General features: G+C 35.2%; 12 protein-coding genes, 1 long non-coding RNA gene and 1 pseudogene across 17 annotated transcripts in view; 5 read left to right on the forward strand and 9 right to left on the reverse strand.

Moving 5' to 3' along the window:
* Window positions 1–1,660: 1,660 nt before the first annotated feature.
* Window positions 1,661–2,744, reverse strand: LOC133858912 (uncharacterized). Its single transcript, XM_062294361.1, has 4 exons — window positions 2,587–2,744; window positions 2,383–2,477; window positions 2,057–2,282; window positions 1,661–1,871 (listed from the first exon to the last, which is right to left on the reverse strand). The coding sequence occupies exons 1-4, from the start codon at window positions 2,663–2,665 to the stop codon at window positions 1,756–1,758; spliced, it is 516 nt and encodes a 171-aa protein (XP_062150345.1). The 5' UTR covers window positions 2,666–2,744; the 3' UTR covers window positions 1,661–1,755.
* Window positions 2,745–7,229: 4,485 nt separating this feature from the next.
* Window positions 7,230–11,143, reverse strand: LOC133881202 (putative pentatricopeptide repeat-containing protein At3g16890, mitochondrial). Its single transcript, XM_062320146.1, has 4 exons — window positions 8,921–11,143; window positions 7,981–8,098; window positions 7,813–7,887; window positions 7,230–7,722 (listed from the first exon to the last, which is right to left on the reverse strand). Exon 1 carries the CDS (start codon window positions 11,093–11,095, stop codon window positions 9,032–9,034), a length of 2,064 nt encoding a protein of 687 aa, XP_062176130.1. The 5' UTR covers window positions 11,096–11,143; the 3' UTR covers window positions 7,230–7,722; window positions 7,813–7,887; window positions 7,981–8,098; window positions 8,921–9,031.
* Window positions 11,144–13,210: 2,067 nt separating this feature from the next.
* Window positions 13,211–17,150, reverse strand: LOC133858913 (uncharacterized). Its single transcript, XM_062294362.1, has 7 exons — window positions 16,996–17,150; window positions 16,691–16,755; window positions 14,233–14,295; window positions 14,096–14,143; window positions 13,890–13,952; window positions 13,502–13,564; window positions 13,211–13,361 (listed from the first exon to the last, which is right to left on the reverse strand). Exons 2-7 carry the CDS (start codon window positions 16,742–16,744, stop codon window positions 13,353–13,355), a joined length of 300 nt encoding a protein of 99 aa, XP_062150346.1. The 5' UTR covers window positions 16,745–16,755; window positions 16,996–17,150; the 3' UTR covers window positions 13,211–13,352.
* Window positions 17,151–20,538: 3,388 nt separating this feature from the next.
* On the reverse strand, window positions 20,539–27,896 carry LOC133881209 (beta-D-xylosidase 1-like). The gene is made up of 6 exons (XM_062320151.1): window positions 27,436–27,896; window positions 24,630–24,911; window positions 23,537–23,706; window positions 23,262–23,359; window positions 21,654–22,418; window positions 20,539–21,574 (listed from the first exon to the last, which is right to left on the reverse strand). Exons 1-6 carry the CDS (start codon window positions 27,838–27,840, stop codon window positions 20,976–20,978), a joined length of 2,319 nt encoding a protein of 772 aa, XP_062176135.1. The 5' UTR covers window positions 27,841–27,896; the 3' UTR covers window positions 20,539–20,975.
* Window positions 27,897–34,172: 6,276 nt separating this feature from the next.
* Window positions 34,173–41,814, reverse strand: LOC133881215 (acetate--CoA ligase CCL3). Its single transcript, XM_062320155.1, has 3 exons — window positions 41,390–41,814; window positions 35,460–36,047; window positions 34,173–35,306 (listed from the first exon to the last, which is right to left on the reverse strand). Exons 1-3 carry the CDS (start codon window positions 41,606–41,608, stop codon window positions 34,413–34,415), a joined length of 1,701 nt encoding a protein of 566 aa, XP_062176139.1. The 5' UTR covers window positions 41,609–41,814; the 3' UTR covers window positions 34,173–34,412.
* A 7,091-nt stretch (window positions 41,815–48,905) lies between these two features.
* On the reverse strand, window positions 48,906–50,958 carry LOC133881221 (chitinase-like protein 2). Its single transcript, XM_062320161.1, has 3 exons — window positions 50,426–50,958; window positions 50,089–50,248; window positions 48,906–49,668 (listed from the first exon to the last, which is right to left on the reverse strand). Exons 1-3 carry the CDS (start codon window positions 50,799–50,801, stop codon window positions 49,257–49,259), a joined length of 948 nt encoding a protein of 315 aa, XP_062176145.1. The 5' UTR covers window positions 50,802–50,958; the 3' UTR covers window positions 48,906–49,256.
* Window positions 50,959–53,989: 3,031 nt separating this feature from the next.
* On the forward strand, window positions 53,990–61,639 carry LOC133881224 (protein SAR DEFICIENT 1-like). The gene is made up of 10 exons (XM_062320164.1): window positions 53,990–54,535; window positions 55,347–55,487; window positions 55,947–56,062; window positions 56,521–56,609; window positions 56,906–56,967; window positions 57,276–57,456; window positions 58,290–58,368; window positions 59,390–59,460; window positions 59,550–60,028; window positions 60,514–61,639. Exons 1-10 carry the CDS (start codon window positions 54,481–54,483, stop codon window positions 61,038–61,040), a joined length of 1,800 nt encoding a protein of 599 aa, XP_062176148.1. The 5' UTR covers window positions 53,990–54,480; the 3' UTR covers window positions 61,041–61,639.
* A 10,926-nt stretch (window positions 61,640–72,565) lies between these two features.
* On the reverse strand, window positions 72,566–75,502 carry LOC133881234 (uncharacterized; annotated as a pseudogene).
* A 2,735-nt stretch (window positions 75,503–78,237) lies between these two features.
* Window positions 78,238–81,628, reverse strand: LOC133881242 (uncharacterized). 2 transcript variants are annotated; one of them, XM_062320180.1, is made up of 9 exons: window positions 81,374–81,628; window positions 81,045–81,151; window positions 80,638–80,810; window positions 80,244–80,337; window positions 79,743–79,854; window positions 79,555–79,643; window positions 79,105–79,190; window positions 78,819–78,883; window positions 78,238–78,688 (listed from the first exon to the last, which is right to left on the reverse strand). In XM_062320180.1, exons 1-9 carry the CDS (start codon window positions 81,582–81,584, stop codon window positions 78,579–78,581), a joined length of 1,047 nt encoding a protein of 348 aa, XP_062176164.1. In that variant the 5' UTR covers window positions 81,585–81,628; the 3' UTR covers window positions 78,238–78,578. The 2 variants fall into 2 exon arrangements, with proteins under 2 accessions (XP_062176164.1, XP_062176160.1); XM_062320176.1 differs by having other exon boundaries at window positions 81,045–81,157.
* Window positions 81,629–88,528: 6,900 nt separating this feature from the next.
* LOC133873033 (uncharacterized) lies at window positions 88,529–89,210 on the forward strand. 2 transcript variants are annotated; one of them, XR_009901103.1, is made up of 3 exons: window positions 88,529–88,643; window positions 88,739–88,773; window positions 88,917–89,210. It is a non-coding gene; the product is annotated as an uncharacterized LOC133873033 (long non-coding RNA). The 2 variants fall into 2 exon arrangements; XR_009901104.1 differs by having other exon boundaries at window positions 88,993–89,210.
* Window positions 89,211–102,900: 13,690 nt separating this feature from the next.
* On the forward strand, window positions 102,901–109,828 carry LOC133881256 (probable serine/threonine-protein kinase At1g54610). The gene is made up of 7 exons (XM_062320185.1): window positions 102,901–103,736; window positions 104,132–104,416; window positions 104,554–104,871; window positions 105,011–105,238; window positions 106,771–106,871; window positions 107,441–107,558; window positions 109,273–109,828. Exons 1-7 carry the CDS (start codon window positions 103,395–103,397, stop codon window positions 109,567–109,569), a joined length of 1,689 nt encoding a protein of 562 aa, XP_062176169.1. The 5' UTR covers window positions 102,901–103,394; the 3' UTR covers window positions 109,570–109,828.
* An 879-nt stretch (window positions 109,829–110,707) lies between these two features.
* On the forward strand, window positions 110,708–114,117 carry LOC133881264 (uncharacterized). The gene is made up of 2 exons (XM_062320196.1): window positions 110,708–111,318; window positions 112,923–114,117. Exons 1-2 carry the CDS (start codon window positions 111,176–111,178, stop codon window positions 113,218–113,220), a joined length of 441 nt encoding a protein of 146 aa, XP_062176180.1. The 5' UTR covers window positions 110,708–111,175; the 3' UTR covers window positions 113,221–114,117.
* Window positions 114,118–133,893: 19,776 nt separating this feature from the next.
* Window positions 133,894–136,900, forward strand: LOC133881275 (inactive beta-amylase 9). The gene is made up of 3 exons (XM_062320207.1): window positions 133,894–134,315; window positions 135,089–135,571; window positions 135,663–136,900. Exons 1-3 carry the CDS (start codon window positions 134,076–134,078, stop codon window positions 136,548–136,550), a joined length of 1,611 nt encoding a protein of 536 aa, XP_062176191.1. The 5' UTR covers window positions 133,894–134,075; the 3' UTR covers window positions 136,551–136,900.
* A 4,821-nt stretch (window positions 136,901–141,721) lies between these two features.
* Window positions 141,722–143,538, reverse strand: part of LOC133881283 (tubby-like F-box protein 3) — a 3,778-nt gene continuing 1,961 nt past the window's right edge. Inside the window, exons 4-6 of one of the 3 annotated variants that reach the window (XM_062320218.1) lie at window positions 143,391–143,538; window positions 142,742–143,229; window positions 141,722–142,038 (exon numbers count right to left, since the gene is read on the reverse strand). The exon at window positions 143,391–143,538 is cut by the window's right edge and continues 32 nt beyond it. In XM_062320218.1, coding sequence (XP_062176202.1) covers window positions 142,755–143,229; window positions 143,391–143,538 — 623 coding nt within the window. In that variant the 3' untranslated portion in view covers window positions 141,722–142,038; window positions 142,742–142,754. Of the gene's footprint in view, window positions 142,039–142,741; window positions 143,233–143,390 lie in introns of all 3 variants that reach the window. The other 2 variants (XM_062320213.1, XM_062320226.1) reach the window with 2 other exon arrangements.

Genomic DNA, 143,538 nt, shown 5'->3' on the forward strand with positions numbered 1-143,538 from the left:
TGGAGAGACAATTGTGCGTGCTTAACTTAGTGATTTTATTTGTCTGTTGTTGAATATATCATATAATAAAATAGTATAAGTACTTATTCCGAAGCAAATAAGTGTCTAATAATTAACACATTTAAATTATATATATATATATGTCAGGAAAAGATTAAGGAGCTGATGGCCGATGACACTGCAGAAGCTAACCCTGTATCTCTGCAAGATTCAATACTATGGGCCGAAGATGATACTCTTGCAAGGGCAATGAGGAGAGCAGAATACTCGGGGCTTGTTCGTGGAATGAGGGTTGGCCCACTACCAGTTAAACTCACTTCTCGATCATCTGCGTCACGCTTGACTCAAGAAGCTGCATTCAATACTCAAATGAATGAAATGATGAAAAAATGGGAGGAAGAGAAGAGAAAATCAGATGAGCGATAGGAAGAGAGGAGAAGAACGGAGGAAGAGAGGAGAAGAACGGAGGAAGAGAGGAGAAGAACTAATGAAATAATTGCAACACAGGATCAAATGATAGAGAAGATGCAAAAGATGATCGAAGATTTTGCTAGGGCCAATGCATCACTTGTAGCCAACGCTTCGACTACACTCGACACTGCGTCACCTAACTTCATAAGGGTGAGATCCTCAGTAGCAGTCAACCAGGTTAGCTCCAAACATGATTAACTAATTAACAAAGGGTTATTTTTTGAGTCCATAAAGTTGAAAATGAAACGTGTATCGTTACTATATATATATACACGACGTGCTCTTGACGTTTGAGGATGATGATACGCATAAGGAACTATCGTGAAAAAGACATCTTGAGTTGTTATGAATGTAAATGGAGTATTGAATTTTGTAAATGATGTAGGTAACTTATGTGTTATCGGTTGGACTTGATCGGTTTGTGATTGTAGGTAACTTATGTATTATGTTTTGAAATTACTTCGAACATTTTAGAGGTTGAATTATATATGTTTGGAGTTGAGTGATATTATTTATGTTGATACGTCGTTATATTTGTTATTGTTTTTTTTTAATGGCTTGGTGTGTACATTAAGGCATAGTGATGGTTTGTGTATGGAGTTTGGGTTATGAGTGTATGTGAACGTTTGTGAGTTCATATATGTGAACAATATTCTTGATATCAGGTATTAAAAAAATATATATATATATTTTTTATTTTGAGCCATTTTAAACATTATCTCCAACTATGTTGGAGTTGTTTTGCCTTAAAATGACTCCAACCAGTTTGAGCCGTTCTAACCAAAATGACTCCAATCGGTTTGAGCCGTTTTAACTAAAACGACTCCAAAACAGCTCAAACCGATTGGAGCCGTTTTTAATCCAAAGCGGCTCAAACTGGTTGGCGCCGTTTTCATTAAAGTGGCTCTAATTAGAGCCGTTTTAAGTAAAAACGGCTCAAACCGTTTTGAGCCCTTTTTATGCCTTAAAACAGCTCAAAACACTTTCTTTCTTTTTTTTTTTTTTTTGTAGTGATTAAAGAACTTCTAAGACGACCCTCTTGCTCAAAAGAAGATATAACTTGTTCATTTTCCACAATAATTTATAGTTTGGTCACCTTTTACATAATGCTAGCAAACTTGTGCGCATTCCATCACCTAGCTATTTGATCGTTTATCCATAAGCAATCCACAAAGCAAGAGCAAGAAACTGGTCATATCTATAACGTTATTCATATAATTAGTATACATATAAGAGCGATAAACATAGCCCATATATGGGAAGTGATTCATATTATTACACATATTACGGCAGTAAACCATGCCCCATAATCATCAATCCAAACCCAAAGAGAATCTGATTTACGGCCTTGTATGCATTGCTTGCTTCAGTTTTCATGTGCTCAGTTACATCAAAGTTACCTGCAACAATGCACCTCAGATTACCATATTCCGTTTAACTACGGAAATGTTGTTTTTTGGAAAGTTTTTTTTACTTTTTAACAGAACACTCAAAATTACTTTCATTTTTATGTCAATGTCAAAAGACATTTTCAACCAAAAAGTAAAATGCACCCCCTAAAAGGTTTTATCAAAGGAATCTGTACCTCTTTCCTGGCCATGGCCACATGCTGCAGTAATTGTATCTCTAACATCCTGTATTGTAGCCTTGTTATAGAACAAGAAGTTTTCGAAGATGTTGTCAATGCAGCTTAGCACAAGGTTTGTCTCAGTTAGGCATGGCCCGTTGCAGTATTCATCAGTACTTTGAGGAGGGACGTCGAGTTTTCCTCCAGCAGACAATCTATAGGATTCTTCACAGCTACTGTAAATCTGAGGTTTTTGTCGAAATGGAATCAAACAAAAACATTACCAAAGTAACAGGTGAGAAGTTTTAGTATGAGTGGGTGTCACAGGACAGAGTATTGCTTACATATTTATTATTGAAACAAAGCAATGCTTTGGCAGTAATTTCAGCCGGATCATATTCTACACCGCCAGTTTGAGGCACTTGCTCATCTGCCCTCCCTGTCAAGGATTGGTGCAAAAGCTCAATACTCTGAAAATGAAAATCACACACACACACACACACATATATATATATAGTGGAAGAAATTTGTGTTTCTTTGTTGCATACCTAAGTTGCCATAAAGAACAGAAAAACAGCTAAGAGCTACTGCCAAAACCCAGAATCTTATGGTCAGTAAGATGGCCATGACAGAAGCTTGTACGCAATCTGAAATTTTGGAGGAAAGGATGCTTTGGAGCGACCTATATATATACCAATGGATGGTTAATTAGTTGCTAACATACCGTTCCTTTTCTAGAATGACCCACCTAACATATATATAATATATACAAATGTTGTGCATCAGTTTGACAAACAACGCACTTTGAACATGTGACAGGAACACCCAGAGTATTGCTAGATATACATATTCACCTTTCTAGAAAAGGAGACCCTTTTTGATAGAACCAAGTAAAGGCAATTGTAATCAAGGGAAGGAGGGTTTGGTGAATTATATTGGAAAAGAATATATACACATGGTGTTTGGTATCCATGTTAGAGTAAGATTGGGAGTAATAGAGACGACTAAGTGGGAGAGTGCAGTTGGAATGCAAGTCACCAACTATTACTAGCCAAGAACTTTTTCTTCATCTGCTAAAATCAAACCTAGAAAGTACTCCCGTTTCATGCCTTTCACTACAAGTTAAGGCAACGTACGTTCCACATATAGTGAGAAATTAATTATTTGTTTGCGAATTGGCTTAATTAAGAAATTAATCCCATGCACAGCGCTGGCACAGAAGCATTGACGTCGATCGGTCTCATCACGTGAAAAGAAGTCGTAACAAAAAGTATTACGTCGGTATCATGAGTCCATGACGCCCACCAATCCTTGAAAAGGGGATTATGCACAAAAATGAGAAATCATTCAAACAGATTAAATTTTCTGCTTGTACGGACATGATGTCTCTAGCTCGCTCGCTACCAAAATCATGTCCATTAATTTCGACCGTTTTTGTATATAGTAACAATAATCACTAATCAGAAGTGTTAAATGACTGGTACATATATATATATATAGTGCCATCCAAAAGGTAATCTCCTGGCCCGACTATTTCTTCCACTGATCTAAATTCCAATGTTACCAGACCTAGAAAGCAGTTCCCAAATTGTTTGAGCCATCACCAAAGCAGCCAGATTTAAGCTGCACATGCAAGAGAAACAAGAGACTTCATACATTGCTCGGGATGATTTATTTTTTTCAATGCGGGAAAACTTCACTTATAATCTATGATATTTCATTACTTTTGCAATTAAGTATTCAACTCAAATTTTAGAAAGTGTTAATTTAGAACATCCATATTTTTTTTTTTTTTTGTTTTTTTTTTGTTTTTTTGTTTTTTTTTTTTCAATTTCAACCATCTGTTATAATTTTTTGAAAATTCTATCAAAATTTTTAAAATACTCGTGTTTTTTTTTTTTAAAAAAAAGAAATTCAAATATTCAAGCATTGATATTTTTACAAATTCCGTTAAATTCTGACCAACACTTAAAAAAGAAGAATTTTTTTAAAAAAATTTGACAGGATTTAATAAAAAATTTTAACAAATGATTGAAATTAAAAATAAAAAATAAAATAAAAATAAAAGATAAATATTCTATATTGACACATTTTAAAATTTAAATACTTAATTGAAAATTGAAAAGATCATGAAACATAAGTGAGAAGTTTTTCCATTCGATGCTAAACGGAATTTCAAGAGACTTCGTAGAAGTGGATTGCTACCCAAATATAACTCACATGATCACCAATTCCAAGAAATCTTCATAACAAACACATACAGGTCACCATGCCACACGTATTCCCTACGTTTTCCCATATATAATATATTTGTCCAAAAAAAAAAAAAAGGAACAACCATATTGAGTCCCATTGGTTGGGTTGCCAATGGATGCACATTCCCTATGGTTTCCCCCTTTACATTTGGCACAAATTTGCAGGAGTAGCACACCCAAATGTTCGACAAAATTTGTAACTCAACGTTATTTGTAACATCAAAAGATAATGTCATTTGTTTTGCAATAACATTAATTTGATGTAATAATCACTAGGTTAGAAAGGGGAAACAAACCTCCAAGTATCACTTGCAATTGCTTCTGGAGGTAGCATAATCTACAATGATACCACAAAGAAATCATGTCGGCCAAGTATAAATACAAAATAAAAAAAAAGGAAACCGGTGGAAACATAACAAATATGTTAATCTACATGCAGTAATTCAGGAAGTAATTAAGCATTTAATAGATATTTGTCATTACCTCTAACAATTTCATGTTAATGAATAGTTGTATTAGCTTATACATCAGAATACACATATATACATCACTCTGATGATTTTTACTTCAAACATCACTCTGATGATTTTTGTCGATTTTGATTCTAAACGGAATTACAAAATCCAAGCCATTCTTTTAGGCGGTGGGTAGCGGTGGGTAGCCGTTAAAAAAATAAAATAAACCCGGTGGGTAGCCGTAAACCAAAAATAAATAAATAAATAAATTCATAAATCAGCAATCCAAGAGAAGGCGATGGGAGTAGATGGTTATAAAAATGGAATCCCAAATACTCAGATCATTCATTATCTTTTTTGCAGTAAAGGCAACGGCGGCTCCGCGTCTGATCATTGTACGTGAGGTTTGGCAAGACAACCTCGAATAGGAATTCTCTAAAATCGCACGAGCTCTCCTCCATCATCATTTCATCGCCTTGGACACTGAGTTTCCTGGCCATGTCTTCCCTGCTACTTGCTGCAACCACACTCAACTGTCTCCCGCTGAGAACTACATGTCCATGAAGTGCAATGTCTATGCTACTAAGATCATTCAACTAGGTCTCGCTTTGTGCGATGCCAACGTGAATTCTTGCTATGTCTGGTAGTTCAATTGCAAAGACTTCAATAAGGAGACTGATCTTTACAATTTGGACTCTATTGCGTTACTGGAACACCAGGGTATCGACTTCCAAAAGAACCGAAAAAGGGGTATAGATTTTGTGGACTTTGCGAGGCTAATCGTAAAGTCAGGTTTGTTGAGTAATTCCAAGATCACTTAGGTAACTTTCCACAGTGCTTATGACTTTGGTTACTTGATCAAAAACTTGATTGGGAGAGAACTTCCATTGGATCTGATGGAGTTTACGGGTCTAGTGATACACTTCTTTTGGTACAAGGTATTGGATATAAAAAACATGATCAGACTGTGTGATGGACTCTATGGAGGGTTGGAGAGGGTAGCCAAGGTTCTAAGGGTGGATCGTGTGGCCAGGTCAAGTCACCAGGTTGGTTCTGACAGTTTGCTGACGTTCATACCATAATGAAACTCAAAGATGTTCATTTCTTTGGAAAATTTGTAATCGACTTTCAGTTGGTTCTTTATGGCTTGGAAGTTGACGCTGTGCGCTTGACTGCACCAAAGTTGCCAAAGATAATTTACATATCGCAACTTGGAAATTGTTGTCTAAGCGGCTTCAAGGGATGTTTGTTAAACACTTCTCAAGGCATTCCTTAAAAACTAAAAAGAAACTAAATTAAACTAAACTATTTTTTTTAAAAAAAAAAAAAAAAAAAAAGAAGAAGAAAAATGAATAAATGCAAAATCAATCCATGTAGTTTGCCTGAATTACAAATCGATTACCACGAAATAAAAAATAATTCAAGGTTTTCAAAGTAGGCAAAAAATAACAATTTAGTCATTGTAATCAAATTCCGTCAAAATACTTGACGAATTCTGTTAATGTCGTCGTTAATACTATTAACGTTGACACTAGAAGTGAAAACCTAGTTACAGTTACTAAGTATTGGCTAAAACCGGTAACTGTAACCGGGGTAGCCAGTTGGCTAAAATCGCCAACCGGCTCTGGTAACCGGTTATTTAATAACTGTCGGCTACTGGCTGGTACCCAGTTATCTAGACTGGTAACCAAAATTTTACAAAAAAAAAATGGGTCTTTTAGGCCTAATTTGGGTATCGGGCCTAGTTTTTGGGCTTAATTTAGACTTTTTTAGCCATTTAAAAAAAATATTTCAATCTTTTTTGGCCCAATATGTTGGCCTAAATTGGAATGGAAGTAAAGTGTAAGACTCTAAATTTTGTTTTTTTAATTTTATATATATATACCCGATTACCGGTTATAAACGATTTCAATATTTTCTAAAACCAGTAACCGCTCCAGTAGGGCCGGTTACCGGTTATTTCCAACCAGATACCAAACTGGTTGGCTAGTTACCGATTACTGACCACCTTTACACTCCTAGTTAATACAAATAAAATGATGACATGTGTCACTCTTATTAAAAATAATTAATTAATTAATTTTTTTTTTCTTTTTTTAAAATTTTAATTTCTTTAAGTTTTTAATTTTATATTAATCACTTTTTTAAAATTTCTTCCTTTTTTTTTTAAAAAAAAAAAAAAATAGTTTTTTAGTTAAAATTTTATTTTAATTTTTAAGAGAATAAGGGTATTATAGGAATATTTCGACAAAAGTGGCCTTTTTGGCATACTTCGATAGTTTGATAAGTCACATTAGTGCACTTAAAAATTGAAGAGGTTATTCTAAAATCGACTGTTAGTTCATGGAGCTTTTTTATATTTTTTTTTCCAAGAATAAAGAAGAAGAAGAAAAAGACAAGCAGTTACTAATATTTAGAAAGAGAAAAACTCATATATATATATATATATATATATACACACACACAAAAGAGAAAATAATATTGGAAATAGAATTAAATTAAATTAAGGGTAAGAGCACATGTGCAGAATATAAGATTTGGACTTTAACATCATTGACTGAAGATATATGACAAAAATGAAACTCCCTACAACTCCATACAAGATACAAAGAACATTCTGACAAAACAACATTGTGACTGAGACACCATGTTGAAGAAATAAAGAAAGAAACTGAAGAAAGCTTCCAAAGCACTAGAAGAGTAGCACTCCAATTATCAGTTACCAATTTCACATACTATCAGAGGAGCAGCCGTTTGATGTATACCCGCTTAATATCAACAATCGAGTAAGAATTTTTATTGACAGCAGGCACACTCCAAAGAAGATGTCTCCAAACCAAATGAAGCAGATTCTGGACCATTAAGTCGAGACAATCTAGCTCCAGGATGGGCATTGTTCAGTTAATCCACCGGACGATGGAACTTGGAATTCTGGCTTCAATGATTCAAGCTCATCTAGTACCAGTAACAATCTCTGGAATGCAAACATGAAAACGGCATGAAGACATGCCACCATATATTCCACATGTAACGAAAAGTAAAAAGATAGAATAGTATGCCTCACTATCTTATATCTTGTTCTCTCTTTCAGATGCAGAACTGATAATCTCTATGAAATGGTATAGTATCAGACACCAAACTGCAAAGAATGAAAAATACGCTTATGCATTCAAATATGACAATATCATTTTCAGCAACAAGGGAAATGACTGCACCAATTTTCTTTCCTTACCTCGATTATCTTAGAAGTATGATCTACAAATCTACAACATTATTCTCCTCCAATGACACCAGACCTAGAAAGCAGTTCCCAAATTGTTTCAGCCATCACCAAAGCAGCCAGATTTAAGCTGCACAAGAGAAACATGAGACTTACTTCATACATTACTCAGATAATTTTTATCGATTTTGATGCTAAACGGAATTACAGAATCAATATAGAATTGGATTGCTACCCAAATATAATTCACATCCCCCAATTCCAAGAAATCTTGATAACAAAAACAGGTCACCAAGCCACATACAGCCATTGATACCATATAAGTTATATAACTCCAACCCATATTGCACTGTGACAATATTAAATGCCAACATCTTATGTGCTTTCAATTGATTAAAACACAGATTTTGAACAAAGAAGACAGTGTCAGGATAATCTAAAAGATAGCTTCTACACCTATTTTAGCACCAGGGTATCCAACTACTATTTGTTCATTGAGCTAATGTTGATTTATGAATGACAGATCTCTTCACACCACTCTCTCTCTCTCTCTCTTTTTTAATAGGTTGAACACCTTACTAATGTTGATTCGTGAATAACAGATAAAATACGTATGCCTAACTGATTCACCATCCCTCCCACCTTACCTTCAGAAAGATAAGAAGCATCACCTACATTTATTTATTTTTTAAAAAAAATAAAAAATCGAAACATGACATCACAATATTCATTTTAAAGTAAACAATCATTAAAAAAAGAAAAATAAAAATAAAGAATAACCCAATAGAAGGGAATGCCTGAACAGTGTAACTTAAAGTTCAGATAAATGTAAAGCTTAATATATTTATAAAAAATTGCTTAAAGACATCATTTCAACAGCTCAACATGCATATCCTACCAGGGACCAGTGCAACTTGTCTAATAGAAATTAAATATAGAAGATTAGACGAACCGTAATAGCCCAGTCCTACAAGTTGGGATTGGATTTCAAAGAAATTCCTTTCTCACTACATATCTTTACCAAATTCCGAGCCTCTTCAAAGTGGGCCAGCAGAACCAGAGCTTACAAAATTAAATTACATGTATAAGAATCAGGAACACAACCATTTGCTTCCATGGAATGAAACATCTCTTTAGCTTCAAGTAATCTCCCGCATTTGCACAATGCCTTGATCAAAGCACTGTATGTACAATTGTCAGGATTCAAACCTAGTCTCGTCATGGAAGCAAAAAGGTTCTCAGCTTTCTCAACCTCATTCAGCTTGCAAGAACTTTGAATAAGAGCATTGAACGAGAAGGTATCTGGTCTTATTCCGTTGGCTTGCATATTTCTTAAAAGTTTCATTGATCTAGAAACATCGCCAGTGACACACAAAGAGCGGATCAAAATATTGTATGTGACTGCATTTGGAGGGATACCCCACTCAACCATTTCGGCGAAACAATCAAAAGCATCAACAACTTTGTGTACTCGACAAAGGCCATCTATTATTGAACTAAATGTGAAGAGATCAGGCTTAAAACCATGTTCTAAAAGCATCACCAACAGTTCTCGCGCCTTACCTACCTCTCTCTCCTTGCAATACCCACTAATAAGGGTATTGTAAGTTACAAGGGTTGGAGCAATTCCTCTATGCTGCATGTCTTTGAAAGTCTCAGATGCCCTGTCCATCTTATTGGCTTTACAGAAGCAATCAATTACCATGTTATAAGAAAAGACATTGGACACAAGTCCATCCTTGACCATTTGATCCAAAAAACGATTCCCATCCTCACTTCTTCCCACCTTGTATGTAGATTCAATTATGGCAAGATAAGTACTAAACCCTGGCTTCACGCCTCGGTCTATAAAACTTCTAAATACCTCACACGTCTCATTCAAATCTAATCCCTTTATCAGACAAGCCATCGTGATATTAAACATTGAACTGTCAGGCAAATAACCTTTTGCTCCACAATCTTTTAAAAACCTGGCAGCCTCTCTCGCCATAGAGTTATTCGAGAGACAATACAGTATAGTATTATAAGCTAATTTACACAAGGCAGGCTTTCTCTCCACAAATCTTGATAATAACTGAAAAGCCTTATTAGGGGCTACACAACGAAACACCCCGTGAACCAATGACCTAATAGTAGCTTCACTTGGACTCACATTCCTCTCCATCATCGTCTCTAAAAGCCCGAAGGCTTCATCAACCCTTTTGGCATTACAAAATCCATCAATCAATATTGTATACGTGAACACATTCGGTGAATACCCCAAGACCTCCATCTGTTTGACCAAACGAAGTGCCTCATCCACCACACCAATCTTGCAAACTCCATGAATTAGGATATTATATGTGAACCTATCAGGATTGCAATTATCAGCCGTCATCTGTTGGAACTTCAGATACGCCAAGTCAAGCGAATTGGCTTTCACCAATGCATCTATCACCGCATTATACAACCTTGTGGTTGGACTAAGACCCAAAAATGAAATTTGGCCAAAAACTTCAGCACAATATTTTGCCAACCCCAATCTTCCCCAACTACCAATCAATACACAAAGCAGGTCTTCTGTTATACAACAACCAGAAGTTCTAATGTCCTGAAGCAATTCAACAGACAGAACAACCGGACCTTTCCGGTAAAGGGTGTTAGCTAAGACACCTCGAACCGATTGATTCTTTGCGAATAACGGGTCGATATTCGACACCCAGATATAAAACTTCAAAGCGTGTAACGGGTTTTCTTGATTTTGCAAGACACTCACTACAGACTGAGGATTCAAAATTATCCTCCTCGCCTTGACCTCGTGGCTTAGCAGTAAAAACCAGTCCTTTCTCGATAAAGACTGAGAAACGTATTGGTGATCAATCTTTTTAGCACTCAATGTGCGTTTATCAACTGGAATGGGAGACTTCGAAATGTAAACCGACTTGGGATTCCTCAACTGAGAGTTTAGTGGAGAACGGTTACCTCTTGAAAGAGCTCCAAAGTTGTTTGAACGTGCTTGATTAGTGACTTTCTTAGATTTGGCCTTTGATGGGGTGTCCCTCTGAAGTTTCTTCTTATTGCAAGCTTCTTCAGGTAGCTTCCTGATTGCAGGTGAAGCCCTGGAAGTTAAGGAAGATAGCCCCCTCATGTCCCTCGCCAAACCAGCGACCAAATGCAGGCCACTTTGCTTGTTTAGTAAAACTCGGACCGGCCATATGTCACTGAACCGGTTCGGAAGTTTTTTTCCCCCGATCTATAATGAACGGAGAAATGTTTTTAGAGTAATAATACACCCTCTCACTTTTCTTTAATTATTTTCACACTTCTATAGGTGTTTTTTTTTTTTTTTTTAAATTGAGTAATATTAAGGACAATTTTTTTTTTTTAAAGTTAATCTAACTTTTAAAATTATGACTAAATTTATTTCAAATCTATTAATAATTTTAAGAGCTATATTAATTTGAAAAGATAAAAAAATAATTCTTAATATTTAAATAAATTTTTATTGAATTTTGATCTAATAGTAATTTTAATAACTATTTTAAAAAGTGTGAAAATTGGTATAGAAAAGTGAGAGTATTATTACTCATGTTTTTTAATGGTTTCATTTTATTTAAATAGAAAATAGTTTCTAAAACTGCAATTTTAGTGAGTTAAAAAAAAAAAAAAAAAATTTCTGCATTATTTATTTATTATTATTTTTTTTTTAAAAAAAAAAAAAAAAAAAAAAAAAAAAAAAAAAAAAACTAATATACAAAACACTTTCTCAAACGAGTCAAACAAACAAACTTGTTGGCGCAGGCCCTTTCGGAGAACAGTTTGAAAGAAGTCCTTTGTGATGGTGGTCTTCCAAGCCCATATCTTGGCTGGCCCTTAGTCATGAGGCTGTGGAAAAGCAGAATGGGTTTTTAATCTTTAAGCCCATTTAGAATTAGGATCTTGGGCCAGAAGCGACTGAGGCCTGAGGGTGTTACTAGGGATGACTATTAGTCGGGTCAGTCCAACCCATCCGAGCTCGATAAGGGTACTGAAGCCCCACTTCCACTTATAACCAATCAAAAAGACGAGGGGATGTTTGGTTGGGTCTACGATATTTTTGTTTTGTTTTGTATTCTTTTCAATTTTTTGTCAAAATTTTGAATACTGAAAAAGGAAAAGAATAGAAATTATGTTTGGGAAGATGAATTGAATTGAATGTATATATTTAATATAAATATATTTTTAAAAAAGGAAAAAAAAAAATCTGGGATTTTTATTTTTTTGAGATTTTTATTTTTTTGGGGGGTGGTTCGAAAAAGAAAATCTAGAATATATATATATATTAATTGAGTTTGGTTGAAAAGAAATTTGAGAAGGAGCCAAACATGATTTCTCAAAAAAAAAAAAAAATAGTTGAGTTGGGAACAGTTCCCAAACATCCCCACTAACGATGCTTTTGTCTTTTTATCTACTAGGGATGAGATTGTGGAAAATATGGGGTTTTCATGACCAAATTAGAGGGGACTTTTTATGTGGCTGTTTAACAGTACGTTACGTTTAGGGGGAAACATGGAGACTAGTCTCAAATTGGGGGAGATTTCTTGTCCTACTGCACTTAATAATGTACTGTGTTACATTTTGGGTTTCAACATGTTTGTAGCATGAATAAGTGTTGCGAATTTGGGTTATTTTTGAGTCTTTAGAAGGATGAAGATAAGGTGACGTGACACCCAACTTCTTATTATGTGTTTATTGACGTCTATCTTTTCCTTTTTCAGGTCATGTGTCATTTTCCTTATCTTTTTATGGCCCATGTTATGGATTAAGTTGGAATAAATGGACAAAATTCTGTCAAGGGTTTCGTGACCTAAGCCTATACCCTTTTAGGGTGAATTTTTTTTTTATTTTTCACGTATCCTTACGATATGAAGCAGTTTAAATTCGATAACGACTATCTATAAATCGAATCTTTTACTTCAACAGAGAGTTGCCACGTGCGTGGGCACCCCATTTATTATTAGAGATTAATAAAAAATACTAATTAATTTATTATTGCGTGAAATGTTGACGTATCAATTTTTTGTTGAAGGGTGTAAAAACTAAGTTTGTATTCTGTTCTTATTGAATTTAAACTCATACATGAACAAATGTTTATGAGCCACACATTTTTTGTGTTTTTTAGGTGCATAAATAAATAAAGATTGTTTATAAAAAGAAAATTATAAAGAGTATAATTATATAAAGTGATCGAGGACAAAGCATATAATATTATAATTATTGAAAATTTACCACAGAATGAAAACCTTTTTATTAGAAGCTAACAAACATATAAAGCGTTCAGCCCAATGCAACAATTGTATGCCATTTATGACAAATAAGATTTTTTCAACTACATAGCACACAACTTCTTCAAGCCCTCAACACTTCTACTCTCCCTGCGACATCCACAATCATATAGAACAAAACTGTTAATATAATGGCTTTATTATTATTATTATTATTATTATTATTATGGAGATGAGCAAGAGAATGAAATAAAACATTTCTCATAAAAATATTGCCTTTGAAAACTCACCGCGCCATCCCGACCAGATGTGCAGGCAGGTCTCCTTGGGGGCAGTTGTTGGTGCGGTGTTCTCTACAGATTTTGCGATCATTTTTTACACCATTAATAATCTCAGAAAATACTTATACGGCATGTTTGGGTAACACTTGTTTTTTTTTTTTTTTTAATATTTCATTATTTTTCAAAAATATATATGTTTGTGTTATTTTTTTAAATTCAAATTCTATTCAAATTTTATCCAATTTTATCTTAGGTTTTAAAACCATCTAAACATAATTTCAAAAAATAAATTTCTTTGATATTCGCAATTTTGAGTACAATAAAAATAGTATAATATAATACGAAAAAATGGCACCCCAAACAAGGCATATAATTTCAAGATATTCATAAATAATACCTGTAGTTTTGGTTGCAAGGTCTCTACTGCCGCTGTTGATTTTTGATTTACTCCAGCACCTTGCTGTACGTACAACATATAATAATATACGTATATGTATATAAGAAAATCAAGCAAATATTAACTGAGATGATCAAATGCTTGCCGTCGTTAAACAATAACAAATTTAATTAACTGAGATAAAATAAAAATAAAAAATAAAATACCTTGCATAATGCCCAGTCCGCTGAATCAAAGAATGCACGTTCATGATCCTACAACCATACATACAAGAAAAAAAAATGGTAATTTTAGAACATTTCGAAAGAATTATAATGGGTGTTTGGGAGTAGTGTTAATTTACGTTTGAAATCAATGGCTTTTTCTTTGGCACCAGTCCACCGTACTTCTTCCCTGTGGATGTTGCCTGTGATGATAATACACCCCAAATTAAAGATGAGTTCCATGACTAGAAGGCATTTAGACAGATTTTGGTTAGCTTAACCATTATTAATAATACTTATTTATTGGCTTTTAATGGTTTATTATGGTCATGTAAGCAAACGTATTAAAAAGAAGAATAATGTGGAATTAATTAAAAGCAGCCCCCCACCGGTCATGTTTAAATATTGAACGAGAAAAGTAGAGAGAGATGGGAGGAAATAAATCCTCAGTACTATATTTTTTTCGTCCGAATTAATTGGGCGGATTTAACGAGAAGTGGAAAGAAATATTAATTCATGTACAACAATTTCAAGCATATTAATTGTACAATTTATTTGTAAATTAAATTCCAAATTAAATGGAGTCTACTTTTCTCTACACTTGTTTCATTTCCTTAATTATATTTAGAAATTTCGTACAAATTATTTTTCAAGAAATATCATACAAATTAATTTCAAATTATGGTATGTTTCTAGTATGCGAAAAACGCATATTTTTTAATTGCATTTGTTTTTTTTTATCACATACTTATTTAATAATTTAGAAGACACGTATCGCTTCTCAAAATCGATTCATATGAATTCCGTCCAAATTAACAAGTTAAAAAGAAATTTATGCCCATTATTATAAAATTAAACACTCCTTTGTATACCCTAAACGTTAAGCACGTGGAGTAAAAACAAGGTATGCCAATTAACGTTGAATTCTTCCACTTATTGCATTACATACGAAGGCTGACTTGACTAGCTTTTGGAAAATTAAACCTAACCTAGAATTCCAAGATAGGTGGGAATTAACCCGGACGGAACTACAATTTTAGGTGTGGAATTTTAATGAGAGGAGAAGTAAGACAAAATTGGGAAACACGTTGAGGAGCGTAGTTCCGCCCCGGGTATTAACTACCCAAAAATTGTTTACTAAATATCCTACTGGATTAATGTGACAATATTCTTCCGTCAGTCAATTTTATTTATTTGTAAACAAAAAAAATGATACAAGGATTGATAAACACTGTTAAATTAATCCAACAAAATAAGACTAGAATGATATTGACTATATATTTTGATTGAAAGAGTCGGCTAAAATGTGAGAATTCTTCATTTCCAAGAAATGAAAAGAATTTGGTCATTAATTCAAATATTCACACCAATTTGGTAAAACTCATTAAGTCCTACTTTTGAAGAGGATAATCCCTTAAAAGTCAAGCTAATGAAAAGGCAGCAAGAATTTGGTAAGGGATCGATGAGGATGATCCAATTCAAATTTGGTAAAACTTAATTCCTACTTTTGAAGAATTCAAAATGCAGCAACAAGTTTGGCAATTAGGGCAAACTTTTTGAATTACATAAATATTTTTCATATTTCTCTTAAACTAATCACGTACGAGTAAAGGTTGGGTTAGGTTCTTTTAATACATGCCATCTGCCTTCCAAAAGAAAGTCCACGTGAATAATTTGACAGCCTAACAACCAGTTACTGGTCTATGCGCATTCTGCCGACAAATCAAAGAGAATATCCATGTAAACACACCTCGTATATAACCAAAAAATGTGTATTGTGTCGTGTCCTATTACTAACCGCTAGATCTGGGACCCATCTCAAATTCCATGCCAAAGTGGCCGTAGGATTTTTCCATCCCTATGGATAGTGGATACCATAAAAGTATCTAGCACGGATTCATGCGCCCCTCCTTTTAGACCAATTCCAACAAAATATCATCCATGTTTCGGGCCCATAAAATTAATAGGGCCGGTAATTTTTAACCTAATAGGAATTTAATATGAAATTAATAGATAAGACTTATATAGACAATCATTTACTAAATCCGCAAATTTAAATTGAATTTCAATATGAAATTAACATGTTAGAATTGAGTAGTCTTACCCATTTAATTAAACTAATCAAATTAAAAAAAAAAAAAATACGTAGTGCACGAACACGGATACAAATGGCCACCGTGATAATTAACATCATAAACAAATTATGTTATCACGGTAACCTAATAAAAGTAATTAACTCAGAATCTGACACCAAAAGGAAGTCTGCAATCAATTTTAAAAGCTATAATCATATGGGTAAATTGTATGGGGGTGGACCGTACACGTGCATTTAGACCATTTAGTTATGAATCATGGCGGCCGGTTAGATGTGTGTCATCAAGTAGAAGCCACCCCCGAATTAAAGGTTGAGATTGATGGGTGGGGTTTGGGCCACAGTACGTACGTTGCTGAACACAACGAAATTGAATGGTTTCGACGCACTGTGGATCGTTCCCTCGCCTTTGTTCATATGTATTCCAATTATTTGCATTAACGATGACATCTAATACTAATCTCTACGAGAAGAAATTAAGATGATCAAGAGCTAGCTTAACGTACCTCTTGGTTTTGGGAAGCGAAATAGTCTCCATTCCCGGTGTTGCAATCCGCCATCTCAGCTCCTCCTGTGAAAACAACTCACAGGCATTATACGGGGAAAGAAATGGAAGATTCTACCAGTAAAATGCAATTATAAGAAGACCTTAAGATGTGGTATTTCAAAAGAGGAGAGAAAACGCGCTGACTGTAAATGGGTAGGAGGGTTACCTTTGGCCGGCCTGTTAATTATAAGGCCGGCCAGTCAGAGCCATATAGACAGAAAGTAAGCAAGAGAGAAAAAAAGATGGAGAGGATCTTTACATTACCTTGCAGAAGGAGAAAAGAAGGAGATGCAAGAGGAAGAGCTAGAGAGACAAAAGTGCGAACAAAAAAAGAAGAAGAAAGAGCCAATGAAAAGAGAGAGAGATGAAAGAACGGGTAAGGTAAGAATATATGTATGTATAGAAGATTAGATATGTGATGTGGGAGGCTAAGATACAAATATATTATATATATATATAATATATATTTATATATGGAGAGGGAGAGAGAGAGAGAGAGAGAGAGAGAGTAATTAAATTTGGAAATAAAATCTATCTATTTCATTCATGATGAATGAAAGTTTGAAATTTAATTTATTCAAAAAAAATTTAAAAATAAAAATAAAAAATAAAAAAAATTGGGGGTGGGTGAGACTTGAGAGGGAGGTTTAGAGGGGGTGGCCGACTACTTATGGGGTAGGAGACTAAAAATTATAACCCAACAAACAAAGATTGGAAAATATAAAATAAATTAAATAATTAAGGTTTATGGTTTTGTCATTTATGCCCATTAGGATATCACCATGCATGCCATCAGTTGGTCATCTAAAGCCCAGACCGTACATTCGGTCACGCGCCAAGCACCCTCTGGCGCCGACACCTCTCACCCGCATATTCATTATTCCCCCTCTGATCTGCAAGCAGGTGGGCTTAAATTAATTTTTTTTTTAAAGTGTGCTTTTTTAATGAATTTTAATTTTATGGATAATTAGTATTATGACGTGAAATAGTGTGATATTCTTGGATTTAGGATCACTTTGAGAGGGTTATAGATTTTTTAATTATATAGGAAACGTCTCGGCTGATTTTGGAGGTAATTTTTTAATCATTACTCAAAAGTCAAAAGTCAGCTAATAATACAAATCACTTCACAGAATTTCTTCAAAATTTGAAACACTTTTTAGTTTATCAAATGAAATGTAATAAGCGGTCTTGTTTTCGAAAAATTGCTTGTAGACTTGTTATAAGGTCTATAGTCCTACGGCAAAAGGAGACTTTTAGTAGAAAGACTGTTTAATGCAGAATAAGAGATGTATTATATCATTGGGATTTAAGTAATTTTTTGAAACAAGTCATTTAATCTTATAACTGAAAAGAAGAGTACGGATGATCCAAAAAATCAGGATCTAAGACAACTAATTCCTTAAGAACAATATCGAAAATACTACGAAGAATGTCTTCTAACCAAATTAAATCAATGACATTGGTGACTGCATCCCTTGCAAGAGTGTGAGCCGTTGTGTTTGCTATCCTCCGTACATGGACAATAGAAGATGATCTAAAAGTGCCCAGCTCTTGTTGAATTCCTTCAATGAAGTGGCCCGAACTATGCATAGGAAAAGTATGCAAATTGACTTCTTTAACAATCTGTAACGCATCACCTTCTAAGATAATAATAATTAAAAAAAAAAAAAACCCATCTCTTTGCTGAAAATAAGTGCATGGAAAGCTGCAATTGCCTCCGCCCCTTTTGGATCCACCACTAACTATTGAAAAAAACTACAGGCTCCCAGAAAAAAGCCATAGCAGGACTTTAGTAATTTAGTAGTTCTATTTCATCAATTATCTTGTATTCATATATTTTATTTAATCTCTAATTCTAGCATGTATCCAACGAGGAAGTTCATTAATAAGAATATATGAGAAAATTATTATTATTAAGTTCTTGTAATTATCTTGGAATGCGTCAAGGTTTTTTTGAACTACCTTAAATTTATCTGTTACATGCTTGAAAAATTAAGCTCATAATATGATTCATTTTGTTATTGAATTTTTTAATAAATTATCACTTATCTCAAAACTTCTAATCTATATGAGAACGGATGCCTATTGTTCAACACAGTTGGTGGCAAAAAGTGGGGTTTAGAGAAATTAAAATATATATTTTTGCACCAATTTCATAATATATATATATAAGGAGGGGGGAGCACATTTTGAAAGAAACGGTGACCAGAAAAATTATTAAATTTATTGCTATATATGTTGCCTAACTATCTAGCCTAAGATATTTATCATTTTAATGCCATTAACCCTCTAGAGAAATATATATTTATTGTTGATCATTAAGTCAAAAACCCTTAAAACCACAAGCATTTTGAACTTGTCGTAAATCATGACGTTTCTAAACCCTCGTCGCCGTATATGGTCAACGACACCTAACAAACCCAATGTCTTCAGTTGTTAGCTACTTCCCTGAATTCCGAATATTAAATCATAATAATAGTTTCATGAGTTGTTTCTCCATATGCTGAGTCAAAACCCTATCTAGATTAAATAAAAGTCAAACTAGCTCTTTGTTCTTAAACAAAAAAAAGAGCTAATTAAGTGATTGGAGAGTGAGACAAGAGTTTTTTTTTTTTTTAATAGGTAATTGAACTTAAAAGAACTACAAATTAAAGCCAAAGCTAAGCTTTAGGCTTAAAGAAAAGAAACTTACAACAAATTAGGGCTGGACAACTCAATAATAAACACTAAAGAAAACAATTACGCGGAGACAATGCATCAAATGAATGGCGCATGCCTATTGATTATTGGCACGGATGCGAAGAACTCATATCACCAATAAAAGTGGTTAAAGATGTGTACAAACTAGATGAACCAAACACCTATTTAGTAACAATTACAAGGGATACTGAAAAGATACATAAAACAAAAAACCTAAAAATAAACATAAGCAAAACAAAATTAAGGAACAACATATGGGTTGCTGGTGGGGCGACGATCGCTTGCCAGCGTGTGAAGACCACGCCCCAGCGATGGTTGCCAGAGTCACCACGAGAGTCCAATGGCAGCTGTGGAAAGTGGAGAAAGCCGTCACGCACAGCGTCATGTGGTCCACGTGTCAGCGCGTGTGGGACACGCACCCGCGAGTAATATCTACTTGCAGGCGTGTGTGAGACACGCTCCGGCGCGTGGTGGCTGGATGGGGAAGCGGCTGGTAGCAAAGCAGAGCAAAGGAAGCCCAGATCACTGTGGAGTGGGGCGTGTGGTGGCTGTGAAGCTTCATGAAGTTGACATATCTGATTTTGAAAAAAAAAAAATCAAATTTAAAAACTTTAAGAAGGGGACGAATCTAAGGCTGAGGGCGGCATCTGGAGGCTGCAATCAGACCATCCGCGGTGGAGGAGAAGCCAGAGAAAATGTTGAACCAAGATAAATCACCAGGGATGATAGATAGGACCTCCGAGGAGGCTAGTTGAGCCTCAGAAGATGCGAGAAAGGGAGGGAGAAGGAGGAGGAACTACCTTCTCCTCAGCAACCAAGGGTAACAGAGGAGGTGTCTTCAGAGGAGAAAGAACATAGCGTTTTGAAGTAGAGCCTTAAAAAGAGTTTTTTCCAATTTTGATCCGGATAAAAGAGAGAATAGGAGAACAATTGGAATACTTCCAAACATAAAGTAGAAAGCGGCCAACTTAACTAAACAATGTACTCTAAAATTTGCAGTATTAAGAGATTTTCAAAGCCTTCCCACTCTCATAAGAAAACAGATGAAAATGAATGTTAGAAAAATTCCAATATGTAAGAGAATATCCTTCAATAATAAGAAAATTGCACCCACGAGAAGCCAACACTGCATTGAGTGAAAGAAGATCTTAAATACAATTTATAGTTCTGAATTTCGAATACTTTAAATTTATATACATGATCCCAACAGTTGGATTCTTGAAGTCCATAGATTTCAAATATTCTATGTATTCCAAAGCTTTTGAGAAGAAATCCAAATTAAGATTGCCAAACGCAACCTTTGGCTATTTATTGAACAAGACTTTTTTTTCAATCATTTATATATATGTCTACGCAAATGGAAACGGACTGAGGACTAACTTTTATTTTACAATTAGAAAACCGAAAAATTCCAAATCCGACTTTGTTCTTTCTTCTTCTGTTATTATCTTACAATTATGTCCACTTTTGGACGTTTTGGGATTTTCTGTTCTTAGAAGTTTTATCGGAAAAAGTGTTCTGGACAAGAAATCGAATGATTGTTAAGTTTTGATCTCTTCTAGATTTGTTTGGATTGAAATGGAATGCTGGATATCTCCTATTTGAAGTTTATGTTCACCCGTTGGAATTCTTCGAATTCCAAATTCGTCGACGACGCTGAGGTGCCTGCACACATGAATGCCGATCTCGACACGTTGCTCAGACCCAGCTGCTAAATGAAGTTTCTTAAAGTCTACTAATTGCTTGATCGTGGAGGACTTCCGGGACGACTTCCCGGACGGCGGCGTTGAGAATACAAGAAGCGTGTGAGCCCCATCCACAGTTCCCGTATTTTTCACATCAACGTGAAGAGCTAGTGATTGTGTTCCGCAGTTAGTGTACCTGGCTAGCACATCCGTCGAGTTTGTCAAGCCACGGAGGCTTGTGACGAGTAATGAAACCTCTTTCAAACCTTGGGCTAATTTGTGGGAGAATTTTGTGTAGCTCAGCCCGTGACCAAAAGGGAACACTACAGGGCCCTTGTAGAACCGGTATGTTCGACCAGGGTAGCCTCCTGATGGGTTTGCCCGCATGCCCATGTTTGTCATCGGCACCTTCGCTAGGTACTCCTGCGGGTACCATGTCATAGGCAGTTTTCCTCCTAGTCAATACAACAAACACAACGAGAGCGTTAGCCATTTTGTCAATTAAGCCTAATTTAGTGCAGTAGTATAGGTTACCTGGATTGGTTGTACCAAACAAAACATCGGCAATGGCAGCTCCGCCAGCCTGACCAGGATAGCCAGCCCAGAGTATGGCACTGATGCGCGGATCATTCTTAGCGAAAGACACGTCAACAGGCCCGCCGCTCATCAGCACCAACACCGTAGGGCCTTTTGAGGCCTTCGCCACCCTTGAAACAAGCTCTTGTTGGTGTCCTGGTAAGAGTAGCCCTACCCTGTCTCTGGATTCTGCCTCAATGGATTGGTCAAGTCCCATTACCAAAATAGTAGCATCAGCTTGCCGGGCTGCAGCCTCCGCGGCTCCAAAATTCCGGTTGTCATTGCAGGCAACGCCGGAGCACCCATCTTGGCGAATGATCCTAGCATATCTCCCTATGCCTTGTAGCGGGGTTGTGTAACCACATGGAACACCAGCATAATTTCCTATCATCGTATCGGTGACAGCAGAATTGGGCCCAATGACGGCTACAGTCCGGTGACGCCTGGTGGAAAGCGGCAACGACGACCCTTGATTTTTAAGCAGAACGATACCCTGTCGGGCGGCCTCAAGGGCTAGCTCTTGGTGGGCTGGGGTGCACACGTCCCCTCGGCCGAGGTCACCAAATGGGTGAGCTGATGGCTCGCCGTCAAACATTCCGAGCCTCATCTGGACCGTAATTGTGTTTGCTAAGGCATTGTTAACGTCAACCTCACTCAGCAGGCCTTTCGTCACTGCCTGCTCTGTGTGCACTGCCAAGAAAGGCCCACAGTCCAAATCCAAGCCTGCAACATTACACGCAGCCGTTTTAACACCCAATTATCGATAATGCGTAAGTTAAGCCCGGATTAGAGCATATCAAGCAATGTTAGGCATTTTAGCTAACAAAGAAGCATTATTTTCTATTTTACTTACTTTTTTTTTTTTTTAATTCAAATTCTAATAGATTTTATATTCCATTCTATATTTTATGTTATTTTTCTTTATCTTTTTTTTTTTTTTATGGTTTTCTTAAACCACCAACAGAAAAGAGAGAGAAATGACTATAACAAAAAAGAGAGAAAAGAGAGATAAATGATTAAAAAAAAAGAATACGTAAGCTATAGTGCTGGCTTCAAAGGAGCTAATATAAAAAGCAAAGATAAATATGTGTTTTAGATAAAAAGAGGACAAACTATTGGAAGTAATTTTTGTCTCATATTAGTTAAATATACACACTATAAAGGTTTTAGAGCATGGAGGTGCTCTTAGAGTTAGTTCTTCTAAATCTTTGAAAATAACTTTTTGAGTACTTAATTAGATCTTTTATAATAAATTATTTAATAAAGAATGGGTGGGATCGGTGCAATGCAGTTGCTCATTGCATGTGCAATTGACATATTCTTGAGATAAGGTACTCAGACCCTATTATGTTCAAGCGGGTGTCTGGACAGCTCAGCCAACCACTTGCTTGAGCTGTCTAAGCATCTGCCGAGCAGGTGAAGCTCGAGTATCCTTTAGGTGAGGCTATCCATTGTACAGGATTTAGAAGAAAATCAAAAATGATTTTAAGAATTTTACCCTAAACTTTTCAAAATAATTTAGATGATCTCCATGAGTTAAGTTCATGGTTTCTTTTTATCACTGACCTGCTTTGATTGTTTCTGCAGCAGCTTCTTCTGGCGAGGCCGTGTAATGTTGGTTGCTATATAGAACTTCTACAGAATCACAGTCCGAGACAATATAGCTGTTTGGGCCCATATATAAAAAGAAAAAAAAAAAAAAAAAAAGTTGGTTATCAGTTAATGATTCCAAAAATCAGGAGCCATCCATCCATGTAATGAACCCACAAATTGAGATAATCAAAATCAACGAGGGTAATATCCACTGTAATGGCCCCCTACATGAAGCTGGTAGGACTCACCCATTTAGGCCCCATTTTCCACGGACTGTTTTCTTAAGGAGATCAGAATCAGCACAAGTGGGCTTTCCATTGACCTGATTGTATGAGCACATTACACTGGCAACTTTCCCTTCTACCACACAGGCCCTGAATGGCACATCATAAGTGTCCTTCAAGTCCTGCTTGCTCACCTACACAAAACAAAATAAGCTTTTATATATTAACTAAATAATTCAAACAATTCTATTACAACAAATTCCTTCTATTTACTTTATTAATTTCATATATGTCCTTCAAATACATGTGAATCACATACTTTAAAGATAAAAGTCAGTTTAATATAATTTCCTTCAACTTAATTAGAAAAAAAAAAAAAAAAAAAAAAAAAAAAAACTTTTTCCATTCTATTAAGGCTAATTCCAATTAGAATCAATCAAGCATAAAATAAACTTATTTCAAAAGAATAATTCGATTAGAATCAATCACACATAAAATAAACTTATTTTAAAAGAATAATTCCAATTAGAACCATAAGTCAAAATATACTAATTTCAAAGGCTACTATGCATTTAATTTATCCTTATCAGGTAGCCCTAATTATTTATAATTAGACGTGATGCCACTTTTTCACTAAAGAAAACGACTTCCTCTTTTAGGTCCACAGCTTATTATAATTGGATGGTCCTAGTTTTTTTTTTTTTTTTTTTTTTTTATTTATTTATTATTATTATTAATTTCCACTTGACAATTAATCTATGGTTTGAATTCTATATGTTCCGTGCAAGCAAATGCATGCATATATAATTAAAGTCATTTCAATTACTTACAGAGTAATTAATGGAGGCGCCTAATTTAGCTTATATTTCTTCTCTAGCTCTCACTAAATTAAAGTAATTTTATAGCAACATAAGTTACCAAAAGAGAGCATGACATTGTTGACAACGTGCTACCACATCATAATGTTTATATTAGCATGAATAACATGATTAGTCTTGTAACTCTTATAATTTTTTAATATGTGTTAACAAGGTGTTGTAAAAAAATCATAGAGTACTAGTTATAGATATTATTTTCACGATTGAGGGTTAAGAGATAGAGCTTGAAAATTGGTTACCTTGGCATTGAAATGGAACCGGTCGACCCCATTCCAATTATCAAGATCGTAGGCTGTGTAATGTTTGCAACATGCAGCAACCTTAAGCCGATTTCCATTTGCATTACCTTGGAGTCCGCTAACATATCTAGCAGCATATTTTCCAGCTAAAACTGGGTCTTCACCAGGAGTCTCTTGCCCCCTTCCCCATCGAGGGTCTCGGAATATGTTCACGTTTGGGCTCCAATATGTCAAACCAGCTATTCCTGCATTGTACATTGCTCTTGCTTCATCTGACACCACCTGCACGCTAACTATTTTGAGTTCGTCTGGCAAATCTTTTTGATGATATTTTCACTTTTTGGTTGTAATGTGATATAAATGTGAAAATAATTTTGAGTATTTTTTTTGTTAATATATTTTAAAAAAAAAAAAAGAAAAAAAGCAAAAAATTACTCTAAAAAAATGTAACCAAATTATTGTGCTGTACAATTGAGCTTTTAGGATGAGCTCCTAGCATAGTCGAGTCTATAGCTAGCGAGCTAGCTAGGATGCCATCACTCTCAATAATTCTTACAACTTTTTTTTTTTTTTATTTTTTTTATTTTTTATATAAGTATAATTCTTACAACTTCAATTCCCAATAAACGACCACTATTAAATTTCTTTATTTCCCATATTGACTTGTTAGACCCTGCTAGTCGCATATATAGAATCAATAATTCTTTATGGGGATCGACATAAAAAAAATTAAATAATAATAATAATAATAATAATGATAATGATAATGATAATGATAATGATAATGATAATGATAATGGAGCTTTTTACCATAATGGATGAGAAACTAATACTACATATATATAAAACTTTAGGATGAACTGCCGCCCACCAAATGCAAAAGGGTGGAAACATTGAATTTGGCATGAAACCGTTTCACCCCAAAGAGATTCCATGCAACTTCAACGTTTTTTTAATAAATCTTTTGACCCTTTTATTTCTTTTTTCACACATGCGCCCGCATATATATATATATATATATATATATATATATATATATATATATATATATCACATAAAATTAAGATTCATTAATTAATATCAACTTCGTGAAGTGGTGAAAAATTGTATAAAAAAGTGGCAATAAATTATTATTCGTTAGTTTATTATTCTCATTACTATTTTCAATTATTAATTATCGCCTTGATGGTTGGATTTGTATGAGTAAAGACAAACTGGCCGGATATAAATAAAACTAATTGAAGATTGATTTAAGGTTTAATTTTAAACTTAAATTCAGATTAGAAAAAATGAATCATGAGTTTTTATCGTCTGTCAAAAAATGGAATCAATTTTAATTTGTTGTTTTGCCACAAACGTACGTCCCCGGCCATATAGTATATATATATATATATATATATATATATATATATATATATATAGTTGCAGTACTACTTTTTGAATATTGATAATTAATTGATATTTGATACCCATTCATCCCTGAGCTCCACTTGGCAGCTGGGACCCATAACTTTCCCTAAACTTGTTTATACACGACACAATCTCTGCTGATCGAAATCATTTTCAGTCCCACCCTGATATCGATCGATCGCTTAATTTCTAAGCTAATTAATTTCTATATACCTACTGATGGGTGAACTTGACTCATTCATCTCCACAATTCTTTTCAGCAATTTCATTCATAAATTATTGTCGTTTATTGATTAGATACCTTTTTTTTTTTTTAAAAAAAAAAAAAAGTATAATTAAAACTACAATCAACTTTCTATCCCATAGAAAAAAAAAGAAAAAGAATAAAAATCATTTTGAGTTTAATTAAAATACCTCTCAATATATATGATATAATTAAGAAATTAAGGATTAAATTCTTGACTTGACTAATTACTATAAATAATAGTATATGATGATTATAAAGTTAGAGTAGACATGCATGCATTCGAAAAGCAACAACATACATGCAACTGCCATTACATTAAACAGTGTTCATATATATATATATATATATAATAATGACATCAAAGACTTAGCATGAAAAACAACAACATGCAACGACAATTGCATGAACATGACCCGTGACCGTGTTGTACGTTGAATTTGTTGTTAATTAATGGCAAAATGGATCATTAGGAAATTTCAGATCAAATCATGATAACGTTGTTGAAGCCAGAGACGTACACTGTACAATTGCCATGTTTTTTAGGACAAAAAACCAAGCAGGTTTCGTTCAAATCCCTTTTTACATGCTTCTCTTTATTTTTTCAGACGTAGACATGCAAATATTGCATGTACTTTTTCATGGGCGGAGCCGGCTTTTAGGCTTTGGGGTCAAATTAAAAAAAAAATAATTTAGAAGGGTCAAAACTACAAATTTTTTAAAGAATAGGAATAAAAATTATATTTTTTCTTTTTTCTTTTTTAGATTTTTTTTTTTTTTTTTGGGGGGAGCCCTTTGGCTTGGGCCCCCCAAGCCATAGTGTGGCTCCGCCCCTGTCCTTTTCTCATTTATTATTTCAAGAAAGAAAAATATATTAATCTTTGGGACTCACTATATATATATATATATATATATATATATATAACTGCAGGGATTACAGTATTTGTGACCAGTAACAATAACCTGTCCCTAACAGTCTGAAGAAGTGCCCTTTTCACGGGTCCAACTAACCCAATCTAGAATTAAGATTACTTTTTGTGGTCCTTCGCCAAAATAGAGTTTTTTTTTTTTTTTTCAAAAAAAATAAAAAAATGAAAATCAATGGAGAGTAAACTAATAATATATAAACATGGAAAAAGGAAAAGTCCTTACCCGTCCGATCTCCTCCCAAAGAGACTCGTTGAAGGAAGCAGCGGTGGTGATGACTTGGGGAAAGCTAGTGGCACCAGGGAAGGAAGCACCGAATTTAACCCCGGGGCCAACATTGGAGACCCCGTGAAGTGCCTCAGACCACCACTCGTAGCCCTGAATGCCGAGCCTAGGCACAGCAGCGGCATTGTTCACCAGCAGCCTAATCTTCTCCTGCAATGTCAGCCGTCCGATCAAGTCACTGACTCTCACATGTATAGGCACCGACGTCGCACAAAACTTCAGGCTCCTCGTCAGCCCGCTCTTAGGGTCGCATGCGAATGGCGAGTGAGCCTCAACCACACAAAATGAAACACATAAAAGGGTGACGACGAGAGAAAGAAAGTTCAGCTTCTCTCCGTAACCCATTATTTGATATATGGGAATAGAGAGGGTGCTTGGTTTGGGATTTTGGGCAAGCTGTTATAGGTGTATATATATAGAGGAAGCTAGCAATCCATCGATCATTGATTGGGGTTCCACGTCGATATATCATATATGGATGGATGAGTTATGAGTGACTCAGTGAGTGAGTATAACACGCTTGCTTGCTAGACAGTAAACAAATAAATTACCCATAACGCAATGGCGAAAGTAAGAAAAAGCTGGGATTAATTAGCCATAAAGTTCACGGACGAGGGAATCTCTTTCTCGCATGTAAAGAACATGGTCGATCCTCAATTATCACGTTAGACGCACTAAATACATATTCATGAAAAGCTAGCTAGCTCTCCTTTCTTTAATTTCTTTTTTTTCTTTTTTTCTTTTTATAAAAAAAAAAAAAACAATATAATATAATTAATACTAGATATCTAGAATCAAAATATCTTAGTGATATTAAAGGTTAAATTAGCTTAATATAGCAGCGGGGTGGTTAAGGAAAAAGATAAGAAAAACGAGAAATGTTAGCTGGTCTCTCGGGTTGAGATGGACGGACGTTGTATCGCCCGAATTATGGTTGAAATATTCCACTCTTGAATGAATACAGCGAAAAACAGTAGGACAAAAAAAATGTTAGTTACATAATTGGTCCCAAGGAAAGCATTTTCATGGAAAATAAGTCAATTTTTTTGACTGTTTCTGAAACCTCTTTATCAAAGGTGCAGTCTTGTCTATCCTACAAGCAACTCAGAATTTGGTCCGCCTCGTGATATAATTGACTGACTACACGTCCGCAAAAGATAAGTATCTCGTGACTTTGTGTGTACAGGCTAGGTTTCCCAACAGGCCAGGATGCATCTGTTGGTATGCTTTATTTCTGTCTTGTGAGCTGCCGTTGGTGCTTATAGATAGGCTTATACGTACCTATATATGATTCGGATTCCATACAGTTGGTAGAAATGAAATATAATTCTATATATAATATGATCTGAAGCACAAGTATAGAATTATTCGTTTATTTGGGACCCATGATCGATCCATCCATCCAAATTATTCTTTTTCTGATCACAACGGGTCAAATAAAGAACAATTAATTGATCCATTATTTCCCTTCCACGCACGCCAAAAGAAAATTTGATTTCCAGTGTGGAAGCTTAGTTAAATGAATAAAATGCATGTAATTATACCTACCAAGTATGAAAAAACTCGATCGCAAGAGTGTGTTTCACATGACTCTTCCATTTAGCCGAATATTATATATATATATATTATATAGACATGCATGCATCTGGAATTAAGACTGGAACAATTTTCAAAACGTGACTCATTTATCAAATTATATAATTCCTTTTAGTCAATATGATTTTTGATTATGTGACGCATGTTCGTACTTGCTATTATATTCTTTCTCGCGGCCGGTTTGAATTCTGGACAGCCTCCCTTTATAGGGGAGGATATCGGAGAGATAGCACTCGGATCATACATATCGGATTTGGATTAATTAGGTATAGTTTTTTAAAATTTTCAGATTTAATTTCATGAATTTTTTTTATGAGAAAGAGAGAGCGATTAAAATTAAATCCGTATATACGGTAAAAAAAACTATAAAAGATGGGTTATAGTTTGGATACAACACTTAAGCCAAATCCGATTACCATAGTTAATGATTAATTAATTTAAGAATAAACTATAGTCATATAAGTTAGATTGAAAGGAATAGAAAAAAAATAAAAAAGTTAGATTGAAAGATTTTAATTCACTACTTATCTTAAAAATTTGAAGTTAAATAAGTTCAAGCTGATAATTAATATTCCAACACTCCCCTCACGTGTGAGCTTAATCTCCACCTCAATAAGTGATGAGTCTTAATTAACAAATGGAATATTAATCAAATTGAAATGGTGGATGAATTACAGATACAAGTTTCAAATTTAGAATATTTATTCTGATACCACGTTAAATAACTACTTATTTGAAAATGTTAAGTTAAAAAAATCTAATCCCATGATGAATTTAATATATAATTTAATTAATATTATAAGAAAAGATAGATATTTTTTTTTTGGGTGAAAAGTATCATTCCAATCTAGACTCTGTTAAACTAATTAAAGGCAAAAAGTTTTATTGTTGTTTTTGCAATTGTTGAGGAGCTGGCCAAAAAAAGAAATGACGAAATTGCATTCGACACCACCACCGGTCGGGGAAATTGGGGATGAAACTAGCTAGAATTAATGATAAATGATTCGTTTACAACTCTTCTCGTAAAACAGGTTTATTTATTTTTTTTTGTTTCAAATTAACTTTTGTATCTATTTTTTATATGTAAATCATAAATATTTAATGGTTGATTTTCATTTATTTTTTTTAAAAAAAAAGTTATTGAAGTTGTACAAAAGTTGTAAACGCATCATTCATATATATATCTTAGCTAGCTAAAAATTCAATTTTAGGGGGGCTGGCTGGACTGTTAAAAAAATAAATAAATAAAAATTAGGGGCCAAAATAAGAAGAAGAATAGACCTAAATTATTATTATTTTTTTAACAAATTTAAAGATTAAAAAACTTTTTTTTTTTTTTTTTTAATTTTTTTTTAGAAGTGGGGACCCCCACCTACCCACCCTCCTCAGTTCCGTCCGTGCCGCTAGCTCTGTATGTGTATAAAAATATGGATTTTCAATTAGTTACTTGTGAATACACTCATAGCTTACCAGACTTCATTGTGCTTTATTTGGAGATTTGTCCAAAATATAATTAACCGATATCCCTCATGAAAAAAATAAAATAAAATAAAATAAAAAGAAAGGAAGAGAGAGAGAGAGAAGCCATATAAATACATGGGACTGATAAGGATGTATCATTAGTTATTTTTAATATTCGCTAATTTATGACGCAGACAAGCATTAATATGACAAATGAAAAAGGGATAACAAATAAAACAGGGACCACTTTTAGTTTTAGGCGTTTGCATCGATCATCCTCGCTAACTTTCAAAATCTCCGATTTATGTATATATATATATAGTCTATCTCTCTGTCCGTCCGTCCGTCCGTCCGTCCGAGCATGACACTCAAATGTATATATGGCTAGGTTATGTGTACGTATCAACAGTAAATAATGCCCCTCTTTATGCTTTTACTTTTAGTTTGCAGCCAATAGACACGTGAAATGGCTGCAAACCTCAAAATTCCATTCATCAAAAAAGAATAAGAAGACGTACTTTTTTCAACTGCTGTCCAACTCTCGTCTAACCTTTTTTTTTTTTCTTTTTTTTTTTCAAACTGATCATTAATATGTTTTTCTACATGTGAATCTTACATATTCAATAATTAAATTTCTTTTTTTAAAAATAAAAAATAAAAAATTGTTTGAGTTAGATATATAAGAATTGAAGAAATATCATCATTTTAAAAAATAAAAAATAAAAAGCCAGAATTCCAAGCCAATACTTAAAATCTTGTATAATTAGTATTTTTTTTTTTAAAAAAAAAAAAAAGTTAGTTTGGATATTGCTTGTGGGCATTGCCAAGTGCCAACCACCTTCACTCTTTAGTTTGGATTTTTGCTTGTGGCCGTTGCCAACCATCGATCCCCGGCCCCCAATTATTTGTTGGTGCCAATCTATAACGTGGCTTTCATGCATATGAGTTTGTTGGCTGCCCTGTCAATGTACTGGCACTAAAGGCCATATATGGCAGTTTGAGACTTGAGAGGGAAAGAGATAGATTATGGGCTGGAGATGTGGCCGAATCCTCCTCAACTGCCCTAACTATGTCATAAATACGGGCCCACTAATAATCCTAGCCCTACTACAGTTATACATAACGCTAAAAATCATATTTTCATCCATCTCATCCAAATTTCGCCCACTCGTCTTTAAGAGTTGATGGGCATTGACACGTTAACTCATTAAGATGTGACGGGATGGATGGAGGTCTAGTTTTTAGCATTACTCTTTATATAAAGACCCTGCAATTTGTGATACTCTCATCCTATTGCAGCATCAATAGTGTAGAATTTCACTTCACATATATAATACTACGAGATAGACAAGAGATGAACAAAAGATAAAAACCAACGTTTTCCTAAATATTATGGATGAGAAGGAGCAAATCTATCCGGAAATATAATACACGTAGGATGGAGTCTGTTTAAGCTAAAACAGTTGCATGTCATGGGATGATGGGTGCTTTGGTGGATTGGATAAACTATGGCATTCTTATCCTGAAAAGACATTCATAGAATCATAGGCCAAAAGGATCGGGTGGCCCTGCCAACCAAGCAATGTGAACCTTTCCTTATCCTCCTCTCTGGACGGCTTCCCAACTTGTTTGGGAACCTCTGCTATTGGTTTTTGCCCAAGTTGCAAGCAAGCCAAGATTTGTCAAGATATTGCTATCTGCCCTGTCCCCCAGCCTTACTGAAAATGAAGTAAATACATTCCTATCTTGGGACCCAAAGTGCAAGAGCTCAAGCTAGTATAAGGATATGTTTGGCGCGGGGGGTCGCCGGGATGGTTATTTATATTAAGAAAAAAAATGAATAGCTTTTATTATGGCCGGAAGAAGGTGGAATCGAATATCATATTATATGCTCTAACACCTGGAATATCGATCGTTAAATTGATGAATAGTTATTTCTCTCAAAATTAAGAGGAAATTTGAAGCTATTTTGAGAGAAATAATTATTCTTCAATTTAAGGAATAGCCATTCTCTCGTGGGCCATGAGAATGACTTTCATTCTACTTTTTTACATTCCAAATAAAAGTTATTCATTTTCTTAACGGAATAGACATTTCGCGTGCTAAATGTAACTTAATGATGCATTTGCATGGCATAAGATTACACAAAGCAAGATTAAGATCCTTTAAATCTTTTAGGATAACTTCACGCTAAAATATTAATTTATATCATCCATAGATAGAATTCAATTTGGGATTCAGATTTTCAATTGAAAAAACAAATGTGAGAGAATCTTTATGGGACTCACTTACCCAAATAGGTGGCCGAGCTGCACAAAACTTACTTGGACAGTTGAGTCTCATGGGAGCTCTCTCTTATTTGCCTCCTGAATTACTAGAAATTTATATTACATAATTGCTGAAAATCTTTGTCCAAATTGTCATTATTCATCCATTGTTAGTTTATACTTTGAAAGCTATCATTATGAGATGACTAGATACCAATAATACTCCTCACAAACCTTCTTATAGTATTAAATTATATCTCCCATTTAATTGATTGTACCAATCCTTTCAAAGCAAGCTTTAGATTCCTTAAGCTACAATTCAAATCACATCAATTAGTTATTTCTCAGTTAAATATTTTAGGAACTAAATATAATCGTTGAATGTGATGGGGCCCTACTAAAACTTAAAAGTCTAACAAAAAATCGTATAGGGATTGCCTTCATTGGACTCCATCACCATTACTCAATGACAAGACTCAAAGTGCATGCATGCCGCCATTGATGTCCCTGAAGGCAGTGTCTTCTAGATCGACACTTTGATTGGATGATAATAATTTTGGGACGCCACACCCTTTGCAATAAAGATTCTTGGTGCTAATCCCATATATCAACATCTACTCACCACTCGCATCACGTCTAACTAACCCACGTAATTAAACTCCTACAATTTTGTTATTCTTTATTCTGAATTCCCGGTTAACCTCTTTTTTTTTTTTTGTCTTTTTTGTAATATTTTATTTTAAAAATAATTTTAAAAGCCATGTCATTTTTAGAGTGATACGTAAAGAACTTTTAGAATTATTCATCTTTGCACTCATATGCAAGTTGATTTTTTCAAAGATAAATTATTATTTATATTAACTTTTAGAAAAATATTAAATTTAGATAATATTGACGATGCTTTATTTTAATATGTCCATTTAAAATGGACCGACTTAGTTTGATCTATGTTTTTTTTTAAAAATAAAATAAAAATTGAATGTAGCCGGTAAACCAAACCACCAATCCTATCATCTTTTTACGTTATAACTAAATTTCCTTCTCCCAATTGATATATGCCACAACTCAATCTTTCTGTTAAATAAAAGATCTATTTTGACAAAAAAAAATAAAAAAAAATAAAAGAAGACCTAATTAAAACAGGGTAATTGTTGTTTAACACGGCACCTGGCACCTGTTATACTTTGTTTGTCATGATCATATTTAATTGGCTCGACACAAATCCATCATGGGTCAGGGAAGCAGGCAGCAGCATGTGGACAATATGATTTTATTTTCCTTTTGTGCAAATCAACAGATGAATTTTCAGCTACAGATAGATATCACGTCTATCTCCAGCTTTATATCACCAAGTCAATGGGAAGAGATCGAGTATATTAGAAAATATTGGTTCAAATTATGTGATCCAAGTTTCATTACAAGAGATACAATAATGCTTATATAGCCTATAGCTTTATTTCAAAGTACTCATCGAAAACAAGCCCCCTTCTAAAGAGACCAACAAAACATCTTAAGCACTGAGAAGCAGTCTTTTTTCATAATTAATTTTTTTTTTCTTTTTCTTTCCCTCTTTTCTCAGTCACCATCATACAGTTACAGCTTACTCGTGACATGGAACATCTCTTTCGCCTTGGCCCTCAGCAAATGCTTCTGCACCTTACCAGTAGCTGTCTTTGGCAATGGTCCAAACACCACTGATTTTGGGACCCAATAAGTAGGCATCTTAGATTTGCAGAACTTCAATATATCTTCTGTCAAACGATGCTCATCAGACTTATCAAGGCCGGGCTTTAAGGTCACAAAAGCACAAGGAGACTCGCCCCATCGCGGGTCTGGCCTCGCCACCACTGATGCCTCCAAAATTGCTGGGTGCAAGTATAGAATATTTTCAACCTCAACGCTACTGATGTTCTCACCTCCAGATATGATGATGTCTTTCGACCTATCCTTTATTTCTATATATCCATCTGGGTGCTTTACAGCAAGATCTCCTGAATGATACCACCCATTTGCAAAAGTCTCCTCATTTGCTTTTGGGTTCTTTAAGTAGCCCTTCATCACCAAATTACCACGAAATACTATCTCCCCAATGGAAGTTCCATCAGCAGGTACAGGTTGCATGGTTTGAGGGTTGACAACATCTAGGCCTTCCAAACCAACATACCGAACGCCTTGGCGTGCATTGAGACGGGCTTGGGTTTCGGGTGGCAGTGAGTCCCACTCAGGCTTCCATGCACATACAGTGGAGGGGCCATAGGTTTCTGAGAGACCATAAGTGTGGGTGATACGGAACCCTTTTTGAGACATTCCCAAGAGAACAGAAGGAGGTGGGGCTGCACCAGCTGTCATTACATGAACAACACGAGGGAGGGGAAGGATAGTCTCTTCAGGTGGTGCATTAACTATGGCGTTGAGCACCACAGGTGCTGCACAAAAGTGAGTCACACCATGGTTGGCTATGGCTGAATAGACCGTCTTAGCTGTAACCTGTAGCACAAAAATGACTATGAAGGAGCATGAAAATCTATTAAAATCAACAGGCTAGGTATTAAAGGTTAAATTTACATAATGAAAGATTGCATAATTTCTTTCAGACACTCAACTAAATATGTTGGGCAAATATCAAACCGGTAGATTTACCTGGCGAAGGCAAATGCTTGTACCGCAAAGAGCTGCAAGAGTCCAAGTGAAACACCAACCATTGCAATGGAACATGGGTAGAGTCCACAGGTATATAGCTCCTTCATTCATCGCCCAGATAATAGGATTACTCAAAGCCATAAGATATGCCCCTCGGTGATGCAACACCACCCCCTTAGGACTAGCTGTAGTACCAGATGTATAACCCAAAGCAATGCTCTGCCACTCATCCTCTGGTGGTTTCCAAGCAAACTCAGGGTCACCAGTTTCCAGGAATTTCTCATATTCTATGGCCCCTTTCCCCAAAGCATATTTGAGTGTATGAGGATCACAACTTTCATCACCTATGACAACTAAAAGTGGAGGCTTATAACTTCTGCTTTTCTCAGCCATGATTTTCAAAGCTTCCTCTGCTAAATCAAAAAACTCTTGATCCACCATCACAGCTGAAGCTGATGAATGACCAAGAAGGAAAGCAATGGTTGATGCATTTAGGCGAATATTCACAGCATTTAGAACAGCTCCAGCCATTGGAACCCCAAAATGAGCTTCATAGATAGCGGGGATATTTGGTGCAATAACTGCTACCTATTAGCAAATATCAGAAAGAATAAATGAACAAGCATACTAGCTATGATACACCATAAAGAACAGAAAATAAAGGCAATGGATGAAATCCAACTAAGAGGCGGAATGGGGTGGGAACAGAACCCTTAAAGTTTCAGAACATATGTCACGCCATTCATGTAAAATGGTTTCCTCTAGGTTGTTATGTGCTCTTTAAATGGATACAGTGATAAGGATCCAAAAATGTAATTCAGAATGTTAATAAAATGAAAACTATCAACATAATTAGTGATCCCAAAATTCCTAGGTAGACCATGATGGGCAGGTAAGCAACCAAAAAAGAACTTAAAGCAGTCCCAACAACAAGCAGTTTTGCAGAAACAAGAGTATATGGACAGGAAAGCAAATGCAGGAAGCAATAAGCTCAGCAATTCAGAGACAAGCATGCAAAGCCACATGTTTAAGTAAGATTAGTGTCAAACAACAGAGACCCTCAAAGACATTGAGGGACAAGTATCTTAAATATTTTGTTACATATCACTATTGTTTTGATCCTAAGTGTTCTACATGGCTTAAATACAATTTTAACCATTTGTATATAAGTTGTTGGGCATTCTCTCTTTGCAAGCCGGTTTTCAAAGATGAGTTATACCTAAGGCTTGAATCATTTGGTATCAGAGCCACCACTACGTCGAGTATGGAATCAAACACAGCTCGTCTGAGTATGAGAATGGATACCACTCACCTATCAGTATTAATTGACCCAACATTATACCCACACATAGTACCAAGATAATTTAATCCAGCCTATAGATCGCCTACACCGTGATTTGACTACAAAACCGCAACCCATTCAATCTCAGAAACGATAAGCTGCGTTCGGCCTCATACTCAACATGGTTGTGGCTATGATAAAATGATTCAAGCCTCAAGTAGAATTCACCCTTAAAGACCGAAATAAGATCATCTCTATTTTAAAGTAAGTTGGTGTATCGAACGGTGTAGATGACATCAATATTGGCAAGTCTTCTAAAAAATTAAAATAATGTGGAATTAATATATCGTTAGATACATCAACTTTAAATTCTGACCATAAATCCATTTCAAATGAATTGGAGAAGATCTTTCTCCTTGAAAACCGGCTTGCAATGGGGAGCGCCCAAAGCAAATGCAGGAAGCAATAAGCTCAGCAATTCAGAGACAAGCATGCAAAGCCACATGTTTAAGTAAGGTTAGTATCAAACAACAGAGACCCTCAAAGACATTGAGGGGCATGTATCTTAAATATTTTGTTACATATCACTATTGTTTTGATCCTAAGTGTCCCACATGGCTTAAGTACAATCTTAACCATTTGTATATAAGTTGTTGGGCATTCTCTCTTTGCAAGCCGGTTTTCAAGGATGAGTTATTCCTAAGGCTTGAATCATTTGGTATCAGAGCCACCACTATGTCGAGTATGGAATCAAACACAGCTCGTCTGAGTATGAGAATGGATACCACTCACCTATCAGTATTAATTGACCTAACACCATACCCACACATAGTACCAAGATATTTTAATCCAGCCTATAGATCGCCTACTCCGTAACTCGACTACAAAACCGCAACCCATTCAATCTCATAAACGATAAGCTACGTTCGACCTCATACTCGACATGGTTGTGGCTCTGATAAAATGATTCAAGCCTCAAGTAGAATTGACCCTTAAAAACCGAAATAAGATCCTCTCCATTTTAAAGTTGGTGTATCTAACGATGTAGATGACGTCAATGTTGGCACGTCTTTTAAAAAATTTAAATAATGTGAAATTAATACACCGTTAGATACATCAACTTTAAATTCTGACTATAAATCCATTTCAAATGAATTGGAAAGGATCCTTCTCCTTGAAAACCGGCTTGCAATGGGTAGCGCCCAATAGCTTATATAAACATGATTAAGATTGTACTTAAACCATATAGGAGACTTAAGATCGTAATTCATTGTTGTTTTCTTTCACTACTTATGATGCACCTCAACAATTCATAGACATGTATGCAATGTCTTTAAGCAAGATTAGTCCCAACCAACAAAAATAATGAGGGAATGTATTTTAAATAATTTCTTACATATCACCATCTTCATTGTTTCTTTTCAGTATTCCTTGTGCTCTGAACGATGTCACATTCCACTTTTTTCAAACTACTTTTCTCAACACATGCACATTCAGAGCAAGTATAACTGGTGGTGGAGAGGTGACTATTTCCAAGGGGTCTAATTTAAGGATTTCATAATTAATCATAACACCCTTGGGACCTACCAAAAACCTGATAGGCTCAGGACTACCGAAACACCTATTTCCCACTTTCTTTGCATATATTTATATGAAAAAAATCTAGGATTTCCTAATTAATCATAACACCCTAGAGACCTACCAAAACATCTGTATAGGCTCAGGACTACCGAAACACCTGTTTCCCACTATCTATGCATATATTTATATGAACAAAATCGAGTCCAATATCATTTAAAACACTCATGCTTGTGCAAAACATGTAAACGGCAAGAAGTAGGCATGTCCAGAGAATCTTAGGGACTCTGTTATGGAATACAGATAACGAAGAACAGCAATTAAAAGAGTCTCATAGTGATTATTCCCTCTGAAACAATAAACTTTGTCCAAAATGGACCCCATAAATACAACCCAAAATCTTGAGGGACTGTAAAGCTGTAAAAACTGATGCAAAAATCCCAGGTGCAACGTGGGAAAAATGTCAAGCAATCCACAAAACAACATGGAATTCTAAGAGCTCTAGTAGCCGACACCCAATAGCTCATTCCCTTTTCTATATACAGGAAAAATCTAAAAAAAAAAAAAATCACAAAAACTCACTTGCAACAAACACCCTATGCATTCCCTACACCAGTAATGAGCCCCTCAAGGTCTTGAGGAAAATTGTACTCTCTCCTCTCCCGCATATCAGTTCTTCACTTTTCTTTTCAAGAAAAACTATACCCCCCCTTCCAAAGCTCCCAAAGCCTCAAATCTCTTCACCTTCTTCAACCTTCTTCACCTTCACTCTTTCCAAATCTCTCACGTTTTCACCTTCCCATTGCTGATCCACACAGCCACACCCCTCATCACCCTTCTGCACCGCAAGAGAGAGGAGGAGACTCAGAGAGATTTGCAGCAAAAATTTGATATCTCTAAAAAATCATCTCTCTCATAATCAGAGATTTGAGGCAAAAAACAGAGATTTGACCCCCCCCCCCCCCCCCCCCCCCCCCCTCAAATCTCTCTCACGTTCTTCATCGTCTTGCAATGGAAATAAAAAATCATCAGTGCAAAAATCTGAGGCCTTTGTTAACCATAAATCATTAGTGCAAAAATTTGAAGCCGTTGTCAACCAGAAATCATCAGTGCAAAAATTTAATGCCATTGTCAACCTAAAATCATCAATGTAAAAACAGAACAGTACTGGTGTAGGTACCAGTATACCTCGGAGACGACGACACAAAGAGAAAGGGTGAGAAAAAGAAAAGAGAAAAGAAATGAATAAAAAAGTAAAAGTAAAGTAAAAAAATAATAATTTAATGGTATAGGGAAAGATTAAGAGAATCTATTGTGGGGTAAATTTGTAGGGATGTGTTATTCCTACATCAATCTTACATCAAGACACATTGAGTGTGGGACCCATGTATATAGGACACACATGCATAGGTCTCACACCCTATGTGTCTTGATGTAGGATAATGTGATGTAGAAAAATCATTTCTCAAATTTGTATAAAGAAGCAAAAAATACTTTTGTTCCTTAAATTTAAAGAAAATGGTTGGATGTCTATTGCTAGTGCTCTAATATGGTGCACACTCAAACTCTCTACACAACTCTAAAAATAATAAAGCACTAACATGATCCATTCAACTTGGTTACTTTTTTTGGGGAATAAGGGGAAGGGGATAAATCCACACAATCAGGTTGAGAGAGCAAGAGGTTTTTAGTCAAGAACACAAACCGAATCCAATACATCTCACCAAAAGGGCCTAGCTCTTAGTGAGAGGAAGGAGCTTTTATATCCTCGGCCTACTGGCTTCAACTTGGTTACTTACTGTTGGCTGACCTCGTCTATTACATAGATCCATTACCCATTGTGAGATGTTGTTCAAAACTAAGATTTTGGTTCACATGAGCCAAAATTAAAAAATATGGTTCAAAAAATTGATTTGAAGCATTACAAAATTGATTTAAAATATTAAAAAAAAAAATTGATCACACATATTAGTGGCGGCTGGGGGGTGATTTGCCTCTTTTGGCCCCTGACTCCGCCATGTTGTTCCATATACTCCAAAGTCCTAATCCTTCAATGAGATCATGGATCCATGACCATGATAGTATGATACAAACTTTTTCGACCTCCATCACATACTAGGAATCATTTTTGTGCATTTTTTATCTTCTAAAAATTGATGTAATTTTTAAAATTATCATTGAATCAAAATTCAATAATGGTTCATTCTAAAGCCAATGATAATTTTAAAAGTCGCATCATCTTTACAAAATAAAATAAAATAAATAAATAAGAGAAAAAAAAAGAAAAAAAAGAAAAAAAAAGAAAAAAAAAAAGCATAGCATTACTTCCATGTGATGTACCAGTCCAGTTGTCACACGCCAAACATCACACAATTTCAATCCCGTAACTGGGGACCACCTCCACCACATGACTACAGTACATGTGGCTACAGTTTCTATAATATAAGCGATCCAAACCGTTGATTTACGTTGACCCCACTGAGGTGAGGCCCATGCGAGAACCGCATAAGCACCCACGTATCAAATATTATAGATAAACAGTATGGCAGTGCCACGTAGGTCTCTATTCTAAATAAGAAAAGACAAAATTTTATTGTCCAGCATTAGATTTACAGAACTTTTCAGTGACGAACTTCGCGTCCTATCGTGCATACGACTTCAATATAAAAATTAAAAAATTAAAAAAAAAAAAAAAAAGAAGAAGAAGAAGAAGCTCAAATAAATATCTACCAAAACAATTAACCTCCTAATTCAGTAAGTAAACAAAAGCTAAATCAAGCTAATCTGGAAAAAGCAAAATTTAATACACAGTTATTCAGTTAAGCTAACTTATTAATGGAAAAAATTCAGCCAAAGAGCTATTATGGAAAAATTTCCAAAATCGAATATATTTTTGTTGTTCAACTCAAATCCTTTGACTTTTTCATTTCTTGAAAAATCAAAGCAACAGGAAAATTAGAGCAACCATCTCGTTTTCTCCTATCTTCTCTTATTTTCTTTTCCTTTCTTTTAGTTCATTTTCCCGGGAACCAAACAGGAAGCGATGAGAGAATAAGAAGACGAGAGTTACCGTGCAGCCCAGGCCGATGGAGTGGTTGGAGAGAGCGGAGGCCAATCGACGGCAACGCTGGTACGTCTCCCGCCACGTGTAGCGCCGAGATCCGTGGACCACCGATGCTCTGGTTGGGTGCACCACAGCCGCCCTATCCAGAAGCCACAGCGGCGTCAAAGCCGTATGGTTCGCCGCATTTTTCGGCAGATCGTCTATGTCTCTCCCCACCAACACCATCTCTCTCTCTCTCTCTCTCTCTCTCTCTCTCTCTCCCCCTCTGTGTCTCGTCGTACTTTCCAAGTTGTTGCAGACTGGAGTTCGGAGTTTATATAGACGCCTAGGAGACTGTGTAAGTGAGTGATCCGACGGCTATGGATCGCTCACAGGCGCGCTAGTGCCAGGGGGCTTCTTTCTTTTTTTTATTTCCCTCCTGAACAGATACAATGGAAAAGGAATAGGGAAAGGAGAGGACAAGATTACGTTACGTCAATTAAAATGGAGCAAGAAAAATCTAAGAACTATTATAAAAAAAAAAAAATTAATGATCGACGACCATCTAAATATATAATTTTTCACTATCTTGTTTATGTGGTAAGGTGGTCTTTCACCTTAATTTATTTTTAAAAAATAAAAAAACTTAAAAAGTAGTGAGAGACCACCTTACCACATAAATAAGATAGTAAAAAATTATATATTTAATTAGCATTGAATCATTATTCTATAAAAAATGGACCAAATAAATCGCCCAATATATAGTGAATTCTTAGCTTTTTACAAGATTAAAATAAGGAGAGGGTTCTCCCTGATTAGTATAATAGTGAGGGCATAATTGTTCTTTTGAAGAATGTGATGTAAGAATAACTTCTTAAAATCTTAGACAGATAAAAATAAGTATATTTAATTATTTAATTAATATTTCAAACAGGATAATCATGAAATCTCTTGGGCTTTGACGTGGAAAGGAAATACTTGAGAGAGTAATCGTCAACTTGCTATCAAATAGTTATCAAGAGTTTATTACCCACTTTATAAAATGACGAGGGTTACACGTATTTTCAAATGTTTATTTTTAGGCGTTATAATAAAAATTATCATTAAATAAAATAACACATAAAAATTTATGTCAATTTATAAAATTATGCAGACTAAGGCATTTTGGACATTAAGTCCTATACAACCTTTAAATCTATATAAGGTAAAAAGTAAAAACCTATATTATAATATAACACCTCTTATAGATACCTTTTTTTCTTTTTTTCTTTTTTTCTAATTGAATAGGAAAAAGGTTACAAAGAAGGGTCCTTCCCATTCTTAATCCTGGTGGAAGAGAGAATGAGAGAACCTGTGAGAATGCTACCAAACACTAGGTGGGTAGCGGCCTATTTAATTAATACATGTGCACGAAAATTGACACATCTAGAAACTTTCAAAGCATTCCAGCTTTGAAAGATAGAAAGTTCTAATCTAATATCCGAAATATAAGGAGCAAAATGCCAAGAAGAAAAAAGATGATGCTGATTCACAGCAAGAATCACCAGAAGAGTATTTCCTTCAAGCAGAAAATTCCCAAAACCTACAGAAGTTGTCAGCCGAGAAGTGAGAAGAGCAGCAGAAGCTTTCCCTACGAGAGCATCAGTTATAGATAGCTTTTGAGTAGCTGTTAAGATGATTTCACCATCAGAATTACTAATAATAGCAACTGCTACTGCAAAATTGTCTCGGATTGCTACATTAAAATTGCCTTTGAGAAACCTAGAACAAGGCGGAGTCCAAAGAGAAGGAAGTTCAAGAGCCTTCCATGCCAAGTAATGAGAGTCCAAGGTGAACTTAAGAAGTTGTAGAACAGTAGCTCGATTAGGCTGTATAGCTTCGTGAATAAGCTTATTACGCGACAACCAAATGAGATCCAACACAGTTATAGCAAAAAGTTGAAACTTCCTACAATCAGCAATAGGAATACCAAGCCTACTAATAGGATAAATAATAGCCAAAATCCACTCAGAGATATGCTTGGAAGAAAAAGAAGAAATGTGAAGAGACCAAGAAGAAAAACTCCAAAAATACTTAAGCCAAATCACAGTTTAAGAAAATATGGCTCAGAGTCTCAAGATGACCACGGCAAAAAGGACAAAACCAAGAATTTACATCTTCAGAAACCACGAATCTGCCTATATTAGCTCTTGAAGAAAGAATATCCCATCCAATATATCCTCTAAAATAAATAAAGCATGGAAAGCATGATTAGGGCTCGAAAAAAGTACATATAACCCCCTCAAACTATCAGTTTATTGTTAATATTCTCTCCAACTGTCAATTTTTCCTTAATGACAAAAATATCATTATAAAATTATTAAAATAAAATAAAAGCTTCAAAAATTATTAAAAAAAAAATAATAATAACAAAAATTTATACCAAAATAATAATAATTAAAAACTGGTTTTTCTTTTCTTTTTTCGTTTGAGCTTTTTTGTTAAAAAAAAATAATTTGTTTTTTATAATTTTCTGTTATTTTTTCATTTTTTTTAATAAAAAAATCGTTATTTTTGGTTTTTTAATTTTTTTTCTTTTTTATTTTTTTAAAATAATTTTTTAGTTTTTTTTTTTTTCAAATTTACGAAGACTTTTTTGTCTTATTAAAAAAAATTATGATCATTTTTATCTTTTTGTTGGTCTTAGGGAGGACATTGATAATTTTTGGTAGTTTGAAAGGGGATGTGGTCTGTTTGCCAACAAAGTTGTATCAGAATTCTTCTCTATTCATCTCTACTTTTTTCAAAAATAAATTATATTTTATTTAACTTTTTCAAATTTTTTCTCACAAAGTCAAACTTCAAAATTCGCACAATGAATCAGAATTCTATTCTAAGTTCAAAAAATTCAATTCTCAAACGCACCATAACACAATTGATAGTTTACATTGACAATTGAGTGATAGTTTGAGATGAATATATGTACTTTTCCATTAAGACTTGAAAGTGGTGAGCTATTAGGTATAGAGCATTCACATTGAGCTTTTAGCTATCCTTGTAACAATAATAATAATAATAATAATAATAAAAAGCTTTAAATTCAACTAACAATTTTGACTAGTTGTTACTGTGCTTATAAATCAAATGTTGAGCACTATAGCTCAACAATGCACAAGTTAAATTAATTAAAAAAAAATTATTCTTTTTCCTCTTCGGGAGCAGTACAAGTAGATAAAAAAAATAATATTTAAAATAAAATAATGAAAGTAGATAGATAAAATATTAAGCCGGAATAAATGCTTTAGAAAAGTGGATAGATTAAATAAAAAGTAAAAAATAAATTCACTAACTAAATATTTTTTAGCCAAATAAGGAGTTAATTAAGCCAGAATTAAGCACCATACATTAAATGAACAATAACACTAATTGTAACCCATTAACCGCGTTACATGACAAATGGCGATAAAAGCTCAGTAGTTATTAATGAACTCGTATGCATGAAATATGAAAGAAAGAAAGTATGGTGTCAAAATCTTCTGTAGATGGCAGGTGGCATCGGTAAAAATCTCAAGTCAGTACAGTTATTTAGTTTTTACTATTTTCGACCTTAAACTGCTCCGTCTCAAATCCTTGAATTATAACTGGACTTTCGTCGGACCGCGGCAGAACATCCACCGGACTTCCACGAACCATATTCGGGAGTTGTTGACTTTTTTTTTTTATTATCGCTCATTTTTTACATAAGCTAAATACTAAAAAATATTTTGTATGGAAACAAACGTAACATTGGAATGCAAAGCAAAAGAAAAATGTGAGCCGCATCCGACCAAAAATATAGAGATAGCCATTGGATGTACATAGGCGTTGGAATAACATTATTTTATAGATAGACAACCTTGGAATTCTAAATAAATTTCGGCGTTAGAATCTTCCATGCTTCACTTACCTGGTTCAGTACTTTGAATCAATTAAAGAATTCAAACTCAAATTTATGAGTGATGTTGTAGTGTTTGTAGTCAAGTAGTATTTTGCTTCTACTAAAAAAAAAATTAGAGATATGGTTTTATTGTCACCAAAAGACTTTTTCACTTAAAGATACGGCTCTTGATCACTTTATTCGTGTAGTAAAGTAGTTCCTTAGCTAATTTTAGGATTTTGTTTTTTATTTAAAAAAAAAAAATGTTGCCACTTGGACAAAGATGATAAAAAGTTGTGTCTTGAGGTGACAATGTATCATGTGTCAAAAGATTAAGGTATAGTCTAACTAGTCCGAAATTCTGTAATTTTTTTTTTTTAAAAAAAAAGAAAAACAAATTATCTTCTTATTTAACTCCAAAATAAAAGATCTTAGGATCAAATGATAAGGACATAAATTTCTTGGGAAATGATTTTTCTACATCACATTACCTTACATCAATTCTACACCAAGACACATAGGGTGTGAGATCCATGCATGTAGCCATGTACGTCTCACACCCAATGTGTCTTGATGCAGGGTAATGTAATGTAGGAATAACACATTCCAAATTTTCTTATGATGTGTTAGTTGCACAACTTTTATACAACCAAGACACATTGGTAGGACCTATGCATGGTAAGACCCACATGCATGAGTCTCACTAATGTGTCTTAATTGTGTCAAAATTGTGCAAAAATCATTTTCCAATTTCCCTAATTTCAATGTCTTAGATGCTTGGTGATATTGCTTCCAACCAAAACCTCTCTATGCCATGGGTGGCAGCTCCTCGAGCTAAACTATAAGGTGTTGACTTGGCTGCCCTCCTAACATGTACAATCATAAAAGAGCGCAATAAGCCCAGTTCTCGTTCGATTCTCTCCACAAAGTGACCAATCCTACTTTATGTAGGGCTTTTAGAGTTGATCTCCTTCATAATTTGCAATGTATACCCCTTCAAAATTACATCATGAAAGCATATCCTCTTAATGAGGATCATAGCATGTAAGGCCACTATTGCTTTTGCAACATCGGATTCCACATCAATTTTTTTGGTAGTGCTTTTGGCTGCCATGATACATCCGTTGATGTCTCATGCTACTACACCGATTCTTAGTCGAGCCATCTTTTTATTGACAGCAGCATCCCAATTTATTTTAATCTTTCGAGGGGTGGAGGTTGCCACAGAACTGGAGGCAGATCAATGGAAGAGGCGGGTTCCATTTGCTCCGGTGCATTGTACCGCCTGAAGTCCTGGCCCTAACCTAAGTCAAAGCCTCTCTAAGAATCTGAGTAGGATGTGTGAATACTCCTTCATGTACTACAACAAAGGAATCTGATTCCTTAAATTTCATTCATTTTTCACACATTAAGGAAACTGCTGCTTGTGCACTTAGCCACACATTTGGTCTCTCCTTGTTTTATTTCTCGGTGAAGTTTACTTCCTAATTAAGTTTTGAGATTCACCTCCCTTTTGTTTGTAATTGCTCAAAAAAAAAAAAAAAAAAAAAAAGTTAAGTTTTGAGATTTTACTTCACCATGAAGCACTTGACAGACTAGCACATATTATAAGCTTTGGCCAATTCGATCTATATTTATTAAAGCAAGCCAACAACTTCAAAAAAGAAAGAGAAACAGAGAAAGAGGCAGCAACTAAATGGAAGAAAAGGAGAGAGCAACTTTAGTTGCAGAGAAGAAGAAAGAGTGCATTTTATATTGTAGGTTCTCACTATTTGTGTTGGCTACAAGGTGGCCCAGGACTTAGAGAATTAAGAGAGTAATTTTTTTTTTCTTTTGTATTATATTCTATTTTTTGTCTGTGAGAGTGAAATTTGAGTGTATTGTTCTTTGGACTTTGAGTGGTTCTTCTTACTACTCTTTGTATTCCATCATTTTGATAGTGACTTCCTCCGAATCGTTTCTCCCAGTAGATGCGTGAGAGTGAGATTTGAGTGTATTGTGGCATTAGCTGCTTGAAAGGGTGAAAAATTTAGAAGAGACTTGGGGGTTCCAAAATTTCATGATTGAGGAAGATGCGTTGGAAATAGCAAATGCTTTGCAGAAGAAAGGTTGTTGCTGCTGGAGTCTGTATGAGCAATTTATTGAAGATGCAAAAATTATTTTGAACAATTTTCAGTCATCATCCGTGGGCATATAAAAAGGAAAACTAATGGAACAGCTCACAAATTATCTAATGTGGTAATTCTCAATCTTTGAAGCAAATTTGGATAGAAGATTATCCTGTATTCATTTGCGATATTGTACTTAATAAACAATGTGTTTCTTTTTTATTTATTAAATGAAATACTATAAGTTTTATCTCAAAAATAAATAAATAAATAAATCCTCAGCATATCTTTGCCTTTTCTTTTCATTTTCCTTCCTAGCTGAATCACTTAATGACTTGTTTGGTAAGTCATATTGAATGGCATTTTAGACTAGTATATGTCTTAACATGGTGGCAAGTTGTGGTACTTTGGAATTGTTACACTTCTACGGTCAATAGCATAAGAAAAAGGAATTCTAATAAGAGGTTATCAACGAAATCCTTATTGAAAGTGAAAAATACTGTAGCATTTGGCCAAGCAATTTGACGGGCTTAAAGTGCATTTTAAAATAAAATTTTGAAAAATATCCTATTTAAAGGTGTGCTTGAAAAAGATAACGGTTTAGAAACATGATCAAATTCAATTTTTCAAACTTTAAATAAAAGAAAGTATTTTTAAAAACGTATAATTTTAAAGATTTAACTACAATTTTATTAAATATTTAACTACATTTTCGTTAGATATTCTCTCTCTCTCTCTCTCTCTCTCTCTCAAGACTTTCCATTGTTTTTCGCACAATTGAAACACGTACGAGGTAAACCGTTACATCCTGAATATTCATTCAAACATTGACATGTATGATGTATGACCCTTCGCCTAATGTCTCTGGCTTGCTCAAAACTCACGCAATTAACGGTCGGGAGACACCCATTCCTTCCACTCCATCCATAAAATGTGACCAATTAACCAACCAACACTAGTAAATTATTGGTTCAAAGTCATTTTTCTTTGAGTATTCTTGGTATATCAGTGCTTCTATATGGATGCTGTTTGAGGAAGTGCAAAGAATTCCAAAGTATGAAGATACAATGATAAAAGACTGATATTTGAATAAGAAACTAAATCAGGGGACTATTATCCAATGTTCCTCCTATCGAGGGTACTAAGAATTGAAAAATTATATAGAGTTGTGACGCATTATTTGGGGAGCAATTTTGTAAGAATTTTTTTGGAAAGTATAGAATGATTTTTTTCTTCATTATTGCTCCTGGGCTACCAAGATGAGTCCCTCTTTTTAAAAGTGTTTTTAGTTGATAAAGTTAGCTAAAGAGAGATTATTGTCTGGATTTTTTAGCATTTGGGTAACTATTGTTTTATAGCCTATATGAGACCCACCCGTCTGAGTAGGTGGCCGGAACAACTGGTTTCTATATAGGCTCTCTAACAATTTGAGCAACTAATTGCTGAGATGCCAATTCCAACCAAGGTGCAGGAGGAGGGGGCCTAGAATGATTAGAAGTATGAAATTCTGGCCAAAAAAATAATGGCATTTGTTTCTGACTAAACAAAAAGGAGGATTAAAACGGTTCATTAAGATTTCATAAGCAGAAACGAATAAAGCATAACCACAAAATGGTTCATAAAGTCCACCTTGCAGAGTTACAAGATAACAGAAATTTGTACACAAAATATATCTCAACATTTACACAACAATAACGAAGGGCATGCAGCCACATATCAATTTAGACTCTTGATGGTCTAGGCTAGTTTATCTTCACACGGACGAAAATTGAATAGAGTAGTCTCTGTATCTTTTCTTCTTCTTTCATGTTTCAACCTTTCCTTCATTACTTACATATGTTCTCAGATTGGTAGAGTTTCGTTCCCTTATTAATGCTGTACCAAACAAAGCTCAAGAAGATGAGGAGGAAGAGGATGGGTTGAAAGGAACCTGCTCAGCACAACTGAGCACGTCATGAGGCCCTGCCTCTTCTCGGCCAACACCCATAAGATCAAGATAGTTTTGGTAATGGGAGATTATGTTGTTCATGGAATCACTATCACCCTGGCCGCAAACACCATCGCCATAAAGCACATTCATGGTGGTGCCAAAACCAGGTACCCGCTTGGACAATGTGTCATTCTTGGTGGGTTTCCAGTTGCCAACAAAGACATCGTGGGCTGAAGGTTGATGCTTCTTCACTGGCGTCATCCACCTCCATATTGCAGCGTGGAAGGCCAGGGTAGCATTCTGTTCTATGTATTCTGGATGGTTCAACAAATCCACCTTCAGGGCTTCCCCTGTTTTTCCGTAGTTGTAGTTCCTGATGAAAGCACAGACAACCAAAATCGTTTTCACAAAAGCAGGTATTGAAATAGGTATTGGGGAGATAAATATGTATACATTCCAACAGTTAAGATAGTACTGTGATTTCTATAGCTTTTCTTCTATGCCCTTCAAGAATACATGGCTTGGATATTCACATGAACTATTCTGCAAAAATATCTCATTCTTTAACACAAAATCAAATCTTCTATAGGACTTATTACTTGATTAGGATATGGTTACACTAAGAGTCCGTTTTGGTTTGCGATTTCAATTCGTTAGTGATTTAAAAACGAAAATTTTTAAATCACTAAAAACCCGCACTCCTTTACTTGCGATTTGAAGACGCTGGTTTAAATTCGTACTTTTGATCTGCAAAATGGCAGTGCCTCTAAGATGAGAGCAGAGAGGTTCATACCAATAGATAGGCAGGGCGCCACGGCCATAGTATTCAGCTCCAGGAGCGCAAGGATAAGTGAGTTTGTAGTACTCATCACAGTAAGAGGAGTCGGGGCTGAGTTCCTTGTTGTAGCATAAACCCCAGGCCAGAGGTCCCCCAGTCGCCACTCCATATCCGCCTGAAAAATTTGGAATTAAAATTTAACAATTGAGATTTGATTAAATCCCCTAGAAAATCGAACCGTATGATCCATTTAAGACCAATGAAATCAAACCCCAATAGAAAACTAGTCCTCAAATACATTAATTTGATCAAACCAAGAAGGCAAAACAAATGGGTTTTTTAATCAACTCACAGGAGGTTTTGCTGCCAACATGACCCAGAAAAGCTGCAACTTCCTTCATCCCGCTGAACTTCCCACCGGTAGTGCCAAAGCCATCAGGTTGGTATTCCGCCGCAGCGGTGATAAAAGAACGGTAGTCCCAGAAGCCCACCGCATGGGCCACGGGGGTGTTACGCTTAGAGAAGAGGTTCTCGAACTGGTACGTCTGAAAGTAGTCAGAAATTGTCTCGTTACAGCAGTGCTTGGAGAAGGTCTTACACTCCCACCCTTTTTGACACACCTTTTGGCCCTTCACTATCTTCACCACCGGCTTCACAGGAGGGTCGTCGCCATTGACAAGCACTGAAATCAATGCGATTGCCAGGAGCACACTCCATTTTGCCTCCATTTTTGCGTGAACGAACAAGATCGAGAATGCCTTGTGGTGGAGATGGAAGGGGTGGGTGTTACTTAAAGAGGTGGCTGAAAATGATAGAAAGGGAACGATCAACTTATTAGGAGCAGGTGATTTTCAGAGTCTTTTGCTTCATTTTTATTCTTCTTTTGAGTGCAAGCGAAGAAAAACTTGGGCCTATAGTTTCACCAGATACCGTTTCATCATTTCCTTTGCGCAGCACCAAATCAGACTTCAGGCCTATGAGGTAAAATGTAGATTATCCTAATTAAATAATTAAAAATTATATTTGTATATATAAAAAATAAATAAATAAATAAAAGAAGAAGAAGAAGAAAACAACGGCAACTCACGGCTGGCCGTGTGTCAGCCAGACAATTCATTGAATTTTTTTATATATAAAAAATAAAGGTATTTTGGCGTCCTCTTGTAAGATTTAACAAAAAAAATTATAATGGAGAGCTGACATTGCAAAATCTTAAAATATGAAAATTTGACATTATAAATTTGTAAATTTTAAGAATATGATTGTAAAAACACCTAAACATTGAATGAGGTAAGTGAAGTTTTTCCGAACTCTTTTTAACGGTTGTCTCAACCTACTCTCTAAGACAAATTGTTGTTGTTAGAGTATCTAGGATATTTTTTATTTAGCCTTGATGTATTTCTTGCATACCTAGGATCTATATATATATATATATATATTTAACCTCAATATATTTCATTTTATAGGTATTTATCATAGCTGTCTGTAATCAAATTTCTTGGATTTGAGTATCTTTTCTAACCTACCCAAGCTACCACATTTTCCGCTATAAATAGATTATGTAACACAATTGTAGTATTCAAGTTAGTCAATAGCGATGTGGACAAAAATTTCTTACAAATCAATATAATAAATTGCTATATGTCATTAATATGTGAGAAGCGTATAATTTTTTTATATAATTAAAAGATTAACTTCACTATTAACTTATTTCTTAACTCTTTCTCTGCTAAGTCTAAAATTATTTTTACTCAAACATAATTTAGTTTCATTAATGAAATTTCAAACCGCTACAAATTCAAGCAAATCTGACGTAGGAAGAGATACCAATTCAGTCTTGGATCGCAAGGAACAATAGTTGTAGATAACAGCCATCACATTGGTTAAAGTTTTATGGCGGAACCACGGTCTTGAGGGTACCTAATGAGAAACAAATACCCTCCTCTATTTTGAGGTTGTTCCCAAGATTTTCAATAAAATATCTGTCATACTTAGTAGATTCAAGTTGAAGTGGGATATAGAACTAAGAAAAGGCTTTTCCTTTTAAGGAAAGCCTAGTTGGTGACTTGTGGGGCGAGTACTTAGCAAAAATTGGTGAGTTTGGAATGTTCGAATTGATGACTTGGAAGACGAGGTACTACCAATTCTCGAGAATGGCTTGAACGAAATCCCAAAAGAGCCCATGGAGCATCCGTTCCACGAACCTTCAACGATTAGGCAACAAATGCCTTGACCTTATATTTTATGTGATTTACTTTGGAATTTTGCATGTTTAAGATTTAAATTTTGATGATGAAATTTTTATAAAGAGTGAGAAATGTAACGTTCAAGAAAATCAATTGCATAAGATAATAAGAAAATATTTTCAAAATGCTTTGAATAGATTAGTAAAATGCTTGTTTATAAGGTACGAGAATGTCCTAGAAAAGTAAGATCAAGCGGGGTTCGAAAACGGATCGACTATGAAAAATCGTATTGCTGCAAGTTGAAGCTAAATTAGGGCTGACTCTATATAATGTGAGTCCTAAAACGATAATTTTAGACAAGGTATTTTTTTTTTTTTTAATATGTAAATACTAAATAATTTTTTTTTAAAAAAAAAAATTATATTAGATTTTTATTTAAATATTTGATTTTTGGCTTTTAAGGTTCATGGTTATATTGTAATAAATTTGTCTAGAGATTTTTTAGATTCAATTAAATGTTTTTATTATTTCATATCCAATGCATATTTCTAGCAGGCATTTCTAATTAAAAATATTTATAAATAAATTAATATTATAAAAGGAATAAATGAACCTGATTTATCAAAACGCTTCACTTTATAATAAGATTATTTAACACTTTAATTTTAACATGTATAAATAAACAAAAAAAAAATCCTAATAATTAGTAATTAGTAACTAGCTAGTAACTAATTATACAACATAATAATTGGCTAGTATCCTTTCATATGCCTAATATTTGTTAAAAAAAATTCATAAAAACTAAAATAGAAGGATTAAACTCTTTGCGCCATAAAATAGTAAAGGGTTAGACACATTTCAAACTGTTCCAAGTCACAGGGCAATACCAAAAAGCAAAACAAAGAATCACTTAAAATAAAATAAAAAAAAAACTAAGAAGCAGTTCAAAAAGAAAGTGTGGATATTGTTATTCATTCCTTTTTGAAAAGAAATAGAATTCTCTCCGTTTCATTTTTACAAAGGGGATATTATCAATTTTAAATGAAATATTATAATTTAAAGTTGATGTATCGATCTAATGGTGTATATTAAATCAATGTTAACACGTCTTTTAAAATTTTAAATAATGTGAAATCTATAAACTAGATGTATTAACTTTAAATTCTGACCATAAAATAAATAAACAGTAAATTTCTTGTCTCACGTGTGTGTGTGTATATATATATATATATATATGAGAATTGAATTAACAATCTTGCTCTCATCTTCTCTTTGGAGTAGGACTAAAAATGGAAAGAGTATTTAATGGGAGTTTTGTTTGGTGTAACCGTGTATATAGTGCGCGACAATATATTCATTATGTGGGAATATATTATTATTAAATCTGTATAATTTAATTTTAAACTATATGAGGTAAATCAACTATTTCATTTTTCTTAAATTGTTCTTAACGCTAGAAAAAAGAAAAAAGAAAAAAGAAAAAACCAACCAATGAACTTAAATACAGATAAGATCAGGTGAACTCTTAACCAACATTTGAGATCATATCTCTAACTAATCGGAGCCGTTCACAGATTGACCCATTCGTCCAATCATCTTTACGAAAACACAGTCAGTAGTGGGCATGACTCACCACGTCCAGCTCCACTGCTCATCATCCTTATCCTGCACAACCCAGGAATGGAGAATCAATATATGGCTTCTTTCCTGACTCTTTCCTTTTTCCTTTTTTCTTATTATTAAAAAAAAATCAAAATATTAACTAATAAATTAAATTTTTTCATAAAACACTCAAAAAAAAAAAATCAAAAATCAAAACTTCACTCACCATTGACCCTTTTGTTTGTTAAAATGAAAAAAAAAAAAAATGCTAGAATTATAATTAGTGTACTGAAAGTGTGCAACTCCAAAGCATATCAGAAAGAACTCGTATGTGTAAACTCTACCTCAATGTACTCTAGAGTTGTACACCGGTAATACACGCATCACTTCCCTTAAAAAAAAAAAAAAAAAAAAAAAAAAAACTCAAAACCTCAGTCGTTATTGACCTTTCCATTTTCGTTTACGCGTTTGTACGCGTCCTCATATTATTAAAACCGGGGTTATTGTTAATTATAGTAATAGCTGGTCTTGATTTTCTGGACTGATAGTTTGGTGGGTTGAAGGTACAGAATTGTGAGTTTACTGTTTGGGAGAAGTTGAGCTTGTCAGAGATTTAAGAATGGCGGCAGGCCAACTCGTGGGCTCCGAGATTCATGGATTCCATACTTGGGAAGGTACGGACATATATTCAAGTTTTATTTATGTATTTGGAAATGCATTTCTTGAAATGCTTTTCCATGGCTTTTAGGAGCAGAAGCATTAATTAGCATACTTTAGTAAGCACTTTGGAAGAACATTTTGCAGTGAATTTTTTAAGATCAAATTTTGTGTTATTAAGCAGGGAAGCACTTTGATGTTGCTAAATAGTCACTGGAGTAAAGTGATTTTTTTTTTTTTATTGGCTTTCATAAGCAAGAAAGGAACTTCTTCAGTAGCTTTTTGGCTGGTTGATTCATGGTTTGGGAACTTCATCCACTTTCCAGTATTTTTGAAACAAAGAGTGTCTTTTCAATGGGAAAATTGTACATCTTTCTTTGGATCCATAGACAGGGACAAATATATCAGGTTTGTAAACAGGAGACTCATGAGGTTTATGTTTCACCTACCCATTAGCAGAAACCAATAAAATTGTTCAATTCTGAGATTTCTTGAATAAGGAGGTAGATTTTCTGGCAAATTTGTGCTACTTACGCAGGTTTCCAAGCTGGGCATTTAGGTTTCAACCAGATTCTCCCGATTACACATACACATAGCATTGGTAGAAGAATTAAACTACTTCGTTTAGGCTTTGGCCAGATGATTTTGATAAGGTGGCACCACAGGATTGAACCTCTGCTATTGGGCCGATACTAAATTGACTAAAAGCAAGGCTGGCCCAATTCACAGCTTTCACATAGTGTTGGGGAGTGTAGTAATTTATGTAGATAGTAGATATGTATTATTCTCATGCCTTGTGTTTTTTATGGTTCCTTGTTCCGTGAACAGATTTAGATTTTGAGAATATTATGCGTTCACATGCCGGAAAAAGATGGCTAGGCCATCATGAAGTTCATGCAATACTGTGTAATCACAAGGATTTGGATCATTTGATCAGCGTCAATACCAATCAAGTGCACATGCCCAAAAGTAATTACCTATTGCCTTTTTCTATTAACTGTAACATGATTGGTGTAAGGCTAGAACCATTGCATATGTCCTCGTGCAATTTCTGAAGTTTTTTTCTTTAACTCACAATATAGCTTAATTATAAGATTTTTTTTGTTATTTTTACATTGAAAAATATTTATTTGATTTATCTTATTGTGTACCATTTGTGTAGGTTTTAGTTTGCAAAAACAGATTTAACTTATAGCCTATAAATGGTAATATGTAATATCTCGAAGTGCTTACTATTAATACAAAAATGGTTTTGGATTTGTAGTTCTTATATATTGCAACTGAAAACGAAGAAGCATGTTTCTTGCATAAGTTTGATGAAGTTTACTTTCATTTTACAAAGCTTATTTCTCAGTAGGTAGATGATATCAATTACTACTGAATCACTGATATTGTTATAAGGTCTATTTTGGCTGTTAAATGTTACAGGTGGCACTATTCTACTTTTTGACCGTAAGATTCTTAGGAACTTCAGGAGTGATGGTCATAACTGGAAGAAGAAAAAGGATGGGAAGACAGTCAATGAATCCCATGAACGCTTAAAAGTGAGCTTCTCCCAATTTCTGATATGCTATAGTGGCATCAACTTATGCATATGCAACTAATGGTACTTGAATGAGTGATTTGTGTTTTTACAATATGTCATTTGTACCCATATCTATCTATATATGCATGTATGCACCCCCAGAAGTTCAATTCAATGTTTCTCCTTTCTGTGCTTTGTTTAATTCTTGTATGTACCTGTTGCTTGCAACTGCATGTTTTGGGCATATTCTTTTCACCTGAGTATGGATATAATGATTTTGTGGCTTAATTTTTTCTGTAGTATGAGCTCCAATTTTGCTGGTGTTGATTTGATTTCTGGAATCTTGATTAGATGTACACTATTAACGGACAATTCATAGTTAAGGTTATATAAATTTCATTAGGTTATAAAAGGTTCTTTCCATTTGGCAAATTATGTTTTAATGAGGTTCTCTTTGCTTGTCATTTCTTGGTTCAGGTTGGTAATGAAAAAAGGATCCATGTATACTATGCGCGTGGGGAAGAAAACTCAACCTTTGCTCGCAGGTGTTACTGGCTTCTTGACGAGTATGTAATGGTTAAGCTTTATGTCAATCTTTAAGTCCAACAACTGGTCAGCTATATCTTAAAAAAATAGATGAGAATTTTTCCACAAGTAATTTTATGAGTAATTATAGATGTCATACCTATGTCCCTCTTGTTTCCCTCCAAAACTGATATGGCTTTTAAAATTACAATTTGATCAAAATTTAATAGTGATCTATAATAAATCAAATAGTAATTTTGAAAGTCATCATTTTTAGAGGAACATGGGTATGACGTATAAAATTAGACATGATTTTATTATTACTTTTTTGTTTCAGGAACCTACAACACATAGTCCTTGTTCATTATCTTGAGGAATCTGGCGACAAAGACTGTTTAGGTGATATTACTTGAACTTTATATAAATTGAATTCTATAATGTTTTCATAGAGAAGTGGCTTATTTTGTTTTAGTACACATACTGGTAATTTTGAGTTTAGAGAGGTCATAAGAAGATACATTCTTCATTTAATTTTATAGTTATTCTCATTATGCTAGACAATTAGTACCTGGATTTACAAGTTTAGTTAAACAAGTGCTATCTTGATTTATTATTATTATTATTAGTGGACATTGCCAATACTCTTTAACTTTTTCTGAAAATGGATATACAATGTTCAAACCCTTTGCTTTTCAAATAATCAACAGGGCCTGGTGACAATTTAACTGTCCAGAATCATGAAGGGAGGCGTCATAAGATTAACTCAATACAATTCAACTGTCAAGTGGATTGGATGATGCCGCAGAAGAGAAAGCGAGAGGATGTGAAGGCCCAGCCAGAAGGGTGTGGTTCTGTGGATAAGCGTAGGAGGCTTCCTACTTTCAGGAAGTAAGAGTGACTTATTTAATACAAGCTTTGATTTTTTTAATTTTTTTTTTTTTTTTTGTTTTTTTTGTTAGTTTCTGTTGTTGGTAGTGGGAATATTGAGTGTGAAAGGAGGTGGGTTATGCTTGTTTAGTGAAAATTGTTGATGCATGTCATGTATTCTTGTGATATAAGATTGAAATGTTCTGAGGAAGTGGAGATAGAGTAAATTGAACTGCTTTGGTAATAGCTGAACTATGTTTGCTTGTTTAGTGGAAATTTTCCTTCAATGTGTCTTTCCCATGCAATTTGATTGCTGCTGGCTTGATACTGTGGAGAATTGGTGCCAATGGTCTTTGGACCAAATGGCATCTCCTGTCCCATATGGTTGCATGAGTTGGACAATTGATGTTGTTTTCAGTTTTTAGAAAGGTGTTATAAAGTCTAGGGGAAAATAGTAGAAATTGGCTTCTAATTGAAGATGGTTTGTAGTTTCTAATTGAGAATGGTTTCTAGTACAGAATGGTTTCTAATTGAAGAATAACTCTGTTGAGCCTGGTTAGTGAAAATTGCTTATGTGAGTGAACTTGGCTCAATGCCATGAAGAAATGATTTTAGAATTGCCATTTTTTTTTAAAAAAAAAAAAAAAAAAAAAAGGTTCTTGGAATTTCCACGAGCATCAAATAAGAAATCAGGGAGTAATTGATGCTAATTGTTATTGAGTATGCAGTGGATGTACATTTGATACAAAGAACTTTGGTGTAACTTCTATGTATTTGATGAGGTATACTGGACCAAACTGACGACAGTTTTCCCCATAAATTTGATTTCTAATGATTTTTTTCATACTATTCAGTGTGGTCTGGGAGGTTATAAAGATGCAATCAGTCCAGAATCTTGTGGAGCCAATTATAGGGCCCTTGATTCATAGATTGGTAAGTTTATTATCTTAGTTTAATTTATTTGTGCTAATGGGTTCTACAGTTTTATATTGAAGTACTTCTTTGTTCTGTCCATGTTGATTCACTGAAATATAATGCTGTATTCTAGTGGGACTATTTTAAGATCCTATGAACTTGATAAACACATCATTAATTTAAGATTGATAGAAGTCATGAGTATAGACCCTTCTAAACATTGGAGACATCAAACACTACCGTGGCTTTGCAAGCTGCGGCTAACATTCACGTCAGCCCACTCTATGATGGCACTTACTATAGCCTGACACCCGGTATCCTTCCTGTGCTGACGACTTTAGGATTCTAAACATGTTGGAGCAATAATGCACTGAGACTGTGTGCTTACTGGATTTCCAATGAGTCAATTTCTAAATAATCATCTGATCCTTGAAATCAATAATACGGGATTTGCCAGAGTTAGGTTTTCTATGTGCATACATGTAAGGTTAATGTAGTACTACAGAGCTGTAAAGGTACTGCTTTTAATTCTAGTCTACTTCTTTGTTTCCAGTACCTTTTAAATTCTTGTTGCTTGGGCAGTTAAAGTTGGTCCATTCATTATTGTTCTTGTTATGCATACCAGTTTTACTTTGCTGCCTTTCATAAATTTTCCTCAAAAAGATTTAGGAGTTCATTTTACCATGAAGTTAAAAAAGATTTTTGATTTCACTTGTTGTGGCCCTAAGGGATCATAGGGTTTTAGATAATATTTTGGTGCAATGAAGAAATTGTAACTAACTATTGCCAAATTGTGTTTAAGTTTTTCTTTCTGCCCTCGGTGGTTTCTACAGTAGTTGCAAATGTTGTATCCTTTCTAAGTTGTGGGATATGAATGTGTCTCAATATCAGTATCTGTGGATTGAAGCAGTAAGTTGTCATTTCTATATGTTGTTAGCTCCCATATCTTACAGCTGTCTGTGTTTTGAAATATATTTGTCACAGTTTTCATTGATTATTGTGTAATTGGTCAATACTCATTGATGTTATGTATTTCCAGGTCAAAGAGCAAGTTGAAATTGCCCTAAGAAAGCCTCCAGACAGCATGAAACAGCAAGAAATGATACTCTGGTGATTAGGATTATTTAATAAAGGGTTGCTATGTTAACCACCCTTGGCAATAAGATTAGATAGATGACATCTTTTGCAATTCTTTTCAGGAATTGTGGGAATGAGGTACATACTTCGGAGTCAAGAAGCTTACAGCTAAAGTTCATTAACAACCTCTCTGTTCCAGTATTTACTGGAGTTCGAATTGAAGGAGAAGATTGTTCTACCATACAAGTAGCTTTGGTTGATGCTCATACTGCACAACCTGTAACTTCTGGGCCAGCATCCTCTGGCGAGGTGGAAATTGTAGCTCTTGAGGGTGATGAGCATGACAATTGGACAGCCAAAGAGTTTCAAAACAACATTGTGAGAGAGAGGGAAGGAAAGAAACCCCTACTTACAGGAGACAGGTTTGTATATCTTAAAGACGGCACTGGTGTGGTGGGTGAGATTTCTTTTACAGATAATTCAAGCTGGACGAGAAGCCATATGTTCAGGCTAGGGGTAAGATTTATTGACAACATTGAGGGAATTAGAGTAAAAGAAGCAAAGACAGAGCCTTTTTATGTCAGTGATCACCGCAGAGAATGTGAGTACTTAATTTAATATTCTGTTCGTTTGATTTATCAAGATCTGAGTTTAAAATTCTATTTTACTTTCCTTCTTAATGTCCTTTGTTTTACTGTTTTCTTTTATATTAAATCTCCATCCTTTAGTTTTGTGCCCACTCATTTTTTATGCTATTGAGTACCAGTCGTATCACATAGCTGCCTAGAAGAATTAAATACACAGCGTGTTAAGGTATTTATTAAATGATTAAATTTTCATCTTCTTATCAGTTTTTGAAATGACTGGTGATTTAACATGGTATCAAAGTAGAGGTCCTGAATTCGAACCATATTTCTTTCATTTCAATTAAATATTCCACGTGTTGTCTAAGGTTTTCTTGCATAGCTTGAAGCCTACACATTTAAACTTGGTTGATAAAAATAGTTGGCATGTTAGGCTTCTAATGTAACTCAAGAGAAAGATATTGAAATGAAACTCTATTGTAACTTCTGATTCTGGTTGCAGTGTTCGAACACTGGGAGAAGTTCATCCCTTATGATGAGGAGGCCAGCTCTTCACACTTAACCAATGTTCAGTACCCGACAGAGAGTTCCAATGGGAGCAAGTTTTTGGCTACTCACAAGATTGGTGACTTTGATCATACCCAACAATGTGCGCCTTCTCCAGATATCTTTGCAACCATCTATCCGATTAGGGGTTTGGATGAGCATGCCTTGCACAATATTGACAGTATGGGTCTCAGATATGACCAGGCTTTGAGTTTCCCAGGCCAAGTCACCAGCTCCCTAATTTGTGACAGGACAGATCCCATGACTCAAGCTTTCTGTGATGAGGATTTTCTGCAATATTTTGATACTGCCGATCACTCTCAGAACCTCGAGTTAGAATCATCCTTGGATCTACAAAGTCCCGTCGACGACTTCCACTTGGCGGCACCTTCTATAACTGTTGCTCAGAGATGGACAAAGGTATTCAGAACAAAGGTAATCAGCGTGTGTAAATGGTTCTCAATTTTGAAGGTTATTTCGTAAAAAATGAAATTGGGTTCGGGAAAATTAGAGATACAGTAATCGATTAAAAGAAAGAAAGAAAGAAAAAGAGAGAGAGAGTGATTGCTGCCCATATAATTTTGCGTGCAGTTGTAGGGTGTATAAACGGAGTGGTTATAACCGTTTTAAAGTCGCTAACCGCATAACCGCTAACCGCTTAGGCGGAAGCGGTTAGGCAGTTAGCGGTTATAGGGTTTGGGAAAAGCGGTTAATATAATTTTGGATTTGTAATGTTTGGGTTTTGGATTTGTTTGTATTTGGTTATTTGGATTTGTTATGTTTTAGATTTTTATTTGTATTTGTACTTGGATTTGGATTTAAAACCTGTACTAAAACCGATCCAAAACCCAAATTGAAAAGCGGTTAAACAACCGCCGGTTATCTACTCAATAACTGCTAACCAGCGGTTATAAAATTAACCGCCTCCGCCTAGGTGGTTAGCGGTTGTAATTAGTAAAATGCAATTACTGCCTAGGCGGTTAGTGGTTTTAGCCAATAATCGTCGGTTATAACCATTTGTACACTCCTATCAGTAGTGAGACATATTAACTGTTTACATGTATATTATTGATTGTTTATTATTTTTTCACACACACACACGTGTGTGTGTGTGTGTGTGTGTGTGTGTGTGTGTGTGTGTGTGTATATATATATATATATATATATATATAAGGTCCGTAATTCATGTTAAATATGACTTAGTTGTGATTAATGTGATTATCACACAGAAGATTTGAATCGTAAATTCTTGCCACTTATAAATTATTGTTCGTAGTCAATAATAGAATTAGACATTCCGTTTAATAAGACTATAACACATTATTCTATGATATATCTTGATTATTTGAAGTAGAGACTCTGCGATGATGTGTTAATGCGGATGTGATGTACTAAACGAACAATGTGAATCACCATTCTTTTATTTTCCCGGCTATATGAAATCTGACATGTCTAAAAGTAGTGATTTCACCATTGAAGCAGCCAAACCCTAAGAGAAGCCCTACTTACAAATGAAACGTGGCATATTACATTGTCTTCATCCCAACCATCGAGTTGGATTACATCGATAATCTGTTACAACGTAGGAAAACAACGAGGGCATCGATAATCAAGAGCGCAGGACAAATATTAGAAAGAAGTCAAGTGAATTTCCAAGTGCCAGCATAAGTCGCAAAGAAAAAACATATCCAAGTGAATTTCGAATTTTAGGATGCTTTTAAGATTGCGATTTCAAAGATAAAAAGTGCGATCTTAAATCAAATAATAGAAAATGAATTGTTTGAGAATTGCGTTTTTAAAAAATTGCGATTTGCTACTTTTTCAAATCGCAGGCAATGTGATGTTTTTTTGAAAAAACTGAATTTTAAAGGTTAAATTGCGATTTTGCCAAACTGCGTTTTTAAAAATCACTTTTTTCAAATCACACATTTTAAAATCGTTATTTTTAAATCGCACTTTTTAAAATCGCAAACCCAAACAGACCCGTAGACATATCAAATTCCATATGAGAAATTAAAAAGAAGAAAAATCAAATCAGGAGCGCAGGACAAATATTAAAAAGAAGTCATGTCCGTTAAAAATGCAAAATTTATGGTGATGATAATATTCTTGTTTAACGAATAAATTGTTTTGGTGTTCTTATGGGCGATTATTGACCTGATGCACAAAATTCAAATTTGGACTCTCCAAAAAATCTAGAGCCTTAATCTGCATTTTTACTTTATTATTAGTCATTCTCGTAATCACAAAACTCTAATTATCACTTAAAACCCTAATTATTACCTTCTGACCTTTACCATTTGATTGATATCCATAGATCAATACCTTCTTACCTTAAAATGAAAATAATCATGATTAGCACTGTTTGGTGGCATGGTCTGCAAGATAACAGAGTTAATTATAGCTCTAATGACGTATCCTACTAGCAAGTTATCTTACCTTAAATAAGATTGTCATCACCTAAACTATGCTGTGCTCTCGCATTGATCATCACCTAGGGTTGTCTTAATTAAATCCTAAATTTTGCACAGCCAATCTAACAGCGGTCAGAACTAAGATTGTTTTGACAGTGTATAATCGCATCAGAAGTTAAGAATTGAAGACTGAAAAGATTACTTAGGAAGGAAGAAAATAACGATTAGGAAAGACAAAACCCTTAGTCGCCCCAAAGATGCAAACATAGACTAACTTTGAAGATTGAAAGATTATTGATACTCAAATTGAATTGTTCCATTGGGTATGTATTCCTTATATAGACTGCACTCATAATTTAACTAGGAAAAGAGAAAAACGAAACAAATCCTAAATAGTTGATTCTTTCAAAGTATATGGACTTATATTATGTTAGTAGGGGAATATATTTTAGAGACAATTGGTATTTTTAATTTAATGTTTGGCTATAATGTTTTAAAAGTGATTTGGTGGTATAAATAGTTGATTTTTCTAACCTATGCAAATTATGCCTATATTGATATAATGCATATGATCATTATTTATAAGCTAGGCTAGATACCCTAATTTTACTTTAATTAATATTCATTTATCAAAAAACAAAAACTTAATTTCAAATAAAATTTCGTTAATAGGGTCCGAATAAACAATCATCTACGTACATTTCATATATGTTTAATTAAACCACACTAATTATATCACATGGGGCATATGGGCAAAAAAATAATAGAGAAAATCGTACACGTTGAGGAGTGATCGAGGACGACAATTGGACAAATCCAAGCTTGGCCAAATCTTTTCCTTCAATTATTGTTTCGTGACCAATTGTGCTTGATCTCAAGCTCACAGCCTTTGGGGACAATCCAATATTAGTGGCAATGGAGGAGAATTCTGTGCAAGTATTTCTTTGTCTTCTAGGCAAATAGACAAAGTTAATTGACGAAATATGAGATAGAAGTGAAGGCAACGACCCACGCCTGTAAACCATCCATTTATACGAGGATATAAGCAGGGATGGAGCCATACATTTTAATGGGATGGGGCCAAATAATTTTAATTTTTTTTTTTTTTTTTTTAAAGTAGGGGTTAGAGTGTACGTGTGTGTGTGTGTATATATATATATATAAAGCTAAATTTTAAGTAAATTAAACATAACCAAGTTTTTCTATTTTTATTATTCCCTTCAAATTAAAAATCAATAAGTAAAATTGAAAATAAAGTTTTATGAAAAAAAAAAAAATAAAGTAACAAAAACCATTGTCCAAAAATTCAGAAAATGAAAAAAGAAAAAGGTTTCAATTTCTGGACTGAAATTGAGAAATTTCAGTTGAATGAATTGTGTGCTTCTCGGCGTTCTCGCAAGGCTTTACCTGGATGACATAACTCTTGAAGCTAACATTCTTGAAGCTAACATTCTCTTGCTCATTTTGTTAGAACAGCCCACTCTAATTAACACAGTAGTCCATTAACTGTTATACAAAACACACTATATTCTGCACAAAGCACATTCTGCTAAACGCAACACAAAACAAATGAAACGCATATCTTCTAGATTTTTCTAATGCCATTTAGCTATATTGAAATGAATCCTCATTTTACGTTATCTTTGCCACACATCCTTAGGAAATTGAGCTTTGCCAGGTGTGTAACTCTTTGAGTCCACAACTGTCTTTTTCCAGCTTTACTAAACCCCATTCACTTTGAACAAAACATATGCAACTTTGTAAAGCTCTTTCCATTGTTAACCTTCTCAGACATGTCCGTTGCTACTCGTGAAATATTAAAGAAAAAAGTTTTAACAATGAAGGTATCGTTCCAAATGAGATCATGATACCAGTTGAAGGATGATAAAAGGGAATGGGCCAAAACAATTTCTTGCTAGGGCTAATAAGCAAAAAAAACCTTTTAAATTTTTTTTTTTTGTTTTACCTTAATTTTTTTTTTCTTCTTAAGAGTGAGGGGGGGGGGGGGGGGGGTGGCGGGGGCATGGCCTCTACCACCCCCCATCCCTCCGTCACTGGATATATGATTTTTAGAATATTGAATAGGAAAGTACCATTGCAGCTGGATTGATCTTCTCTCACATTTCTTCCTCTCTCTCTCTCTCTCTCCTCTCCTCTCCTCTCTCAATCTTCATGGCACATGGCTGGAGGTCCACAGCCGTCATCCATGACCCAGACTTTTGTGGGCACGGAGGTTGAGAGAGAAGAGAGAGAGAGAGGTAGGGAGGAGGAGAGGAGAAAGGAAAGAGAAGGGCTAGAGAAAGGAGAGGAAGAGAGATAAGAAGGAGAAATTAATTGGATATTTTCTCATTTAAAAATTTGACAAAAATATTAACCAAGTTTTGGATTGAAACATGACTAAAGATTATATCTTTTTTTTTTGAAGAAAGAATGATTCTCATTAATCAAGAAGATGAAACTTGCTCAATAAGTACAAAAGGCTGGATGTAGGAAGGACATTCCTCCACCCACAATTCATCTAACAATTTCATAATAGCATATTGAGCCAAAGTGTGCTACTGTGTTCACAGTTCGACTAACATGGTTTACCTCCACTGGATGCAGACTTTGGAAGTACTTCACCTTGATCTCTTCTATCAACTAGCCGTAGGAGCTCCAGCACGACAGGGACTGGTTTAGAGCTGATACTACAATCAGGAAATCCCCCTCCAGCACCACATTGCGAAAACCTCTGTCCACACACAGTTTTACTGCCTGCCAAGCTGCAATTGCTTCAACTATGGTAGGATCGTCAACAAAGGGAAGGACTTTGGCCAAAGCTACTACCACCTGGCCTTGCGCATTCTGCACTACCGACTAAAGATTAGATCTTAAAATAAAAATAAGGGTTCAATCTTAAAATTAATTAAAAAGCGATCTAAAAGCCCTTTGAGGTATTACTTTTTATTAGATTGTTCTCTTCAATTAAAATTTTATCAATTCATTTTGTAAGTTTATAACTGTTATCAAATAAATTATTTTATCCACTTTCCTTTAAATTTCTATCGGTGTTGTAATATCGTACTCAATCAAAAGGCGACATGGGTTTCTTTTAATAAAAAAAAATATATAAAAAGAAAATTATAAATATAAATATAAAAAATAAAAGGTGGTGGCCAAACCACCCCAGTGGTATTGCAAGCCACCCCCTATTCGAATAAAGGGGGTGGCTAAACCATTCCAAAAGCTTTGAACCACCTCAGGTTAGCTAGCTAGCTAGAGGGGGTTGTTCTACCACTCACTTTGTTTTTTTTTTTAAGAATTCCTTTTTTTTTTTTTCCTTCTATTTATATTTAAAATTTTATTTATATTTATATTTTTTATTTTTTATTAAAGGAGACACTTGTCGCATTCTAATTGAAAATAAGGTGGCAGCACCGATAGAAATTTAATTAAAAGTGGAAGAAATGATATATTTGATAACTATCATAACCTTAAGGCTATTGAACGAGTGCTTCTGTTACAAGTCTCATCCAGACAAGGTTCGAACGAGTGTACCAATCAAGCCTATCGGGTGCCCTATAAGAACATCTTGTTTGGACAGGTTCCAAACTATATACTAAACAAGTCTCTCTGTTGATTACCTAGTTCGAGTAGAGTCTGAAAGAGATGTTGAACAAGCTTCATTGACTCTGCTTTATCATGCATCTTGTTTGGACAGACCTAAAAAATTAAGCGTTCGAATATACATCGTGCATAATTTATTCCCTCACAAAAATCTTCCCTAATACCACTTCTAACACTTCAAAAGCTCATTCTTAGCTCCATACAATACTTATGCATTGAACATGCACATAAAAATACCAACTTTCTACTTGACACTTCTCCATTTTAGAGAAAACCCTAATTTTCTCTACTAACAATCATAACTTTTCAAATTCTCAACACACCACACAATAATACTTCAATATAAGTAACTACATTACCATGACATAGCTTTTAATAGTTAGAGTTCAAAGTGGGTGTAGTCACTAAAACTCTATTAGACAAAGTGTTTTAGGTTTCTCTCACAATTCTAACAGCCTATCAATGGAGTAAAACAAGAGACCAAGAGATGTGAGTTTTTCTCTTCAACCGAAGATCTTTATTTATAGCCAATTTTTTTTCTACTATTCATCTTCGTCCAGACGAATTATAGGTTTGTCCAGATGGGCTTATGTCAGAAGCCACATTGTTCTAGTGCTTTTGTGACACATTGAGATCCCATCTCATCTGGACGAAAATGCAGTCGGCATGCACTCAGGCCCATCCCATTCGTCAAATCGACACATGGCTCAATCTGGGTCATTGATCCAATTCTCCTTCAGACGGAATCTCCTTTTGGTCCGAACGTGACTCAACATAAACATGCTCTCCAAGTTTATCGTAGACTTGTTCAGACAATGCCTGTTTATCGCCCGGACAGGGCTCCTTAATTCAGAATTTTTCTAATTTCTAAAGTCAAATCTTGACTTCCCATTGACCTAAAATTCTTAGGTCCAACTGTACTCAATTCGTTCAGGCAACATCGAGTGCGTAGCAGTAATTTGGGCATAACTTGAGCTACGTATGTCAGAATCACGCATAAGACCCCAATCCCAAAAGCTCTCTTCAGCACGCTCAATGTAGGTATGGAGCATAACTCTATAAGCTCTATTTCTGGGCTCAAAATCTGTCATTTTTCCTTTTGAATCATTATTTTAAGTTATTTTCCACCAATCTATAGAATATTTATTTTCCTTTGGGACGACTAGGGTTTCCTCTTTCCCTATTCATGATTCCATCTCTCTCCTCTCGAGTCTCTTTCCACCTCTACTTCTAGGTCTTGACTTATTATCTCATGTTTTGTTCCACTATTTTCATTTCTTAATTTTTTTTAGCTTTTGTTTGTCCCGGTTGTTTTTGTGAGTGGTATGGGGGTTAGTGTTTTTGCTGAAGAAGACAGATGATTTCTTATAATTAACCATCTGGCCTACCCAAAAGGCATAGATCAAATCATCCACAAAAAGGAGGTTGAAGATGAGAGGGGCAGATTTGAAAATTTTGATTCCTTTTAAATTATCTTTAGTTTCTTCAAGAAAGAAAAGCTTAGAAAGGATTTTGACACCAATTAATAATAGAGAGGAAAGGGCAAAGGGGGTCCCCCTTGAGGAAGACCTCTACTAGAGGAGATCGAATTTGCCAAAAAGGGAGCCATTGAGGAGGATAGAGAAAGTAGGGGTGGATTTGCATTCGGAGATGAAATATTGGGGAAAATTCCGGCATATGAAGAAGGAAAGACTATTTCTATCCTATTGAAAGCTTTTTCCATGTTCATTTTGATAACCATGAAGCCTTTTCTCCCCCTTGTTTTTGTTTCATTGAATGAAAAAGTTTTGGACAAGGTTGGAATTGTCTTAGATTTTCCTCCTTGGGATGAAAGCTTATTTAAAAGGGGAGATGAATTTGGGGAGAAGAGACTACTTCAGCCTGGAGGCTAAAATCTTAGAGATTAGCTTGTAAAGAGTGTTACAAAGCCCTATAGGCTATAGGCCTGAATTGGGAGACCAGAGAGGCACCCATTGTTTTCATTAGAAATAGTGGGGGAAATTAAGTTGTAACAGTATCATTAGTGGATAATGGGCTGGATGATAGTAGGCTGGGCTTAGTTTAATAAAGCCCATATCATGTAATAGACCTTTAGTGATAATGGACGTGGGCTATGCGTATATAAAAGTCAATAGTCTAATTGTAAAGAAGAATTTGTTGAGTAAATTATTTACTGTGGTAAACTGGAGGCTGAGCACCTCGAATAGCTCTAGAGACCGAACATCTCAAATAATCCAATTTCAGTGTAATTCCCGTTACAGATTAAGTTCAATTTTTTTACTGTTCATCCATTTCTGCTTCTAATTAAAGGATTTCCTCTCTTATGAGCAACTCAGTTTAGGGAGGATTTGAATTGATCATGTTCAGTGAAAAGGTTTTCAGGGGATGGGGACTAATTTTCCTATCTCACGCGTATGTCCTTTTATTGCTGCCCTTTCTGATGGGTATATATAGAAATAATAGAATTACTCCTTTAACTTGATTTCTTGACAATTATCGATTTATTCTTGGGGGAGTTTTATATATGTAGAACTCGGCTTATAGTATTTTACGTTGGTATTTGTTGAAATTCCAACCCAAATAATAATAACAAAAAAATGAGTGGTTTGGAGCTGAGGAAGAAAAAGAAAAGTGTGTATGAGCATGAGGAAGAGGCTTTGACGAGCATGCAAAAAACAGAGAAAAAGAATGATGAATGAGACATGTGAATTGTTAAACCTACTGTGCAAGCAGCCCATATGGCAACACAATCAACTATACATGAAGCCACCCAAGCAGCTGTCAATGTGGCAGCATGCATGCCAAGGGCAGCATGCGTGGCACCATCACTGGCTCCCAAATCACAAGCTCCCAAGAAGGCAATGACAGCAGATTCCACTAAGGACAAAACTGTCACAAGATCACAATGTGAAAATTCTACAGTCTCCAACAATGGAAATAATCTGCCGAATACCATTAACTGTGCAGCCCCCAATCATGCAGCAGATCATGCTAATATATGTGCTACCAAAGGAAGACAGAATAGTAAAGCTCCATGCAATCAGTCCATTGATCATGGACAACTAGCACCCGGCCTTAAGGATTCTCAAAGCATGCTGCAGCATAATAGAAGAATTTCCATCTTAGACAGATACACTCTATAAGGAAAGATCATTGGAGGAGATCATTTGTCTATATTTGACTCATGTTAATTAGGATATTATTTTTCCTTTTCTACACTCATGTAAACCAATATAAATTGATGTACTCGTGTATTGCAAATTACTGAATAAGATTCTACATTCTCAATCCTTTTATGAATGATTGATTATAGCCCCTCATTACATAGGAAGAAAAAGGAAACTAGAAATTGTGCTGGAGCCAAAATCAAGCCGGAATCTGACTAGAACACCTTATAATTTTGGACAAGCAGGTAGCTAGGAGTTTTTTTGTTTTTCGTTTTTTTTAAATAACGGAAACTCCTCTAAGGCAGAGACACTTCGTGTATAATCTCTGTCTAACAAATCTCAGACCTTTGCAAAGTTCCCTTTTACACGGATCAAGTAAGACTTTGTATTCGCCGATGGGCATGCCCCAAAAAATTATTTACATCCAAGAATATTCGAATCTTAGATTTGATGGGAAAGCAGACAACAAATTGGCAAGTTATTTTTTTATTTTTTTATTTTTTGTGTTTTTTGTTTTGTTTTTTTGGCCATTTGAAAAAATGATAAACGACTGTCCCCTCTCAGTCATTTAATATTAAAAAATATATTTATTTTTTTTCTTTATTTTTTTTAATAAAAAATATTTTTTAATTATTAAATGATGAACAAGAAACAGTCAACGTTCCTATCTATCATTTTTCTGGCCTTATATATGCAATATAATTTCACGTCACAGGTTACGAAGTCGAGCCATGTCATGCATAATCGCTAAAAACACCCATAGCATTAATTGTTTACTATATTCAAAATTAAGGTTTTATCACTATCAATTAATTTGTACATAAAAACTGAGAGTTGACTCCCACAGATCAATCGATCTAGATCTGAAGTATGATATTTTTGTCTTTTGAGACCCTGTGGCCTATAGTTTATTACCTATTCTTTTTTCTTATACCGACGGAAAAAATAAATAAATAAAATTTCAAAGAAAAAAAAAAACAAACAAAAGTAACAATAATTACCATCTATATCATGTCCTCCTATTACAATTGGATGAAACAACAATGTACGTACACATTTGGTTCCAATACAAATTGAGACACAAATCATGTCGTCTCAAAACAATACCACGCCAACAAATTTGGTCTTTATATATCTAGAATGGATCGGAAAAGAATAAGATAAAAAAAGAAAACCACTCAGATATCTGCTTACCAGTTGTTATTTGTTTCTACTAAAGATACTGAAAAGAAGAAGATCGAAGAAGAAGAAGAAATTATCATAAGAGATCGAAGCCGCGCGAGAGGGTGGATCAGGATCTGTCAACAGCAATAGGGCCTGCAACGATATACGACAACTCCTCGGCGTCTAGGCGGAGTGCAGACAACCATGATAGCAAGAGCTAGGACAATCACTATGAGAAATCCTGTGAAATCCAACCCCCCACCATCTTCTGATTCCATGCAACACTTGGCCATGATCACCAATTACAGCGCTAGCTGTTTTCTTCTCTTCTGATTTGTATGAGAATGGAGACTGGAAAACAAAGGAAATGGATACAGGCCAGGGTCTCATATAATGCTGTACTCAAGTTGACTTGGGACTTTTCCTATTTTTCTTTTTTTATTGCGTTAGGTGGAGGAAGGTCCAACTGATCTGCTCTGTTATTTGTCTGAACCTTCATGTCCTAGACTCCAATCGATTAGATACCATTTAAATACTGCTTTTTTCTTTCTTTTTGGTATAATAAAGAACGTGGCCGTACAATCATTATTGTTTTGTTGTTGCTCAGCTTTCCATTTAATTTGAGGAGAAGAAAGTTTACGCCACATCAAGACATCGGCCATTATTAAAATAAATAAATAAATAAATAAAGTTCAAAGTTTGAAGGGCAGTATCATATCAACAAGTCAGATATAGGTGTAGACAATAGTTTTACGTACTATACTCTTATTTTATTGGACTAATGTGTCGGTGTCTAATAACCTTTAGATTAGCTCGTGTTAAAAAAAAAAAAAAAAAATCAAGATTTAAAAGGTTTTACCACATTAAATCAGCCAAATAAGGTAAAATACATGTTAGTATTTATGATTAATTACTTTAATTTAAACAATAAAAAGAAAACAATAAGCAGAAAGATTTATTTCTTTACAACCCATTTCACACAACTTTCACACACAAATTGGGTAATGGGTCCCATGATTAATTACTTTAATTTAAACAAAAAAGAAAATAGTAAGCGGAAAGATTCCCTTACAACTCTTACACACAAATTGAGTGAGACCTATGCATGCACGTTCCACTCTCAACCTATATGTCTAAGTTGTGTAAAAGTTATTTATTGAATCTAAAGAAATCATTATTCAAACGGTTTGAATAAATGCTTTTGAAAGGTTGGCCAACCCAACAAACATGGGCGAGGGCGATGTCAGTGATTGTGATTTATAATGACAGCGACAATGGAAACAGCGGTGATAATTACAAACGGGCATAGGTAAGGTCTGCCCATCACATGGCAATATTTTCCTTAGGAGACACGTGATTGCCAAACTGAACTTGCCCTCAAGATAGTAAAGAGCTGGCCCAAAAGAAGTAGAGTATGCCAATTCACTTTAATAACTAATTTAATACCCTAAGAATCCATTAGAATACGATGTTCTCTGCTTGCCAACAACTATCACGTTCTTGGAGGACGCATTGCACCTTGTGGAAGGCTAATTGGTTTAATCATAATAAATTTTAGGCCCCAAGGTTGACAACTAGGAAGACTTCAAATCCAGTAAGGAAGCAGACTTTGTGTTAGTCTCTCTCTCTCTCGATGGGTACCATTCATAACGACCAATAGAGAGTCAAATAATTCCAAGATATTTCTGAGGCAAAAGATGGCAAAAACGTTCACGGAGAACATCACTTAAATGTAAAAACAACCAGTGGAACTGAGGTGTTGTACAAGAGATATCTACTTGCCTCCAATCAATCAAATAGTTCATATCAAACTGAATATGCACTCAAGAACAATTATCCTTTCCATTGGTGAGGTTTGCACGTGTGATGAATCTTCTGTACATGTTGGACACCGTCACGCTGGTAAGTATCTACTACTGAAGTTTTACATGTCAGCAGCTTCGTGGCCAAGCTTTCTATGCAATGGCTAAATCTAGTTTTTTTCTTTTCTTTTTTCCCCTTGCTTAAATTTGCTGCCAATAATGAAGATATGCGAGCAATTACTCAGATACTCCAAGGAAATGAGAGAAGCTTGGGTATTTTGGCTCCCATCCTATTTCCTCACGAGTTTTCGAGTTGTTCAATCTCTTCCCCAGAGGGTCACTAGTGCCTGCAGAAACAAGACATATAACTAAGTGTAAGTTTAGAATATCTAAGAGCAAATTACAGGTTCCTATCAAAATCAGAGGAACAAAAAATAAGGTTTAGTTCGAAATATCAGTAAAGGCCCGAGGGCCTACCTGTAAAGGCCTCAAATTTTTTGCTGAATTTTCCACTTTTAGTAACCAAGTCCATTACTTCCTGCCTGCAAAGAAAAGTTGAGGTCGTCAGAGGAAGTCCCATAGTGATAATAATAACACAGTGATTAGTAAGAACAATCTCATTGGCGCTATATCACAAATTACATGGCAAAGATCGGGCAGGAGTCTTTGAAAACTGAAATGACAAGAGTTGTGACGAAAAAGATTAGGACAAAGGTTGTCAAGGACCCCCAAAGTCAAATAACAGTAGCAAAGGAAAAAATACCTGGATAAAGGATGATTGTCACAACCCAAGAAAATCCGGCCACGAAATTTCTTCTTCAAGATTGCAACTGAAAGGGTAGCCGCATCCTGTTAAGAAAGTAGACAGGTTAAAACATTACCGGTATTTTTATGTCAGCTCTGCTAATTATAGCGCAATGATGCAATAAAGAATGCAAAAACGACAGGAAATGTGCTGACAATGCAATAAGGCATATGGAACTCAAAAGATATATATATATTTTTTAACATATCAAAATGCAGAAAGCAAAACAAAGTGACTGTACCATTAAGATAACTTGCCAGAAAAAAAAAAAAAATTACGCCCTCAAAGAAATTGAAGAAATGATTACAAGAAAAGGAGAAGGAATCTGCATAAATGAATCATTTTGACATAATTCCTGAAGTAGAATAATAAAGTATAGAAGAAAGACATTGTCACCTCATAGTGTATAAGATTCAGGATGTGATCTGGACGAGTTTCAACAGTCCCTTTCTCTAACCAATAAACATGTGCACCTCTATCTGCTTTGTGTAAATAGTTAAGTTTAATCCTATCCATAACAAATCAATGAAATTTCTCCTAGAAGTGTAAATGAAATTCTCACAATTCAAGTATCAGAAAGGATATGTAAAGTCCTGCCAATCTAAGAACACACCCGCCATATTCCAGCACTACTTTTTCTGCTTTTAGAAGGACATCTGTCCTAGGGCTCCTCCCAATAGGTACAACCGGGGTGTCCTGCTCAAGAAGAATATTAACACATTACAACATGAAAAACACTCTACATCCAACAAGTTTGTAAACTAGGTCACAAAAGGCAACATGGGTAATGCATTCACTTACTCACAAAACAAGTAAAATGCTAGACTTACAACTCTTTTACAACTTATAGACACGTGTTAGCATGTGATTAGAGGATATTAAAAAAGAATTTAGTGATTGACATGGCTCTAATCACATATTAACACATGTCAATAAGTTGTAAAAGAGTTGTAGGTATAGCATTACTCCACAAAGGAAACTTGACCACAGGTTCTTAGAGGGCAAACCCATATGTCAATGCAGAGAACAGAAACTACTTTAATCATTAAAAGAAAATAAAAATGTATTATGTTAAGAAGTAACACCTCATCACATAGTCCATTGTCATTGCAATCATATGGGGCGGAACTTGATGTAAATAAGAAAGACCCTTCACCGTTCCAGTTCAATGCAGCCAACCTGCTTAGTACACAGCCGAAACCAGTAAGGGAAAAACACAACTTCAGATGAGTTGATAGTAGGAAGAATTAGAGAATTTCATTTTTATTTCTTCAAGAAAATTATACCCAATTCTCTAGCACCTAACCCCCAAGATATAGACACAAAAACAATGGGTTCATATACCATATCTGATATATAGGCCTAACAAGCACCAAAATGATCATCTTATATACAAGTAAACCCAAAAACACATCCATGTTCATATCAGGAAGGTAGTTTAAATTGAGCACTCGGTAGGTAATTATTCTCTAAGTTCACCTGACATCGCCGGGATAGTCCAAAGTTCATGAAGGAGGAGCACAGAAAATGACATACGGAAACCGGTCCGTGACATTAGTCCCCTTCAAAGACGGATTGATCCCCATCTTAATCAATTCATCATGGTGATCAGCGGTAACTGTTTGCCCAAATATTTGACAACCTGGGTGTTCCTGCTCAACATAATACCCTCACAATTTGAACATTTTTTCCTAGCAGCAATCACAATAAGCTTCTGCTACTTCTAAAAACTAAACCTCCAAATGCAAAACAAAGAATTCCCATAACGAAGAAAGATTCTAAAACCAGTTTTAAATAAATATAAATCAATGATTTAACCTAATCAAATGGGATTGTTGTAATTAATACCTCCCGCCATTTTTCTGCGACTAAGCGACCAAGAACTCCTGGTCCAACAATCAGGAGGTCATTCTCGCCCATCAAACCAGAAGACGCAGCCTCCAGTTCTTCGTTTGCTGCACCTTCAGCACACAACCAATCAAACGGTCAATAGGGCAAAAAATTACACTCTAATGGTCACTGTTTGGTTACCAAGAAAAAAAAAAAAAAAAAAAAAAGGACGAAAAGTTACAACCAAACGAAATTGAATAATAGATCATCTAACACGATCAAATATTTTCTCAAACCAATGGCTTAAAAGAGTATCAAAATGTCAGTAATTGAGTAGACAACGAATTGGCAAGTTTTTTTTTTTTTTTTTTTTTTTTTTTTGGCCCTTTGGAAAAATGATAGAGAGTTCGTTCGACTCTCCTGTCTGTCATTTAATATTAATATATATATATATATATATATATATATATATATATATATATATATATATATATATATATATATATATATATATTTTTTTTGTTCTTTTATTTTTTTTAATTATCAAATGATAAACAGAAAACGGTCAAACATTCCTGTCAGCCGGGGAGTGATAGTTGTACACCTAGTGTACAACAAATACACAACACCCCTTCACAAGGGGTGGGCCCCACAGTGTGTGAGGGTCACCCCTTGTAAAGGGGTGTTGTACATTTGTTGTACACTTGGTGTACAACTATCATTATTCTATGCAATATAATTTTACGTCACAGGTTACGAAGTCGAGCCATGTCATGCATAATTGCTAAAACACCCATAGCAATAATTGTTTACTATATTCAAATTAAGGTTTTATCGCTATCAATTAATTTGTACATAAAAACTGAGAGTTGACTCCCACAGATCAATCGATCTAGATCTGAAGTATGATATTTTTGTCTTTTGAGACCCTGTGGCCTATAGTTTATTACCTATTCTTTTTTCTTATACCGACGGAAAAAATAAATAAATAAATAAAAATTCAAAGTCTAGCTTAATAAACGAATTAAGTTTATCGTAAAACGAAAAAAAACAAACAAAAAGTAACAATAATTGCCATATATATCATGTCCTCTTATTACAATTGGATGAAGCAACATCGTACGTACATATGGTTCTAATACAAATTGAGACACAAATCATGTCGTCTCAAAACAATACCACGCCAACAAATTTGGTCTTTATATATCTAGAATGGATCGGAAAAAAAAAAAAGAAAGAAAAAAGAAAACCACACAGATATCTGCTTACCAGTTGTTATTTGTTTCTACCAAAGATACTGAAAAGAAGAAGATCGAAGAAGAAGAAGAAGAAATGATCATAAGAGATCGAAGCCGCGCGCGCTAGAAGGTGGATCAGGATCTGTCAACAGCAATAGGGCCTGCAACGATATACAGCAACTCCTTGGCGTCTAGGCGGAGTGCAGACAACCATGATAGCAAGAGCTAGGACAATCACTATGAGAAATCCTGTGAAATCCAACCCCCCACCATCTTCTGATTCCATGCAACACTTGGCCATGATCACCAATTACAGCGCTAGCTGTTTTCTTCTCTTCTGATTTGTATGAGAATGGAGACTGGAAAACAAAGGAAATGGATACAGGCCAGGGTCTCATATAATGCTGTACTCAAGTGGACTTGGGACTTTTCCTATTTTTCTTCTTCTTCTTCTTTTTTGTTTTGTTGCGTTAGGTGGGGGAAGCTCCAACCGACCTGCTCCGTTATTTGTCCGAACCTTCATCTCCTAGACTCCTATGGATTAGATACCATTTAAATAGTGCTTCTTTTTTGTTTTCTTTTTTTCTTTTTTTGCCTTCTTGTTTGATTTGTACCACAATAAATCGAAACGTGGTCGTACAATCATTATTGTTCCCCCCCTCCCTTTTCTTTTCGCACACGCCACATCATGACATCAGCCATTATTCAAGGTTTGAAGGACGCTGTCATATCAAACCGGTTAAATATAAGCGTAAACAAAGTAATATTACATATATCTATATAAAAAAAAAAAAAAAAAAGTAATATTACATATTACATTCTTATTTTACCGAATTAATGTATTAGTGTCTAATAACCTCTATATCAGTCAGTGTTAAAAAAAAACAAAAAAAATAAAAATTTAAAAAATATTACCACATTATCTCAATGAAATAAGGTAAAATACCTGCTAGTATTTATGATTAATTACTTTAATTTAAACCAAAACAAAAAAACAAAAAAGAGAATGATTCTCATACAATCTCTTATACAACTTTTACACAACTTAACATATTACGTTGAACCATACATATGGTTTCACGTGAGAATTCCACCTGTAGAACTATTTAATTTAAAAAAAAATGATTATTCAAATAACGTTTGAATAAATACGTGTGAAAGGTTGGCCAACGAACATGGGTGACGTCAGTGATTGTGATTTATAATGACAGCGACAACGGAAACGACGGTGATAATGACAAACGGGCATAGGTAAGGTGTGCCCATCACATGGCTAGGAGACACGTGATTGCCAAACTGAACATGCCCTCAAGATAGTAAAGAGCCGGCCCAAAAGAAGTAGAGTTGGGGCGACTTCGACTTCGTTGCCTATTCATTTAATGACTAATTTAATACCATATGAATCCATTAGAATACGATGTTCTCTGCTTGCCAACAACTGTCACGTTCTTGAAGGACGCATTGCACCTTGTGGAAGGCTAATTGGTTGAAGCATAATAAATTTAGAGGCCCCAAGGTTGACAACTAGGAAGACTTCCAATCCAGGAAGGAAGCAGTCTTTGTGTTAGTCTCTCTCTCTCTCTCTCTCGATGGGTACAACTCATAACGACCAATAGAGAGTCAAATAATTCCAAGATATTTCTGAGGCAAAAGATGGCAAAAACGTTCACGGAGAACATCACTTAAATGTAAAAACAACCAGTGGAACTGAGGTGTTGTACAAGAGATATCTACTTGCCTACAATCAATCAAATAGTTCATATCAAACTGAATATGCACTGAAGAACAATTATCCTTTCCATTGGTGAGTTTTGCACGTGTGATGAATCTTCTGTACATGTTGGACACCGTCACGCTGGTAAGTATCTACTACTGAAGTTTTACATGTCAGCAGCTTCGTGGCCAAGCTTTCTATGCAATGGCTAAATCTAGTTTTTTTCTTTTATTTTTTCCCCTTGCTTAAATTTGCTGCCAATAATGAAGATATGCGAGCAATTACTCAGATACTCCAAGGAAATGAGAGAAGCTTGGGTATTTTGGCTCCCATCCTATTTCCTCACGAGTTTTCGAGTTGTTCAATCTCTTCCCCAGAGGGTCACTAGTGCCTGCAGAAACAAGACATATAACTAAGTGTAAGTTTAGAATATCTAAGAGCAAATTACAGGTTCCTATCAAAATCAGAGGAACAAAAAATAAGGTTTAGTTCGAAATATCAGTAAAGGCCCGAGGGCCTACCTGTAAAGCCCTCAAATTTTTTGCTGAATTTTCCACTTTTAGTAACCAAGTCCATTACTTCCTGCCTGCAAAGAAAAGTTGAGGTCGTCAGAGGAAGTCCCATAGTGATAATAATAACACAGTGATTAGTAAGAACAATCTCATTGGCGCTATATCACAAATTACATGGCAAAGATCGGGCAGGAGTCTTTGAAAACTGAAATGACAAGAGTTGTGATGAAAAAGATTTGGACAAAGGTTGTCAAGGACCCCCAAAGTCAAATAACAATAGCAAAGGAAAAAATACCTGGATAAAGGATGATTGTCACAACCCAAGAAAATCCGGCCACGAAATTTCTTCTTCAAGATTGCAACTGAAAGAGTAGCCGCATCCTGTTAAGAAAGTAGACAGGTTAAAACATTACCGGTATTTTTATGTCAGCTCTGCTAATTATAGCGCAATGATGCAATAAAGAATGCAAAAACGACAGGAAATGTGCTGACAATGCAATAAGGCATATGGAACTCAAAAGATATATATATATATATATATATATTTTTAACATATCAAAATGCAGAAAGCAAAACAAAGTGACTGTACCATTAAGATAACTTGTCAGAAAAAAAAAAAAAAATTACGCCCCCAAAGAAATTGAAGAAATGATTACAAGAAAAGGAGAAGGAATCTGCATAAATGAATCATTTTGACATAATTCCTGAAGTAGAATAATAAAGTATAGAAGAAAGACATTGTCACCTCATAGTGTATAAGATTCAGGATGTGATCTGGACGAGTTTCAACAGTCCCTTTCTCTAACCAATAAACATGTGCACCTCTATCTGCTTTGTGTAAATAGTTAAGTTTAATCCTATCCATAACAAATCATTGAAATTTCTCCTAGAAGTGTAAATGAAATTCTCACAATTCAAGAATCAGAAAGGATATGTAAAGTCCTGCCAATCTAAGAACACACCCGCTGTATTCCAGCACTACTTTTTCTGCTTTTAGAAGGACATCTGTCCTAGGGCTCCTCCCAATAGGTACAACCGGGGTGTCCTGCTCAAGAAGAATATTAACACATTACAACATGAAAAACACTCTACATCCAACAAGTTTGTAAACTAGGTCACAAAAGGCAACATGAGCAATGCATTCACTTACTCACAAAACAAGTAAAATGCTAGACCTACAACTCTTCAACAACTTATAGACACGTGTTAGCATGTGATTGGAGGATATTAAAAAAGAATTTAGTGGTTGACATAGCTCTAATCACATACTAACACATGTCAGTAAGTTGTAAAAGAGTTGTAGGTATAGCATTACTCCACAAAGGAAAGTTGATCACAGGTTCTTAGAGGGCAAACCCATATGTCAATGCAGAGAACAGAAACCACTTTAATCATTAAAAGAAAATAAAAATGTATTATGTTAAGATGTAACACCTCATCACATAGTCCATTGTCATTGCAATCATATGGGGCGGAACTTGATGTAAATAAGAAAGAACCTTCACCATTCCAGTTCAATGCAGCCAACCTGCTTAGTACACAGCCGAAACCAGTAAGGGAAAAACACAACTTCAGATGAGTTGATAGTAGGAAGAATTAGAGAATTTCATTTTTATTTCTTCAAGAAAATTATACCCAATTCTCTAGCACCTAACCCCCAAGATATAGCCACAAAAACAATGGGTACATATACCATATCTGATATCTAGGCCTAACAAGCACCAAAATGATCATCTTATATACAAGTAAACCCAAAAACACATCCATGTTCATATCAGGAAGGTAGTTTAAATTGAGCACTCGGTAGGTAATTATTCTCTAAGTTCACCTGACATCGCCGGGATAGTCCGAAGTTCGTGAAGGAGGAGCACAGAAAATGACATACGGAAACCGGTCCGTGACATTAGTCCCCTTCAAAGACGGATTGATCCCCATCTTAATCAATTCATCATGGTGATCAGCGGTAACTGTTTGCCCAAATATTTGACAACCTGGGTGTTCCTGCTCAACATAATACCCTCACAATTTGAACATTTTTTCCTAGCAGCAATCACAATAAGCTTCTGCTACTTCTAAAAACTAAACCTCCAAATGCAAAACAAAGAATTCCCAAATGCTCTTCCAACATATACCACGCAAAAGAATTCCCATAACGAAGAAAGATTCTAAAACCAGTTTTAAATAAATATAAATCAATGATTTAACCTAATCAAATGGGATTGTTGTAATTAATACCTCCCGCCATTTTTCTGCGACTAAGCGACCAAGAACTCCTGGTCCAACAATCAGGAGGTCATTCTCGCCCACCAAACCAGAAGACGCAGCCTCCAGTTCTTCGTTTGCTGCACCTTCAGCACACAACCAATCAAACGGTCAATAGGGCAAAAAATTACACTCTAATGGTCGCTGTTTGGTTACCAAGAAACAAAAAAAAAAGGACGAAAAGTTACAACCAAACGAAATTGAATAATAGATCATCTAACACGATCAAATATTTTCTCAAACCAATGGCTTAAAAGAGTATCAAAATGTCAGTAATTGAGTAGAGAAAGAGAGGGGGGGACCAATGGTGGAGGAAGCATTGACTGCGAGAGGCGTGGCCATCGAAGAGCGTTTCGTGACGAAATTGGGGTTTCTGAGGAGCGAGGCTGAGCGTTTCGAGAGAAAACGGATCGGTGGGATATGAAAACAATGAAGCTTTGAGAAATGTGCAACGAGGGTCTGTGGTGCGGCTGTGGTGGTGATAATGGGTGCGGCACAGGCAACGCTTCCCATTGAACAAAATGGGCAAGTTCGGTAGCTAGTATTAAGATTGCAGGATGTGTACTGTGAGAGCGAGAGATGGAGACTTTTAGTCCACCATTGCTGAAACTACACGTGGCTTTAGAAGGATTTAATAAGATTATAGGGGTTACGACATTTGCATTTGTTTAGTGCCATCTAAAATTTAGATAGAAATTTTAAATTGAAACTTCTCTAGCCACTGCCCCTCAGTCCCAAAAAAAAAAAAAAAAAAAAAAAAAAAAAAATTACAATTTAGCCTTCAAACTGCCAATTATTTTTCAAGTAGTCTAATAAACTACCAACGCTTGAATTCTAGCCTTCAAACTAACAAAGTGTTTCAAAAATACCCATTTTGTGGGTGGCCGAGTGCCATCTCCGACCCCCCCAGCCCCTGGGGGTGGCCACGCCCCATCCCAGAGGTGGCGTCGGAGTCACCCCTCATACACCTATTTTCTTTTTAAAAATTAAAAAAAATAAAATTTTTGGGTTTTTTAGTCTTTTAATTGGATGTTTGGGTGCATTATTTTTTTAAAAACAAATTTTATTGGTATTCGCAATTTTTCAAAAAAAATCAGATTTTAGTCAATTTTTTCTAATTTTGTCTCAGGAAATCAAATCATCCAAATATCTATTTTAACTTTATTTTGCCTCGAAATTCGCTCATTAAATTATAGCTGAATTTAAATATCAAAAAATGAGCACCCAAACATGTTAATTTTTAATTTTTTTTTGTTTTTTTTTAATTGAAAAAATGACACATGGCAGAAGTATTATAGCCATATTTTGACAAAATGTGCCTTTTTGAAACGTTTTGGTAGTTTGGGAGGACGGAGTCAAGCGTTGGTAGTTCATGGGGTTACTTGCAAAACGGCTGGCAATTTTTGGGGGCTTAACTGTAATTTTTCCAAAAAAATAATTTCCTCTCCAATCTAAAACTTATTATGGCTGCCATGGAAGGATGCCTCCCTCCACCACCCCCTCCGAGTTATTCTACACAGTGCACGGGAGTCCCTCTAGAGTCCATCCCATCTCACGTGGCCACGCCATGCCACGCTCAAAATTTTCAAAACCAGCATGAAATACGAAAACATAAACTAAATCTCCTAAAAAATTATTTCCCACAAATCCCTCCGTCCACCCCACTGATTGCCACCCACTAGCTGCCCACAAGCATCGTCGACCACCAACTAGCACCGCCACTAGCTGCATCCATCTCCATCTTTGGCCAAAAGGTACTAAGAGGTCTCAATCCACCGTACCACCATTTCTGACGACCCATCCACCAGATACGACCCATCTTCGTCTCCATCCATGACGTTTCCATCTCCGTCTATTCACACCGTATAGCTCCAACAAGCCTAGTCGAAACACCACCACCGCCGACGAGCCCAGCCATCAAAAGAGATAAGGTTTTCTCTATTTTTTATTTTTTTTCAATTTTTCATTTTGATTTCCCTTATCATTTGCATATTCTGCCACAACATTTCTCTTCTGCTGCGTGCTCTTAAATGCAATCTCAAACTCACACTTCCTCTTATTACCACCCATCTTCACTCTCTCCTCTCTCTCTCTGTCTTTGTTACGTTTCTGAAAATTCACATAACGGTAGAGAAGGATAAAAAGTTTTCAGGTTTAAGGGGGCGGTTCTTGAAAATTGGCCAGTCAACAAATGTTGTGTAGTAAGCTGAGTAAAGATTGACAAGTTGGTCCATGATTATATACTGGGGAAGCAAGCAAGAAAGTGGGCAAGAAATGAATCTTTTGGAGGCTTACATGGGAAATAGTTTTGTGAGAAATTGGGTTTGAGTTTGTTGGATTTTAATAACTCCCAGATTTAGAATCTTAGTTCCATTTGGCTGTCAAGTAGATATGGGAGCATCATGGCTGAGATTCACTTTTTATTTTTGTAGATCCCTTTCCCCGCTTTAGATGTTATAAATACAAATGGGTTGAGTGTTTTTAGTTCATTTGGTGCTCTTTACAATTCATTTCCTTTAATCCAATTCCATGGTATGGGTTATTATAAGTGTGGGTTCCATCACTTCCACTTTGTAATGTGCATGCATTAACATGTGCATCTGAAGAGCCATAACAAACATAATAGATATTATGTTTTCTCCATAATGTCCTCAAGAATATTTTTCTCCCATCTGTATTTAGTAGGGTTAAGTCAAAAAATAGATATTACTCTTTAAATTATGAATGGGTACTTAGAAATCAATTGAGATATTGTGCAAACTTGAAGTTTTCTAAGTAGAGACCGAAAACCTTCGTTCTCTCTCCTGATAAACGCTCTGCAACAACAACCATATAGGTGGAGAGAAGCTTTTGCTCAAAGCTTCTCTTCCCCTTTCTCTTTTATCCTTTCTCTTCCTCTATTCCACCCTTTCCCCTCTGCTCATGCCTCCTTTGAGGCCCCTATCCAGCTAGAGTTTTCTCTAGCCCTCTTTACCTCTTTGGAGGCTCTATCTACTCTTTCAAAGGTCCTATTTACATCTTTGGAAGCTTTGTTTATCTTCTCCTTACTACCATCATCGATTATCTCCCTCCTTCACTGTCTCTCTAACTGGATTTGTCAATGATTTTAGATCGTATTTTTCGAAGTTAGATCTACTTTCCTCTGCCAGATCTTGCTTGACACGCGCGCCACCACTGTGTTCCCCATCGTCTTCCGCCTCGGCCAACACCAGCGGCGCCTCCATCGGACCTCCTCTCATCAGAGCGTGGCTTGCACGCCACTATGAGTGGATCTCACTCGCTGGAGCACGTTGCACACGCTCCGCCGCTTGGATAGCTCTCCATCGAGCATGCTGCCTCCTATGGTGTTTCTTTTTCCACTGGTCACCGCCGCCACTCTCCTCCGTACTCCACCACGATTGATGATGATTTTCTGCTTGTATTTATTTATTTTCTGTAATTTTTTTTCAGACTATTAAAGCTTTCTTCAACTTAGATTTCGTTTTAATTATTATCAGTGTTTTCTCTGCTGTGGTGGTTTACCTTTGGGTGTGCTACTGCAGTTTTTTGTTTGCTTGGCTATGGTTTAGGTTTTCAGCCCTTTCGAGGTTTGAGGTCCTTCTTGTACCTTCTGGCTGCGCCATTTGTGGTGTACCTCACCAAATCGCTTTTAGTGACAACCACTTTTCTTGGTCTTTGCACCAGATATATATAGGGCCGCATCATTTATTTGTTGCATTCCCGTTTATTTTATTTTATTTTTTACCTACACTGATGTCGTTATTTCAGGATTCTGTGTTGGGTTGCCCAACTTGAGTAATTCTACATCTCATATAAATGTCTATCAAATAATGAGGTGGCTTTTAAAATCATTATTTGATAAATCACATGCTCAATAGTGATTTTAAAAGCCACTTCATTATTTGATGGACACTTGATAAACATTTATATGACATGTAGAATTACTCGTCTAGGCCGATATTTTTCTTTGTTGTAATCTTTTGTTGATGTACTTAAAAAAAATTAAATTTTTATTTTTGAAAAAAAAAACAAAAAAAAAAAAGAAAAAGAAAAAGAAAAAGAATGGGTACTTAGGAATGCAAAAGAAACATAATTACCTCTACTAGGGAGGATGATTTTTTAGCTAAGATAGAGATATATCATGATATCTTTGACAAATAACTATTATAAAAGCAAATAAGGGAAACAAAATCAGAAAACTTTGATAATTTTGGCTATATGTTTATACAACAACAAATATATGATTTACTATGCCACATCTAGAGCCCCAGTAACTTTAAAATAAATCGAGAAAAAGTACCAAAAGTAAAAATTATATGCCATAGAAGTCTAGTTTTGTTTATTTATTTATTATTTTTATTTATATTAACTAATTTGATGTTTTCGTTCAACAACTCATAGATAGACTTGTGGCCATCAGTCTTGAGGAATGAATACGAAGATGATCATTCGTTGAGACAGCTGACAATTGACGATGTTTTGCCCCTCAAAATGGTATATTAGGCATTTCATTCTTCATTTAATTTTGCTTCAAATATTAATGAATATTATTATTCATAGTTGTTTCCTCTTAACTTTGTTTTATTCATTTTGATATAATTGGAAATGAAACTGTATATGATGTAGAGTTGGAAGATAACGATGACAATTGCAAGTACGATCTGAAGCTCATAGATGGAGTTGAAAATGTGGAGGAAAATAAGGAAGGAATGACATTTTAACTCCTTAGATGAACTTTCTTCTCATTATATGAGATATGCAAAGCAACAACATTTTGTGTTAATACAAAAGATTTTTTTTTTTTTTTTTAAAAAAAAAAGAAAAAAAAAAAGAGGATGCAAGTGTGTATACACATTACATCATCCTAGCATGTGCTCGTCAAGACAATAGAAAAGCCAACTCAAGTAAGCCTATTCAAACAACTAGATAGAAGTGTAAGGCCAATTTGAATGTAAGGTTAATTGATACAAAGTGGTATGTAACTAGTGTATCTACTAACCATAATCAAGATTCTTACTCAAACAAAGTTAGATATTTTAGATGCCATAAGAATTTGCATTCTACTGCTAACAGAAAGCTTTTAATAATTGATAAAACTGGAATAAGTATGAGTATGAGTTATAACTCACTAGCAGTTGAAGCGGTGGATATGAGTATCTTGCATTTTGAGAAAAAGAATGCCGTAATTTTATTTCTAAATCAAGGCATATTCGGCTTGGCACAGGAGACACTAAAACTCTTTGTGACTATTTCAATAGGATACAAGCAATTAATAATGGTTTCTACTTTGCCATAGATTTTGATGATGATTATAGGTTGAGAAATGTGTTTTAGGTCGATGCACGAAATAGGGGATTGTATTAAGATTTTGAGAATGTCGTTACATTTGACACGACGTACTTGACTAATAGATTTGAAATGTCATTTGCTCCTTTCGTGGGAGTTAATCATTATGGTGAATCAATACTTTTTGGAGTGACATTAACATCATGTGAGAATACAAAGACATTTGTATTGTTGTTTGAGACATGGTTGAACTGCATGAATAGACGATCGCAAAGTGCAATTATAACAGATCAAGATAGGGCTATGAAAAGTGCAATTAATAAAGTTTTCCCAAATAATCGACATAGATTTCGTTTATGGCACATTTTGAAAAAACTTCAAGAAAAATTTGGATCACATTCATAGTATCATGCCATTAAGAGTGCCTTACGAAGTTGTGTGTATGAATCTCACACATATGATGAGTTTGATGTAAGTTGGCGAAGTCTACTTGAATCACTTGATTGTTATAATCTGGGAGATAATGCATGGTTGTGTGATTTATATAGTAAGTGTACTTGTTGGGTATTAGCATATCTTAAAAGTGTATTTTGGACTGGAATGACTACCACACAACAGAATGAAAGTATGAACGATTTTTTTTTTTTTTTTTTTTTTATGGTTATCTGCACTCATCAACCACATTGAAGAAATTTGTGGATCAATACGATAACGTTTTGCGTAAGAAGGTTGAGAATGAAAGTGTTATTGATTCTGTTTCTTTTAATGAGACAGTTGCATGTGTAAACAGGTTTTCTTTTGAGAAGAAATTTTAACAACTTTACACCATTGCAAAGTTCAAAAAACTACAAAAGGAGATTAAAGAGGTGATATAATGTAGTATTTCTCTTATCAAAAGAAAAGGTGCAATGTGTACCTATCAAGTGACTGAACGGGTAGAAATTAATGATGCGTACACAAAAAAATGTATGTTTCACTGTTTACTATAATGAATCTTCATGTGAAGTGAATTGCAGTTGTTGCTTGTTTGAATCAAGATGAATTTTGTGCAAACATGTTGTATTTGTACTGACTAGATTTGATGTCACATGGTTGCTAGAAAAATATTTCCTTAATCGATGAAAGAAAGACTTAAAGCGAAAATATAAATTTATCACTAATAGTTATGATTCCTTGAGTAGCAACCCTAGTGCAGAAAAATATTTCAACTTGTGCAAAGATATGCATGTTTTAACAGAAATTGCCTCAAATGACGTGGACCATTACATGAAAGTGAAAAATCACGTTCATATATGAACGAAACGATTTAGTGTTTTAAGTTGTGAACATATTCCACCTTCCAAGCACTTCCAGGTGGATCTATTACCTGTAAATTGTCCATTGATGGTACAATGGTAGAAAGTAATAAGGTGCATAATCCCCTCGTGGTTTGAAGTAGAGAGAACCACCATCAAGAAGGAATGTGTCTGAAGTAGAAAAGGTGGTGGTGAATAAGAAGTCGCAAGAAAGAAAGAACCAACCAAGTGACACAAATGCCAAAGAAGAAGAAGAATAAGAAGAAATGTAACACCCTAGTCCCATATTGAGAAGAGATGAATAGCTCACATAGAGTGATCAGTTTATAAATATATTCATGAGTGCTAAGTCTTACATTGCCTAGTTATTATGTGAAACTGGACTTTATAATGGATTCTAGGAAAGCTTTAAATTGACTAGTCCTTTGGGGGCTATAACGCAGATGTGGCTAGCGTTTTTCTTTGGGTCGTTACAAATGGTATCAGAGCCACCTAGTAACACTAGGTCATGTGGTACTGGAGCATTGCATGACGTGGCCTTAACGAAGATGTCAAGAGTTTTAGGGGAGGAGTTTGTAACACCCTAGTCCTATATTAGGAAGAGATGAATAGCTCACATAAAGTGAGTAGTTTATAAAGATATTCATGAGTGCTAAGTTCCACATTGCCTAGTTACTAGGTGAAACTGGGTTTTATAATGGATTCTAGGAAAGCTTTAAATTGACTAGTTCTTTTGGGGCTATGGCATAGATGTGGCTAACGCTTTTCCTTGGGTCGTTACAAAAAATGTTGCTTTTGTTCCTAGTGTTTAATTATGTTTATTTGAATATTTTTTAAATGCTTTCACTAACAAGTTTGTATGATTTTTTAATTGAAGACTTCCCAAGGAATGCAAGAAGACGTACTGGACACAAATGAAGCTTTGTTGCCTTCTGCAATTGATATTCCGCATGGCGATGTAATTAGAACTCAAAATAGGGTAATTACTCAGGTATTACAAAAGAAAACTCGAGCTTCATATGATAACAGAAGAATTGTATAAAATGATGTCGGTACCATCTATAATATTTTTGTCATAATTTGTAGGGATCTCAAGGTTGATTTTCTAGTTCTCACTTTTGGTAAGTGTTCTAATCCATAATGCATTCTTGCTTTGCTTTAGCTCTTTTAGTTTGTGTCTGTGTTTGACATGATTATGGTATTTTAGTTTTTTCAGTTTTTGTGCCATGTATAATATAGGTGATTTTGTTGTTGAAATGTGCAGAGGGCATTCTGTTTAATACTACTTTGTGTGTTTCTTTTGTTTGTTGCCTCTGATACTACCATGGAGCAATATAAAGCTTAAATTGGAAGGCATATGCTGCATATTTGTATGGATGGGAGCTCAAACCCATATATCAAGTGAGGAACGCAGCCCTATGAGTGAAGAAACTTGAAGATCTTTAATGATCATGGTTTTGCCACTGCTTTGTTATTTTGGGAACTCTGTGGTGTTAAGCAATTTCTTTGTTATTGCCTTAGGAATTTATAAACAATGTTTTATCATTTAGGAAATTGACTGAGTTGTAGTAAACATAAAGGGGGTTCAAAACTAATATTTTATGGCCCAAGAGGTATTTATTCATCATGCATTTTAATAGGTTTTTCTCAAGAGTTATGGTAAATAAGTTACCATACCAACTACATATTATTTCCTCCTTCAACTGTTTTTCTCTTTCAAAAATATCCAAGGAAAGAAGTTAACAAATAAGTTAAATTCATTATTTTATTTGTCATTGTTTTCCTCGTGTTCTCATTCTTGTACCTTATTTATGTGAACTTACGTGTTTCAATGTCATGTAAGACTATTATGGTTATTTTCATTCCATTACACATGATACATGAAATCGTGACATCAAACAAGCCACGTCAACCAAAAGGCAACAAATGATAAAATACCACTCAAATGGAACTTCATACTACTTTTCTCACTGTCAACCACCCATTGATAAACTGAATAAGTTTTGGGTAATTGTTCATCTCGTAAACGGTTAAATGCATTACACTAGCTAGCTACACTTTAGTAAAAATTTAAATGTACTATCTTGGTGGATCGCAATCAAACACATTAACACATTCATATTAGCAAATAAAGTCTTGATTTTGTACATCATTATAATTACTTCCTTGATAAATGCTAGGGCAACATATATTACACCGATTTCATCGCCCAATGCCAGTTGGATACAACAACAAAAAGATGCTAAAAACATCGCAGCATAAACTTAAAATAACAAAAAGAAAGAGAAAAGGAAAAAAAAAAAAAAACAAAATAGCACAAAATACTCCAAAATAGCCAACTCAATACATTGCAATAGTGCTTTGATCTTCCGTTAGATTTCTGCTTTCATATTAACTATAATCAAGTTCATCATCATCCCGATGCAAATGTAGACGTTCTTTTGATCTTTGACTAAGTTCCTGCTTTGATTCATTTTCAATAAGGTTATCTTTAATCTGAGCAAGTTCATCTGCATCTTCAGGCAAATTTAGACATTCATGCGTTGGTTCATCTTCAATTCGAGAAAGTTCATCTTCATCCTGAGGAAAATGTAGTGGGCCTAATGGTTGTGATGAATTGTTTCATTCATCAATACAAATTAAACCACCATTATGATTTTGTGTTGAACATGCAATGTGAGAATACGCTAAACAATTATACAATATTCTTTAAGAATAACAAGGAATTGTGTATTAATTTGAAGATCGAATACATTAGTTTGAAAGTGACAGTTCAAATGATATCTGAAAACGAGGACAACTATAGAACATCCGTCCCTAATTCTTATGTGTCCTTACTACAAATATTTGCATTCGTCTAGCCCCACGTGCAGAATGACACGTGCTGCATAGAAGACTATAAACAATAGGGTGATAAGAAAAGAAAAATACTTATTTTCCCTAAAAAAAAAAAAAAAAAAAAAAAAAAAAAAAAAATTAAGACAACCATTGAGCTTTAACTTGCTCATTTCATGAAGTTTTGGACAACAAATGAATTATCAAACATGCAAAAGTAGTAACATAAGCTTAAATAACAAAACAATGGGTTCAACATTTATGAACAATAATACCTTAACCATCACAATAAGCTTAAATAACACAACAAATGTTTCATTGTCCTTTAGACTGTCAACAACTTCAACAAACTGTCATCAACAAAAATGCACCCAAAAAGAGAAAAAAAAGTTTCAAGAATGAAAATAAAAGAAATGAAAAAATCTTTAGAAGCCATTTACCCAACACATGACCTCTATAGGAAGCACAAATGTAAGCAACAAACTGCTATAAATACAAGAATTAAAAAGATAAAACTACCAAGTATTTCAAAAATTGAACCACAACGCCAATAGTTCCAATATAAATAACATACTATTTATGGCCTACACTCTAAACATGAAGAAGCACATGTTTATCTGTATAAAAAAAGAAAATTTGAATATTCAAATAAGACAAGTTTGTGTAAACATGTGCTTGTTAAGGACATGCTTTTTTGTCTATGTCGGTCATTAATCATCATATAATCCATTTAGCCTTGACAAATTAACAAATGAAGTTAGCAACCAACAAAGAAACATTATTAAAAAAAAAAAAAAAAAAAAAAGCCAATTGAAAATGGTTCTTCTCCTCTAATTCTCATACAAACTGACAAGCATCCTAAAATCTTAAATGTCTTTAATTTTGTAACAGATTAGTACGGATAAACAGCTTGAGAAAAATAATCATACCATTTTCTTTGATTGTAACAGAAAGAAAGATTATCAATCTATGTTAGGAGTGGGCACAATAACTTTTTCTTTTTTCTTTTTTCTTTTTTCGGTTCAGGAAAGAAACCATTTTTTTTTTCTTTTTTCTTTTTTTATGGATAAGATTTTTCATTCTAAACACAAAAGCAACAAAGAACACTCCAGCAGGCTAGAAACACCAAGCTGAACCCATAATACTTACAACATAAAAAAACACAATCAAAAGCCCAACTATTCATACTATAACGCCCTAGTGAAATTAACTAACTACTAGTCTACTCCATGGTTCGTCTCCCAATCTTATTCTATCAAGAATAAAGTCACAGGGATCTCATCTTCTCTGAAGAGAGTTTGCAGCGGAAGACTTTCACTTAAAAGATAAAGATTTAATTCTAAATTCTACAATCACAATAAAAATAGCTAGAGTAAGCTAAAACATTATAACATAAATAGATGAAGCTCTCAAAGTATTCAAAATGTAAGATACAAATCCAAACCAAAAGATCTACGAGTCATCAACATCAAGAGTCAAATCCTATACATAACCAGATAAAGCATAAAGATAATATTTAGCATATTTCGGCGAGATTCACTATCTCCTCTCCACATCTGCACTAGCCAAATGGGATCTAACTCCTCAAAGATGATTCTGAGCACTCTCTCTAGCAAGACCATACGCTACTCTGAAATCGACATCACAAAAACTAACTATAAAACAATACATGTTTCATAAGTAGAAAAGATACAAAGCTTACGTCCACGACTTAGTGAGTAATAATTCGCATTATTATGATACTTCCTTTGACAAATGATAATGAATGCAATATAGATATAATATATGTTGTACCAAAAGTATCATGTTATAGCTCAATTCCGTATGGTCTATTCCAAGATATTAACCCTTTCAAGGTAGGGTTGACGTTGTCTTGAAGGATCTGTAATACAATACCGGTACCCCGCATATTGTATGCTATTGTCCATCACTAACAGCTCAACCGAGTCTGACCTCGGGTGGCCCACACCACTAGTGAAGTCCGTCTATAGTGATCACCACTCAAGCATGATTGTGTTAGTCACAAAAACCATTGAATCCAAGGCTAACTATAAAAATAAACATTTGACCATAAAGAACAACTTGTATAATAGTAAGCTCATGGTTGTTATCCTGCACTTACCGGTAGGGGTGTACAAGTGTTGCGGTTATTAACTGAAAATAATCGGGAACCGCCAACAACCGCTAACTAGAAAACCGAAAATAACTACAACCGGATAATTGGATAACCGGTAACCAGTAACCAGTTTTTTTATTATATATAATTATAATTTTATAATTTAAAATCAATCACCAAGTCTTAAAAATGAATAAAATATAGGTTAGATACATAAATTACAAGGAAAGAGTTCTTTGTAATTTACGTATCTAACCTGAAACATAAACTACAAAGAACCCTTTCTTTGTAACGGAGCAGGACAATGTTGACCACAACAAGACCATAAGGGGAACCCCATATTCTGCAATAAAACCACAGAACCATCCTATATCCAAACCCATAATTAGTAAAAGATAATTAGACCCAATTAGGACAATCTTTTGTAAATTGACAAAGTCACGAGATTTCAGTTCATTTACCTGTGCCATATCACCATGATCTTGCTCTTTTGCTCTTAAGGGCAGTGAAAAGTTTGCCAAAGGAGAAAATGATCGCAAGCAACCCATTTGTATAGAGCCACTGGAATTGATACTTTTCTAATGTTCGATTTTCAGCTTTGGGAACACTGAATTCACTGGTCACTCCCTTTGATTCAAACAATTGTCATTATCAGTATCTGCTTTTGCTAAATTTGCAACTTTTTTTGCTATAAAAATCAATGCATACCTTAACAGCCTCTTGCATGAAAAGAACAGCAATCAACATCCCAAAAATTGAAGAGATTCAACAATATATAAAAACCAGTTATCCAGTTAATAATCGGATAACTAGCGGTTGGTAAAAACCGTAACCGATAAACGGGTTGCGGTTGAGGTTATTGAAATGGGAATAACTGGGTACCCCAGTTGCAGTTGCGGTTATGACCAAATAACCGCAACCGCAGCCGGTTGTACACCCCTACTTACCGGTGTACCATGTCATACGATGCAATTTAATATTCACCGTCTTTTACATGTATGCTTTTCATAGCCCATCATTATCGTTGTCTCAACATTAATCACACATTTTCCTAAAATAGAGTCCACAGTTAATAAAATAATTTCATGTGAGTTGTAAACAATGCATGTTTTTGGTACACAAAATAATTATGTTATGCAGGAAAAGTAATAACATGTATCCATGTGAGTTTTTACTCACTTGTATTATAAGGCTCCTCCGAAAAGTCCTCTTAAGGTTCCACAACCTCAAAATTTGAAAAAACCTAACATTAGTCTTAATCCCGAACTAAACAACTAAAAAACAGACTTTCTGTTGATGGTTGAATGTTTGGACAAGAAGGTTCAAACGTTTAGCCTTGACTTCGAACGTTTGTCCTAACAATATGGATTTTAGAAGAGCCACAGAGAGCTTCGTCAGCTAATGTGTCAGCAAGCATCCTAATAAGATGTGTTTAAATGGAGTTACAAAGAACTTCATCAGCGAGGCGTTCTGACGAGAGCTGTTTCAATGGACTTCTAGAAAGGTTTGTAAGCTAGGCTGTCAGCAAGCCGTCTTGAAAATACCTGATTAAAATGATTCTCAAGAGGCCCTTCAACAAGGACGTCCTGACATCACCGTTGTTTAAAGGTGAAACCCTAAAGTCATCCTAACGCTGCTGCATTACTTGCATGGTTTTGAGGTTTCGTTGGACGTGAAACACTGAGATTTTCACTTTGGGTTATATAAGGATTATTAAGCACGACTTCCAATATGCTTAGGCCATTAGTTTGTTTGTGCCAAAAAAGTTCTTTATTTTCTAAGCCTTAGTTCTTGTCTCTTTCTTGGAGTTTTGTTCAAACCACACCAAAATACAAATCACAAACATTCAGCCATCGGAATTTTAGTAGAGGAGATCAAGTAGAATAATTGTCCAAAGGTTTTGAAAGTGCTACTGTAGTAGAGGGAAAATGGGTCATTTGTCTAGTACGAGGGTGTGTCAACTACAAAGGTTTTGCAAGTGTGAAAAACTTGTAATCTCTTTATTATTCTATAGTGGATTGGTTTCCTATGTTTGGTTGCCTCAAAGTATTTTACCTTTGAAAAGTTATTCAAAGAATTTCACTTCGTCAACTAAAAGTGTACATGCGAATGCCACTTTTACCTATCCGCATCTGCACCATGTTTTTACTAACCGCATCCGCATAGTTATTGTTGTTATTATCCACTATTTGCATATTAGGTAATTGGTTTATTTTAGTATTTTAGGCATTCTTTCGATCTCTATTAGAATTTATTTTAAACGTTTTTAAAAATAATTTAGATTTGTTTTTAGTGTTTTGGGCCTTTTTTTTTTGGAAAAATTGCACCGTTGGTCCCTGTGGTATGCCATAATTATTTTTTTACTCCCTATGGTTTAAAAAGTTCATGGGAGGTCCTCGTGGTATGCAATAATTACAAATCGATCCCTGACGTCAAATTCTGTTAAATTTTTTAATAGATTCCGTCAAATGCCACGTCAGCGACACGTGTCGCCAATAAGATGGCGACACGTATCCATCTTAATAAAAAAATATAAATTTATTAAAAAATAAAATAAATATATTTATTTTTTAAAAAATAAAATAAAAAAAAATTCAAAAAAAAAAAAAAACTGAACGAGTGGCTTGGCCACCCCTTTGGGGGTGGCCTTCGGGCCACCCCAGGCAACTGGGGGTGGCCACGCGCCACCCCCAGACACCTTCTGGGGGTGGCGCGCGGCCACCCCCAGTGGCCGGGTGTGGCGCGCAGCCACCCTAGTGGCCTGGGGGTGGCTCAAAAGGCCACCCCTAGAAGATTCAGGGGTGGCCCGAAGGCCACCCCCTGTAGCTTGGGGGTGGCCGCGCGCCACCCCCTGCGGCCACCCCCAAAGGGGTGGCCAAGCCACCCGTTCAGTTTATTTTTTTTTTTTGAATTTTTATTTTTTTAAAAAAAATAAGTATTTTTATTTATTTTTTAATAAATTTATATTTTTTTATTAAGATGAACACGTGTCGCCATCTTATTGGCGACACGTGTCGCTGACGTGGCATTTGACGGAATCTGTTAAAAAATTTAACAGAATTTGACGCTAGGGGTCGATTTGTAATTAGTGCATACCACGAGAACTTCCCATGAACTTTTTAAACCATATGGAGTAAAAAATAATTATAGCATACCACAGGGACCAACAGTGCAATTTTTCTTTTTCTTTTTTAAGAAAAAAAAAAATCATAATCTTTAAAACTATATTGATTTCACATTTAAAAAAAAAAGTCATAATCTTTAAAACTATATTGATTTCACATTACTTTTGCCTTTTTATCTAAGTGTTATATAAGAAAGCAACATATCCAACCAAAATAATGTAAACATAACCTATGTTTAATCCAAAACAACATCATTTTGGTATTAAACACCAAAACAATGTCGTTTTAGTGAATTTATTAAATAATATATATATATATATATATATATATATATATATATATATATATATATATATATATATATATATATATATATATATATAAGAAATATATAGTAAATATAAAGGGTATAAGGATGTTGTTAATAACCGCACCCGCATCCTTAAAACAGTTATCCGCATATAATGGTTTTTACTAATTACATCCGCATCTGTGGAAAGCGGATGCATGCGGTTAATATCTACATGCATGTACACCCCTATCGTCAACACAATCGTTTGTTGGATGTGTGTTTGGTTTTGGATATTATATGTGCACTTCTCTTTTGTAAGAGGTTTAAAAGAGCCGTTGCTAATGCCATTGTTAAGGCAACCATTTTAGTGGCCACAATGAAGCCTCGATTAGCTCTTTTCGTAATAGTTTTAAAGGTTTTAGAAAAGTAGGCATGGGTATCGGGTAAATTGCTGTTGAAAACCCTATTTTTGAGTTTCTACCTGAATCAGTCGGGTCGGTAATTAGCCGGTCGGGTAATTCGGGTAAAAGATTATTAGTTGGCTTTTTAAATTGGGCAAAGCCATTTTGATGAGCCAAAATGGATTTTTTTTTTTTTTTGCCAAACCAAAATGATTTTTTGAGCTAAAAAATGTTTTAATTTGACATGTTTAATGGGCCCTATTTGAGTCATTTGTAATTTGTGCTAAAAATCACTTGACATGTTTAATGGGCTTTAATCAACAAACCTTTAGGGCAATTTCATGTCTCTAAGTACAATACTTATTTACGCTAAAGTGAATTCATTAGACATTAACAAAAGGTATTGAAATAATTATGAATAGTTAAATCATCACTAGTAACAATTCAACCTATTCTAAAATAGCATGAGAAATCAAATCATAGATTACCATACGATTCATACCATCACATCCTTGAGCCTACTTTAATTTCCATCCAAAATCATTGTAACAAATCAAACAATTCAACCCATTTTCAACAAAATCAAAAGGAAAGCAAAACAAATTAAACAATACGATTACAACCATTTCAAATTTTCAATTTTCAAAATTCCATGAGCCACCTCTAACATCACTTGGATTACCTTCAATTTGTATCATTCAATTTAAACAAATCAAAACATAAACATAGTTAATGATCAATAAAAGGAATAAAATACCATATAATGAAGTAAATATCAAGTAAAAACACAATAAGATGCAAAAAAAAAAAAAAACTTACTAAATACTTCCAACAAACATCACTCAACAAAGTACATCCCTCAAACCTTAATCGTTGTCAAGTGTGATGGAATTAGACAAAATATCTACCACAAGGCAATTTTTAAAGTATTAGTAAAAATCATTTCAATAAAAGAAATGAATAATTTAAACAATTAACAAATATTACCTGAGTCAAGCTTGTAACTCTCTTCATCTTCCACACTAGGCAAATACAAATCTGACTTGTCATGCTCACTAATCCAAGAAGATTTCAACCAATTCTGACTAAATATAAAAGCCTCCACTGTTTTCGAAACAGAATAACTCCGACAAGAATCTATGACGCGACCTCCAATGTTAATTATGCAGACACAGAAGCAATGGTGGTAAGTGGAATAGCCAAGACATCTTGCGCTATCTTAGAGAGAACTGAAAACTTTGCTGAATTTACCTTTCACTACATTAAAATATCAAAGGTTTCACTTGGTGTCTCAACTCCACAAAATATTGTTTTATCTCAATCCAGTGATGCACATGTAATTCATATTCTGAATTGAAGTCCATGTGTCAGTGGTCAAACAAACTCTTTGGCCAGTTATCAAAAACTCGGTTTCCATTATGTTCTTATTCTTCAGATATAACTTGACACAATCTTTCATCATTGTATAGCAGGAAGAAAGCTTAAATCTAGGCTTAAGAACCCTAACAAGTTTTAAACCCCATTCTCTCTATAGTCGAAAAAGGCATTTCATTAATAATAATAATCTCACAGAGTGTCTCCCTAATGAGTTTTTCAGAATACTTGACAATCATTAAGTTCTTACTACTATCACCACCCTGAGTCTGTCTAGACACAAAAGTAAACTTAATTGAGAGCTATCTTGTTTAGCTTTTAAGCTCTTATACTTTTTGCATGTGTTGAAATGGTACAATATGTAAGAGGTCCCATAGTTTTTTGCGTGACAGTTATATGAAGCCCCACAATAGTTACAATGTGCCATGGGTTCTTCTTCGGGAGTACTATCTATATCTTTAGTGAAATGTTTCCAAACTACAGATTTCTTCGCAACTTTTCTCGTTCTTTTTTTCTTAGGGAATGGTGGTCGTCCACCACGAATTGGCATAGAACTAGTAGATCTATCATTTTCAAACTCATTAGATTCACAATCATCATCTACGAGACTCATTAAATTATCAATAGAAAGATGATAGATAATGATAACAAGAAGCAGTAATTGATGAAAAAGATGTATGTGTACCTATTGATGTAGGTATACCTTTAAGACCAAGAGTAGGTGCATCATTCTCAAAACAGCAAGCATTAATGCATTAGTATATTGTCCATACAAGAATATATCATGGCAGAACGAACAAATATTTGGCAGCTCCTAATTAACTCTATCTCAAAAGTTATAAAACCTAAACTATATGGCAGACCCTAAGCAAAACCACTGAATAAAAAAAAAATGCTAAATCTTTGGATAGATTTTTATTATTACAACAAAGCAATCATTTAATTTCATTTCCATATACAAAGAGCAAACTTCTACTAAATCCAATTTTTTTGGGCAAATGGAGTAAACCGTGGGCACAATTACAAAAATCCATAATCTACACAAGGTCCAAATATCAAAATATAAAATGCCATCCTGGGCCCAAGCAAGACATCTAAGTTAGTAAACTTATCACCATGGTTCAATACACAATTTTTCTCACGGGATTTGATTCTTGTACAACACCAATACAACAACTGTACAACAACCCCTCACATGAGGGTGGGCCCCAGTATGTGGGACCCACCCTCAAGTGAGGGATTGTTGTACAGTTGTTGTATTGGTGTTGTAAATCTAACATTTTCCTTTTCTCACTCACTTTTTTTCTTTAAATGAATAAATTAAACAGAAAACAAACATTACAAACTGCCGGACCCCATCCGAGACAAACTGCCAGAGACTCTCAGTCTCAGAGAACTGGAATGGTCAAGTTAAAAACAAATATTTATCATCAAATTATAAACATGTCTAACAACAAATTTAGCAACAAAAGTTACCTTGCTCAGCGTACGTAGTGGACTCACGTAGGTGATGAAGATTGAATCTTGAAGAGTTGAACATTGTTGAAGAGTCAAAGATGAAAGTGAGAGAGACAGAGAGTGATTAAGGGGGGAGAGAGAGAGAGAGAGAGAGAGAGAGAGAGAGAGGAGCGGCTGAGAGTGGGGCTGTTAGAACTTAAGGTTTAGTAGTTTAAATTTGGAAAAAAAAAAAAAAAAAAGCATCTAAACGGTGTCGTTTTACTAGTTATCAAAACGGTGTCGTTTTGATAACGAGTCAACCGACACCATTTAGATACTTTCGGGTCGGGTCGACACCCGAAGAAAATAACACCTCCACAGTTTACCGACCCGACTATATTTAAAAAAAAAAAAAAATTTATTTAGAATTTCAATTTTTTAATTAGACAATAGGCGGCCGAATACGGTTTGGTGGCGTCGGTGTGTGTTCGGTGGGTGACAATCGAATAATTAATTTGCCCACGGCTATAGAAAAGTGGCTACAATGCTTTAATAGTTTTAATAGTTTTAGAAAAGTGGTTACAATGTTGTTCTAAGGCAAGCTAATATAGTCTTTTTTTTTTTTTTTTAAACAAAATAGCATATGCCATCATATATTAATAAATAAAGTCTCAGGACAAGGACAAAAACAAGAGGTACAAGACCCCAGTACCTTAAGCCAGATAAATCTGACTTGAAACAGTAACCTGAACAATACAAATCGTTACAGGGACAACAATGAGCCACTCTTCACATTTACAGTGCAACTCACAAATAGAAGAGGGCAGATCTAGCACCTAAGCCAACAAATAGTCCAGTAACAAATAAGCATCACAAAGACAAACTGTGAGAAAATACTAAAAGAACGAAATAGAACACCCTAAAACAAGAAGCACAAAATCGGGACCGGCTTCGGAGGCGCCGTCAGAGGCGCCGCCACCGGAGACCCCATGTAAATGTTACGTTACGAAGATGTATGCAATATTGTTTTGTTTTCATTGTTGATCACTCGATCACGTTGTTACAGCTTAAGCTCGCAAAGCTTGACCTCATTCTATTGCTGCCTTGCCTTAATTTGAACTTATTTAAAACCTTTTTCTTCACCTAATAATATGTGTCTTAAGACTAAATTAAACATCGTACGTACTTACATTATGTCGTTGTAAACGTAATCAGCCAAGAATGGTGATTATGGTGGAGTTGCTTGTGCATACTTAATTACTCTTCCTAATTTGATTGTGACCTTCTTTCTTTCTTTCCTCCCCATTATTTATTTATTTTTTAATCTTTAATATCATTATTTTGACCCAACTCCATCCACCTTCCATCCCCTAAAAAAAATACAAATAAAAAAAATAAAACCTATGAACAGATTTGGATGGAACATCAAATAGCTACTACATCTCTCTCTCTCTCTCTCCTACTCTACTATTAACCTCAAGAAAAGAAATCCTACTTTCAAATCAACCAAAACACACCTATAAATTTAAAATTTAAAATTTTCAAGGAAGATAACAGCCGTTAGGCATAATCTAGTAATAGTTAGAATATTAATTAAAGTATTAAATTTTTTATTTTTTATTAACTTAAGTTTTTCAAACAACGGGGGGCTCACTATAATATTTAAACATAAATCCTAAATAATTTCAAACCCTAATAATGTTAAATTAAATACTTTAACACTGATCTTCACGTGTTGGCTTAAACTCAATTTTAATTGAAATGAGAAGTAAATGAATAACACAAGATTCGAACTTAAAACCTCAGCTCTAATATTATCGTGTTAAATCACTACTCAGGTTTTTTTTTTTTTTTCAAACGTAAAGATATGATGCTCATTTATTAGATTTATTTTTTTTATTTTTTTATCAGTTAAAAGAATAGAAAAGTGAAAAACATGAAATTAATCAATATTCGGATAGCCTTTTCTCAACAAAAAACGAGCAGGTTGAGCTGCTCAACCATAAAAACCTGTTCTCTATAGTACAATATATTCCTCTGTCAAAGCACTCCAACAACCACTAATGCACTAAGCTGGTGCAGATTTTCCACAAAACAAGGAGAAGCCGGCCGGCTTCTCCACCTTCTGTATGTTTGCCCCAGCTGTTGTTCTTATAAATTCGCTAATTACTAATTTTGCTGCCATAATGACATCTAATTAAGCTCCTAATTAACTGTTCTTCCATTTCCTTTTCACCCAACCTATTTCAATCTGGATTTGCCCCAGCTGTTACATAGGTTGAAGTAATTTTGTTCTTATAAATTCGCAAATTACTAATAATTTTGCTGCCATAATGACATCTAATTAAGCTAGTCCTAATTGTTCTTCCATTTCCTTTTCACCCAACCTACCTCAATACGGAGTTAACATCATCGTGAAGTGATCTGTCTGCCCATGGTCACCATAAGCTCACCCACCTTAACAACCTCGTTTCTTAGTCTTTGTCCGTTATTCTCGATAACCATTCTCCATTAGATGAGTTCATCCGTTTGGATTGGATCTCCGGCAAATTCCTGTCTAAATTATTAATAATTTAAACAGTAATAATTGTTCAACCATGAACCATCTAATGCGTTGAAATATTAAAACATTTTAAAAATTTAAAAAGTTTCAGGCTGAAGTAAAAAAAAACAATTAGATAAATACATAAAAATCATTCGATCAGCTGATCAAGGTGAGATGTCAAAAAGTTGAGGTTATATCCCAATTGGCCGCAACAAAATTACTGAAAATTGCCTTGCACTATTTAGCTGACTCCTTTTCTCTACCAATGACAAGTCAAACGCAAGCCAATCCTTTTGAATTGCAACGTCAGCAGTACACATTTGCTGCTCGATGGAGGAAACTTTTTGCTATGCCATATCCTCTTGCTTCTCTTTTAATTGCTTTCCCGTAAAACTCTCCCTTTTTCTTTTGGTGCAATTCATAGAACTAGCTAGCTTTTTGTTTATGTTTCGCATATATACTAGGATTTGAAAAGGATTTTTAGTTAGCTACACTCCTTCATTAAGAATCTTAGAATACATACGTACATACATACCCACACAAAAAAAAAAAAAAGAATGCAATACATAATCGTATTATACTATTACTATACAATATACATTTAATTTTTAGCAAGACCTTGGCAGCAGATCTGAAGCGAAATTTGTAATAAAATAAAATAATAAAGTCGGTCCAAATCTCAATATCTTAGAAAACCAACAATCCCGCCACGGTCCTAAAACCAACGACCCCCTTTTTTTAACATAATAAAAAAAGACACCACCGCATTTGGAAATAATTACGAACCAGATTTTTTCCCCTCATTTTCAGCTCACGAGCAAATAGTGAACAACAGTGAATAGTGTTGGTGCTATGTTTCTCAGACCGGTGTGGATTGTGGAACCCACGGCACCTTCCCACCGACTACCGCCAATTACATTTCGCCACATCAAAACAAAAAAAAAATAACAAAACTCTATCAAAGAAAAACACAACCACTCACGTGCCTTTCCTTGACGTGGCGACAATTTATTGGCTGCCTCGCGTACAACATCGAAGCTTCCCCCCCTACCAAATCACACCCAAATTGAGAAGGACAATTTGACTTGCCCGGCTGAGTAGCTTTTGGTCAGGTAGTCAAAAATACAAAGACCAGAAAATAGAGAGAGAGAGAGAGAGAGAGAGAAATCCGATATTCTTTTGCTCTTTCTTATACATTCTCTCTCTCCTAATTCCTACGGAGATCTTTGAAAGTCCAACGGAGGAGTCTGAGTCTGAGTCTGAGTCTGAGTCCGGTGCTAATAAACTCGAGAATTTCCCTAAAATCGTCGTCCAAGAAAAAGAAAAACACACATACACTCACACACTCACACAAAAAGCTAGTTTTATTTTACTGTTCTCTCTTAGCTTTTCCTTTGTTGTGAGTATTATAGCTCAGTGTTTTTTTGACTTCAAATCATTGCTCTCCCACACTTTTGTCTCGCAAAAGCTTCACTCTCTTCAATTAGCGGATGCGCATTCTTGAATCACTCAAATCCCTCTCAACCTTTTTTCGAGCATTAGGGTTTCGGGATTGTTGTTTGGATGGAGAGAAAGTGAGGGAAATGCGGTGAGAAAATGAGTCGATGAGAGAGAGAGATGGGGTGTGTGTTTGGGAGAGAGGTGTCGGCGAGGCCGAGCTCGGTGGAGGAGGAGAGGAACGAGGAGGTTAGGGCTGAGAGAGCGGAGAGAGCTGAGGCTGAGGTTTGTGAGGCTCCCAACGGTGGGAATCGGAAGGAGAATGAGGACGAGGAGAGGAGTGTCAGGTCGCGGAGGCGGTCGGGGAGGCCGAGGCCGAATCCGCGCCTGAGCAATCCGCCGAAGCACCTGCACGGCGAGCAGGTCGCCGCCGGCTGGCCCTCCTGGCTCTCTGCCGTTGCTGGAGAAGCCATCAATGGGTGGACGCCGCGGCGGGCCGACACGTTTGAGAAGCTTGATAAGGTAAGCGATCTATTGCTACTTAATGTGAGGTACAGTGTAGAGTCACGGTTCGAAGAGATAATTTATTAATTTAATCAATATTCTAACAAGTTACTTGAATTCCAGTTTGAATGCGTGCGTGAGTTTCTTTATTTTGATGAATCTCGAAGTAATTTAGTTTATTTTTGGTTGTTGAGAAAATGTAGGGTAAAGAGATGGAAAGAAATCGTTAGGTTTCTATAAATAAGAAATGGTCCTCAATTTAGGAATATGGTTAACTTGACTTTTCGGGAAATGAAATAAACCTAATTTTTCAGAGGAGATATGATTAGTTTAGTAATCTCTTTATTTTGATTAGTAAGAAGGTTATGAATATCTCAGTTCATTAAATCTGTGTTTGTCTCTGTCATGATTAGATTGGGCAAGGTACGTACAGTAATGTGTACAAAGCGAGGGATACTTTGACGGGGAAGATTGTTGCATTGAAGAAGGTTCGATTTGACAATTTGGAGCCTGAGAGTGTAAAGTTCATGGCCAGAGAGATTCTCATCCTGCGCCGTTTAAATAATCCAAATGTTGTAAAATTGGAAGGTCTGGTGACTTCGAGGATGACGTGTAGTCTGTACCTTGTGTTTGAATATATGGAGCATGACTTGGCCGGTCTTGCTGCGAGCCCTGGAATCAAGTTCACAGAACCTCAGGTATTGGCAGTCTTGTTTTGCCGGCTTTTGTTAGATAGTCCAAGATATCTATGCCTGGGGTAAATTTTAGTATGTTGGCCAGTTATCGTGAAGAGGCCATGTTGTTTCCTATTTCATATATATTATGGATATGGCAGGTCAAATGTTATATGCACCAGCTGTTATCTGGGCTTGAACACTGTCACAAACGGAATGTGCTCCATCGTGATATAAAGGGGTCTAATCTTTTAATTGACAACGAAGGAGTTCTGAAGATAGCTGATTTTGGATTGGCTTCCTTCTTTGATCCCAATCACAAACAGCCTATGACTAGCAGGGTGGTTACTTTATGGTACCGACCCCCAGAACTTCTTCTTGGGGCCACTGATTATGGTGTAGGTGTGGACCTCTGGAGTGCTGGTTGCATTTTAGCTGAGTTGTTGGCAGGGAAGCCCATCATGCCTGGTCGCACAGAGGTAACTACCATATGTTTGAATGAATTCCTTAAATTCTTTTATTGCTTCCTTTGGGCTGATTAATGTTGTGGGGTTCTATAGATTTATTGGCATTTTTAATGTCACTTGAAGTTTGTTGTTTATCTTTTATGTTACTTAGGTGGAGCAGCTTCACAAGATATTTAAGCTCTGTGGTTCTCCATCTGAAGAGTATTGGAAAAAGTCAAAGTTGCCACATGCAACCATATTTAAGCCCCAACAATCATACAAGCGATGCATAGCCGAGACATTCAAAGATTTTCCACCATCATCTTTGCCACTAATCGAGACCCTCCTTGCAATTGACCCAGCTGAACGTCAGACTGCCACTGCTGCATTGAGGAGTGAAGTGAGATTTCCTATTCAACTAATATATTTAAATCTTTAGATTGCCTCTTATTAGCTATTCTATTTTTTCAATATTGGCTTCTGCATGGCTGGTTTGCTTAAGAATATCTGTATTTCAAGCTACTCAACTGCCTGAATAAATTTTTAGGTTTGATGTATAATGTCAGATTGATGTATTGATAAGAAAGGTATCGCATTCTAGAATTAGTATTGTACATTGCATTTGATCATATATCAATAGAAATCCATGAACGAATCTTTTTATCTTTTTTTACTGCAACTGTTGTTATGTCCATTATTTAGATGTGGTTATTGGAAAACATGCATCTATTGGTGAAGCATACAATTGTCTTCATCCTTTTTTAAGGTTAGCCATCTTGTGTTCCAGGTTACTTTCAATTGTTAATTTGTTGTTACAACTAAAATCTCTAACACTTATATGTTTTCTATTGAGAAAGTCTAAAACTACCTCTTACAAAATATTTTGAATGAGAACTGCTAAACTTTGGTATTGATAGACAAACTTAAGGGTCTAAACTATTTTGGCTACTTGAATGCATTCTGATTTTCCTGACATCAAGATTCTCTTAGCACTGTATGCCCTAGATTTTAGCCATCTACATGTATTAAGTCTTTGACTTTTGGACCTCTCTTTTGGTGATACTACTGGAGTTATGGGTTTCTTTTTTTCCCCTTTTAAATGCAAATGGTTATTTTGACCATTGTCTAAAAGATTTTTTGTCCATGTTCTCTTTTTTCCCTCCCAAATTGAAGCAATATTTAAATTAGGATATGGATCAATGGCAGGATGCAGATGAGAAGAGCCTAGCCTAGTCAAGACACATATTTATCTGTTCAGTTCTTTTTTAAATGGATTGGTTCAAGTTGTATTGAGCGTTAAACTTTGTAGTTTCATGCTTGGTTGCGTAGGTTTTGTTGAGCTTGAGCTTTTTACATGCCTAAGTGGGCATATTCTTCAGCTGAAGCCTTAGTTTATGCTTTTGTAGAATTGTCTTAAATATTCTTACCTGTGCAGATGAACATGGATCCTGTAATTCATGGCCATAGTTTGTATGCACTCAAAGCTTACTTTCATCAAAGCTTTTTATTTGTATAGAGAGATTTTCTTTAAGTACCCTTTGAGTATGTAAAAAAGATCAAATATTATTATACAGTACATTCTCTCAGTTGCCTATTCAGGCCAAGCTTGGCAATCCTTAAGCTTGACTTGTTGAGAAACAAGTCCAAAAGCTGTGCTTAAACTTGTTATGTTAAGCTGAGAACTAGCTGAAGGGAACTTATTAATGACCTGAGGTGGAGCTTTCCACAGGAAGCTTGTTTATTTGTATTGGTTTTATCACTAGAACGGGATATTTGCTACTTCTTTGTTGGTTATTTTCTCTGAATCTGAGTTGAATATCTCTGTGTTTGCATTAGTTTATAATTAGTAAATATGATATGCAAAAGAATTTGTTTGGAACTCTTTTATTTCACCTCTGCTAATTATTGTATATGTGATGGGTTTTTTGGCAGTTCTTCACAACCAAACCATATGCATGTGAGCCTTCTAGCCTTCCCAAATATCCTCCCAGCAAGGAGATGGATGCTAAGCTACGGGACGAAGAAGCTAGAAGGTGGATGACTGCAACTAATTTTAGTTTCTGATTGTTCATCTAATCAAGTTTGGCATTAGTTGAATTCTCAAAGCACATGTTTTTTGAACTTTTATAATGTTATTTGGGTTCTTTTTGAAGTGCCGTCCAACAATCTGAAAAATCGTAAAGTAATTTGCATAAGAAATTTAATAAAGTAAAAGCATTGCAAAATGTTTTGACTATTTTCATATATAACTCAATTTTGGTGCCTCTATAATATGTCCAGAGCACCATTGCTTTGTCATATATATGGAACAAGTTACTTCTCAAAAAATATATATATGGAACAGGTTGAAATTTCCTCATCCAATGAATGATTTTCTTTTCATGCTTTTACCAGTCCAGTTATTAGGCATTTCTTCTTGTATTAGTTAATTAGTTTCTAGATCATTTAAAAATTCATTTTCGTCATCTTCATCCTTGTCCTCTTCTTTAGCAAATACAAGATGCCGTATGATTGTCTAAATATCTAGTATATGTTGGTGAAAAGGAGAAAAAAAGAGATGACTCTTTCCAACTCTAACCTTAAATGAGCTTTATGACTGTAGATTGAGAACTGCTGGCAAAGCTAATGCAGATGCTGTGAAGAGATCTCGTCAACGTGATCGAGCTGTAAGGGCATTTCCTGCTCCGGAAGCGAATGCTGAGCTTCAAGCCAATCTTGATGTATGTCAGATAATTTGCTTCTTTCAGCATAAAATATATCTAGCTTTTGTTTTTGTGTATTTAAGTTAACACAAAATTGCTGAGGCTTCAGTTGTTTCTATGGAAAGATAAGTTTCTCATTAGTTTCCATGGCATTTCATGGATTAAGTTTTTTGGGGAAGAAAATATTATCTTAAAAACTTGAAGGAACATTTTCAAAGTTACACCATTATTGGTTGATTATGTAGATGTATGAGTCCAGGAAAAGAGGAGCCCATGGATCTCCATAGTTGGCACTATCTATAATTCCTGTGCTTCTTTGGAAAAACAATTTCAAGCACTTGCACACACATAACCTGGAAAACAAAAGAGCCTGTTGTTAGTATATGGTTACCACCACCTGTAGGGGAAGCATATAGTATAGTCACTTCTTTAACATAATAGCAGTGACAAGGGACAAAATCTGACTTACACACCAATGAGGAGCAAGTTGGTGTGAGCTGAACTGTGTTGTTGAAGTAATGATGGAAGAGGATGTGTGTGGACTTGGTGAGAAATGACATAACGAACACTTAGAACCTTGGAGAACTGATAGTATGAGCTTGCTAAATGTCGGCCTGGCTTGTAGAAAGGAACTAGCACACACTGACTGCGTTTTACAGTCTTTGTGAGGAAGTTACAGAATCCTCTGAAATGGGGAAGCCTCCAAAGGAAAAGGGGGAAAAAAGAAAAGTGGGCTCTGTCAATCTGTCTTGTAAATATATTCTTTGTTGTCATGCTCCACTACAAGTAGTAGGTGCGCAAGAATATATCATTCCCAAAATTTAAACCGGAGATGTATATATTTGTGTTTCGAGATGTGTATGTGCACATGTTAGTTGTGTTTATGGTACAAGTTTGGAGTTGTCATAAAATTGTCAATTTGAGATGTAGGAAGCATTATGTAAATAAAAAGTCAAAAAACAATATGACACCTTTTTTCAGCACCAGTCCGTGATAGAATTTCAAAGAAATAAGGTATCTGTTTTATAGTGGTCTCATGAGAAGAAAATGCAACCTTTTCCCCCCTTCAAATGTCTCACATATCATTAGTAAATAAAGTGGATAATCTGTAAATGTCCAACTTAAGTTTGGCATGTATGGACCTATGTCGCAACCGAGTAGTATATGACCTACCAATAATGGATAGCAGGATGTATCTTTTAGCTGGGATCCTAATCGGATGATTTAACATTCTAGCATCTGTGCCAAGCATTTAATTATCTAATCAAACTAGCCAGCAGTGGATGCTAAGTTCTAGGTAGAGTAGAACATACCCTTGGAGTATGTTTGTTAATGTGTTTTGGGGGTGTTTTTTGTTTTAGGTTTGAAATAAATGTAAAAACAGTTTTTTGTGTTTTTAGGAGTATTTTGTGTTTTAGGTTGTTTGTTAATATCTTGACTTGAGAATAGAAAACAAATTGTTAAATAACATTGTTTGTTTTTAGTTGTCTTTTCTGATTTGAGCCCTGCACACATGGTCTCTCTCTCTCTCTCTCTCACACACACACACATGCACACAACGCAGACTAAATGTTATAGATGCTTCCCCCTTACACTAATGTAGTTGTTTCATTCCTGCAGTTTTTAGTCCTCTTGCAGGCCCTTATTTTATTACTTCACTACTAACGCCGGTGGAGTTACTTTCAATTGAATATTCATGCTAACTATGGTTTTATGTTACTTCCTCTGACAGAGGAGGCGACTAATAACACATGCAAATGCAAAAAGCAAGAGCGAGAAGTTCCCTCCTCCACACCAAGATGGAACACTTGGCTATCCTTTGGGTTCTTCACACCATATTGATCCAGTTTTTGATCCTCCTGATGTTCCATTCAGTTCCACTCATTTCACATATTCGAAAGCACCTATCCAAACTTGGTCTGGCCCGTTGGTGGACTCTGCTCCCAGTGGTGCTCCAAGGAGAAAGAAACATACATCTGGTGATGTTCATGCACATTCAAAATCATCAAGGAAAGACTCAAAAAGATAAAAGAGTTTCTCTACTGGGATCAAAAAGACACAGGGATGTAATATAATTTTTATGTATTTGTGAGAATATTCATGAAGCTGCAAATGCTGACAATTCAGTTGTCTTATATTTGAGCCGGGATAGCCAATTAAATTGAATGGAGAGGTAAGATATCTTGTAATCCAGTTTTCACATTTCTTGTTCTATTTTTGTATTGTGAGAGGCTTCTCAATATTGTATATTTTTTTTTTATATATATTATTTCGCCCTTTGAGTTGAAGTACTCTATTAGTTATCTGAAATTTTAATAAATTTGCTTTGGGAACCCTGATCTTGTGTTTGATTTTTCTTTATGGCTGTTACTTAGATTTTATATCTGGAGAGCTTAATTCAGGTTTGTTCATAGTTAATCCTATTCCTTTTTTTTTTTTTTTTTTTTTTTGAAGGGAGTTAATCCTTATTCCTAAGTGTTCTATTTCTTTTTAGAAGTGAAATTTTATTAAATGTTTGAAAAAAAAAAAATTCATATGTTCTAGACACTAGACACGAGGTGGGAGTAGGTCCCATCTCCTACTGTTGACTCGAAAGACTTTAGAGAAATTATTTATGGGATCTATAAATAATTATTTTATTTTGTTTAAAAAATGTATGTGTAATATCCCGTATTAGGGCAAGTATTTGGAAATTTAATATTTAAGCGATAGCATAATGTAATCCAACCATATCTCCAGTAAAGAGTAAAGACCATTGAATGGATGATCATATGGGTGCGTGCATTGGAAATTCTGGTGCAGAATAAATTAGAATTTCAGGCAGTGCATCTTGACCTGTTAAAAGTGTCCTCAAACAAAGGGTCTTAAAGCTGTATGTGGGCACCATTATTTGGTGACAACTACCTCTCTACCATATGAATGAAGCTGAAGTATGGACAGTAAAAATCCACGTGCATTCGATCAACCAGAAGTATTTCCTCTGGATATTACACGGTATGAATTTTTCTATATATATATATAGTAAAGCAAATTTGGGAAGTGGGAAAGCAGCTAATGACTTGATCTGACAGGCAACACAGCATTAATACCCTCTTTTACTTTTCTTTTGCCCTTGAAAATTATAAAAATACCCCTAAATATAAATATAAATATAAAGGACCGGCTGTTCTTTCTCCCGTTCCTGGAGAAGATCCTTGTCCCCCTTTTTTCGCTTTCTCACTTGTTTCATCTGTAGAAGTAACCGCGGTACGTGTACAGTCCTCAACGAAGGGTAGGTTGAAGAGGAACAGTTGCATGCGTTTGACAGGCAGTTTGGGAAGCTCTGGAACCTTTTACTAGTGCATTACGTGTCATTTAGATAGGGGGGGTTTCATGGTCATGGCTTCCGAAGAGCCTCTATATATTGCCAGTGGCCGAACTGCAAGCCCTGCTCAAGCCATGACCATCAACCCCCTATCTTAGATTCTTTGTTTCTTGCTGCTTTCCTCTATTGCTGTCTCCAGACTTCAATTAACATCCTCCTCCTCCCCAGTCCCCCCCGCCCGCTCTCCACAAAACTTGGTTTGCTGCAAAAGCCAGTTCCTACGGTGGCAAAAGCAGTGCTGGAGCCTGGAAAGTTGGACTTCAAGGGCTGAATGAGACCACCGAGTCCTGGTGGACCAGGCGGGCCTCCGCCTGGCTGGCCTCCTGGGCCTGGAGCTCCTCCGGCTCCATGGCCTGGACCGCCGGGTTTTATGGGTGGCTTCTTCAGTGGACTATGCAGCACTATATCTTCTTGGTATGTGACAATCCTCTCTTTTTTTTTTACCATCTTTTGTTTTGTTTCCCAGCTTTTCTCCAAGTTGGCGGAAAAGTTTAGGTTCTTTCTTAGTTTCTTTCCTGTCTTAAAGAGCATCTCCAGCAAGTAGTTAACTTCTTTAACTTACTTTAACTTCTTCTTTTCTTTTCTTTTTTTTTTTTTAATTTTCAATTCTCCTTCCTATTTTTTTTAAATATTATTTTTCAATTTTTTTTTTTTTATTGTTTTACTCTCTCTCTCTCTCTCTCTCTCTCTTCCGTCTCTATCTCCAACCCCCATTGCTGCAGTCCTCTAGTGCTCATCCATGAACTTCAGCTTATGAAGTAGCAGAGCAAGTGAACAACTCTCTCAATCCTCTTACCCCCTTTTACATTCGGCTATGGCAATAAGACACCCAAGAATTTCAACACAAAAAACCCAATCACCTACCCAAACTTTGCTAACAAACACAACCAGAAAGTCAAACTTCACTTCACACCCATTCGGTGATTACCAACGAAAAGGAAGAGGGTTGAAACCCCCACCAGAACCCCCTGAAATTTTCGGCCAAAACAGGCATACCCACGAAAATGTCAAATTAAAAACACCTCAAAGTAACAACCATTCAGCCACTCGAAACACCCCAAAAAAAAATCCAGAATTTTGAAGAAGCAATTGTGTTTAAGTCCCCCTAAAATAAGGCCTAAACTATCAAAAAAAAAAAATGAAAATATTTTTCTAACGATAAAAATACCCTTCATAAAATTATTAAAATAAAATAAAAACTAAAAATATTATTAAAAGAAATATAAAATAACAAAAATTTATACAAAAATAAATAATAATAAAAATTAAAACTGGCTTTTCTTCTTTCTTTTTTTTTTTTATTTTTTTTATAATTTTCAGTTATTTTTTCGTTTGTTTTTCAAAAAATCATTCTTTTTTTTTTAATATAATAAAATTCTTTTTTCTTTTTCGTAAAAATTGTTTTCATAATTTTCAATTATTTTTTCGTTTGTTTTTTGTGTTTTTCAAGAAATCGTTCTTTTTTTTTTTTTTAATATAATAAAATTCTTTTTTCTTTTTCGTAAAAATTATTTTTATAATTTTCAGTTATTTTTTCGTTTGTTTCTTTTTTAAAAAAATTTGTTATTTTCTTGTTTTTTTAATTATTTTTTTTCGTTTTTATTTAATTTTAAAAAAATTAATTTTTTTTTAGTTTTAGTTTTCTTTTTCGAATTTATAATGACACTTTTGTCTTATTCAAAAAAAAATTATGGTTATTTTTGTCTTTTTGTTGGTCTTACGGGAGACATTGACATTTTTTGGTAGTTTGAGAGGAAACATTAACACAATTAGTAGTTTGGGGGTACACTGATAATTGAGTAGTAATTTGAGAGAATATGTGTACTTTTCTTAAAATTATTTGTAGTGTGAATAGTAAATAATTAAAAAAAAAAGAAAAAAAAATTAAAAAAAAAAAAGAAAAAGAAAAAAGGGAAAGTTAATTTGGTTATTTTCAGAAAGCATGTTTAGCAAAGCAATTAGTTTGGCATTTTCTTTTTATTAAAAACCTAACAATGTGCTTTTCTTTGCTCGGGCAGCGTCTACCTCTTCTGCTGCTGCTGGTTGCTACAAGACTGCTTTGGTGGTCCACCTGGGCCTCCTGCTGGCCCACCAGCTCCTCTTCCTATTCCTGCTGGCCCACCTCCCCCTCCTGGTCCCCCGGGCCCTCTTGGTGCTCCACCTCCCCCTTGGCCTCCTCTACCACCAATTGGCCCACCTGTTCCTCCTGGGCCACTTGGCTCTTTTATTGATCTGCCTCCTCCTCCTGGTCCTCCTGGCGGCCCATTTGGTCCTCCTGGGCCTCCTGGTGGCCCACCTGGACCGCCACCTCCATAATGATGTCATTTCACATATTAATTGAGTATCCATTAGTGTCCCGATAAATATGGATACCGGACCATTTGCTTTTCGTAACCCCATTTTTCACGAATTTGGATCCACTCCATTTGAAATGGAGAGGATTTTTTTCCGTTAGTTATAAATTAGGGACATAGTTATCTTTTAATATTTCTATAAAGATGATCCTATTCCATTTTCCACTTTTCCAATAGAGATAGATGTTCAGTAATGGCTGCCACTGCTAAAAGTAAATGAACTCTATTGATTTTTATTATTATTATTATTATTATTTTCCAATGAGTAATGTATTTATGTTATTTCAACTTCTCATCAATCCTACAAGCTGAAAGTGAATTAACTTCCTAAATATCTAATTGGATCAACACTTGTAAAAATAAAATCAAAAGTTAAATTTTACTGTAACGTCATTCCAGTTATATATTACTACTAAATAACATTAGTTGTTCAACATACGTCCATTCACATGCAAACATGCAGTCGAATTGTTCAACTAAAGATTGAGAGTGGTTGGCCTAGGCCCGCCCTGAAGCAAAACGCACTGGCCCCATAGCAAGCTCTACGCTCATGGAACCTGGTCATTAGGGATGTACAAATGGAACTGTTATAACCACTGACCGTATAACCGCTAACCACCTAGGCGGATGCGGTTAGTGGTTATAGGGTTTGCGAAAAGCTGTTAATAACCGCTAACCGCCTTCTCATATATATATATATATATGGATTTGTAATGATTTAGATTTGTATTTGTAATTTTTTTGTTTTAAATTTGGATTTGGTTATTCAACTTATTTGGATTTATAATGTTTTGGTTTTGGATTTGTTTGTATTTTGGATTTGTATTTTTTTTTAATAAATATTTTGGATTTATATTTAGATTTGTTAATTTTGTACCAAAAGGCAAAAGATTCAAAAATTATTAAAGTCTCTTTTGGAAAAATTAAAATCCGGCCCAAAACCCAAATTGAAAAGTGGTTTCAAAACCGCCAATTATAAACACAATAACCGCTAACCAGTGGTTATAAAAATAACCGCCTCCGCCTAGGCGGTTAGCGGTTGCAGTTGGGATTGGTGAAATGTAATAACCACCTAGGCGTTTAACGGTTTTAGCCATTAACCATCAATTATAACCGTTTGTACACCCTAATAGTCATCATGGGCATGCTGGCCCAAGCAGGGCTCATGAAATTTTGAAACACTCTGGCCCAAATGAGACTTGGCAGGGCAATTGAAAAAATTACAGCTCAAATACTCCATTTGCACTTTAGCAATGAGAAAATGTGGATTTTTCTTTCTATTAAAGGCCCATTTAATACAATACAAGGTATTAGGTAACCCTCTCTTATTTCTTAAGACTCCCGCACCGGTGGCGACTGCCAATCTCCCACACACGACTCAATTTCAAGGCTGTGGTGGAGTGGAGTCAGCATTTTGGTTCACTTGAACTAAGATTAAAAAAATAGAGTTTAACAAAAATTGTTTAAATATTAAAGAATATAATTAACAAAATAAATAAACAATTTAATGAAATTTAATCATTTTTTAAAATATATAAATATAACTTGCAATTTATATTTTCATGCTTAGTATTAATTTAGAGAAATGTTTGGTATCATTTTCTTTCACATGTCTTGTCCATCTCAGTATAACAGATGTGCAAATCTACTACTAAATCTATGGACCACATATGAATTTCACAGATTCAATGATGAATTTGCAAAAAAGATATGCAAAAGAATAACACAAAACACATCTTAATAATTTATTTATTATACTCCATGAGTTTTTATATTTTGAACCATTCAGCATATTCTTTGAATGAGTTTTTATATACATGCTCTTTAGATGTTGTCTCTATCATTAAGAGGATAATCACAAATTTTTCTTCTTAACCAAGAATCTCCTGGTAGATTATTAAATCTACCTTGACATGAGCTTGCTTAGAATCGGGGATCAATAGAATTATTTTTCTCCATAATCTTATGTAACTACAATTCTATATTTTATAAAATTAAAGTATTTAAAATATAAATATAAATATACATATTCATTTACAAATAATTTAAAAGATAAATTTAAATATAAAAGTTTACATAGAGAATTTTATTATTTGATAGTAAATTTAAAAATAAATCCATGTAAATTTTTTTATTATATATTTGAAAAGTTTCAAGAAAGAGAAACTATTTGCAGTAAAACAACTTTGTTATCAGAGAATATTGTGCAAAACTGCAAAATTGAGGGTAAAAAAATAGAGAAATGATCCCTACACTCATTTCTTACAACAACTCCACAACAAGCTGACATGGCTGGTAATATTTTATTATTTTTTTGTTTTGTTTTTATTTCTTTTTGTAAAAAAATAATAAAATATTATCATCCACGTCAGCTTGTTGTGGGGCTGTTGTGAAAAATGAGTGTATGGATCATTTCTCAAAAAAATACTATCTAGTAAGAGATGATAGATGAGTAATTTGAAAAATATTATCTTCCAAGAGAAGGATTTTGGGCACATTTGTCATTTGTGTGTTTGAATCTTTTATATTTTATTATATTATTCTTTACTATACTCAAAAATGTGAATATTTAAAAAATTTACTTTTGAAATTATGTTTGGATGGTTTAGAAAACCTTAGACAAAATTGAATAAAGTTGAATAAAACTTTAGGAGAATTCAAATTAACAAAGCAACCCAAACATGTATTTCAAAAATAATAAAATATAATTAAAAAGAAAAAGAAAATGTATTACCCAAACATGCCCTTATATCTATATAATGATGTACGGATGATCTGAAGGCTGCAATCGAGTTGAGCAAAATCTTCACATTCTCCGTTGGCAGCACATGTGGCAACTGTTTGTTTTGGTAACTTGGTAAGACTGTTTTTTAGTTTGATAGAAATTTCTTTCAAACTAGGTCGGAGGAGATTCTTCAACCTAATATAATAAATAAATACATGTCCTTCTAATTAGCTCTTTCCTCTCTTCAAGAGATAGGCAATTTTGAAGAGATGTGTTGGATTCCGCTTGTAAGACTGTCTGCGTCTACCGCTTCCTCTTAATTCACTTCTGATGTATGTGACTTCATCCCATTTCCTCTTCCCCCTATTCAATCAAAAAAAAAAAAAAATACATGTCCTTCTAACATGTGAGGGGCACATGTTTTTTTTAATATACCTAACATAGTATACATCGTTAACTCCTCTCTTCTTCACATCTAAAATTCTATCTCTCTTAAAAATTAGAGGAGTCCAAGAGTTTCTCTTTCAGCTGTTCATCTAGCTTCTCTCTTGAACTCCTCTGCAACAAACTCAAATTTGACAATATTCCCACAGTTACGAGGGCTTGCCCAGCCGTGTTTTCTTTCGGCTGATTTTTGAGTTTAATTTAATACATTTTCAATCGTTGCCTTAGACTCTTAACCATTGCGATGCAGAAAAAAAATGGTTGAGTCTGTAAGCTCAAAGCAAGTAGAGAATTCCGGGAAAGATACTTGTATTGCCCCGCATAAATTAATATCAATACTTACAAATAAATGAGAATTAACCCATTACTCTTACTCAAAAATTTCAACAATATATATATTCTTTTCTAATTTAATTATTATTTTACCTCAAACGTTAACCTATCTTCCTTGGAACATTTAAAGGTAACCCAAGACCGGCCGGCCGAACCCACCTCCATGGCCTTCAGGGGTGGTTTGGCCACCCCCAATGGCCAAAAAGAAAGAAAAAAAAAATGGATTAGGGTTTGACTCTTGGGGGCCAAACGGGGGTGGCTCGGCCACTCCCAAGGCTCTTAGGGTGGTTTCGGCCACCTCCTTCTTTATTATTATTATTATTATTATTATTATTATTATTATCATATTTTAAATTTTATTTGTTTTTTAGATTGTTTTAATTTTTATTATTTTTTAATTGAAAATATGAAACGTGGTAAAGATATTAAAGGAATATTTTAATAAAATTGATCTTTTTGATATTTTGAAAGCCAGAGTGTTGGTAGTTTAAGAGACTCATTCAAAAAAGATTGGTAATTTGAGGAATTAAATATAATTTTCCCTTTATTTATTTATTTTTTTCTCTATGTGCAACTCTTGCAATTTAAACAATGAAAACATTGAATCAAAAAAAAAATGCATACTGGAGCGAGTACACGCGCGAACACAGCCAATGGAGAGACGGCGTTTGTTGTGAAGAATTTTTTTATTTTTTTTTTATTTTTTTTTATTTTTAAAAAAAAATGCTTATCATGCAGATGCCTCTCGAGGCATATGGTCATAGTCATAGTCACATGTTGTCATGATCATAGCATAAATAATTTAGTCAGATCCACCCAATCAATTCTTGCCAACCATGACCATAATGGAGACGCCCCTAACTCTGAATTTTTCTTTTATACACCTGAGTGTGAATTTGATTGCTCTCATTTCTTCAATCATGTACACTACAAAACACACCGACTAGATTGTCCATTGGATTGAAATATTAAAGATCGAGGAACAATTAATTTCTATATTAAACATGAAAGATACTTGATGTAGTCCGTGTTGATCAACTGGCCTCATCCTCCTCCTTATATTTACGAGTGTACATGCAAATACAGATATTTGTAATATTTGTAGTTGCGTTCGTAAAATATAAATATTATTTTTAGATATTTGTATCGTAGTTTTAAACGGATCAGGATCCTCTATAATTATTTGTTCGAATTTTTTAAAATTTGGTCAGCGATTGTGAAAGACCACTTATGGAACCTACCTGATCAGATAAGTGGTTAAACAGTCCAATTTTTATTTGGTCAAGTGGGCCCCATAAGTAGTCTCTCACAATTACCTGCTCTAATTTAAGAAAATTCGAGCAAATAATTGTAGATGATCTTAGGGCTCGTTTTGGTGTGTGATTTTTTTGAAAAATATTAAAAATTGCGAATATAAAGATAATTTATTTTTTGAAATTATGTTTTGATGGTTTAGAAAGCTTGAGACAAAATTAAAAAAAATTGAATAAAACCTTAGTAGAATTTGAATTCTAAAAAACATTATTTGAAAAACAAAAATACCCAAAAATGAACTATTCGCGCAGTTAATATCCGTTATCCACATATAAGGTAATGAGTCTTTTAGGCTTTCTTTGGGTCTCCATTAAGGCTTATTTATAACAATTTTGAAATAATTTAGGCCGATTTTTAGTGTTTTGGGCTTGTTTTAATTTTTTTAAAAGCCTTAATATTTTGAAAACATATTAATTTCACATTACTTTTGCATTTTTGTCTAAATATTACACGAGAAAGCAACACAGTCAACCAAACCAATGTAAACATAACATATACTCAATCCAAAATTATGTTGTCATTTTGGTAATGAACACCACAACAATGTATTTTTGGTGAATTTATTAAATATAATATATGTTTTATACGAAGGAAATGCAAATTTAGTTAATAATCGCATCCACACACCTTAAACCCGTATCCTTATATGCAAACAGTAATTTTTGCTAGCTATATTCATATCTAAATGTGCAAATAAGTGCGGATATCAAATACAAGCGGTTAATATCTGTCTGTATATACCTCCCTGCTTAATTCTCTTATTTTCCTGAATGGGGAAAAGTGAAAACTATAGCTGGGTAAGGGTTATTATGTTATGTATATATGTGTAGGCGGAAAGTTCATCAATTTATATTCGTAATTACTATTCTTCTGTTTAACATCATACCTTTAACTACTATTTAAAATTCAAAAAAAAACACAAAAAATAAATGAAAGCTCTGGGGTTTGAATTTAATTCAACGACTTTTTAGTCTAAAATAAAAACTTGGTAAGCAATCAATGTATATTCAATCTAGAGGGGCGCATCAGACATTCCAGTCTCCAGAAACGTTACCGGCCACTTGAAATTAAAAACCAACAAGTCAAACCCATGGAAAATAAAAACATGTCTTTGCATATAACTACATCTTCTTTCTTTTGAAAGACAGTTATATATTCACTACATGGTGTACGTGGGGATTGATTTTCAAGCAAAATGATTACCATAGGGGAATGTTAAACCTTTTTTTTTTTTTTTTTTTTTTTTTTGGTGTTCTTTTAAAGTTTTTTTTTTTTTTTTTTATGCTGGCATGATATTTTATATTTTTTTTAATAAAAACAGGTGAGAGAAATCAAGCTATAATTTTATTTTATTAAAAACGGGTGGTTTTGTTTGAATTCAATGTATGGTTTCAAAACTTATACTTTATCCATTTTTATTTGCTTTTAATTAACAAAAAAATTACTGATTTCGAATTGTAATAAAATTTAGGAATTTCAATATGGATTGGGTGATAGAAATGGATTAGGATTCTCTATAATTATTTGTTTGAATTTAAAAAAATTTGGACAGGTGATTAATGTGAGAGACTTATGAGACTTATCTGACCAAATAAAAATTAAGCTACTCAATTATTTATCTGGTTATGTAAATTCTATAAGTAGTTTATCATAATCACGTGTTCGAATTTTTTTAAATTCAAACAAATAATTATAAATAATCATGATACGATAAAAAGTCATTTGTATGCTTGAGCCTTTCTCGGCCAAGTCTTACGCGTACAAGCAAGTTAGATTAGCCGCCCATAAGAGGCAACATCAAATTGTTTGAAATAATTTGTACAATTAATTGTAGAAGATTTCAATTGGCCGCCCATAAGAGGCAACATCAGTCACCTAACCAATAATGTGCAGACTTTTCTTGAGTGGCTAGCATTTGGTTTTGGAACTTGCTGACTTGCTGTTATCTTGTAATTGAGGAACTTAACAGCCAACAGGAAACAAAAACGACTTACAGCTGAGGGCGCGGGCGCATCCTTTTTTGAAACAACTCGCCCAAAGCACGCCAAATCCCTACCTTGACTCACGGTCGGAAATGACAAAACAATTGGGTATGACGACATTTTCGCAACCGCACTTCTATTTTGAATTACGGATCAATTTTCAGTCACATGTTTATTGCATATTTTGTGAAACAGACAGGGCCTTAAGATGGTCGAGTAATGCTATATATATATATATATATATATATATATATATATATATATATATATATATATATATATACACTTTTCGCTATAATTCCATTCTGACTGTTCCATCTGAAAAGGATCGGGTCTCATGGCCATCATCGACTTATAAAGAATTGCAGGCCTCAAACCAAGACAATAAAATTCCCAGATAGACTTATACCGAAAAATAGACACTCAAATTAGTTATTCTTGAGAAAAGCTATTTCAGGGAATGAGCGACAAGAAATACAATTAGATTGTATCCTGAGAATACATACGTCCCGGGACTAAGATTCAATTCATCTAATCAACGCTCGGGAAAAGTAGGTCCTAGAAACTTAGTTGTCAGACTCATATCAAAAAATCTAAATTAGAACCCTACTCCAAGTTGAATTGGGATGGGAGTTACAATCCTGGTCCAATTGGAACTCCTTGAAAATCCGTGACCAAATCTAATCTCTGAAGATCCGGACAAGATCCTACGTCTGGTAAGAAATTCAAATCCAAATCAAACTTTAACGGCACTCCTATGTTAAGTTTGAAGCAGAAGACCTAATTCAAGTTGAACTCTACCTATTAGCCTATAGATAGATGTATTTAAAAATAAATAAATAAAAATTACATTTAGTGCCCTTTTCTTAGTGCTATTTTAAAAGTTACATAAACTTGAAGGGATAAAAATATAATAAAATGATGATATATGCTAGAACAGTTTTCAGGATTGTGTAAACACAGAGTGAATATTATGTATTGAGCATACTTTTCTCTTAGAAACGTGAAGAACATTAAAGAACGTGTCATTCACACAATACCGAAAACTGCCCTAGCATATATCATCATTTTATTATCTTTTTATCCTATCAAAGATTATATGACTTTTAAAATCATTATTGGATTCGAGATGAATCAATATTAAATTTTTATTCATTTGTGATTTTAAAAGCCATGTCACTTTAAATGATAAGAGAAGAATAAAAAGATGGGATTTGATTCATACACAACACCATCACAACAACCCCTCACATGAGGGTGGGCCCCAGTGTGTGGGGTCCACCCTCATGTGAGGGGTTGTTGTGTTGGTGTTGTAAATTTAACATTTTCCTAAAAAGATAGTGTATGTATATAGGGGAATGATCCTTACACTCACAATGCACAACAATGACACAATATCAAGGTACAATGGAGTGAGGTCCATGTATGGGTCCCACTCCATTGTGCCTTGGTGTTGTGTCATTGTTGTATAGTGTGAGTGTTTTAATCATTTCCCATGTATATATGAGAAATGGTATATTATCACCCTAAGACATAACTTCTGACCACCTTTGCTCATGTAGCAACTTTTACTTTTATTATTATTATTTTTTTAGAAAAAAAAAAAAAAAAAAAAAAAAAAAAAAAAAAAACCTTAAAGCTAACTAGGGAACCATCTTGCTACATAGGCAATATGATCAAAAGTTGTATTTTGATGTGGCAAAAGATCATCTCTCTCTCTCTCTCTCTCTCTCTCTCTCTATATATATATATATATAGCATTGCTTCGTGTGAACGTGTTGCTTAATTCTACACCATCTGCTCTATTTCTTTTGAATCACTACAAAAAAAAAAAACAGGTGTTTTGAGCCTTTTTTTGGAGCCATTTTAAGGCCTTAAAATGGCTCAAAATGTTTTGAGCTGTTTTCGAAACGGATCAACATATCAAGTATTGAAGTCTCGGTTTAAGCCGCTTTAATAAAAACAGCTTAAATCGGTTGGTGTCGTTTTGGCAAAAACGGCTCAAACCGGTTTGAGCCGTATTGGTTAAAATGGTTCAAACCGGTTTGAGCCGTTTTGGACCAAAATGACTCTAACTAATTGAGCCGTTTTAAAGACCCTAAAACGACTCTAAATAAAAAAATTTACAAGAAAAAATATTTTTTTGGAGTTGTTTTAGGTACTCTAAAACGACTCTAAAAAAAAAAGAAATTAAAAAAAATATATATCAAAACCCCTTTTCAGTACGCTATATACATCCGAACAATAATAACCCTGGACACAAGACCACAACTTAGGGACAATCCCCCTCGCCAAGAACAACACCAATGAACTGGACTAAATGGCTACAACCACAAGCAGTCTAGCAACAAAACACCACAGAAACAAAACTCTGCTATGGCGAGAGCAAAACGCAACAACAAACAAATAGAAGCTACACCCAGCAAAACCCCACCCAAAACAGCCACAGAACATCTGAAGGTAAAAGCCGAACATCACGAATTACCCAGAAATAAAACCAAACACTTCAGCTAAGAGCAGAAGGTTTTCTGCAACAAATTACAGCCGAATCAAAGTCTGGAGATTCCAAAGATGAACCAACCTTACACGGCCGATCAAAATCCAAAACACCAAATCAAAAAATCAACTAATAAATCAAACTAATTTACAAAAGTTATTTACCTAGAGGATTTTCCTAAAAAATCAACCAGAAATCATGTCCCAGGCCGCCGGAAATTCCAACGAAAGCCTCCCCTAGTTCCGTCGTCGCCCACCCCTTGCCCAGTCGCAAGAAATCGCTCATAATTGCTGCAAATTGGCTTCTGGCTCCACCGGTTGTTGATCCATGGAAGATTGGGTCTCTAGTAGGGTTGGCAATTTTTGATACGAACCGCGAACCCGACACGAACACGACACTGGAAAATAGGGTTTGGGTTTTATATAATCGGGTTCGGGTCGAAATCAGGTCAACCCGATTCTGACCCGATTAGGTTGACCCGCCAGACACGATTCTGACCCGTTTGTTTGTTTTTTTTTAAAAAAAAGAACCGTGAACCTGAACCGAAGGTCCGAAACACGAAACGAAAATGCCCTTTCTGAAAGTTTGAAAATTGAAACTGTGATTTTGCAATTCTGCGAACCCTAGCCCACTGCCCACTGCCCAGTAGCCCGCACGCCGCCCGCCTGCCAGGCGACACCACCACCGGCAGATAAGAGCGACGCCCGCCATCTACAGCTGAAACAGTTCAATTACTGACCGCACCTTTATGGCTTTACCCTTCTCTCCCCCTTCTCGGAACGCCGTGTGACAACACCACCAACAGCCCAGGACCATCGTACTGAACGATCCGAACGCTACCACCCACAACCCACCATCTAGATTCTAGAGGGGTAAATTTTCTCAAGGGATTTTTCGGTTTTTCCTTTTGATTTTTAACTTAGATCGTTGCTATTTTATTGAATTGACGAATTTAATGGCTTTTAATTATTATTTTATATATATATATATATATATATATATATATATATATATATATATATATATATATTATGATGCTGCCAATCTGCCATAAGTGCCATTGCTGTGATTCTGCAATTTCTGCGAAAGAGTTCTTCTCATTTTTCCATTTTTTAATTTTTTTTTTTAATTTTTTAATTTTTTATTGTTTTTATATATATAAATATTCAGCAACATGCCAACAACGCCCACAAAAACTAATTTTTGTTAGATTAAATTACTTTTAGTTATGTTTGTCAAAACATGTTATTTTGAAATACATCTTGCTTCAATATTCAACCAATGCATTTAGGGGCAGCCAAAATGCCAAATCACCCCACAGGAGACAAAGTATAACCATCTATACTCTATAGCTTCTAGAAGCCATTATGGTCTCAAAAACCTATTTATGAACTAAACAACTCTATATGCATAATAAGAGATTACAAAATTTTGAATCCTTGTTTATTTCACATAGCTCTGTAAATTTTGAATCCTTGTTTCTATCACTAACGATTGCAGTTGAAAGTATTTAAATTGTTGCTACTATAATAGAGCTAATTGCTAATACTCTTTTGCAATCTGTGTGGCTTTTATAGACAAACGAAGTAGCCTACACTGCTCATCTATTGGGTTACTTGTGTCCAATCATGAATCAAGATCAAGAGCAGCCTGAGCAGGTAAGATTATTAGCCTTTAAAGTTGCAAGTTGTCTTTGTGAGCTAAATTTTATGTACTATCTAATTTGGATTGAAGAACTAATTTACTAATAATGATATGTGCAGATGAGTAATGAAGTACTTGGTGATGATATTGTTAGAGACTTTGAGAATGATATGGTTGAATTGACTACAATAGAAGAAGAAGATGACTCTGTTTGTGTGGAGAAAGAGGGAAAAGGCGGAAAAGGCCACAAGCGTAGGAGGACTTCAACCGTTTTGGAACATTTTGATGCCATTTGTGGTAAGGAGGGTGAGAAGTTAAAGGCAAAATGCAAATTGTGTGGTACTATATACTTGGCTCCAAGTACTTATGGAACTGAAAATTTGAAGCGCCACATAGACAATTGTTCGAGGAGAGACACTCGTGATGTTGGGCAGATGGTTTTATCTAGAAGTCAGGGATCTCTATCTGTAAGTAACTCTAAATTTTGTCCCAAAAAATTTAGAGAACTGTTGGTTGCTTTGGTCATTAAGCATGATTTGCCTTTTCGATTTGTTGAGTATGAGGGCTTGAGAGAGATGATAAAATATTTGCATCCTGATGCACCTCTTATCTCTAGGAATACCCTTAAGGCTGATTTGAAATATTTGTATATGTGGGAGAAGCAAAAAGTTAAATTTATGTTGAATGATTGTCCTGGTAGGATTTGTTTAACATCTGATTTGTGGACTTCTTTAACTACTGATGAATATATGTGTCTCACAACACATTTTATTGACAAGAATTGGGTCTTAACTAAAAGGGTGTTAAACTTTTCATTCATGCCCCCACCACATAATGGTATTTCTTTGTGTGAAAAGACGTATAATTCGCTAGGAGAGTGGGGGATTGAAACCAAGGTTTTCAATATAACATTGGATAATGCTTCTTCTAATGATGTTTGTGTTGGTTTATTAAGAAATCAATTGAACATAAAGAAAGCCCTTGTTTGTGAAGGCGAGTTTTTTCACATTCATTGTTGTGCACACATTCTCAATTTGATAGTTCAAGATGGTTTGAAAGAAATTGATAGTGCTCTTCAAAAGATCCGTGACAGTATGAAGTATGTTAGAGGATCACAAATGAGAAAACAAAATTTCCTTTTGGCTGTGAATAAAATGTCATTGGATAGTAGAAAGGGGCTAAAACAATATGTGCTAACCAGATGGAATTCAACATATCTTATGCTTGAGACTGCTATTCATTATCGGAGTGCTTTTAGTATTGTCATGTTCGTGATAAATTTGTTTATCTTTTTATGGAGTACGGTGGTTCATTATCTTCATCTTCAAGCGTCATTTCTCTTGATGCAAGACATGTTAATTCCCAAGTACCCCAACCACAAGTCAAGGCTCTCAAGCGGACTTCCGCAACGATGAAGGTAAAATTATATGTTTATTTTGTGATTTATGTGTTATTGCTTGTAACTTAGAATATAATATATATGTTTCTAACTACTTAGTAAATTATGTTCATGTTATCTTTTTTTAATTGTTGGCGTTTCATAGTTCTAGCAGAGATAATGTTCTAGCAAATAAGAATCAATTAAAACTTTATTTGGATGAACCCAGACTGATAATTGCTGAGGATGGACATTTTGACATTCTTTCATATTGGAAAAGAAATGAATTTCGTTATCCTATAATTGCTGCTATGGCTCGTGATGTTTTGAGCATTCCTATTTCTACTGTTGCTTCAGAATCTACTTTTAGTGTTGGTGGACGTATAATTGATCAATATAGGAGTTTGCTCAAACCTGATATTGTTGAGGCACTAGTATGCACTCGGGATTGGTTATTTGAAAAGAAAGGTAATATTTATTATTTGTATATTTATTTTTTTCATTAACTTATATATATATATATTTTATTACACTAATTCCTCTTATCTTTTGATGTAGAATTGACACAAATGAAGTTTGATGAGTCTGAAGAAGATATTTTGACTTTGAATCTCAATTCCAATGATGTTCCAAGTTCATCAGGAACAAATTCTACTAATATTCCTTGACATTGGCTTATATGTGGATGAGCTCTTTTTATGGGGTCTGTTTTAATTATGGGTTTTGTTTTGCCCTGAAACTGAATTCTGTTTTGCCTTTATTAGTTGTAAAATTTTTAGTTATGTTTTGTTAAGTTTAATTTTAAAGGAACAATTTAGCATTTTTCTTTTTGTATTCCTCTTAAATTTTAACAGATAATTAAATATTGTTTGTAAAGTGATGTTAAGTTGATATACACATGTTCTCCCTAACGCTCCAAACTGCAAAACTTTTATGAAAATACCAAAAAAAAAAAAAAAAAAAAAAAGGAAAGATATGATTAATTGGAAAATGAGTGGTTAAATTATAACCTACCTACCTAGCTAGAAATCTAGAATGGTCAAGCTCGCCTACAATAGTTTTAAATCCGGTTTGGTATTATATTTTTATCCATTTTGTTCTATAACTTCTATATATAGGAATTCAAGTGGTTTTCCATTTTGCTTAAATTTTCGATACATTAGTTTTATTCTGTTTAATTTTGAGAAAAAGGTTGGTGTTTAAACATAACTTCAAGCTAAAAATACATTTTGAGGGAAAGGAAACCGGCAATTGAAATTTGAAGGTAAAAAGCATATGAAAAAACATGCATATTATGAAATTGGTGTCGGGTCGTGTAAACGGGTGACAAGATTATTAGTCGTGTTTATCGGGTCGTGTTCGGGTTACCAAATTATTAATCGGGTCACGTGTTACAACCCGATTAATAATCGGGTCGGGTTCTTGTCAGACCCGTTTACGTAATCCGGTCGGCCGGGTTGACACGAACCCGGCCCGTGAACCCGAATTGCCCACCTTAGTCTCTAGGTCACGGGTTAGCCGGATCTCCTTTCTGCTCCGACTGGCGTTTCTCCTGGCTCCAAGCTCGCTCTCTCTCTCGAACTCCCTCACTCTCGGTCTCTCCTTCTCCGTCTCACCCTCTCTCAGACTCTCTTCTCTCTCAATCTTTATCTCTCAGTCTCACCCTCTCTCAAACTCTCTATTTTCATCTCTCTGTGTTCGGGCGAGAAGAAGAGAAACAAGAAAGAAGAAAGAAGAAAAAGAAAGAAGAGAGAAAGGAGTTGTGTGAATTTCATAAGGTAGCCAGCGGGTACATTTTATACAAAGGACAGGGAGAAAGGAAGAAGAGAGAAGAAGAAATAAAAGGAATTTGAAAAATTTTGAACAAAAAGATGGAGGGTGCACGTGGGACACGAAATTTTTGTGTCCTGTGCGCCCCCTCTAAAACGACTCCAACATTTTGGGAGAAAACGAGTTGGAGTCGTTTTCGCCCAAAAGGGTTCTAACTAGAGCTGTTTTGTGGCAAAAACAACTCTAGTTGGAGCCGTTTTTGCCAAAAACAGCTCCAAACACTTATTTTTATTTTTTAATTAATTTTTTTATAAAAATTTTATATATATATATATATATTTTATTCAATATATATCTCTACTAAATAAGCATATAATATACTAACTAATTAAATATAGTATTACATATTAATTATTGGTAATAGTATTTATATAGTATGTTAAACTAACATATTAATTAGTTATATATATATATATATATATATTACACATTATACTTATATTATAGTTGTTGTGCAAATTTATTTAACTCGCAAGTATACGAATCGTTTGCGATATAGTATTTTGCAAGTACGAGGTCGATCCCACAAGAAATTGTGTTGCGAAAATTAATCTCTATTCAAACTAATCATATTTTAACCTAGTTTCAAATTTAGAGATTTTTAACAAAATAAAAACATAAACTCAACAAATCAAAAGATAGGGTTTTAAGGTTTTGAAATCCACACTCACCAAATCATAGCTACATATTTTCATGCTCATCAACACATATACACATACAAATCTTAGGTATGCTCTACTTTGCTTCTAAAATAGTTTAAGTTATACAATGAATCTATTTTTCACACAAATCACAAAAAGATACCCGGTATTCCCCAAATCATTCATTGTACCCATTCAAAGAACAAATCACAATGGATACACTCTTTCCATTTGAAACCAAATCATCCATTGTACCCATTCAAAGAACAAATCACAATAGATACTCAGTTTTTCACTAAATCATCAAATGTACCCGTTGAACGAAACACAATGAATACCCAACGTTTTGATAAATAAAACCTAAACAATCAATTAAATGAGACAACCTCAAATTATCATTTGTATCTGGAAATCACAAGAGATACCCAAAAATCATCTCAAAAATCGAATAGAAGTAGAACAATTAGAAATCAAAAGCCCATAAACTCAAATAGCATAAACAAGCATGAAAATATAGTTTCTCTTCAATGGTGAGGCTTCATCATCAACCCTAGATGAAAGTTTAGCTATACATGACTAAGGAAAGCATAAATAAACAACAATAATCCATTAAAAATCAAAGGAACTTACAAAATATGGAAGTTCTAGGTGAGAATCACCCAAAAACCCTAAAATCTACTGAAAATTGCGCCTAAGGCGCTCTCCAAGCGGCCTCCTCCGAAAGAAATGAGAAAGATGAGTATTTATAGAACTAGCTAGGGTTTCTGCATATACAGGTCAGCATAAGTGCGCTCGATTGTACTTTAAGTGTGCTCGAGCGCACTCGGACATTTGTCAGGGCATTGATGGCTGTTGTGGTCGTGTACTCTCGAGCCCACTTAGGTGAAAGGCAGATGAGGGCTGTTGTGGGCGTGTGCGCTCGCGCTCAACATGGATGCGCTCGAGCCCATTCGGGTGAAAGGTGTTGTTGTGGGCATGTGCGTTCGAGCTCAACAGAGCTGTGCTCGAGCCCATTTCTAGAAAATTCGAATTTTCAGCCTTTTTGCTTCAAAACCTCAATTTCCCTCTCAATGACCTGCAAAATACTAAAACACCAAAATTAGTTAAAAATATCAGAAAATAACAAAACAAAGGGTTTAACGAATGCAAATTAAGGAGGTCCAAATATACAATATTTGTGACTCATCAAATACTCCCAAACTTACATTTTACTAATCCCTTAGCAAAATAAAATGAAAAATAAAATCAAAGCATGAAACATAAGTCTTCTTTCATGGGAGAGACGATTGCATTTAGCATATGTAACAAGCTTTTTAAACCCCTAGGAGTCCCTAGTAGACGAGTGAAGTCTTGTGAGGATTTGCCAGAAATGATATCCACAAACACTAAAACACTATGTTGTCAACAAGAAAGAGTTTTCACACAAACCACGGTTCATACGTCATGAGCATGATTAAAAAGACAAACACCATCATCAACATCAACAAGGGATCCAACATCAAATCACTCATAAATGGACAATTAAGATATCATATGTTCTCACAAATCAAATCATCTATTATACCCATTTAAAGAACAAATCACAATGGATACCCTCTTTCAAATCGACAACTCTATGTACCCATTGGTTGCAACACATTAAAAGTCCTTCCACTTCAATAAACACACATTCATTCCAAAAGATAAAGCATTAAAGTGAATGGAACTTGAATAACATATTAATAGAATATCAAATGTACAAATAATATAACAAGAGTGTGAGTGCTATCAATGGTGAGGCTTCATCCTCAACCTTAGTTGAGGGTTTTAGCCTACCATGACTAAAAACACCACTAAAACTTGAAGAAATAACATGAACTTAAAGAAAAGAGCTACAAAATGTAAAGAGTTTCTGAAACTAAGCTATTACAGAAAAGAAAATGGCCTAAACCTACTACCTAATTAGTTGGTTTTCAAGGAGGGGATAGCTATGATTTTATAGAGGAGCTCTAGGGTTTGAGGGTCAAGCAAAATGATTCCCTTACCCCTCTCTAGAGTCCCTTCTCTTGCAAGAGACAAGCCAGAGCACAAGAGCTGCGTGAACCACTGCAAAACCAAAGGGAGAAGTGCTTTTGTCATAAGGAAATCGCTAATTGGAGTTCTAGTACGATTTTGCATTTTTGTCAGTTCTGCAGTGTGCGCTCGAGCTCACCAGGGCTTCGCTCGAGCTCACTCGAGCCGAATGTCTGCTCTGTGGTGCATCGCGGTGCGTTGATGGCTACTAAGGGCGCGATGCGCTCGAGCTCATTCGTAGGAAAGGCTTCTTTGCGGCACATTGATGCAAGCTATTGTGGGTGTGTGCGCTCGAGCTCAACATGGATGCGCTAAAGCCCATTCGGGTGAAAGGTGTTGTTGTGGGCACGTGCGCTCGAGCTCAACAGGGCTGTGCTTGAGCCTATTTTCAGAAAATCCAAATTTTTCAGCCTTTTTGCCTCAAAACCCCAATTTCCCTCTCAATGACCTGCAAAACACTAAAACATCAAAACTAGCCAAAAATATCATAAAATAACAAAACCAAAGGTTTAACGAATGCAAATTAAGGAGTCCAAATATATAATATTTGTGACTCATCAATAGTTATTTAGTTATATAGAATATATTAGACTTACTACTTGCTAACATTATAGTTACTTAGTTAAGGTTTATCGGATGGTCTATCAATCATATTATTCTATCATGATCGATCGAACATTCACTGTGTCAAATTTGGTTAATTAAACATTCATATCACAATAGATTGGACCGATGCACTAGGATGAATTAGATATTCGATCAACCTTTCAATTGTGTCACGTTTGATCGCTAAGATTAATGCACTAGGATCGATCAAAGTATACACCAGGTTCGATTGGATGATTCTATTGATCCTATGATCCTATCATGATTGATCAAATTAGTACTTAGGATCAATCGCTCGTTAGATCGAACATTCACTGTGTCAAGTTTGATTGATCGAAGATTCGTATCATAATAGATCGGACCGATGTACTTGGTTGAATTAGATATTTGATCAAATCTCAATGTGTCAAGTTTGATAAATCATTTGATCATGTCATGATCGATAAGACTAATGCACTATGATCGATCAGAGCAATTTGATGATTCTATCGATGCTATGATCCTATCATGATTGATTGGACTAGTACTTAGGATCAATCGCACGTTAGATTGAACATTCACTCTCTCTATATATATATATATATATATATATATTAATGTTATATATAGTATATAGGGTTAGAGTTATTATAAATGGAGTCTTTTTTTTTTTTTTTTTTAAAACGATTGGAGCCGTTTTAGAAAAGCGGCTCAAATTAGAATCGTTTTGTTAAAATGGCTTAAACGAAAACGGCTCAAACAAGCCCTTTTTTTTCTTTTTTTTTTTTTTAAGTGAATGCATGATTGAAGGGACGGCCACACAGCATACAACGCTGCCTTCATTAACTTCCGACCAAAATCCTCTCATGGAGATAGGATTTTAATTAGTATTTCACAGCTTCTTTCTTGGATATGGAAAACTGAGCAAACTTGCGTTATAATTCATAATTGATGAAGTAATTAAGAATAGACGGCAAATTTTGAAGCCCTATAGAATTTTTTTTTCTCTCTTTTCTTTAAAGGATTGATTTTGCTAAACAAATTAAACTCAAACATATAATATTGTTGCCTGATTCTACACAGCACCCCACCACATAACTAACTCTTTGTTTTTTGTTTTAATTACTATTTTATTACTAACTGTACCTTCGTCATACAAGCAAAGGAGAAGGATCACATGGAATTTCTGACGAATTGTAGTGGATTCCAAAGCTTGACTTAAACAAGCCTCAATCTAATTAAGTGGCTCATCCCATTTATAATCAAGTGTTGGTATATTTTAATATTAAAATAAATAAATATTATTGGAGAGTGGTGTTTTCATAAAAATAGGACTCATTCATAAGAACCAAAAAATTGTATTACTTTATGGTAAATTATATTATTGGAGAGTGCTCAAGGTTTTTATAATATTAGGAAATAATCCAACCGAGACTAGCCCATTTCAAAATTATAGGCTGGAAGGGTCTGCACAGGTCCATGAAGACTTCTTTCTTCTTCTTCCTTTTTTTTTTTTTTTTTTTTTTTTTTTTTTTTTTTTTTTTTTTTTTTATCACTTGAAGCTCACGAAAACACGGTTTATCTATAGATATATTTAGCTTGGTGCTCACCAGCCTTGGATAGATAATATCCCAGGATTACCGTATCCTGAGATCGTCGTGAAGAATATTTGTACCGGGTCACCCTAGAAGCAAATACGCCTCGAGAGACCAAGGCCGGTGAGTATGCCGTAAGTTATTCTCAGATAGTAATGTCCCGAGACAACGGAAAGAATTTGTTCAGTATAGCTCGATCCAGATTAGTCTCGAATATGAGGTATTCGTGGAAAGAATCCACCCCAAGATCTTTGGAAAAGTTGTTGAAAGGTCTTAATCTTGGATTCTCTGGAATCAACTCTAAGGGATAAGATCTCAATTCTGGATTCTTATATATCAACTCTTATCCCACACAATTCAGGATAAAAGCCCTATTCAAATTCAAATTGAGACAGCCCAAGCTAAACAGGACTCCCTGCCTAAATAAGTCCATATGTGAAAGATAATTATTGTGTTTTTAGTGCTAAATACGAATTGTCTTAAAAATTGTCCCAACATATAACAAAACCGGATTTAATCCAGACGAAAAGGATGTAAAGAGCAAGATTTTGTACTTGAGTCCGATCTCATTTCGTTTTAAGTTTAGTATTTCTTTTAAAATTTTGATATTAACTTTTTTATAATTTCATCAACTTCTAAATAAGACTAATATATACACTGTCAAAACTAATTAAGCTGCGTCTCTGCTTAATCCAATCCATAACATTTTTTTTTTTTTTTTTGAGAGGATCCAATCCATAACATGACTACACAACAAAACGAAACATAAAACAAATATATCCTCGAAACAACAAAACAACCTGTATTACCCACCTGTATAACTGAATTGCCGTACCAAGAAACTTTCTTATCCACAAACTGTATTACCCACCTCTCTCTGTCTCTCTGTCTCTTTGTCTCTCTCAAAGCATTGTGCTGTGGCCTGCGGTCAGCAACCAACGGCCATTGAATCTGAGAAAACATACAAAAAAACGAAGGCAAAAGTCCGCCCTGGACATGAGTCAGCAGGCACGCACCAGCCTGTGGGTGTTAGCCACTTGTAACACCAATCCGAACATCCATCATTGAATATGTGAATATTAAATAACAATAATAATAAAGTTATGAGATGGGGCCCATGCATGGTTGTGGCCTTCTTACTTTCCACGTCAACTAACCAGACACGGTTGCTTTTTTCTTCATATCCACAAATAATTAAAACGAGAAAATAGGAGACTATGAGTCAAGCAAGGTTTACTATTAAGTATTGTTTAGACTAATTAAACTTTGAATTATTGGCAGGAGCATAATTTCCATTAAAAAAAATTAAAATTAAAATTAAACATGAATAATTCAACAAAGGCCAACCTTGGGTTTATCACGTCCATGGCCCATGGCCCTAGAAGGATAGAAGTAAGATAACAATTAACAAAGGACAATTAATTAAGCTGCTAAATCAGCATAAATAATCCAAAACTTAATCCCATCTGCTTAAACGAACAGATCCAATAATTTTATGCGGCCCAACTTGGGCGTTCTCACAGAACGACACGTGGCTTACTCTTTTTTTCTAGCGCTTTCTGATTTATATTTTTCCCTGGTCCCTCCCCTATATAACATCAGCTTCGGATTTCCTCAAACTTCACAAACTCTTTTCTACCAAGAATTCACCGTTTAACTGTCGGTTTGTGATCTCTGAGAGAGCTTTTTGTTGTTCAATTTTTTCTTGTAAAAGTTTCCAACTGGGTTTCGTTTTCTGGGTCCGAAACTGCGTTTCGGGTGGTGAAAACCTTTTTTCTTTTTTCCTAAAAATCAGGTATGGAGATTTCTGTGATTGGGACCTCTCAGGTGAAGATTGGGAAAACCGATTTGGCGTACAGGGAGCTGGGTTTTTCTGATCTGAGAGGTGTTGGGAAGGTGTTTTCTGCGAATAGCAGGGTCTGTTTCGGGCAGAGCACGAGGTGGAGAAAGGCTCGGGTCCGATTCGCGTTGAAGGCTGTTCAGTCTGAACCGCTCCGGTCCGAGAAAGTCTCGGTTTCTGCCAGAAGATCCAAATCGGTGAGTTCTTTTTTCGTTAATTTATTATTTTGGTTAGTGATGTGTTTGGTTGCTTAGAAAAAGAAAATTATAACAATTTGAAATAAGTCTTAGTAATTTGCTTTTCGCATTTCATTTTCTTATGAAAATTCGTCCTTTTTTCATTTTTCATTTTTTTTTTCTTCTTATTTTTTTACGGATTAGCATTGTTGCCTTATATAACTGGAATTATAGGGCCATCTGGATTTTGGTTGAAATTGTTTTTATGCAATATTTGAAATGTTATGTAAGTTTCCTTGGTTCCCTTGCCAAGAGAATTTAGTTATTACCTGTGCCAGACGTTAATCATGCTATCATAACATACATGCCAAAATTTGTATGGGATAATCAATTTGAGGCGTTAAGAAACGGGATCAGGATCCTATAGGTTTTCTAGAACCATTGCCTTCAATTAACTGATTCAGATTTTGTCACCTCAGAATACAACTCAATGAGATACAATTAATTGAGAAAAAAGATTAAAGACCCTCTACAGATAATAAATATTGAGATGGTTAAATATGATTCATTTTCTTAAAAATAATTGTTAGAATTTTAAGACTCTAACGTGAACCTAACCTATGAAATTTAGAGGATCCTAACTTACCAAAGCCAGAGGAAATAAATGGAAAATATACAACTGATTCACTTATTCTTCTTAAGTTATTGCTTAGAGAGTTCCTGCTCTTTTGGCTTGGTGTATTTCTTATGATACCAAATTTAACATCTTGTTATCTTTGAATAATTTTTCGCAGCATGATCGTGTAAGATTATTTGTTGGGCTGCCGTTGGATGCCGTTTCCGACTGCAATGCAGTAAACCATGCTAAAGCAATTGCAGTTGGCCTAAAAGCTTTGAAGCTGTTGGGAGTGGAAGGTGTAGAGCTCCCAGTTTGGTGGGGAATAGTAGAGAAAGAAGCCATGGGGAAGTATAATTGGTCAGGCTATCTTGCTCTTGCCGAGATGGTTCAGAAAGTGGGTCTCAAGCTTCATGTGTCGCTTTGCTTCCATGCATCTAAACAAACAAAAATATCACTCCCTGATTGGGTATCCCGGATTGGCGAATCCCAACCCGGTATTTTTTTCACTGATCGGGCAGGACAGCATTACAAAGAGTGCCTATCATTAGCTGTTGATGATCTTCCTGTTCTTGATGGGAAGACTCCGATCCAAGTGTACCATGAATTTTGTGAGAACTTTAAGTCTTCTTTCTCACCTTTCATGGGTTCCACAATCACGGTAAGAAGTTTGTTTCCAAAATTCTATCATTAGCAGCTCCTGTACTATTTCTTATTATGGGTACTGATGGTTATGGATTGCTATTTTTCAGGGCATCTCTATGGGTCTAGGACCAGGTGGTGAGCTCCGATATCCTTCACACCACAGGCAAGCCAAAAGTAATAAAATCCCAGGAGTTGGAGAATTCCAGTGTTATGATAAAAACATGCTTAGCATTTTAAAGCAACATGCTGAAGCAACCGGTAATCCGTTATGGGGACTCGGCGGTCCTCATGATGCCCCGACTTATGACCAGTCGCCCAACACGAACAACTTCTTCAGGGACGACGGTGGATCATGGGAGTCTCCATATGCTGACTTCTTCCTTTCCTGGTACTCAAACCAGCTCATATCTCATGGAAATCGTCTCCTCTCCCTTGCCTCTTCAAGTTTCAGTGAGACTGCAGCTACTGTATATGGCAAAGTACCACTGATGCACTCTTGGTACAAAACCCGATCCCATCCATCTGAGCTCACAGCTGGGTACTATAACACAATCAGTAGAGACGGTTATGAAGCGGTAGCAGAGATGTTTGCAAGGAATTCATGCAAAATGATTTTGCCAGGGATGGACCTGTCAGCTGAGCACCAGCCACATGAGTCCCTCTCAAGTCCTGAGTTATTACTTGCAGATATCAGGACAAGTTGCAGAAAGCATGGAGTCGAGGTTTCTGGACAAAACTCATCAGCTTCTGGGGCTGCTGGTGGCCTTGAACAGATAAAGAAGAATTTGTTGGGTGAGACTGCTGTGGACTTGTTCATTTATCAGAGAATGGGAGCTTATTTTTTCTCTCCGGAGCATTTTCCTTCGTTCACAGCGTTCGTCCGGAATCTTAATCAACCAGAATTGCAATCAGATGATCTGCCTGAAGAAGAAAAAGAAGCTGCTGACTCTCTACGCGTAAGTTCAGAATCAGGCGTTCACATGCAAGCAGCTTAGTAAGAGTTGGAAATATATTCCTGTAAATAATTACTTATCAAAAAAAAATTCCTGTAAAAATATAGAACAATATCTGTATTGTATCAATTGTATAAGAAGACACTTATAAAAAAAAAAAAAAAAAATTGTATAAGAAGACGCTGTATTCGAAAAGGTATACTAGAGAATAGCTAAGTACATCCTGGTTTAATGGACTCCGCGCTTTGCATGATGTTCTAAAAATTTAGTTGGGATTCACTCGGGTTACAAAAAAAGAAAGCTCTAATTGCATGGGCAAATTTATCTTAAGCTTGCTCTTTCCAAGAAGGAATCATTAATTTATCTATAGGCAGTTTCCCAGTTCCTCTCAAGACTATCCCTGTAAGGAGGAAGCAGCATATTCTCTTTAAGATTAATTTTAGAAGCTATTCTTTTATCATTTTTGTGTTTTTTTAAAAAATGATGAAGGTTTTAAAATCACCGCTCGATCAAAATTTAATAATGTTTTAAAAACCATATCATTCTTAGATGGACTCAAAAGTGACAAAAGAATGATTTATAACCTTACTCTTCCCATACACATATGCATCAATCTTATGGATAAGAAGGAACAATGTTTAGCAAATACAATATCTTTTGTAGGGATAAGAACAAATACAATATCTTTTGTATGGATGAGAAGGCCAATGTTCCACAAATACAATATCTAGAATACAAATTGGAAAAATCCTCTATCCAAACTTGTTTTCCAGTTTCACTCAAAGCTTCCGTAGCAAGTTTGTATGCTACCTCATTTGCTCCTTTTTTGAAATGATTAATTTGTCACCCTCGCAAATTATTGAGACAAGATAACTCTTGCATCTTCAATGAATTGATCCTATATACTCCTATTTCTCCGAAATATTTTTAGTGTCTGCTCAATCTGGAGAGCATCACATTCTAACACAATCTTCTGCAATCCCAACTCTTTGTTAAAAACAACACCAACCAAAGTGTCAAAGCCTTAGCAACTATTGGGCATAAGGGATATGATATGAGACTATTTTCCTTTTATGCTACGTTAATTACAACGTAAAATGATTTTTGACGAAATCATTTTCAGAAAAAAATGATTTTTTCGGAAATATTTTTCAGCGTTTGTCTCGCACAAAAAATTTAGGAAAGGCGTAAATCAAAGTTTGGAAACTCTCGCCGGAATCCGACAACGTCTGGTCGTCGTTGCCGGATTCCGACGAGCAAGTATGGCCGGATCCGTCCAAATCTAGTCGGATCTTGGCCAAATCCGACCGAATAAATGGTCGGATCCTAGCAATTTTGGTCAAATCCGACTGGCTTCTAACCATGGCTGGATTTCGGCTTGATTTCGGTCAGAATTTGGTCTACCAGATCCGACAACAGTGACTAGATGTTGTCGGATTCCGGAATCGACAGGATTTCGATGATCAAATGTTGCCGGATTCTAGCGCCGGATGGATTCCGACGACTGACTATTGTTGGATTCCAATAATTGGATATCAAATGTGCGTATAAGAACCAAGAATCTAATTTCAGAAAATGAAAACTGTAAATCGATTTTCAAAAATTAAATAAGTTTTTTACAGTAAAACTGAAAATAATTTTTGTTGACCATTATTTTCGTCCCTACCAAACACGGTAAAATACCGAAATCATTTTTCAGAAATCATTTTACGCCGAAACAAACAGAGCATTAATTACTAGAGATTTGCTTTAGTTGGCAACAGATTATTTTGCAAGCTCTTCACGTCAATATTTTCATGGCATTAGGAACTCTCATTTGCCAAATCCTCTTCCATATGCTTCGTTGAACCATAGCTTGTGAGCATCCCCCTTCCCTTTCACACTCCTCTCCTTCTCTAGCCTCTAGGTGATATAAACTTCTTACTGAAAACTCACCATTGGACGTGCTTCTTCATAACAATTGATTTTATTGATGAAAGGGACCTATTGACATTTGACATATTATAACTACTTCATCTACTTGTAACACTTTGGGTGTTGAATACAAATATTATTCAAATTTACTGCGCGAATTATGAGGTTTGACTTTGTAAGATAAAATTTAAAAAAATTAAATAAAATATAATTTTTTTAAAAAAAAAAGTAGAATATTATTCTGAATATCATTCGAACCAAACACACCTTACGTGAACTAAAAAGATATTCAACCTTTTTGTTGTTGTTAATAAGCTCTGCTGCTCCTGCATCTTCATTTAAGATCCTTCTAGGCCGCGATTAAAGCATAGGATGTTGGTATAGGAATGCATTTATCTTTCCAAATCTTAATTGACTCATCGTCTTCTATTCTTCATGTGAAGCCGGCTTTGAAAAAATATCTGTCGAAACATTTCAACACGTACGAGTCGACTTCCACAGGCAAACAGATGCGAGGTCGAATGCAATTTTTGTTTTTCGACAGAAGTTGGAGGCAAGGACAGAAATGTTTATATTTTCGACTGTTTCCGATCCGACTCACCTCGACAAAAGTTTTAGAAAAGCAATAGCAAAACAACATCATTTTAGGTTTATTTAATCGAATATTTTCAAGTTAAAACGCTACCGTTGTAATTCAACAAATATTCATCATCTATTCGTTTTGCGCCGTTCGTTCTTCCTCAACTCATCATCTTCCCAACGTCCCTTAACCCAAAAAGCAAATGATATTTGTATACACGCTCACACTTAATGTGAAATTCATGTATGTGAAGATTCAGATACTCTTCATTTCAAACGAAATGGTGAGGAGCCAATTGATGGTCAAAATTATCTTAAAAAGATCTAAGGTTATAAATTTGCCACGTCATTTAAAAGCTAGGAAACGGCATCTCAAAGAAAACGTTCAACGTTATCGTCAAATCCCTACTCCTCCATCCAAACCTAAATTTCCTCTTCCAACCCCATGTCTGCTAGAAAATCTGATCCCCAAGAGGTTGGGGTGTTTAAGCCGGGAAAGGTGCTCGAACAAGGAATCGGCGTCGCAAAGATCGACGTCCCTAATGTTTCGAGGACCTTGATGGCCAGGTCTCTGGGGGAGGATGGCTTCGTAGACGGGCCCACACCGGCCCTCTACGAGCTGGGACTCCTTGCCTAAGTGTGATGTGGCGATGATTAGATCTTTGAAATCATGTTGATTAGGGGCTTCTCGAACATCACCACTGGGCCGACGTTGGTTCTCTTATGTCGGCGACCCATGATGTCCCTGACTCGGTTTTGAATAAGAACGGCCCGATTTCTTAAATTCTTGAACGACAATTGGACCGGCTTGGGGATTGCCCACTTGTTCTTTTTCGCCGTTGTTTTCCTTCTGTACAACAAACTTGTGTTTTTGTTTATGGGGTGGAGTTCTTGGCCTTTTTGTTGTATTAATTGTATTTCCATATAACATTGAATACAACTCACTAAAACAAATGGCGTTAACAATCCATTCCAGATGATTCTACAAGCTTCCATTAATAATCAATCATCCGATCCTCTCTCAGATGATGCCATCTGTCCCATCTCTTTCCACATGATGCCAGGTGCATCTCGTTTCAGGAGCTCCCCAATTTCCACCGAGCGCCATAGAATCCATTGTCCTGCTTTAGTTCAATAGCAGAATCCATTTTCTTTCTTCTCATTTGAGTGCTCTAATACGTACTTCCTCAACCCTTCCCGTCCATACTCTCACACAAAACCCTCAACTCAGGCCTCGCGGGGGTCACCGAATCTGAACCCACATCACCACTCGGGTCAACCTGGATTTGGGTCATCTAGGTCTCCGAAATTGATGAAGAAGGGTCTTCTGGGTTGGTTTGGCTGGTCTAACCTTGTGAGGCACATGGTTCAATTTTGGAGATAAACTGAGCCGACTCGGTGCAGTGGGTCTGAGTTTTTTTTCTAACTTGAGCGATTCCAGGAGGTGGAATCGTTCTGTGAGCGAGTTCTGGAGGGCAGTGAAGTGAGCGTCGAGGTCGGACCACGTTAGAGACCAATGAAATCTTGGTGTTTTTGTTGTATTAATCAAAATGGAAAGCCCAGAATGAATGAACGCCGATTTGCCAAATTTCAGGTACGTGGCTAAGCTAACTTTTTCGGTGAAGTTGTTAGGCGAAATGTTCGAGAAATTAAGGCCACTGAGTGGAGGGAAATCGAAAGGGAAAGTACCGTTCATGGAGTTGTTGGACAAGTCTAATTGCTTCAACGATTGAAGAAACGAAATGGGTTTGATATTGCTTGCAATTTTGCAGCTTTGACTAGAACAATCCATGAACCACAACTCTTTCTCCAATTCCATTGCCTTCACCATCATCGTCCGATCAGATTTTCTAGCAGACATGGGATGGAAGAGGAAGGGATTTGACGATAACGTTGAACGTTTTTAACCTTCGATCTTTTTAAGACAATCTTGGCCATCAACCGGCGTCTCTCCATTTCAAACGAAATGGAGAGGATCCGATTCCTGCGTGTGAGACCCAGACCAAATGTAATTGGGTATACAAAAAAGTGTGTACATATAAACACATCTCAACCCAAAATACCTTAGAATCCCATCTTTCCTCGTTTTTCGCCGTTCATTCTCTTTCAGACACTTCATCTTCCCAACTTTCCCATCTCTAAGTCCCCCTACTCTCATTTCCCTTCCCTTCTCGTCTCTTTTCACACCCACCACACCACTGCAACCCTGCGCTCATCTTCTCCTTTCTCTGTCTTTGGCGTCTCCAGACTCTCCACATCACCGCAATCCCGTGTTCATCATCTTCCTTCCCTTCCACCGTACCATTGCTGCACCCACTTCTCCACCACCATCTTTTTTTCGTCTTCGTCTCACAGATCCCTCTTCCAACGCTTTTGCCTGACTTTATCTTTGATATTTCGGAGGTAGAGGCTGCGCGGAAATAGCCCCCGTTGAAAAAGAATCAAAAGTTTTTCTAACTTCTCCGGCCTTGCCGGAGGCAGAATGTCTAAACCCCATTTTCAACTCTGCCAGCTCTGATGCACACCCCTACAGCAGCTTATGTTGTTTTGAAAAGAAAAATCTATTGACGAGGGTCGATAAATCATGTTAGCATTGACCCCCGCACAGCATGAAGTGGGGAAAAAAAAAAAAGTATATGGGCAAACGTTGCAATTCCATGCTACCCAAACCATAAATTATATCATAATATCTGTAGTATATTAGCATTTCAGCATCTGACTTTCAGAAAAATTAAATTAAATTAAATAGCAGCACAACCAAAAGCGAAGGCACATTGTATAAAAAAAAGTTGCTATGTACACAAACAGATAATATATACAAGGCCTGGATGGTGACAAACTTCCGAAGTTCAAGACTTTTGATTTCATAAACTCTTCCCACCATTTAACCAGAGTCTACATCCGAGGTAATGAAGTCAAAACCCTGAAATCAGCCTCTTTCTGCAACGGTGAAAGTCATGACACCATTCGCAATTACCTTCTCCAAACAACTGAATTGCATTACAACATGCTATCTATTCTTCAAATTATGCTTCTCCTGGACCAATGGAAAGAAGGTTAGTTTGATTCCTCTTTAAAACTATTAACATCTACAAGGAAAAAAATTATTATAGACCAATAATTTTATCAGACCAATAATTTTATCAGAGTCATAAATCAAAGCACATAGAAGGCCTTAAGAGGATCAAAATGATGGTAATTTAACAAAAGAAACAACAATAAATATGACCCAGGAAAAGGAAAATCAAGAAATACAATAGATATTTCACAAGCAAGGTGGAGATGGTAGCAGCATGGCGTGTAAGTGAATGGCAGTAAATTGTCAAGCTGGTAAGTTGACAGTGCAGTGCATGTGGAGGCAGTGCTTATAATCTTCTATGGTATTGGTGATGCTCCAATGGCAGTATCTAGATGGCTTAAACTTATTAAGACAAGTTTCTGGTAGTTCAAGAAAAGCTTTTGTAGCTCAGAATTTTGGAAGACTAAACCTTCATGTCATCCAAAGGACTCTAAACACATTTAGGTGCATCCATCAACTCGTACAAGACTACTCTGAAGCTCTCTCTCGCTAGCAAGTCAAGCAATGTATCTTACTTATCAAAAAAATAGTCGAGCAATGCATCTCATGTCCGTCTGTGGAAAACAAAAGAGGGAGCATGGAAGTTGCCATGATGTCTTCTTGCAGTTAGTTTTTCAGCTACATTCAAATTCTGGAATTTCAGCTTTGGATAAATACAAACCTGTTCAAACGTGTCATTCACAAGCAATCTTGGTGTCAAAGCTGCTAAGGCAGATTGCAAATGCCTGGAATGCAGATATAGGATACCGGTAATCCATGGTAAACAAGTCCTTCCCTACTTTCCCAAACTGGAGGATGATCTTCTCATGTTGTGGTCCAGCCGGACCATTTTCTGGAGAAGCTACCAATTGAAAGTTTTTCACTGAAGCAACTGTCACCCGCCCATGAAAGTTCAAACACCAACACTGGAGCTGCTCATGCCACCTGGGAGCCTTGTTTCTTAATACTAGAACTCCATCTTTCTGACTGGCCAATGGTCCAGATACAAAATTCTCCACACGACTTGATTTTGATCGGAAAAAAGGCAGCGATGGAAAGAAATCTATATTGCTAACAGAAAACTCAGTCTGTGTAGGAGCAACTCCTCCGGGTTCAATTGCAGATGCGGGAATGGCATCCATGCTACACTGCATTCTCCTAGGACCCCTGCTACTTATGTTATACAAAATCCATAAGTATCTGCATGTTTGTTTATGAAAGTATGCAATTCCAAAAATTGGGAAAAAGCAGAGGAAAATCTCGTCGACTATATCTATTATTTCTTCAGCAAAGACAATATCTCCAAGTAGCTACAAAAGCTTTATTCTTACCTTGAACCCAACACATTAAGTTCATATGAGATGCGAGCTACTGGATAGTTGCCAGCTGGGACCCTTGGTGAAATTTGTTTTGAATTCACTAGTCTAGTGGAGCGACTTTTCGTTATTTTGGCTCCCGCATGAGGTGGCTGACCATCAA

This window comes from Alnus glutinosa, chromosome 1 (assembly GCF_958979055.1).
Source record: "Alnus glutinosa chromosome 1, dhAlnGlut1.1, whole genome shotgun sequence".
NCBI classification, from domain to species: Eukaryota; Viridiplantae; Streptophyta; class Magnoliopsida; order Fagales; family Betulaceae; genus Alnus; species Alnus glutinosa.

Coding starts and splice junctions, on each gene's coding strand:
- LOC133881202 (XM_062320146.1), bottom strand. CDS start 11,095: ATGAGGGGGCTATCTTCCTTAACTTCCAGGGCTTCACCTGCAATCAGG.
- LOC133881264 (XM_062320196.1), top strand. CDS start 111,176: ATGAGACCACCGAGTCCTGGTGGACCAGGCGGGCCTCCGCCTGGCTGG. Junction 111,319..112,922: donor TGCAGCACTATATCTTCTTG/GTATGTGACAAT, acceptor TTGCTCGGGCAG/CGTCTACCTCTTCTGCTGCT.
- LOC133881221 (XM_062320161.1), bottom strand. CDS start 50,801: ATGGAGGCAAAATGGAGTGTGCTCCTGGCAATCGCATTGATTTCAGTG. Junction 50,249..50,425: donor TGTTGGCAGCAAAACCTCCT/GTGAGTTGATTA, acceptor CAAATTTTTCAG/GCGGATATGGAGTGGCGACT. Junction 49,669..50,088: donor GGCGCCCTGCCTATCTATTG/GTATGAACCTCT, acceptor TGCTTTCATCAG/GAACTACAACTACGGAAAAA.
- LOC133881256 (XM_062320185.1), top strand. CDS start 103,395: ATGGGGTGTGTGTTTGGGAGAGAGGTGTCGGCGAGGCCGAGCTCGGTG. Junction 105,239..106,770: donor CTGCTGCATTGAGGAGTGAA/GTGAGATTTCCT, acceptor GTTTTTTGGCAG/TTCTTCACAACCAAACCATA. Junction 107,559..109,272: donor AGCTTCAAGCCAATCTTGAT/GTATGTCAGATA, acceptor TTCCTCTGACAG/AGGAGGCGACTAATAACACA.
- LOC133881275 (XM_062320207.1), top strand. CDS start 134,076: ATGGAGATTTCTGTGATTGGGACCTCTCAGGTGAAGATTGGGAAAACC. Junction 134,316..135,088: donor CTGCCAGAAGATCCAAATCG/GTGAGTTCTTTT, acceptor AATTTTTCGCAG/CATGATCGTGTAAGATTATT. Junction 135,572..135,662: donor TCATGGGTTCCACAATCACG/GTAAGAAGTTTG, acceptor GCTATTTTTCAG/GGCATCTCTATGGGTCTAGG.
- LOC133881224 (XM_062320164.1), top strand. CDS start 54,481: ATGGCGGCAGGCCAACTCGTGGGCTCCGAGATTCATGGATTCCATACT. Junction 54,536..55,346: donor TGGATTCCATACTTGGGAAG/GTACGGACATAT, acceptor TTCCGTGAACAG/ATTTAGATTTTGAGAATATT. Junction 55,488..55,946: donor TCAAGTGCACATGCCCAAAA/GTAATTACCTAT, acceptor TAAATGTTACAG/GTGGCACTATTCTACTTTTT.
- LOC133881209 (XM_062320151.1), bottom strand. CDS start 27,840: ATGGGTTACGGAGAGAAGCTGAACTTTCTTTCTCTCGTCGTCACCCTT. Junction 23,707..24,629: donor GGTTCCATTTCAATGCCAAG/GTAACCAATTTT, acceptor TGTTTTGTGTAG/GTGAGCAAGCAGGACTTGAA. Junction 21,575..21,653: donor GTTTGGTACAACCAATCCAG/GTAACCTATACT, acceptor TGTATTGACTAG/GAGGAAAACTGCCTATGACA.
- LOC133881242 (XM_062320176.1), bottom strand. CDS start 81,584: ATGGGAAGCGTTGCCTGTGCCGCACCCATTATCACCACCACAGCCGCA. Junction 80,338..80,637: donor GACTATCCCGGCGATGTCAG/GTGAACTTAGAG, acceptor TGTACTAAGCAG/GTTGGCTGCATTGAACTGGA. Junction 79,191..79,554: donor TGAATCTTATACACTATGAG/GTGACAATGTCT, acceptor CTTTCTTAACAG/GATGCGGCTACTCTTTCAGT.
- LOC133881215 (XM_062320155.1), bottom strand. CDS start 41,608: ATGGTGTTGGTGGGGAGAGACATAGACGATCTGCCGAAAAATGCGGCG. Junction 36,048..41,389: donor CCATCGGCCTGGGCTGCACG/GTAACTCTCGTC, acceptor ATTTGCTAATAG/GTAGCAGTTATTGCACCAAA. Junction 35,307..35,459: donor CAAGCATTTGCCTTCGCCAG/GTAAATCTACCG, acceptor TTTGTGCTACAG/GTTACAGCTAAGACGGTCTA.
- LOC133858912 (XM_062294361.1), bottom strand. CDS start 2,665: ATGGCCATCTTACTGACCATAAGATTCTGGGTTTTGGCAGTAGCTCTT. Junction 2,283..2,382: donor TTTGTTTCAATAATAAATAT/GTAAGCAATACT, acceptor CAAAAACCTCAG/ATTTACAGTAGCTGTGAAGA. Junction 1,872..2,056: donor TGGCCATGGCCAGGAAAGAG/GTACAGATTCCT, acceptor GCATTGTTGCAG/GTAACTTTGATGTAACTGAG.
- LOC133858913 (XM_062294362.1), bottom strand. CDS start 16,744: ATGGCGGATTGCAACACCGGGAATGGAGACTATTTCGCTTCCCAAAAC. Junction 14,296..16,690: donor TCGCTTCCCAAAACCAAGAG/GTACGTTAAGCT, acceptor TTATCATCACAG/GCAACATCCACAGGGAAGAA. Junction 13,565..13,889: donor CCTTGCAACCAAAACTACAG/GTATTATTTATG, acceptor CAAAATCTGTAG/AGAACACCGCACCAACAACT.